Below are 138,203 nucleotides of genomic sequence, written 5' to 3' on the forward strand. Positions count from 1 at the left end.
TGAATTCTTTCCATTACATTTCCATCTCATTCCATCCAACCAAACATACCCTATATCCTTGACACTATCCTTATTCTTGTAGTTTACCCATAAGGAGAAAAAAAAAAGTAAAAAAAAAAACAAATATGTCCAAAATTCAAAAAAAGAAAATAGTTGGGGGTAAAGCTGTCTATTGGACGGGGCCGCCCATTGGATAACCGGACCGGCCCTCTTTTTTAGAGGTTTTGGGTCAATCCAATCCTTTTCGGAAAAGGGTCGGGCCGAACCGGGCTTCATGAAGGGCTTAGATTGGGCTTAGGGTATAGGCCCTCAAGCCCTGCTTGACCCGAGCCTTCAAAAAGCCTCGGGCCCGACCCGGACCCTAATTAGGCTCGGTTCGGACCCAATCATTTTTAAATAAAATAAATATTTTATCTTTTTTCAAAATTATGTTTTTATGTACAAAAGTAGTTTTGACACATAAATTTATTTTATATCAATGATATAAATATTTTTTACTCACATTTTTGTTGTTTTGATTAAAATTATATTTTTTAAACTTTAAAAATATTTGTATATTATTTTTTATGTTTATATTTTGAGTTTTTTTTGCAGAACTTAGACCATTTTCAAGCCCGGACCCAGATCCGACCCTCGGCCGCGAGGGTCGATAACTTGGTCTTGAGTTTGGCTTAAGGTCTATTCCTTAAGCTCGGCTTGGCCCTCAAATAAATTTTTTTGGATCAAGGTCAGGCTCGGAGCTCTTTCGAGCTTGAAAAAATAGACCGGTCCGACCCGGCTCTTTGGACAGTTTTAGTTGGGGACTATACTCGATTTTAAGCTTTGACAACTTTACTTCCCTTTATCCTCAATTGAAAGCCCACTTCTTATCAAAAGTTAAATCGATTATAATTTTATATTTTTCTACTTTTTATTCTTCCGAGTCTTCAAACCTTTCATATTGAATAAACAATTTAACTTCTTTACTAATTCAAAACTTATTTTTAAGTGTGCAGAAAAACCGTGAAACAAGAGACCATGCTATTAGGTCTGATTTTAAATGATCTACAATTTCACTTGTCTGATTTGGTTCGGTTGTCCGATCCGTTTTAAAATTTTAAAATGTGGATTAAATCAGATCGGACCAGTAAATATAAAAAAATACAAAAAAACCCAAATCAGCTTTGGAAGGTATTCCGATGGGTCCCTGTTATCTCATTTTAGTTGATGTACATGTGCACCATGATAGTATTCTTTTTATTTTTTTTACTTTTAATCATTTGGGAATACATGTTTCATATCCATTTATGGTAGTTTTGATGCAAATTTGAAAATTAGTTTAAAATGAGTTTGAATAGAATAGGGATATTGACAGTAATAATACCATCTCAATGTGAGTTATCAGATATAACCCAAAACCAAAAAATTGACACATATAGTACCTAGACCATTATGTAAAGACTATTATACCCTCATAATTCTTTTAAACACATCCCCAACCCATTCCTGGTTTTTCATCTTCTTTGTTCTAAAAAAAAAACGGTTTGCTCCCTCTCTTCATCTTCATCCCTCTTTCTTTTTCTCGCTCAACCCACGATTTCGGCCATCCCCAACCCATTTCCCGGTTCTTCATCTTCTAACAGTGCTCCCATAATGAGATGGTGGATGATAGCTAATCTATCTCCAATCCAAGACAAAATGCAAAACAAACAAACAGTTGTAAATCGGGAAAAAAAAAAAAAAAAAAAAAAAAAAAAAAAAAAACGGAGGTCGACTATGGTACGACAATAGTAGTCCATTTTAAACGGTTAACAGTTCAAAACGGTTAAAATTTTGACCGATAAACCGTGGTTTTTAGAACGGTTAACCAATTAATTGTTAGTTTCAATATTTTATTTTCTTACAATTGGTAAACCATGAAATAACCGGTTAAAAGTAATCGGCTGTTAGTTTTTACAAAAAAAAAAGGTTAAAATGTAAATTAATTGACCGGTTAAATACCCACCTATAGCCACAAGAACTACCACCACGACAAGTAAAGGAAAAAGACTCGAGGTGTACTTCGAATGAGAGACGAGACTGCCTTATGTAGCGAAGCCAAAAACCATTTTCTTTTTCAACACCACTAAGGTGCACTGATATTTGGATGTTACAAACCGTTTAAGCTTTCAAACGCTCCATTAAGGATCAGACATTTTAGCATATAAGAGACATTATAACAATTTAGATATATATGAATCAATACAGAACTATGAATCATCAATTATGCTACAAAATACTTCTTAGACGGACTGCTCAAGAAACGGATAATCAGTGTAACCAACAATAGGGTCAGAGATATAAAACGTGTCTCTGTTGTACTTGTTCAGAGGAGCTCCGAGCTCGATCCTCTTCGGCAAATCCGGATTCGCCAAAAACTGACGGCCAAAAGCCACGAGATCCGCTCGATCCTCGGCCACGGCTGCGTTCCCGTCTTCTCCGCTGCCATAACCCCCGGCCACGATGAAAGTTCCGTCGAAAGCCTTTCTCATGGGTACTAAGCTATAAGGCGTAGCACAAGCTTCCCCGACAGTTTTCATCCTCGGCTCGACTGCGTGGCAGTACAGGAGCCCGAACTTGTTCAAAGCGTTGACCATGTGAAGCCCAAGTGCTTTGGGGTTTGAGTCGCCCGATTCCATGTAGTTTGCAAAGGGAGAGAGTCTTATTCCGACTCTGTCACTTCCTATTTCGTTGGATACGGCTTCGACCACTTCGAGGGCAAAACGGCAACGGTTTTCTAAGGAGCCGCCATATTCGTCGGTGCGGTCGTTGACTTGGTCTTTCATGAACTGATCGATAAGATAGCCGTGCGCCCCGTGGATCTCGACTCCGTCAAAACCTATACAAACAAAATCATAATGAGAAGTGTGTCAATATGGTAATAATAGAAGGAATGAGACGAGATGATCTCGATTCCTCTTTTGGCTCACTCATTTTGGGCCTTAATTTTTTGTTCCAGTTAGGGCTTTAATAAAATGTTCGGATTCGTAATCTTTGGTATCGAAATCAACTTGCACGCAAGGCCTTAAAAATATTGTGTTTTGTTCATGTTTTTGAGGAAGTGATAGACTAATTTCGTTGTGCAATTCCTTGGATAGACAGAGTACACACATATTAAGAGTCAAAGCTGGTATGAAAATAAGATTTTACCCGCTTCAATCGCGTTTCTCGCGGCGACTCTAAAATCATTCACGATTTGTGGAATCTCGTCTGTTCTGAGTCGCCTCGGAGGTGTGAACTCTGCAACATCGATGCCGTTGGCTCGAATTTGAGGAGTAATAAATTTATCGGTAGAAGATATCGGAGCTTGGCCATTTGGCTGGAACCCTGTTCACACAACAATACAATACAACTGCTAAATGATCAACATGAACAGTTCTTCTCTACACACAACAAGACAATAAATAAAATTAAAAAAAACAGTAAACTTGCCTGAATTCGAAACGCGACCGACGTGCCAAATTTGGCAGAAGAAGATTCCTCCTTTGGCATGGACGGCATCGACGATGGGCTTCCATGCCTCCACTTGCTCTTTAGTCCATATTCCAGGTGTGTCCGGGTACCTAATTAAATATCCAAATTATTAAAAATTAAGAAAATTGAATACAAAATCAAGCACAAATTTAATGTGGAAAACCAAAGACCAAAGAAAAAAAAATAACACCACTGCATAGCAGGTATTTAACGATATCGAAAAACAGGTTACAATTCGTAAGTACATAAAACGCCAAAAAGCCAAGTAACTAAATCATAAGAAGAAAATCGAAAACTATACGGTGAACTAAGCCACGAAAGAAAGAAAAAAAAATCAGAATTATCGCAGCGCGAGATTTACAGGCATGACCAAACCCATTCGGGACACCAGACTTAAACACAATAACAAATCAGATTTAAATGAAACTATGGAATGGGTTGGGATTATTACCCTTGAGCAGTGTCTGAAACTCCGGTGGCTTCGGATATGAGAAGACCGCTTTTGGTGGTTCTCTGAGAGTAATACAACACCGCGTGTGGCTGAGGGACATTGCCGTACGACCTCTGTCTCGTCAACGGTGCCAAAACGACCCTGAAAATGTTTTGACGAACGACAATCAGTTTAATTCCTGAATACATTCATAGAAATGAAAAAAAACAAAAAAAACCAGTTAGGCGGAGAGAAAGAATGTGACCTGTGAGAAAGATTGAACTTTCCCATCTTGTAGGGAGTGAGAAGAGTTGCATTGTTGGTGGGGGTTTGTAAAGCATCCATTGGGTCTCTCTAAACTTTGATTTTCAGCTGAATAGCGATTAGCAAATTGATGAATGAACAAAGACACAATTAGGGTATTTATAGAACAACAAACAAGATGGGGTCTTGTGGGTCGCACAACAACGAACTGTGGAGGAGAGAGAGGGTGTAATAAGCAGTGAATCTTAATAATTCGGTTTTTATGACGTATTTGAATACGTGAATGGGTTTGAGTTTGACTTTTCGTCATGAGTTGAATATTTATCAAACACAGTGGTATTTAATGGCTGCGTTTTGCTTACTTAATTATTATTTAACTTGAAATTGCAAAATAGCCACCGTTTTAGATAATTATTATTTATTAGCTACACAACATTATTTCCTATAAGATATAGACTGAATTACCCTTTAATTTAAATTTCGTCCAGCGCATTAATTCATAATGAAAAAACGAAAATAAAGATAAAAAATTAATGATGCGATTAACAAGGCATATTTAATGGTACACGTAACCAATTACACAATTTAAAAAAGAAAACCAAAACATATAAGCCATTCAACACATTAAAATCGCAAAAAAAAACTCTTGGAAAAGAAAAAGGCCACGTATCAATGATAATTAACAATAATTAATTCTGAACAAAACCATAAAAATATTGACGAAAAGAGATAAACAAACGCTTATTAACAAAAATTAACGATTATTTACTATGAAGAACATATAATCTTGAGACCAGTACGTTATTAACGATTATTATTGATTATTAACTGTTATATATTACTAATTATTACTGCGAAAATTTGAAGAAAAACATAAAAATGAAACGTGTCCTTTGTATAACGGTTTTTTTTTTAAGTTTATTTTGAAATCATAAAATCCAGATCCTATAATTAAGGAATTTAAAGAATAATGATATTTTTTTAATACGAAAATCAATTTTATTAATTAACTAATAAGGATATATTCGGTACAAAATAAGTGGTTTCACTCGCCACATCATCAATTTGGCTAATTATCAATTATTAACTAAACGTTGGTTATAATAAATTTAATATGTTTTAAGTGGTTTAGTTGTTAACGATTCTCTACTTAATAAAGCCTACTTTTAGCTTTTTCTAAAAATTTAACCATTTTAAATTTAGTAAAAATAGTTTTTAATAAAAATTAAAAACTATTTTTACAAAAAATAGAAGAAAATTGAAAAGTTATTACGTAGTTTTTGTTAAAAATAAAATCTAAAAACGTTTTTTATTAAGCAAAGCTATGTCAAACATAGTCAATATCTCCATCCTTTTGCTTTTGGACAATAATTTACCTTTAATAAATTATAACACTCTAAAATAAATCGAGAAATTGCATCAACTACCACCGTTTGATAATTTTTTTTTTTTTTTTTTTTAGTTTTCTAAGTAATTAGGCCACCTATAACATTAGGTTTGGGATCTAACCTATGTTTAGAGATTTTTAGTGAAATAGCCAAACATATTAGATGGCAAAATATTTTTTACTTTTTTGTCCTTCAATAATGAAAGTAGTTTTTTAAAATCACGTTTATTTTTTTTCTTTTTTTTTTTGTGCAATTAAATTCCTATTTTGTAGAAGGTAGTTACCAAATATTTGAATCCACGTTTTCTCTCTCTTCCACCTCTCTCTCTCTCTCTCTCTCTCTCTCTCTCTCTCTCTCTCTCTCTCTCTCTCTCTCCACAAAATAGATCTGGTTTTTTTTAACCACGTTATCTTTCTTTCCTCTTCCACGTTCTCCTCTCCCGCCGAGCCTTCGACCGAGCCCTCCGAGCCCTCCCCGTGACCCAGCACGACCGAGTTTGGGGACCCTATCTCGCCCTGGTCTCCCTCCCCGGAGTACCTTCCGACACGTCTCTGCGAGTCCTCGGCGATACCTCATGTTTGACCCGACCCACGTCGAGGATTTCATCGAGTTTCTGCTCTCGGCGGGGCTGTTCCAGGAGGCGCCGGAGTCCTCAACGACGACGGGTTCTCGTCCGTGAAAGGGAAGACGAGGCACCGGCTCTGGCTCGAGCTCAGCGATTTGCTGACGAAGTGCGCCGAAGAGATCTCGAGGCTTGACGTGGACACGATCATCCGCGGCGGGATCAAGAAGTTCACCGACGAGGTACAGATGATTTATTTACAATTATTTTCATTTATTTCCATTCAAATTACTTAAATGTGGAGAATGAGATAATTTCCAGTAATTTACGTTTATTATCTGTGTTGACAGGTTCCCAACAGTAACATCAGTCTTGGTGAGCCGTTCTAGATTAGCGCGCCGCGTGATTAATGATATCTTTGATAAAATATTTTGTTGAGATTTGTTAGAGGTTAAAGGCTACGTATAACAATTTTGAAATTGTCTGTTATTTTATATTGTTATTGCCTATTATTTAATATAATTATATTCATTATTTCCATTTGATTAAGTAAAAAGGCAAATTAGTCTATTAATTATTGACACCTAAGCACGTTGGCTATTTCCCTAAAAGTTATGAAACATAGGTTAAAAACAAAATCTATAGTTTCAAATTGGCTATTTTGCTACAGTTCTTTTTTTTTTTTTTTTTTTTTCAATTTTTCACCAAAAGCTTAATTTGGTCAAAAATACTAGTAAACCACTTGTACAAATACAATTTTACCATCAACATAATGTCAACAATTGACATCTATTGTTGACAACTGTGAGTTTTGAGTTCTCGATTTGTTGACATATATGTCAACAATCGACATCAATTGTTGATGGTAAAAATTGTATTTGTACAAATCCCTTAGTAGTATATTTTTTTTGTCAAATTAAGTTTTTGGTAGAAAATTAGAAAAAACTTATCAAATAGTGGTAGTTGAGACAACTTCTCTTATATATATAAAAAAAATTATATACTCAATTATAAACTATAGATATTAATTTCGATTTTGTAACAATGTCAAAATTTAAAACTATCCAGTTAGATTTATTAAATCTATCCCGCTGATTTTATTAACTATTAATTTGTAATTTTTCCCAAACAATTCTCGATCATTAACTGTCAAATTTTTTATTCGGTTATATAACTATAGAACCCATTTTTATAGGGTTATTAATTAGTTGATTTTTATATGTACAGATTTTGACAATTTTATATTATGTTTTACTCACTTTTGCAAAAACTCTGCTCAACTTTTCGCTAGATATGTCATGTAGCATAACATAAAATGGTAAAGCTAAACAACCAGTACTCTATACATCTAGAGATTCAATCATAAAGAACCCAGTAAAAAAATCAAAGAGATACAATCATTAAGAACCAAAAAAAAAAAAAAAAAAAAAAAAAACTAAGAGATTCAATCATAGAAAACCGTAAAAATCTAAGAGATTCAATCACAAACTAAGTAAAAGAAACAGCAACGAACTGCAAGGAAGCCAAAAGACATAATATAGATAAGCGATTTGATACTTGACCTCCACAAAGACCGAGAATAAAAACTTTACTCTTAAAACGATCTATAATCCAAGCATGGTGGTGACGGTAATCAAGCGAATCTCCCAAAAACGAATATGTTTGCCATGCGCAGAAACAAATAGTTCTCACATCAGAATTTGCCGTTCAGAGATTATACCCAACCTCGCATCTAGAAAATGACTATTCGAGACAACCAGGGATCCAAATATCATAGCCAAAGTACAAGCAAGTATTGTAACTCAGCCAATGCATATTAGTACTCACCAAAAAGAAGCGTCGACCAATGATTCATTCAAATCATGTATAACCAAAAAAGAAACCCGACCTCTGGAAAATATGCATCTGTTTATGGGCCAGAACAACTCAGCTACAACCATTAAAGCTAAAATATAGGGAAAAAAACAGCTAGTACCAGCTGCTAAAATAAACAAAACTATCCAGAGGTTAGAAGCGAAATACACCATCCCAAAATATAAACAATCAAACAAGAATATAAGTCCCTTGATGTCAATACATGGTCCAAAAATATAAGAACCCAAACACATGACATAAGCCCTTTGGAGAACTGATACCATAGTGACTCGTCAGAGGGAAGAATTCGTACAGAAAAACTGAGAACCAAAAATCCCTGAAGATATTGCGACCAAAAAAATTCCAACCACTGATCAATTCCAATCTTACTAATCCAAGCATGTTGTGACGGTAATCTAGCGGACTGCCCAAAAAGGAGTATAGTTTGCCATGCGCAGAAACAAATAGTTTTCTCATATCAGAATTCGCCAATCGCAGATTATACACATGGAAAATCACAAAACAACTATTCGAGACAACCAGGGGTACAAGTAAGAACGGTGACTCGGGCAAAGAAATTAGTACTCACCAAAAAGAAGCATCATTCAAATCCCTTGTACTGCAACCAAAAAAATTCCAACCACTGTTCAATTCCAACCTTACTAATCCAAGCATGTTGTGACGGTAATCTAGCGGACTACCCAAAAACGGGTATAGTTTGCCATGCGCAGAAACAAATAGTTTTCTCATATCAGAATTCGACAATCACAGATTATACACATGGCAAATCACAAATTATACCCATCCTCGCACCCAGAAAACGACTATTCGAGACAACCAAGGGTACAGGTAAGAACGGTAACTCAGCCAACGAAATTAGTACTCACCAAAAAGAAGCATCAACCAATGACTCATTCAAATCCCTTATAACTAAAAAAGAAGCCCGGCCTCTGGAAGAAACGTTTTTGTTTATAGACCAGAACATCCCAGCCTTCACCATTAAACCTAAAATATAGGGGAAAAAAAGCAGCTAGTACTCACTGCTAAATTATCAAGAGAGATGAATTTAACATAAGCAAATAATCCATCCCGGTCAATGCATGGTCCCAAAATATAAGCAACCAAAAACATTGCATAAGCCCGTTGGAGTACTAATACCATAGTGACTTGCCAGAGGGAGAAATCCGTACAGAAAAACTTGGAAGAAAAAATCCGTAAGAAGCCCATAGAAACAAATCAGCTCGGCTTGCTATAAACTGACTCAGACCATCTTGAAAGAAGAGATAAAGGCAAGCCAATATACCATCCAGACAGAAAATCAACCGACCATAAAAATAGTAAAATTCAAATGCATTGGGTTTGTGTCTTGACCATATCTGCAAAAGAGTAATAACACAAGAATTGAAATTAAAAGCACACAAGACATCACTCAGCTAATAAAGTAGTTATCTTACTTTAAGGTTTTGATGCCATAGAAAAACAGTGGCTAATACTGATACAAAGCCCTGGAAGCTAAAAACATCATAGAATACTTACTTTAAAGAAGTAGAGATAGAGAGACCTTGGGGTATTAGAACCAACAGTTTTCCTTCCCGCAATATCTTCTTTCCATCCTCAGTTTTCATTCTTAATCAATCACGAATGCTGATAACAATGTATCTATTTTGAGCACAACTAGTTACTGTGAGAAGCAATATATTGGATTATGGCAACGAAATAACCTCAACATAGAGGTAAAATAGCAAAGCACGTGAAGAAATTAATTCTTCGAGGCATAAGAGAAATGATTATGTACCATTCACGTCTTGCTCAAAATAAAACTAGAAAAACACATCACAGTTGAGTTCTATTATCCAGTGCAACAATACCATTTGAAAAGAAGAACTAAAGAACCAGAGATCGGCTACGACTGACACAGATCAAAACGCTTCAACTAAAAAGAGGCAGCAAAATATAAAAGTAAAATTGGCAACAAAATCACTTCAAAGTATAAGTATCAAAGCACAATAAGAAACTGAGTCATCAAGGCATAAGAGAAATGATACTGTAGTCATCATGGCACATGAAGTAACTGGAAACACATCAATTTTAAGTTTATTCGGTGCTACATTAACACTCGTAAATAAATAAATAAAAGAACCAGAGATCGATTATGACCAACACATACCAAAGCGCTCCGACTAAAAAGAGCCAATACAAAATAAATATGAATCGAGCTAGACGGAGGTTCAGATTGTTGACCACACAACACACACCTACAGAGACACAGGGTTATGTTTTACGGTGTACAAAGAACGCTAAAGATAAAGGTGTCAGGGGTTAGCTATGTTATCATGACTTTACATAATGTCTGGTTATTTAACTTTCCTTTTCTACGAATATGAAGCACAACTTTCTATCACCCCTGATCCCATTAATGATTTTTTTTTCTTATATGGGTTATGCCTATGCTTTGATATAACTTCATATATATATATAGACTTTTAATTTGTCCCATAGGCAGAGGCGATCGCAACAGATTTGTGTTCTACAGATTTGCTTCGGCTAAATCAAAAGGGAAAAATACCAACCTATTCTGACCTTTTGAAAATTGAGTGAAGTGATCCTCCCAACGCCATTGAAATCCCGAGTCCTAAAGGAGTGAGACAGAACTAATAAATCTCTGAAAGCTTGAAGATATATTGGCCTGCAAAAGCTGACAAGAACAGTTTTCAGATGAGAATCCAACCTGCTTTGCACTGAATCTCCCATTCCGGACAGGTTTCTTGTCACGAGAGAATTGCTCTATCACATCTTCACGCCCACCATGATGAATTAACAATGCAAATTTGAATCCATAAGCTAGTATCTACATGAAATATTCCACAAAGACTAGAGATTGTTTAGAAAACCAAGACATAGTGACAATTGTATAATACCGTGTATTTATTTGGCATAATGACAATAGTAATAGTAAGATTCATTCAGATGTTAGCAAGAGGCCAACGGGCTATAAAGCCTAGGCCTTACAGTACAAATTTTGAACCATGCTATATCTAACACATTTACCCGTATGTTTGTAAATTCCATGATACATACACATTGAGATATTTAATCAAATATTTATAAAGAATTACTTTCTTTTTATTTCTGAAGTTAGTACAGGAAAAATCTCAGAAGGAATTTCCGGCCCCAAAACAAATTACAGTTATTTTTGTTTGAAATGAGAAGTGAAAACTGCTTAGTTTGCGAACTCCTTTTGTGAGATGAAGCATAATACTTTCAAACAAAAATAATTGCATATGTAAAACTCAGTGCTTTACATAGTTTCCATCTCTTATCTTAATAATGCAACAAATTAAACAAGCAGATTAAGAAGATGAGTGCCTAAACAAAGACAATAAAACAGAGTTAAGAGAAGAATACACGTCTTCCCCTTCCACTTCGTGTGATAAACACATAGAAGCATACATGGCTATTAAACGAGCAGATTTCAAACACATAGATATACAAAAAAATTACCTCAAAAGCTGAATGAGATTCCTCATCACGCTCTGTCCTTGGATAGTGCTCCTAACCGACGAGGAGGTTGGTCTGGTCAAACTGGACCTTCGTGTTCAAAAGACCAATCCATGATCTACAAAGAGCATAGTCGAAAAGACCTTCTGATTATATTTGAATTTTGAGAGAGGTTATAAAATCCACCAACATGAAAAAACGTGTCGATAACATTATGTCCCTCAATGAACAACTATTCCTATCATTGTGTTTCGAAATTCTTATAAAGGGTATATACTTCTTTTCTTTTGCAGGTCACCTCTCTCTAGGTAATAAGTTGACTGACATTGTACCGTGAAACACAGGTTTCAAAGTTTCATAAATCATCAAAGGCACAGAAATCTCCTTGTAGTTCTTAACAAAGGATCGATAGGTATTCTCCAACTGGTCTGGTACGGGATTGTCCAGAACTCGAAGCCATAATTTCACCTGTAACAGAAAAAAAAAAAAAAAAAAAACCCACACTAAACAAACATAAATTCTCACATCAGTTATGAGATTATGATAGTTTCACACACCTTTTTGCAGGTCACGACTCCCAGAAATGCTCTCGACTAGGTCTCTCGAACCATGAAATGTATTCCTTCCTACAGGATATATACCTTCGCAGCAAAAAAAGTGGGGAGCTTTGAATAAGAAAAAGCTTGGATCCAAAGCCCCAAGTCCTTCTTCATGTCTGGGATGTTCAGAAAAGTGCCCAGCTAGACTGGGATGTTCAGCAAAGTGTCCAGCTAGTCTAATTCAATGTTGCATCTAGCGTAAAATAAAATAAAAAAAATAAAAAATTAGAACATGGTCAATTACATACGATAATAGATACACTGATCAGAAATCGGATAATCATTGTCTTATATACTAACCTGAGAGTCATTCCGGAAAAAAATGAGGTTCTTGAGAGCATTGGTGATGTTGATTCCAGGGTATCATGACCGAAACGAACAAACTTCTACGAGTAGTCAACTCTGGAGGCCGACCACCTCTTCGATGACGCGCTCCAACTATGTGCAATGGGAGGTCAAGTTTGGCCCTTCCTTGAGGCAATTGGTAAAGGCAACTACTAAGCAATTCATAACAACACCGCTTGTAGAAACCAACAATAAATAAAAAGAAGAAATTATTCAGATATACCGTGATCTTCTTAAGTGTTGAAAGCTCCATGTCCCTCAGATTCAATTTCTTTTATGAGATCGCCTCAGAGGAACCGCCCTATTCTTCATGTATAGATCAATCAAACAACAACCCAAAATGGGATCAAAGAAACTAGCAGACTTATCATTCTTTCGATACATACACAGTTGAAAAAAACAGCTGAATCTTGAAATGGAGTCTATCTCAATCCGGCCATCCTAATAAAAAGGCATTGATCTCACACGCCATAGAGTACGAGCCGGATGAATCAAATTCTTCTCCCAAAGCCTGTGTAAAGATTTCGGGTTAGAAACAATTACACAAAAAGGAAAAAAAAAAAAGAAGAAGAAGAAAAAGTTACTCCCTGTTCACAAAATTCTTTGTTCGATGATGTCTATGCTTCTTATATGTCAACATTGTATTATTCTTCCCTTTCTACTCATCGTCCTTTCATACAAATACTGAAAGGCATCGATAAGATTACAGAGACAGCATCCTTGTGGGTCGCGACAGCAGGGAATGACCCTGCACAAGGTATGTATATTATTATATTGTCAGATACTAGTCAACAGGCACCAGTCAACAATCTGGCCGGGATTCCTCTCCGGAGCCAACTCTCCGCCCCTTCTGACTTCCGGCTTCACTCTCCGACCAATCTAATCTAACAAAAGCTTCGCTCAATCTCTTGTACTTGGTGTTGCTTGTATTATAGTCAAAGTCAAACTAAGTGGTATCCTTTTATTTTATCGGCTTCTATTTTATTAATTTTATTTTATCTTGGGAAATAAAAGAGACTTGCTTTATTATAAAGTAAATAATCGTTGGCGAAACACGAAATGAGGTCACGCGCTTTTCCACTTGGCAACTGAATTCACTAGCTTGATGTAAGCCTTGCTAAAGTCTTCAAAGAACAAATTTTGGGCATACTTTGTGATCCATCTGCATTGAGAAACTCTACTTCAGTTAAAACTTCCTTCAACTAGGGGAAAGAAGAAGAAAATAATGTACATGTACATTAGCTATGTCATTGCAACATTTTTTTTTTTTTTTTTCCTAATTGAAAAACTTACCCAAGACAACAACGTATTAATGATTAACTAAAAATTTCGGGTAAAAATTAACCTAAACTAACCAATAAAAAAATGATTATAAATATGTATAAAAGAAGTTTCTTTAACACGGTTGAAATTACATACCAACCAATATTTAGTTAATAATTAGAAATTAACTATTATTATTAACTAAATTGTCACGTCATCAAATTAGCTAATTACTATTTATTAACTATATGTTGGCTAAAATACAATTTACAAGTTCCATATGGCTTAGTTGGTTATAATTTAAGTGCACTCTCATCTTTAGGTGTAGTATAAAAAAGTAGGGAAATAAGTTTATCATTAACAACTTCCTAGTAAAAAAAAACTGATTTTTTTTATGATCCTTTAATTCACGAAAAATGACCTTAAGCATTCTTCATCATCAGCAATTGCCCAATCCGATGGAAGCCCAACAATACTCGTCATACCTGCGAACAAAACCCAAAATTCAAATGGTTTTTTTACCCGTCATACCTGAGAACAGTCCCAGCCCCGCCGAAGTGGTCCGGCCGATTCTTGGCCCGCACGCACTGCGGCCAAGACTCGGTGGAAGGTTCGCGTGCCTCACCGCCGACTGCGGCTCCGGCGACACTGGTGGAGTTCACGCTAAACAGCGTGGAGGGGCTGGACTTCTTCGACGTGAGCCTGGTGGACAGGTTCAACCTCCCAGTCGTGGTGGTGCCACGTGGCGGGGCGGGGCGTGGAGGCCCACGGGGTGCCTGGTGGACCTGAACGGTTTGTGCCCGGCGGGGCTCAGGGGCGCGTGGCATGCCGCAGCGCGTGCGAGGTTTTGCTGCGGCGAGGCATATTCGCTGGAGACTTGCGGGCCGTCGGAGTATTCGCTGTATTTCAAGCGGGCCGTCGGAGTATCCTTGTGGGTCGCGACAGCAGGGAATGACCCGTCTGGATAGATTTTAATTTGATCTCAGCACAACTAGTCTCTGAACTATTCTAGCATGTTTGTGACATCTTGGTTATTGATATATTTCTACGAAATTCAACACCTGAACAACTTTATAAGTTTTTTACACATTTGTTGTTCTCTGATCAACTATGTCAATATCAACTAATGTCACTCACAAACATAATCATTCATTTTTTTTACATGAAATTCTTCGAAATCAGCTTGATCCCACATGTCCTTTGTCTTCATTACTTAGTCCATAGCAGTGTCCAATCAAATTCAGCTTTGAAAACCAAACAAACATCAAGCTTATTAAGTTTTAGTGTAAATTAACAAACTTTACTCTAGAGATAGAGATCATGGCAATATATATTTCTACGTACCTGTCGAAGCTTCGCAAAAGCCACTGCAAGTAATGCAATCATCGTCGGAATCAGCCTTGAGGAACGCAAACGCGTCGTGCTCTGTCAGCGAAGCTCTGCGTAGTAGATACTGAAAACAAAAAACACAATGAATACTAGAAACATTTTATAGAGAGAAATAAAATAGAATGTAAAATAATCAAACTGACCTTAAACATGCCAAAGACTGCTTCGGTCCAAATAGTCTTAAGGAGCTTCTTATAACCGTTGGGATTGAGAAGCCAAATGAATCGACCCCGCAAACGTTCCCGCGATGGTTCCGATGACTAACCAACTTTAAAAAAAAAAGACATTTATTTCAAATAAGAACATTTTAAGAATAAATAAATAAATATGGACATCTACCAATATAAAAATGGTTTTGCGAACCAACCTTGTGGGCATCTACATCGGTGTACTGATGAGCCGTTTCGTAAGACGACATGAAGCCTTGTGACCTAAGGAACTTGTAAACATGCCAGCTTTTGCAGGGTCAAACTCCCAGAGGTGCTCTGGACTAGGTATCTCAAACCATGAAATGTGCTCCTTCCTACACAATATACCTTCGCAGCGAAAATGTGTGGAGCTTCGAATAACAAAAAGCTTGGATCCAAAGCCCCAAGTCCGTCATCCCCTGGGACGTTCAGCAAAGTGCCATGCTAGCCTAGTTCAATATCGCATCAAGCCCAAAATAAATAAATAAAATGAATTAGAACATGGTTAATTACATATGATAACAGATACACTGATAAATTGGATAATGTCTTATATGCTAACCTGGGAGTCACCCTGGAACTAATAAGGTTCTTGAGAGCATCGGGGAGAAGTCAACTATGGGAGGCCGACCACCTCTTCGATGACAATGGGAGGTCAAGTTTGCCCTTCCTTGAGGCAATCGATAAAGGTAACAGATAATACAATTCATAATAACGCAGCTTATAGAAATCAGTAAATAAGACAACATAGTGTTCACATATACCAGTAGACAAGATAGTGTTCCTCGGCTTCAATTTCTCGTATGAGGTTGCGGTCCTTCTCGATCCGACCTTCCTTACAAAGCGCGCCGATCTCATTCGCAATAGAGATGCCGAAGAAATTCTTCTTGCCAAGTCTGCTTAAAGATATCGAGTTAGTAACAAATACATAAAAGGGCAAAATAGAAAAAGAAATGCATAGAAATACTGAAAGGCATCACAAGATTCCTGAGACAGCGTCCTTCAGGAGGCGACGGCAGGGAGGGAGATCGGGCTGGTGACCCACTTCGATTCGAACTGGTTACAGAGTGTGTTTCTAAACCCTGAATCAACAAACAACATATCTACAATTAAAGACAATTTCAGAAAGAATTAGCAAAAATATAAAAAGAGGGAGGGCTCGTGATACTGAAGACGACCAAGTGGATTCGCGGCAGGGCGAGCTGGGGAGCCGAAACGAAATGAATAAGAGAAACTGAGAGCGGGTGAGGGGTTTAAGTTTTTCTTTGTAGGGTTTTTACGGAAGCGACGAAGCTGGAAGGGATAGGTCAAGGGCAGCCGACTCCTCCTGATAACCGGTAAGAGGGATTACCTCTTTTCGTTTGCAGATTACCTCTCTCCGGGTAAGAAGCTGACCTGCATTGTACTGTGAAACCACATATTTCAAAGTTTCATGAATCATCGAACGTACCAATATCTCCTTGTCGTTCTCACCAAGGGACCAATCAATACTCCGCAACTGATCCGGCACGGGATTGGTCAGAACTCAAAGCCTTATTTTCACTTGTAACCGGAAACAAAAATATATATAAAAAAAAAATAATAAAAAAAAACACCCCACATTAAACAAACAGAAATTTTCACACCAGTTCTAAGATTACGATTGTTTCACATACCTCCACAGAGAAAAAAATATGGAGCTTTGAATATAAAAAAAAAAAAAAAAAAAACTTGGATCCAAAGCCCCCAATCCTTCATGCCTGGGATGTTCAGTACAGTGCCAATTAGAAATGATAATAGATACACTGTCAAGAATAAGATATGTCTTATATACTAACCTGAGAGTCCGCCGGAAAAAGTGAGGTATTTAAAGGCATTGGCGATTTCTTATATACACTGTCATCGCCGGATCAGACGAACTTCAGCGAGCAGTCAACTGTGGGAGCCCGGCGATCTCTTCGTTGACGGACTCCAGCTCTGTGCTATGGGAGGTCAAGTTTGCCCTTCCTTGATGCAATTGGTAAAGGTAAGTAAAAAAATCAATGCATAATAATGCCGCTTGTAGAAATCAGTAAATAAAACAAGATATTGTAGAAATCGGTAAATAAAACAAGATATTGTTCACATATACCAGTGGTCTTCTTGAGTGTTGAAAGACCCATGTTCCTCGGCTTCAATTTCTTGCACAAGGTTGCCATCTTTCTCGATTCCGACCTTGCTAACAAAGAGCATCGATCTCACTCACCAGAGAGAACGAGCCGAATTACTCTCTCGTACAGCCTGTATAAGGATATCGAGTTAGAAACAAATGCACAAGAGGACTATAAAGAAAAGAAAGAAAAAAAATATACAAAACAAAATGGACATTGATCACAAATTGTTTATATCTCAACACTGTATTGTTCTCCCCTTTCTACTCTTCATCCTTTCGTACAAATACAAAAAGACATCATCCGTGACCCATGTGGAGTCGAACCAGCAACAGAGTGTGCTTCCATACCCTGGATCAGCAAACAACAACAAATTAACTATTACAAGCAATTTCAGAAAGAATTAGCAAAAAAACATACACAGAGGGACGAAACGTGATACTAGTGGATTCACGGCGGTTGAGTCGAAACGAAGCAAAACGAATATTAAAGAGACTGAGAGCGAGTGAGGGGCTTTAGGTTTGTTTCTAGGGTTTTTACGAAATCTCTCGCTCGATATCGCGAAGGCACTATTCTGAGGCATCTCCGGCAGCGGGACTTGTCTCCGCAGCCAATCTCGCTCTCCACCCGCGCTTTTAGCCCAATAACCGCCTCTGGAGCCCCGACAGAAGCTCGCCGGACGGGCTGAGATCTGGTGGTTGTGACATGAACTGGCCTCCGGACACACCGCAGATCAAGACAACCAACACCAGTCTCGGCAGAAGATTGAAGTACCCGTTATCGGCGAGCTTCTTGCTAAGGTCACGATCGGCCTTGCAATGCCAGAGACGGAATCAAGGTTTGGCGACAAGGCAGAGAGGGAAAGACTAGGAACTAACGAAACGAGTTAGAGCGGGTGAGGGGTTTTAGCTTTTCTTTCTAGGGTTTTTCCGGCACCGACGAAGCTGGAAGGAACGGGTCAAGGGACAGCCAATCTCGCTCTCCACCCGCGCTTTTAGCCCAATAACCGCCTCCGGAGAACCGGTAGAAGCTTCGCCGGACGGGTTGAGACCTGGTGGTGGTGGCACGATCTGGCCTCCGGACACACCGCAGATCGACACCAACGACGCTAGTCTCGGCAGAAGATTGAAATTCCCGTTACCGGCGAGCTTCTTGCTAAGGTCACGGCGATTCCGGGGACGGCATCGAGGTTTGGCGACGGGGCAGAGATGGAATGGCTGGGAACGAACGAGATGCGACGGTGCCGTAAAACCCTAGATCGCCATTTCACGCCGGACGGATTAAAGGAGGTGCGATCTGGAAGATCGACACCACCAACTCCAAGAGGAGTACCCGCAACCCGAACATGGCGACCTTTCGACTGGGCTCGGCGCCGACGATCGGACATACGCCACAGCCAATCTCGCTTCTCCACCCGCGCTTTTAGCCCGATTACCACCTCCGGAGAACCGATAGAAGGTCGCCGGTCGGGCTGAGATCTGGTGGTGGTGGCGCGACCTGGCCTCCGGACACACCGCAGATCGGCACCACCACTCCAGTCTCGGCAGAAGATTGAAGTACCCGATATTCGAACATTGAGGACCGGCGATATTTTTTATGAGGTCGGCGACGGCGTCGAGGTTTGGCGACGGGGCAGAGAGGGAATGGCTGGGAACGAATGAGCTGAGACGGTGAAACCCTAAATCGCAATTTACACGCCGGTGATCCCTGTTTTATATACCACCAGAAACTTGGCCTCCAATTAACTTTCCCTTTTCCTTTCCCTCTCTCCTCGCCGTTAGATTATATTTTGATCCAGCGGTTGTAATCTGTTGTTGTGATAATTGCCTTAATTACGATTCACCCCCAAGATATACACCAACGGATATAAAAACCAATAAAAACACACGGTATTATAATATTAATAATCATCAAATGACTTTTTTTCGCTTCAAGAGACCATCAAATGACTCGCCCAGCATTAATTAGCTCTCCGCGTCAAATTAATTTCCTTTTCTTTCTTCTCGCCGTTAGATCAGGTTTATGATCCAACGATGGTGTTGTGACTTTTGATCCAACGCGGGAAATTATGTTTCTATATGTCCCTTCATTGATATTTATCCATTTGGAACACAATACATTGACCATTCACATGATCCACTTATAAGATCTCATAATTAATTATCAGACACAATCGTAAACATATTAGACTTTCATTTCCCAAAATTAAGTTGTGATATTTTATAGAGTTGAAAAAATAATATACATGTATTTACGCCATCTTAATTATCAATTTCGCAAAATCCACATTGAATCTTATATTTCTTTATATGTATATCCCTCTGAAAATTTTCATACACACTATTGATATTTCAAAGTGGTATATATAATCCAATCATGTTTTTTTTATACATTTTTTAATATCTATGAGACTTTTCAACTCTATTTCTTCCATTATGTTGTATCAACGCGATGAGGGTTACTCTATTGAATTATTTGCTTGATGTACAACAATTATAATCACACCCTCTTCATGTATTTGATGAAGTAGATTATTTATTTTCCTTTAATAGTAATAGACAATGTTGTGGTTAGACTTTCAATTATTAGCAACATCTCATCCTTATTCAGCCAAAAAAAAAAAAAATTGACCCCCTTTCTCCTTTTTAAATGGGCTGGGACTGCCACTGTACGGCTGGTTGTAATTTAAAAATCAAGTCAACAAATAATGATAATCAAGTCAAACAAGTCTGTATATACAAACTCAACAAATCCTGCATTTGTTGACATAAAAAGACAACAAATCCATGATTTGTTGACATAGAAGTCAACAAATTTTAATTTATTGACATATGATAAATTATGGATTCGTTAACATACAAAAAAAATCTTTAATTTATTGACATACAATCACCAAAACGTGGATACATAAGTTGTGCTCTAATGAAAATACTCGGGCAACCACTTAAATATGACTTTCAAAAAATCCAATCCCAAAATAATCACTAAAGCCCCAAACCTAATTATACATGGAACAATTCGCACTAACCCGAGCAAAATTCACAAAAAGACCGAGACTTTCAAAAACCTCAAAGAAATCTTACAGATAAAACCAGAAGGTAGGGTCCAGCGAGAGAACAAAGGACAAAGAACAACGGCGAAAAAAGACGATAAACCGTATCGGCGAAAGGAACGTTGGCGCATCAAGCTCCGAGGAGAGTCTAGGCAGCAAAAGCTGGTCACCTTGACGAGGATGAAGAGAGTGAGGATGGTGGAGGCGCCGTGTGCGACGGTGTGGCGACATGTGAGGTAGATGAAGAGAATGGCAATGTGGTGATGGATGAAGAGGAAGTTGGGGGTGGGTGAAAAGAAAATGCTGGTGGAGGAAAAAAAAAGTCCGATGAGAGAGGGTGAGAGAGACTAAAAGCATACAAAACAAAATTCTCCAAATTTATTAACAATTTTGTCACGATTTTAATTTTGTTTGGTAAAAATCTTCCAAACTACTAACATTATTTACCAAATCTCATCTTAATAATTCACGTTTTATGACGTATTTGAATATGTGACTGGGTTTGACTAAATTTTTCTTGAGTTAAATTTGTAGCACATGTTTGGGATACTTATAATATATCCATTTGTTCTTCGTGCGGGGTGGGACAAGGATTCGCCTTTAAAGAGATTATAATACTCCATTATTGATAGTCCTTTTGTCAAGACACCATTTGTTGTCTGATCCACGATTGCTACCATGTCACTATGAAGAAATGCACATTTAAGACATGGTCTACGAAGTTTGTAGCAACTGAGGCGACTCCGATGTTGTCACGCCATATCACCAGAGCTAAAGCAAGTTCCACGCGAGTGCATGATACTCAGCCTCTATACTTGAGCAAGCCATCGCATGTTGCTTGCGTGAAATCCAAGACACCAAACAGCCACCAAAAAATACGTACAAGCTAGACTATATTTTTATTTATCAAATCCGTAGGGGAAAACGTGCTCTAATTGTCTATGCTCTATAATGTTTTTTTTATATTTAACACTAAAAATTAACATTGGTACTCCCGAGTAATGGTCTCCTTTTGTAAATGCATGGGTTTGTCTTCAATATTTAAAGTTTAAAGTATCTTTGTAATTCATGTCTAAATGTCCAATATAATTACTATTATACACATTCATCTCAAGTAAGAATATATTTCTATAGTAATAATAAAAAGGTCAAACTTGTCCAAACCTCAATTTCTGTCAAGTGTTTTTTAAAAAGAAATAGAAAAGTATTATTAATATATAAAATGATAAATTACACTGTTGCCCTTTTAACTATATCGCTTGTAACATATCACTCTATCAAATTTAAAATCATGCACCACAAATGCTGAAATTCTACATTGTAACAAACACCTCTTTCTGTCAAAATATTTGTGACGGCCGTACAGTATGAGATTATACTTTATGCACGTGAGTGAATTTTTTTTGGAAATTACGATAATACCCCTATCGATGACTATAATACAACATTAAAGAAAAATATTTAATAAATATCCGTTCTAGCATTTTTATTTCCGGTTAAGAGCGTTAAGGCTTTGAGTTTGAAGGCCGTCTTTCTCACTTTTCATAAGCTAAGCTTTTATTTCCGGCGATGGCTGCGAAGAGAGATGGACCAATGATCGGGATCGATCTCGGTACAACTTACTCGTGCGTCGGTGTTTGGCAACACAACCGAGTCGAAATCAACACCGTGAACCCCATCAACATCGTCTTCGATGTGAATAGGTTGATGGTAAAGATATTCAATATTGCCAGACCGGACCGCACACATATGTGAGTTGTTTTTTGGCCTAGAAACGGACCGCACGCAAAACAAACATGTCATTCCCATAAAAAGAAGACCGAAAAGAAAAACAACCACCAAACCAGAAAAAAAAATGTTTTCTTTACATTATATCTTATAGCTCCTAGCCAGTCCCTAAAAGTATGAATTATTATACTTCGGGCACATATAATGAAGCCATAATAAAACCATGTTTTGGACATTCCATCATTCGTTGTTGAAAAAGACTTCCATCTCTGACCCTCTTTTAATCCCAAGATCCGGTCAGAACACTGACTTTGACGGCCTCAACCTACTATGAACCCTCGTTTGATTTCGGTGCAGAGAAAATAAGTCGCTGAATGAAAATTGCGGCTTTTCAAGTACCACGATATTATAATTTCAAAAAATTCACCGGCAAAATTTGAAAAATTTAAGCAGAAATGAAATTTTAACACTATAAACTTTTGTTAACATTTTTCTCAATTAGTCATCGATCACTGACATCATTACCACTAATTACACTTATGACACGTATTTTCTAGTTTGTTAGACTTGCATGAAAAATAACAAAACTATAATCATCTGAATGATCGAGACTGCTATCTATAAAAGAAATTGACGAGAAATTGACGGGAACAGACTCCCTTCGAGTTAATTGCAATCACGTGGCTCACCAAACCTTCAAATATTGTACTATGCTCGCCAAATCATTGGTGAGATAAAATTGACCTCTAAATACTCGATTGAAAGCTTTGACATTCTCTTTACTTCCCTTTATCCTCGATCGAAGTTAAATAGATTCTAACTTTTTTTATTTTTAATTCAAGTCTTCAAATCTTTCATATCGAAAAAATGTTTTACCGTCTTTGTTATTTTATAACTTTTTCATACAAATGATAGTGATTTGCAGTAACTTATATTTTTCATAGTTACTCAGACTCCCACAACGGTCACCATCCAGGCTCAAGCGCATAAATTGTTAAATGAAAAATGACTCTACAGATTGTAACATAAATTGTTGTATGGAAAAAAAAAAAAAACTCACATTAATTATTGTATTAATGACATTGTAAAATTTAGATACTATATATTTTTACATTATCACATTTGATACTTTAAATTCTTCTTTTTGCAGGTGCATGTTTACGTGAAGATCCAAAGATAGCAATTCTTCAGATACAATAGTCTTATTATATATATATATAAACTATATAAAAAAGATAAAGTCAACTTCGAGACAAATCCCAAAGCTCATTTTTTAAGCCAAAAACTCAAAATTTCATTTAGATATATTAACCAAGGCTACGCTAAGCTGATTAAACGCACCATAGAAGAAACCGCTATACTCGTGGACATTTAATACCAAGAAGCAACAAAAAATAAAATAACTAAAACCAGCAAAGTAAAATGCTCCAACAGACTGCCACTCGGGAAAATAATGATATCACGAGATACTAAGCTACTACCAACCAATATATATCTTAAAATTAATAGGGTAAATAAATAAAACACAGTTGTAAAAAAAAGGCCTAAATAGCTTGCATAAAACCACCACAAGAACTATCATAGTATGCCACTATAAATGACATCAATACAAACGTATGTAGACTGATTTCTAAATCAAAAGTTGACTGAATAAACATACAAATTGTATATATATTAGTATAAATAAATAATAAGTGTCTATCATGCACTATGAAAGCATAATCTACTGACCAAAACAAATCTAACACAAACACGCCGTGAGGTAGACATTAAATAAATAAATCATCTCACCGTCACACGCCCATACGAGATAAGAAAGATAGAAAGCTAACAACACAAACATATAGTATAGACTAAAAATCATATCACACAAGGAAAGTATAAACAACAAACAAATAAATGACACTGATACGAGCATCATACTCGAAACCAATTTTTTATTATGCCACGATCATCACGCACTACACAAAATACAAGTATTTAAAGCCACACACCACAAAAATAAAAGACAACCCATTAAAGAGAGAGTAAACTAAGTAAACAATAATGAGTAACAAACTCAAAATATATTCATAAGGCTACATCTTCAAAGTACTATCACGCGCAAATTCATAGAAACCAGACAAAAAATGGAGAATTTACATTAACGACACTACAAAGGGACCTACTTATACTATAATTCATATAGAACATAAAAGAAAATGGTAAAGCTAAACAAACGGTACGTACTGTATACATCTAGAGATTCAATCATAAAAAACCAAGTAAAAACAATCTAAGAAATTCAATCATTAAGAACCAAGTAAGAAGAATCTAAGAGGTTAAATCATAGAGTACCGTAAAAATCTAAGAGATTCAATCGCAAACAATTTAAAAAAATCAGCAATAAATGCAAAGAAGCCAAAAGACATAATATGGATATTCATGCAAGACCAATAGCGTCTTGATACTTGACCTCCACGAAGACCGAGAATAGAAACTTTTCTCCCGGAATGATCGATAATCCAAGCATGGTGTGACGATAACCAGACGGATCTCCCAAAAACGTATATGTTTTCCATGCGCAGAAACATATAAGAATTCACCGTTCACATATTATACCCATCCTCACAGCCAGAAAATGAATACTCGAGACAGCCAGGGATCCAAATATAAAAGCCCAACGCAAATCAGTACTCACCAAAAAGAAGTGTTGACCAACGACTCATAACCAGAAATACGTTTCTGTTTATATACCAAAACATCCTAAATTCCACCATTTAACCTCAAATAAAGGGCAAAAAAGAATCTAGTACCGGCTCAGAAGCAAATCACCATCCCAAAATATAAGTAATCAAACCAAAATATAAGACCCTTGAAGTCAATACACGGTCCCAAAATAAAAGCAACCAAACACATGGCATAAGCCCCTTGGAGAACTGATACCATAGTGACTCGCCACAGGGAAGAATCCGTACAGAAACACTGAGAACCAAATAAGTTCCAACCACTGATCAATTCCGCAACCAAATAACTATCAATTCCGCACTAGGATCATGGCAAGAAACTTACATAAGAGAAACCCAATAGAAAGAACAAATCAACATCACTCAGCATAAATGCCCGAACCATCTTGAACGGAGATGTATACACGAAGGAAATATACAATCTCGCACATGAGCAACCTCACAGAGACCAATACCTTATAGAAACTGCGTCCCAATCCATGTAGTTCTCGAAACAATTTCGAAATCTTGACTGATTTGCAAAATATTAAATTTCAAATAAAGAAATTGCTCAACTGCACAATGAAACGTGATTTTAATTTTTAATTTGGCTGCTCCTCCGTCCCTATCTTGCCCTTATCCATTCACCGACGCCACTTCGAACGGAGTTTCGATGTCTCTGACAGAGGATCCGCACGTAGACCCACCACGTTCCGAATTTTGACACTCCGCCCGAGCACAAGGCCAGGTACATCCTGGAGACCTCGCGGGCCGTGAATGCACTTTGTGGGACTTTGTGAAAACAGAACTCGTATCGAATAAGACATCCATAGTACTGCACATTAATCTTTAAATTTACAAATTAGAAAAATACGTAAATCATTTCAAGAGAACTAGTTCATTTTAAGAAAATTCCCTTCTACTTTACTGAGATGATATGTATTCATAAAACATGAAACTTTTAAAGCATACAAAGCTAAAAGGTAAAATAAAAAATGGTATAAAGGACGTGCACGGCCAAAAAAAATAAAGATAAAAATGAGAATATAGAGTTGATCTGAGTCAGAGGATTCTTTACCGCAACAAGCCATTAGTCTTTGTGTATAAAGTCGGCTCTGGTACGAAAAGAAACTGAGTCCCAATCCATAAAGATATTTCATGCTTGAGTAAGAGAGAAGCCATGGAAATAAATTCGCTTTTGCTAAACTGACCCAGACAATCTTGAAAGATGAGAAAAAAGCAAGCCAATAGACCATTCAGCAGAAAATCAACCGATCACAAAAATAGCAAAATCCAAAAGCATTGGGTTTGTGTCTTGACCATATCTGCAAAGGAGTAATTCCACAAGAATTTAAATTTGAAGCACACCAAGACATCACTCGGCTAATAAAGTAGTGATCTTATTTTAAGGCTTTGATACCATAGAAAAACAGTGGCTAATACTGATATAAAGGATTTTCATGAGCCTGAAACCTTAAACTATGTATAAAATTAAACACACATAGAGATAGAAACTCAATGGGGCCACAAGTTTTTATATTATTATTGTAGGTAAGAGCATGACCGACTACATCATAGAATAATAGATAATAAAAATAAGAGTTATACGTCCCTGCCAACCAAAAGCAAGGTCAAGACAATCTACAAGGCTTACAAAGGAAACTACCTTCGTATATAAATAATATAAGAAAAAATAAGAAGATAATTCGATCAATATCACAGTAGAATAAACCTAAATTTATTGATATTATAATGTCCTAGCTTATGTTCTCATTGTGAATTTCCTTCCAGACTCGAAAAGCACAACAATAGCTCAAATACAAGTTTTTTTATTATTAGAAAGGGAATTCAGTGGAAATATTACCCATCAAAGGTCACGCTTACTAAAAAAAATCTTAAGTTAAAGCCCTATTCTAAAAACTTTATGACAAAAAAATGTGATACTCGGGGAGCCACTCACATGGCCGTGAGCCACTTTAGAACTTACTGTTTCCCTTCCCGCAATCACGAATGCTGATAACAATGTATCTGTTTTGAGAACAAGTAGTTACTGTGAGAAGGAACATATTGGATTATGGCAACGAAATCACCTCAAAGTAGAGGTAAAATAGCAAGGCACGTGAAGAAACTAATTCGTCGAGGCATAAAATAAATGATTCTGTATTCACGTCTTGCTCAAAATAAAACCGGAAAAACACATCACTGTTTGAGTTATATTATCCAGTGCAACAATACCATTTGAAAAGAAGTAATAAAGAACCAGAGATCGACTCCGACTGACACAGATCAAAACGCTTCAACTAAAAAGAGGCAACAAAATATAAAAGTAAAATTGGCAACAAAATCACTTCGAAGTATAAGTATCAAAGCACATTAAGAAACTGAGTCATCAAGGCATAAGAGAAATGGTACTGTAGTCATCAAGGCACATGAAGTAACTGAAAACACATCAATGTTAAGTTTATTCGGTGCTACATTAACACTCGTAAATAAATAAATAAACAAAAGAACCAGAGATCGAATAGGACTAACACATACCAAAGCGCTCCGACTAAAAAGAGCCAATACAAAATAAATATGTACAGATAAAGTACATCATAATGGAATCGAGCTAGACGGAGGTTCATATTGTTGACCACACAACACACACCTACAGAGACACACAGGGTTATGTTTTACGGTGTAAAAAGAACGCTAAAAATAAAGGTGTCAGGGGTTAGCTATGTTATCATGACTTTACATAATGTCTGGTTATTTAACTTTCCTTTTCTACGAAAATGAAGCACAACTTTCTATCAACTCTGGTGCCATTCGTGATTTTTTTTTTCTTATATGGGTTATGCCTATGCTTTGATATAACTTCATATATAGACTTTTAATTAGTCCCATAGGCAGAGGCGATCAAAACAGATTTCCTTCAGCTCAATCAAAAGGGAAAAATACCAACCTCTTCTGACCTTTTGAAAATTGAGTGAAGTGATCCTCCCAACGCCATTGAAATCCCGAGTCCTACAGGAATGATACAGAACTAATAAATCTCTGAAAGCTTGAAGATATATTGGCATGCAAAAGCTGACAAGAACAGTTTTCAGATGAGAATCCAACCTGCTTTGCACTGAATCTCCAATTCCGGCCGGATTACCTGTCACGAGAGAATTGCTATATCACATCTTCACCCCCACCATGATGAATTAACAACGCAAATTTGAATCCATAAGCTAGTATCTCCATGAAATATTCCACAAAGACTAGAGATTGTTTAGAAAACATAGGCAAAGGGACAAGTGTGTAATATCGCGTATTTATTCGGCATAATGACAACAGTAATAGTAAGATTCATTCAGATGGTAGAAAGAGGCCAACGGGCTATAAACCTAGGCCTTATAGTACAAATTTTGAACCATGCTATATTTAACACATTTATCCGCATGCTTGTAAATTCCATGATACATGCCCATTGAGATATCAGCAAATGAAAGAAATAATTAAATAATAAAAAAATAAAAATAAAAACCAACAGTACAAGAGAATAATCTCGCTTGATATTCATATTCATAAAGAATACTTTCTTTTTATTTCTAAAGTTTGTTCAGGGAAAGTCTCAGAAGGAATTACCAGCCCCAAAACAAATTACAGTTATGTTTGTTTAAAATGAGAAGTGAAAACTGCTTAGTTTGTGAACTCCTTTTGTGAGATGAACCATAATACTTTCAAACAAAAATAATTGCATATGTAAAACTCAGTGCTTTACATAGTTCCCATCTCTTATCTTAGTAACACAACAAATTAAACAAGCAGATTAAGAAGATGAGTGCCTAAACAAACACAATAAAACAGAGTTAAGCGAAGAATACATGTCTTCCTCTTCCACTTCATGTGATGAACACATAGAAGGATACATGGCTATTAAACGAGCAGATTTCAAACACAGATATACAAACAAATTACCTCAAAAGCTGAATGAGATTCCTCATCACGCTCTGTCCTTGGATAGTGCTCCTAACCGACGAGGAGGTTGTTCTGGTCAAACTGGACCTTCGTGTTCAAAAGACCAATCCATGACCTACAAAGAGCATAGTTGAAAAGACCTTTTGATTAAATTTGAATTTTGAGAGAGGTTATAAAATTCACCAACATGAAAAAAATGCGTTCATAACATTATGTCCCTCTATGAACAACTATTCCTAACATTGCGTTTCGAAATTCTTATTAAGGGTATATACTTCTTTTCTTGTGCAGTTACCTCTATCTAGGTAATAAGTTGACTGACATTATACCATGAAACACAGGTTTCAAAGTTTAATAAATTATCAAAGGCACAAAAATCTCCTTGTAGTTCTCAACAAAGGATCAATAGGTACTCTCCAACTGGTCTGGTACGGGATTGTCTAGAACTTGAAGCCATAATTTCACCTGTAAAAAAAAAAAACAAAAAAAAAACAAAAAAAAAAACAAAAAAACAAACAAACCACACTAAACAAACATAAATTCTCACATCAGTTCTAAGATTATGATAGTATCACACACCTTTTTGCAGGTCACGACTCCCAGAACTATGTGCAATGGGAGGTCAAGTTGGCCCTTCCTTGAGGCAATTGGTAAAAGTAACTACTAAGCAATTCATAACAACGCCGCTTGTAGAAACCAGCAGAATAAAAGAAGATATTATTTACCCGTGATCTTCTCAAGTGTTGAAAGCTCCATGTCCATTCAATTTCTTGTACGAAATCGCCGTCTATCTCAATCCGGCCATCCTTATAAAAAGGCATCGATCTCACAAGCCATAGAGTACGAGCCGGATGTATCAAATTCTTCCGCAAAGCCTGTGTAAAGATTTCGGGTTAGAAACAATTACACAAAAAGGAAAAGAAAAAAAAAGTTACTCCCTGTTTACAAAATTCTTGTCTATGCTTCTTATATGTCAACATTGTATTCTTCTTCCCTTTCTTCTACTCATCTTCCTTTCATACAAATACTGAAAGGCATCAATAAGATTCCTGAGACAGCATCCTTGTGGGTCGCGACAGCAGGGAATGACCCACCTGGAGTCGAACCGACAACAGAGTGTGCTTCCATACCCTGGATCAGCAAACAACAACAAATCAACTATTACAAGCAATTTCAGGAACAATTAGCAAAAAAAAACACAAATAGAGAGGGACAACACGTGATACTGGAGGATTCACTTCGGGACGGGGCGGGCCGAGGAGTGCCATGGTTGAGTCGAAACGACACTAATTAGAGACTGAGAGCGGGTGAGAGGTTTTAGCTTTCCTCTATAGGTTTTTCACGGAAACTCTCGCTTGATTTCATTGTGGAACTGGAGACCCGTCGGAAGCTGTGATCCACCAGCCAGACCAGTTAAAGGCGGTTCGATCTGGCAGATCAATATCACCACCTCCAAGAGGAATACCTTCCGACCTGTCTCAGCACTGACGATCGGTCCTACGATGCTGGAATGAACGGGTCACACCAGTTCTTAGCTTTATGATTGTTTCACATACCTTGTGCAGGGTCATTACTCCCAGAAATGCTCTCGACTAGATATCTCTAACCATGAAATGTGTTCCTTCCTACACGATATACCTTTATAGCGAAAAAGTATGGAGCTTTGAATAACAAAAAGCTAAGATCCAAAGCCCCAAGTCCTTCATCCCTGGGACGTTCAGCAAAGTGCCATGGTAGGCTAGTTCAATATTGCATCAAGCCCAAAATAAATATAAAAATAATTAGAACATGGTTAATTACAATATGATAACAGATACACTGTGATAAATTGGATAATGTCTTATATGCTAACCTGGGAGTCACTCGCAACAAATTAGGTTCTTGAGAGAATCAGGGATGTTGATTCCGGGGTATCATCACCGAATCAAACAAGCTTCAGCGAGCAGTCAACTATGGGAGGCCGACCATCTCTTCGATGACAATGGGAGGTCAAGTTTGCCCTTCCTTGAGGCAATCGATAAAGGTAACAGATAATACAATTCATAATAACGCAGCTTATAGAAATCAGTAAATAAGACAAGATAGTGTTCACATATACCAGTAGACAAGATAGTGTTCCTCGGCTACAAATTCTCGTAAGAGGTTGCGGTCCTTCTCGATCCGACCTTCCTTACAAAGCACGCCGATCTCATTCGCAATAGAGATGCCGAAGAAATTATTCTCGCCAAGTCTGCATAAAGATATCGAGTTAGTAACATATACATAAAAGGGCAAAAAAGAAAAAGAAATGCATAGAAATACTGACAGCCATCACAAGATTCCGGAGACAGCGTCCTCGGCGGCGACGGCAGAGAGGGAGATCGGGCTGGTGACCAGCGTCGATTCGAACTGGTAACATAGTGTGTTTCTAAACCCTGGATCAACAAACAAGAACAGATCTACAATTAAAGATAATTTCATAAAGAATTAGCAAAAATATAAAAAGAGGGAGGGCTCGTGATACTGAAGACGATCAAGTGGATTCGCGGCAGGGCGAGCTGTGGAGCCGAAACGAAATGAAGAAGAGAAACTGAGAGCGGGTGAGGGGTTTAAGCTTTTCTTTCTAGGGTTTTTACGGAAGCGACGAAGCTGGAAGGGACGGGTCAAGGGCAGCCGACTTCGGATAACCGGTAAGAGGGATTACCTCTTTTCTTTTGCAGATTACCTCTCTCCGGGTAAGAAGCTGACCTGCATTGTACTGTGAAACCACATATTTCAAAGTTTCATGAATCATCGAACGTACCAACATCTCCTTGTCGTTCTCACCAAGGGACCGATCAATAGTCTGCAACTGATCCGGCACGGGATTGGTCAGAACTCAAAGCCTTGTTTTCACTTGTAACCGGAATAAAAAATATATAAAAAAAAAAAAACAACCCACATTAAACAAACAGAAATTTTCACACCAGTTCTGAGATTACAATTGTTTCACATACCTCCACAGAGAAAAAAATATGGAGGTTTGAATATATAAAAAAAAAACTTGGATCCAAAGCCCCCAGTCCTTCATGCCTATATGATAATAGATACACTGTCATGAATTAGATATGTCTTATATACTAACCTGAGAGATTCCCCGGAACAAGTGAGGTATTTAAGGGCATTGGCGATTTCTTATATACACTGTCATCGCCGGATCAGACGAACTTCAGCGAGCAGTCAACTGTGGGAGCCCGGCGATCTCTCGATGACGGACTCCAGCTCTGTGCTATGGGAGGTCAAGTTTGCCCTTCCTTGATGCAATTGGTAAAGGTAAGTAAAAAAATCAATGCATAATAATGCCGCTTGTAGAAATCAGTAAATAAAACAAGATATTGTAGAAATCGGTAAATAAAACAAGATATTGTTCACATATACCAGTGGTCTTCTTGAGTGTTGAAAGACCCATGTTCCTCGGCTTCAATTTCTTGCACAAGGTTGCCATCTTTCTCGATTCCGACCTTGCTTACAAAGAGCATCGATCTCACTCGCCAGAGAGAACGAGCCGAATTACTCTCTCGTACAGCCTGTATAAGGATATCGAGTTAGAAACAAAGGCACAAGAGGACTATAAAGAAAAGGAAGAAAAAGAATATGCAAAAGAAAATGGACATTGATCACAAATTGTTTATATCTCAACACTGTATTGTTCTCCCCTTTCTACTCTTCATCCTTTCGTACAAATACAAAAAGACATCATCTGTGACCCGTGCGGAGTCGAACCAGCAACAGAGTGTGCTTCCATACCCTGGATCAGCAAACAACAACAAATCAACTATTACAAGCAATTTCAGAAAGAATTAGCATAAAAACATACACAGAGGGACGAAACGTGATACTAGTGGTGGATTCACGGCGGTTGAGTCGAAACGAAGCAAAACGAATATTAAAGAGACTGAGAGCGAGTGAGGGGCTTTATGTTTGTTTCTAGGGTTTTTACGAAATCTCTCGCTCGATATCGCGAAGGCACTATTCTGAGGCATCTCCGGCAGTGGGACTTGTCTCCGCAGCCAATCTCGCTCTCCACCCGCGCTTTTAGCCCAATAACCGCCTCTGGAGCCCCGACAGAAGCTCGCCGGACGGGCTGAGATCTGGTGGTTGTGACATGAACTGGCCTCCGGACACACCGCAGATCAAGACAACCAACACCAGTCTCGGCAGAAGATTGAAGTACCCGTTATCGGCGAGCTTCTTGCTAAGGTCACGATCGGCCTTGCAATGCCAGAGACGGAATCGAGGTTTGGCGACAAGGCAGAGAGGGAAAGACTAGGAACTAACGAAATGAGTTAGAGCGGGTGAGGGGTTTTAGCTTTCCTTTCTAGGGTTTTTCCGGCACCGACGAAGCTGGAAGGAACGGGTCAAGGGACAGCCAATCTCGATCTCCACCGGCGCTTTTAGCCCAATAACCGCCTCCGGAGAACCGGTAGAAGCTTCGCCGGACGGGTTGAGACCTGGTGGTGGTGGCACGATCTGGCCTCCGGACACACCGCAGATCGACACCAACGACGCTAGTCTCGGCAGAAGATTGAAATTCCCGTTACCGGCGAGCTTCTTGCTAAGGTCACGGCGATTCCGGGGACGGCATCGAGGTTTGGCGACGGGGCAGAGATGGAATGGCTGGGAACGAACGAGATGCGACGGTGCCGTAAAACCCTAGATCGCCATTTCACGCCGGACGGATTAAAGGAGGTGCGATCTGGAAGATCGACACCACCAACTCCAAGAGGAGTACCCGCAACCCGAACATGGCGACCTTTCGACTGGGCTCGGCGCCGACGATCGGACATACGCCACAGCCAATCTCGCTTCTCCACCCGCGCTTTTAGCCCGATTACCACCTCCGGAGAACCGATAGAAGGTCGCCGGTCGGGCTGAGATCTGGTGGTGGTGGCGCGACCTGGCCTCCGGACACACCGCAGATCGGCACCACCACTCCAGTCTCGGCAGAAGATTGAAGTACCCGATATTCGAACATTGAGGACCGGCGATATTTTTTATGAGGTCGGCGACGGCGTCGAGGTTTGGCGACGGGGCAGAGAGGGAATGGCTGGGAACGAATGAGCTGAGACGGTGAAACCCTAAATCGCAATTTACACGCCGGTGATCCCTGTTTTATATACCACCAGAAACTTGGCCTCCAATTAACTTTCCCTTTTCCTTTCCCTCTCTCCTCGCCGTTAGATTATATTTTGATCCAGCGGTTGTAATCTGTTGTTGTGATAATTGCCTTAATTACGATTCACCCCCAAGATATACACCAACGGATATAAAAACCAATAAAAACACACGGTATTATAATATTAATAATCATCAAATGACTTTTTTTCGCTTCAAGAGACCATCAAATGACTCGCCCAGCATTAATTAGCTCTCCGCGTCAAATTAATTTCCTTTTCTTTCTTCTCGCCGTTAGATCAGGTTTATGATCCAACGATGGTGTTGTGACTTTTGATCCAACGCGGGAAATTATGTTTCTATAAGTCCCTTCATTAACATTTTCCATTTGGAACACAATACATTGACAATTCACACGATCCACTTATAAGATCTCATAATTAATTATCAGACACAATCGTAAACATATTAGACTTTCATTTCCCAAAATTAAGTTGTGATATTTTATAGAGTTGAAAAAAATAATATACATGTATTTACGCCATCTTAATTATCAATTTTGCAAAATTCACATTGAATCTTATATTTCTTTATAGAGTTTACGGCTACTAAACTCGAAGATCGTGCTGGCGTATTGTGGAGGCAACTGAGGAGGACACATGATGTAGACGCCATGACGTGGGAAGAGTTTGAAGAGCTTTTTTATAGACAGTTTTTCCCACAGAGCTTCCGAGATGAAAAGGTTAGAGAATTCATTGGACTCACTCAAGGAAGCATGACGGTGTTTCAGTATGAAGCGAAGTTTAGTGATCTAGCTCGCTTTGCTCCTTCGATTGTGGAAACCGAGCACATGCGGTGCATAAGGTTTGAGGATGGTCTGAAGGCTTCCGTTCGAAGGCAAATAGTTGCACTGGAGATCCGCGAGTATGCTAGACTCGTGTCAGCAGCTTTACGTGTCGAACAAGACAGCCTAGCGTACCAAAAAGAGCGGGCTGAGAAAGGTGAATCTTCTGGAGGACCAACCAGAAATGTTCGTCGTTCAGGAGCTGGACGGGGACAGTCCAGTGGTGCTGCAAGCGCAAGCCAAGCTGGAGGAAGTGGTACCCGAACGTCTGGTAACAGCAGCTCTATCCCGTATGGCTACACGTGCTACATATGCGGAGAACCTGGTCATCTCAAGCGAAATTGTCCGAGGAATCAAGGACAACAACCTCCGCAGACTTCCGTTCCACCGAGCTATGGGCCGACAAGTTATGGTCAGCCAAGCTATCAGCCGTTTGTGCCTCAGCCACAATATCGACCACCACCAAGCTACCCACAGTCTCGGGGAACTGTGCCTCAATACTTCCCTCAACCACGACCACAATCTTCAGGAAGTGTGCAATCCCCGATGCAGAATCTAGCTAGACCTGGATGCCAGATAGGTTCTTCTGGATGAGGAAAAGGACGAGCCCATGGGCAAGCTAATGTGGTGATCGGAGAAACTTCGAAGACGGGAAGTAGTCACACTGCCATGGACGGTATGATTCTCATCTCAACATCTTGGGCTAAGGTGTTGTTTGACACTGGTGCCACGCATTCGTTTATTTTGGAAGATTTCCTTAATACCTTGAGATTAGAAATGAATTCGTTAGAGAGACCTTTATTTCTGCATACACCCATCGGTGACGCCAGAGCAAACCTTAGTTGTCACAGTCACGTAACCAGTGGGAATGGTGAGCAACTAGATGTGAATTTAATCGTGTTGCCTATGACTCGGTATGACGTCATACTTGGCATGGATTGGTTGTCAAAGTATAGAGTCCAGCTAGATTTTCATAAGCGAAGAGTAACGCTACATACGGGGTCTAGGAAGACTGTCTTATATCGAGATGCTGAAGGTCAGGAAACGGGGAATCATATTTTGAAAGCATCTGTTGGAGGACGGAAGAATTTATCGTGCTATGCACTCATTGCCTCGTTAGAAGAAGGTGTAAGGGATGCTCAGGAAGAGTTAGCTATTCCTGTTGTGGATGAATTTCCAGATGTTTTTCCAGAGGAATTGTCTAGCTTACCTCCTGATCGAGAATTAAAGTTCTGCATTGAACTTATTCCTGGTACAACTCCAATCTCTATTCCTCCATACAGAATGGCACCTGCAGAGCTGCAAGAATTGCGGAAGCAACTCGATGAGTTGGCGAGTAAATGGTACATTCGAAATAGTACGTCTCCATGGGGAGCACCTGTGTTGTTCGCTAAGAAACATGATGGAAGTTTGAGGTTATGTATCGACTACATGAAGCTGAATGCAGTGGCGATAAAGAATAAATACCCGTTACCCAGGATTGATGAGTTGTTTGACCATCTGGGAGGATCTCGATTCTTTTCCAAGATAGATCTGAGATCTGGATATTATCAGCTGAAGGTTCGTGAAGAAGATATTCCCAAGACGACTTTCAGGACTCGTTATGGTCATTTTGAGTTCCTGGTAATGCCTTTTGGATTAACGAACGCTCCTGCAGCTTTTATGGACATGATGAATCGAATTTTTCGACCATTCATGGATCAGTTCGTCATTGTCTTCATTGATGATATTCTGATTTACTCGAAGGAAGTGCAAGAGCATGAGCAACATCTTAGAATAATTTTACAGACTCTTCGGGAGCATCGATTATATGCCAAGAAAGAGAAGTGTGATTTTTGGTTAACCGAAGTTAAGTTTCTTGGGCATGTAATAACTGAAGATGGAATATATGTAGACCCTTCTAAGATAGAAGCAGTCTTAAGATGGGAGCCACCAAAGAACATTGGAGAGATTCGAAGTTTTCTGGGTTTGGTTGGATACTACAGAAAGTTTGTGAAAGACTTCTCACGGATAGCCGCATCAATGACCCGACTCACAAAGAAGAATGTTCGGTTTAAGTGGGATCATCAGTGTGAGAATGCTTTCCAAAGGTTGAAGGTCTGCCTAACCAGTGCACCAATCCTCACTATCCCGAAGATGGGCGAGACGTATGAAGTCTACTCAGATGCTTCTAAAGAAGGTCCGGGGTGCGTTTTGATGGGAATGAAGTGCGCAGACTTTGTGAAATGCTAAGTATTATTTTCGAAAATCTTATTAAAATCAAACCATTATTATAGCACCTACTGGGCCTCAGGCTCATCCCTATTTCTTCAATTTTTTTTTTATAATCAGGAAACGAGAAGAAGGGTTAGGATGACCTCGGAGTTTTACGTCGTCAAGTTTTTTGAAGTTTTTAGTTTCGTTATCTAGCAGGTTTGTATATAAGCTTTTGTTTATCAAAGTTTGTTATATTTTCTGCATTTTGTTTTGTTTATCTTTGGATCTGTAAAGTGAATGACTGAGTATGCACTGTGCGATGTTTAGTTACTCGTTCAGTGTTTAATAAAGTATGTTTAATATCGCTTATCTTCGTTTAGTTCACGTCTCGGTTTTCGGGGCATGACATATATCCTGCTTACATGTCAACAATAAAAAAATAAAAAAAAATTATATTCACTACCATCATTCGATAATTTTTTTCTAATTTCCCACTACAAACTTAATTTGACCAAAAAATATTAGTAATTCACTTGTACAAATACAATTTTACCTTCAACATAATATCAATAATTGACATCTATAATAGACATATGCGAGTTTTGAGTTCTCTGTTTGTTGACATCTAACAATTGACATAAATTTTTTACATTAATTGTTGAGGGTAAAACTGTATTTGAACAAGTGGTTTAGTAGTATTTTTGGCCAAATTAAGTTTTTGGTGGAAAATTGGAAAAAAACTTATCAAATTGTGGTAATTGAGGCAATTTCTCATAAAAAAAAATGCACACACAGGATTATCATATCAAGAAAAGAAATCAAAATTCATGGCGATAAAGAAGACAAAGGGGAAAAAATGAAGAATGGTTTTCGTGTTTGAACTTTGAAGGCAATCTCAAGCTTACTTTGACTGATTTCCGACAAAGGTTAGTATTTTTAAACTGATGATTGACTATTAATAATGGTCTAAGGTTGTTGAATTTTGAGTTCAATTTTATTGAAATACGTAGATAAAAAATATTAACTTATTAAGAATTAATTCCGTTTTTACCCCCTGGACTCGTACCCCGATTTCATTTTACCCCCTGGACTCGGGATTGTTGCAGAACTCATCTCAGAACTTAGACACGTGTTACAAGTTGGCACTTCCGTCAGTATTTGGACGTGAAATTGTAACGGTTTGATGATGTGGCATGATTTAAAAGGATTTTTTTGGTGGAATTATGATTTTACCCCTGACTTAGTTGATTTGAAGTGAAAAAGAAATTGAAAACTAAAATCTAAATGAAATAAAAAGGAATAATAAATAGAAGAATCAATTTAAATAGAAAATCCCAAATCAAAACTAAAACGCGTTCAAGCTGAAACCTAGATCGCGAAAAAAAATAGAAGAATCAGCTGAAACCTAGATCGCGAAAAAAAAAACATTCTTCCCGAAACAAAACCCTATTCCAAGCTTATTTCTCTGATGTTCGTCAATGGCGTCGTCTTCCACGAGTAATCTCTCTGACGTAGGCGACGATGGCCATTCTGATGACAAGCAGAGGCCGCGGTGTCGATGCAAGATGGCGTGTGTTCTGCGGACGGCGTGGAAAGGTGATCATCCTGGTCGGCGTTTTTATGGGTGTTCAAGATACAAGGTAATTCATATTTCCCCTATTCTCGTCTTCGTTGTTGGTTTGGGTTACTGATTTCGTGACCTTACTGATTTCTCGTCTTCGTTGTTGTTTTGGGTTACTGATTTTGTGTCCTTATTTTGTTAGCAGAGTCCCGACGATAGAGGTTGTGGTATATTGATTTGGGTTGATCATGAGATGTGTAAAAGGTCAGTTCAAATAATTCTCGGTTTACTTAAAAGGATTAACAATCTTGAAGCTGTTTTGAAACAAGTTGAAGTGTCAAAGAATGATGTTTATGGAAGAGACGAAGACGAGCTGAATAGACTGAGGGAGAAGATAACTACAGAAGCACAAAAGATCAAGTTTTATATGGTTCTCGTCATGCTTGCTCTTGTTTATGTCATCTGTTTCAAATAAGTATATGTTATGTAATGTAAGTTGTTGTTTTGGGTTATGTAAGTTTTATATGTTGTAGTGTATTGGGGATTATGATAATTGAAGTTTGGTCTAAACTTTGTAATTGATATTTTGTAATGGAATGTGGTATTTTCTAGCTCGGTCTAATACATTGCCAATAAAAAGACATAAATTTGATACATTGTCAATACAAAAAGAACTAGGTTTGATACACATAATTCATACTGAGTTTTGTGAACTGGTCACCCAAAATAAGTACTGAGTTTTGTGAACTGGTCACCCCAAAAAAGTTCTTGAGTTTTTTCACCTAAAGCTAGTACATCATCCAAAAAAAAGGATTTAATTGTCTTTACATCCAGTCTCCAAATAAAGTTCTTGGTAGAAGGCCGAAACGCCTGGGTGGGCCACGGTTCATTCGAGGACTCCGCTGCAATACGAAAGGTTATGAGTAATGACCACAAAGCACAGAATTGGGTTAAGTAGTTGTTGAGTTTACCCTTAACGGTGCTTGTTGTGTCGGTTGTTGAGTTGATTGGCTCGTACTAGCTGCTTGTTGTGTGGGCTGTTGAGTTGATTGGCTTGATCCACCACCACGTCCACGTCCACTTCCCCTTCCACGGCCACGTAGGTGTGCATCCCTGGCTTGACGTTGTTCTTGTCTCTGCAATATCAAGAAATGTAACCACATTCATAGACATTTATAATCTTCCAACAGAGTTACCAACATGTGTACAATCTTACCAAAATTTCTTGTTGTCTTCTAAAACATGTAGTGAGGTTGTGGCCATACTTTCCACAACCAGAACATTTGACTGTGACATGTTTCCTGGTCATTCTAGTCTCACGTGGTGGCACAACCTCATCGTGCTCGAGTCGTCTTAGTTTTTTTGGCCTTCCTGGTCCTACTCTGTTGGGAGGCATTCGCATAGGTGTCTTTCCTGTCTCGGGCCACTGCTCCACGGGATTAATTGCACAGATTTTGTGCCTGTAGATATTCATGTATGTTGACTTCTTGTAGCATTCACTAATGTAGTTCTTTGGTTGCTCGTCCCTTTGCCAAATGCACTGAATTGCATGAGCACAAGGAATACCTGACAAATTTAAGGATTAATAACATGAATAATATCAGTGCAATGAATAGTTCAAGGTCGTGACAATTACCTGACAACTGAAAGCGACCACAAGAGCATGTCTTCAATGCCAAGTCAATTCTATACATGCGACCATGCAGATTTGTAACTTGATACAATGAATCCCCACACCATTCTGCAATGTTTTCAGCACTCAAGGTCTTGTTCTTCTCCATGATTTTGTAGATTCTAGGTCCTATGTCCCCATGCCACTTCTCCACGGCGAGGCGTTGTTTGGTCACCCTCTTCATTAAGTACATCCTAATCCTCTCTAGCATAGACAATATGGGTCTCTGTCGAGCTAGTAAAATAGCCCTGTTACCATTGAAACACTCACAGAGGTTGTTAAGGAGTATATCACATCTTGGGGTAGTTCTGAAGTTGGCTCTTGCCCACTGTACTGGATTCTTCTGACACAACCAGTTGTAGGCTTCCTCATCCTCATCCTTGATTAAGTTCATCTCTTGGTGAAACTTCTCCACAGAATACTGTTTGGCTGCGGCCATGACCTTGTGTTTCAAGAACTGTCCCTTAAACACCTAACCAAATTTTACAAACAAACAAGAAACTCTTAACTTCTTATGCAAGCTACTGAAATCATATTTGAAAGTTGAAAGTGTTAGAAGTTACTTTACCCGAGTGAAATTGCTTTGCAAGTGACGAGCACAATGCCTATGCTCAGCTTGCACAGAACCCTCCTCCCACATGCCATTGAGTGCCTCTATCAAACCCTTTTGTTTGTCTGTTATGAAAGTCCAATGGTATCCATTGTAGATGTTGATGTCATCTCTCAAATAATTTAGAAACCATGCCCAAGAGTCTTTACACTCTGACTCCACAACAGCAAAGGCCACAGGGAACATGCCATTGTTAGGATCAATTCCTACGGCCGTGAGAAGTTGCCCACTATGGTGTCCCTTGATGTGGCAACCATCCAACCCAATAACTGGCCTACAGCCAGCTTTGAACCCTGCCTTACAACCACCATAGCAAATGTAAAGTCTCTTAAATACTGGATTACCTTCATCATCTGCCTCTGTTAAGAACTCGATTGTTGTTCCTGGATTGGTCTTCTTCAACTCGGCTTCATAGTCCCACAACCTGACATATTGGTGAGCATAAGAGCCTTCAATGATTTCCACAGCTTTTTTTTAGTCCTCCAAGCCTTAGTCCTCGAACACTCAAGTATCAAGTCCTTCTGGATTTTATTCATGAACTTAATAGATGACCAGTTCTCATTGTCCTTGAACTCCTCCAGGTACTTCTTGGACATCCAAGCAGCAGTACAAAATCTGTTCTTGTTTGTTCGAGCACATGTATGCTCTGGTACATAGGTCCTGATCTGGAATGATGTGGTATCTTTCATTTCAGACGCATAGCACAACCACTTGCATGACTCGTCCTTGCAAACTGCTCGAACTCGGTTTCGATCATTCACTTTGAACTTCAACTCTTTGCCTGCCTTGATAGAATACTCCCTGATGGCATTTTTGAAGATTGCCCCACTTGAAAATACCATGCCCAACTTAAACTTGGGGTCTTCCATGTCAGTGTCTTCACGGAATTCTTGAAACCTGGGGAGAATTTTCCTAGACAATTTAGTAGGCTTAGGCTTAGGCTCAGACTCAGGCTCATCTTCAGTAGACGACTCATCTTCCAACACAATGTGTTCCTCCTCGTTATAGTCACTGTCTTGGTCAGAACCGGCTTCATCATCTGTAAGAGCTACATTTTCTTTGCCCTTTAATCCTAGACCACGGTCCACGGCAACGCCATTGACTTCAACTTCGTCTTCACTGTTCTCAAACCCACTGTCTTGCTCAAGGTCATCAAGATGGTCTTGACATTCCTCAAACTCTTGATTACGGCCCAAGTCATGTGCTTGACTCTGGCCCAACTCCTCTGCTTCACTCTGGCCCAAGTCATCAGCTTGACTCTGGCCCAAGTCATCAGCTTGACTCTGGCCCAAGTCATCAACTTGGCTCTGGCCCAACTCCACTTCAGTCTGGCCCAAGTCATCAGCTTGACTCTGGCCCAACTCATGTTCTTCACTCCATGCTTCAGGCTGGCCCAACTCCAATTCTGGTTCAGGGTAAGTCAGGTCTTCAATAAGAACTTCAACGTCATGCTCAGGGTCTTCAACTTGACTTGGTGCCTCATCCACGACTTGACTCTGTCCAGGCTCTCCCTCTTTAACTTCTTCAGGCTCTTCCACTTCAAAGTCTTGAACTTCTTCTTCTTCTTCAACTCCACGCACTGGGGGCAACAGTCCAGGCTCTTGTACAACAGCTGCATCTTGTACGGGGTGATCAAGATACAAATTCAGTTCTTCAGACTCCTCATACAGCTTTGACACTGCTATAAACAGGCTCAGATCACAGTCCAGGAAAAATAACTCCCCATAAGGTTCTAGATAGTACACGGGAATCGCTGAGTATCCAAGAGTTTTCTCTACAATCTTGTCTAGCTCCAACAACGACAGTCTGTCCACGTCTACGTGGTCTACGTAGTCAATCCGACCACCAACATAGGTCAAACGCTCATTCACCATTTCCACTCTACCCCCGTGGTGAACTTTGAACGTGAACATACCAGACCCTTTAACTGAAACAATAATCAACCAATTTTTAATTAAAATGAACCAATTTTTAATTAAAATCAACCAAAGCAGTATTAAAATACAACTACTAAACAAATTCAAAAGGACAAAAAACCAATAACAGACTACCACCCACCACTGGTCCCCCCCATTAAAGATTCTAACGCTCAAAACTAAAGAAACAACAAAACAATGGTGGTCCCTACTAAGATTCTTTACGAAATCGAAACATAACTCCAACCAAAACCAGACAATGTGGTCCCTACATTTTTCAAACACTAAACACAGATATAAAAAGGGTTTCTCACCGTATACTGGTCTATTATTGACCGACGCGCTCTCTGATGAACTTCTCTCTCGACCAGCTCTTCTTATCATCGGAGACTTGGGTTTTTTTCTCCGACCCTGTGATTTCTTCTTCGAGTACGCCATCGGAGACTTCGCTGGCTGGGTTTTTTTCTTTTTCTGTGCCGGAGACTTCATTCTGAAACCTCCTCCACTGCTGCTAGGGTTCGATTTCGCCGGAGATTTGGATGTCGAAGGTTTCACCATTTTTTCGCGAGACAAGAACAAACCCTAGATTTGTGCGGGATTTGTTCTTTCATTTTTAAAAAAAGTATTTATATTTTTGAAACAATTGTAATATTTAATAATTATTTAATAACAATTCTATTAATTAATATATCTAATAATATTTAAACAATAAAAGTATTCAGTATATGCAAAGTACACTTTTACCCTTTCAGACCAGTTCACGTGTTAAACACGTGACCACTTAACGTCCAAATACTGACGGAAGTGCCAACTTGTAACACGTGTCTAAGTTCTGAGATGAGTTCTGCAACAATCCCGAGTCCAGGGGTAAAATGAAATCGGGGTACGAGTCCAGTGGGTAAAAACGGAATTAAATCCACTTATTAAATTGCATTAAAATGTTGACCAACATATTTATTCGGTGACATAGACGAATCCAAGTAATACTTGTTCCATAAGACCATAGAGAAGCGTATTTTCTAGGAAAAACTCGCTCACTTAGGCATGAGCCTCGTGCATGCGCATCAGCTCCAACCCCTGAGACCAACCCGACCTCCTAGACCACTTCCACCCTATTTTCAACCCAATGAATGTTGACTGGCAGAGCGCGCACTAGAAAAAACTCACGCGTCTCAATAGCTTTTTCTTGGAGTGTCCATGTTCGTCCCACGTCTGGGACTGGATCTTTAAGAATTTCTCGCTCGACAACCATCGGCCTAATTATGTGGCTGAGTTATTTTCGTCGCCAGATGCGTACAACAGGAATCCTAAATGGACGGCTGGTTTCAAGATAGCTAGATTGGCCGCTGTTTGATGTATTTGGGGCAAAAGAAACGAGATCATTTTCGAGGACGAGGATTGAAACTGCGGGGCGGTGATGGAAAGCATTAATCACTGTATTGCTCTCTGGTTACACGTTAACTGTAAAGATTTTTATGATTTCCCTTATTCTATTTTGTCAGCTTTGGTTTGATGTTTTTTTGGCTCGGTAGTTTCGGTGGCTGTTGTTTTAGGCCTGTCTGAGCTTTGCTCTCTTCTGTACTGCTCTCCCTTGTTTCGGAGTTCTTTCAGTTATTAATAAAACGTACCGTTTCGATTAAAAAAAATTAATTAAAGATGTCAAAAACTATTATTTCTACGTTGATATTGTATATGTCATAACATATACTGTAGCAATTATTTTTATGTAAAGTAAGACAATTTGTACAAGACCCTTATTTAGTTAGAAACTCATACACATAGGGGTTGGGTAATTAGGTCAATAAATCTTATTTGCTTCATATAAAACTTCAACACGATATTTTTTTTTTGACAAGCTAATCACAATGTGGAACAACAAAAAAGTCAAACACATAATTAAATAAATAACAATATTCAAATATAATTTCAGTAAATCAATCATGATAACAGTGTTTTTTTAATATTAAGAAAACTCCAGGTTTATGTAATCTTACTTCCATTTTCTATCAACAAAATGGTCTCTTTTATAAATATAAATAAACTATTTAATAAAATTCCTTGCCTTTCCTTTCGTTTTCTTTAGAACTTCCCAACCTTTGTGAAAGCTATGTACGAAAGAGATTATAATCTATCACAAATTCGTTGGTTTTTTCACAACAATACGATATCACCTAATAACATTTCTTATACCAAAGAATATATCAAAATATCATCTTGGTTCAGTACCTATTAAAAATTCTGATAAAATTTGTCATTTTTTTTTTTTACATTCCCTATTAAAATAGCACATTATTTTAGTACCTAGCAAAATCCTGCAAGTAAAACAGCTTCTATTTAAAAGATAGTTAAACATTGGCATCGTTTGGCACAGCTTTGTTTTTAAAAAAAGTGCTTTTAGATTCAGTTTTTGAAAAAAAAAACTGTTTTTTTCAAAAACTGACAAGGTGTTTGGTAAACTGTTTATAAAATAGTTGTTGCTGGTAACAAAAACTGATTTAGCGTTTGGTAAAATAAATATATTATAGTAAAAAGACTAAAATAGATATAAAATAAATATTTAACAGTGCTATGGATAATCACGTGAGGATATTAAAGTAATTTTATATCAGATACAAAAATGTTTTTTCTAAAAGCTAAGATTCTTAGCTTTTGTGACTCATGTACAATTTTTAAAATCGTTTTTGAAATTTTTTCTAAAAACTGTTTTACCAAACAGTAAGATTGCAATTTGGTTTTTGCTAACAGCAAAAACAGGCTTAAAAAAATTGTGCCAAACACGCCCATTATTAGTTTATTCAATAAATAAACAGCTCATTTTCTACTTAAGTATACATGAATTACTGTACGCAATAATCCGCGGCAACGCCGCGGGCAACTTTCTCGTTTTATACTAAAATCTCAGACCTCATTTAGATTATACCAAGGGCAAGGCTACGCTAAGCTGATTAAACGAAATATAGAATAAACCGCTATACTCGTGGACCCTCGAAGCGAAGAAGTGAAAATATGAAAATCTAATTAAAACCAGCAAAGTTAAATGCTCCAAAAAGCTGACACTCAGGAAAATAATGAGATCACGAGAAACAAAGCTACCATCCGATATATATATCTAAAATTAATAAATATATAAGGAAATAAAGACAAGTTGTAAAAAAGACTTAGAAACTTGGATAAAAACAGCCACCAAATCTATTATATTATGTTATTATAAATATGACATAAATAAAAATATATACAGATGGACTTCTAAATCAAAATCGGAAATTAAAATCCTATATCAATTAACATTCTTGTTAGACTGACTTCCAAATCAAAATCCAATATAAATCAGCATTCTACCTAGACATGATCGCTTTTTGGACATATTTAGTCATCATCACAAGTTTACACATGAAACATAGATCGATTCTTATGGTTCAATCATATCACTAAAACAAAGATTTAACATGACATATTTCCATGACCCAACATATATCCAGACAGACATATATCATCGGAAAAAAACGTAAAACCATTTTGAGGTTCACCAGAGAAGAATACAAAACCAAGCAGCCTAAAACCAATGACTACAACAGTAAAAGATGACTAGAACGCCCAAATTTATACAGTTAGTGGCATTCTAAAACTAAGAGCAAACCAAAAAGTAGCACAACATATAAAGTTTACTGAATAAACATACAAATCATAGAAACACACCGTGAGGTAGACATTAAATAAAATACATCATCTCACCATCACATACACACACACACAACAAAAAAGCCTCACGCATAACAGACATAAAAAAAGATCACAAGTTCAACAGAGCAAGCCCAACAGATAAGAAGGAAGACGAGAGCAAATAAATAACCAAAATTGACATACGAGATAAATATAAGATGTTAACGAAAGGTAAACAAATTTCCACGTCCCTAACAACACATGATGGAAATCTAGCATCATATTAGACAGTCAACAACCATCTATTTAGACATCATCACACTTACAAATTTCAATCACAAGTTAAAAAAAACCAATAAGAAACTGAGTACAGAATAATGTATTGCCTAGGAAGACAAAAACATAATGTATTGCCTGGTGATATGATTCTTAGTCTACACTGTTTTATGTTTTTGTCTTCCTAGGCAATTCTTTAGTCATAAAACGATCTATAATCCAAGCATGGTGGTGACGGTAATCAAGCGAATCTCCAAATAACGAATATGTTTGCCATGCGCAGAAACAAATAATTTTCATATCAGAATTTGCCGTTCAGAGATTATACCCAACCTCACATCTAGAAAATGACAATTCGAGACAACCAGGGATCCAAATATCATAGCCAAAGTACAAGAAAGTACGGTAACTCAGCCAATGCATATCAGTACTCACCAACAAGAAGCGTCAACCAATAATTCATTCAAATCCCGTAGAACCAAAAAAGAAACCCGACTTCTGGAAAATATGCATCCGTTTATAGGCCAGAACAACTCAGCTACAACCATTAAACCTAAAATATAGGGAAATAAACAGCTAGTACCAGCTGCTAAATAAACAAAACTATCCAGAGAGATGAGCTAACAGAAGAAAAATACACAATCCCAAAATATAAGCAATCAAACAAAAATATAAGTCCCTAGATGTCAATAAGCGGTCCCAAAATATAAGCAACCAAACAAATGACATAAGCCCTTGGAGAACTGATACCATAGTGGCTCGTCAGAGGGAAGAATTCGTACAGAAAAACTGAGAACCGAAAATCCCTGAAGATGCTGCAACCAATAAATTCCAACCTTTCTAATCCGAGCATGTTGTGACAGTAATCTAGCGGACTATCCAAAAACGAGTATAGTTTGCCATGCGCAGAAACATATAGTTTTCTCATATCAGAATTCGCCAATCACAGATTATACACATGGCAAATCACAAATTATACCCATCCTCACACCCAGGAAACGACTATTTGAGACAACCACGGGTACAAGTAAGAACGGTAACTCAGCCAAAGAAATTAGTACTCACCAAAAAGAAGCATCAACCACTCATTCAAATCCCTTATAACAAAAAAGAAGCCCGGCCTCCGAAAGAAACGTTTTTATTTATAGACCAGAACATCCCAGCTTCCACCATTAGACCTAAGATATCCAGAGAGATGAATTTGAGATAAGCAAATACACCATCCCGGTCAATGCATGGTCCCAAAATAAGCAACCAAAAACATTACATAAACCTGTTGGAGTATTAATACCATAGTGACTCGCCAGAGGGAAAAATCCTTACAGAAAAACTTAGAAGAAAAAATCCTGAAGACACTGAAACCAAATAAATTCCAACCACTGATCCATTGCGCAACAAGTGTCGCACTAGGATGGCAAGAACCTTACATAAGAGAAACCCAATATAAAGAACAAATCAACATCACTCGGTATAAATGCCAGACCATCTTGGACGGAGAAATAAACATGAAAGGAAATATACCACCTCGCACATGAGCAACCTCACAGAGACCAATACCTTACAGAAACTGCATCCCAATCCTTGACCTAGTTCTCTAAACAATTGTGCAATCTCGACTGATTTGCAAAATATATATATTTTTGTAAACAAGAATCTTACATTAACAGGCTGAAAATTTCAACAAAATTGTTAAAGTGCAAAATGAAATATAATTTTAATTTTCAATTTGGCTGCAATTTTATTTTATATACTTACTTACCTCCTCCGTCTCCGTCTCCGTCTTGCCCTTGTCCCATCACCAACGCCACGTCGAACGGCGTCTTGATGTCTCTAACGGCGGATGCAGGGGAGCGACCTTCACCGTGCTAGTGTCCTTCACAAGATATTGCAGTCACTTTGTGGGATATTATGACCACCATCACTGCGCTCGTGTCTGGGTCCAGATGGTTCGCTAGATGGACTCCTCGTTCATTCCCTAAATTTTGGCATCAAAAGAGCAGCTGACTTTTATTTCACATTCCCTTTTATGATTAGAAAACAGACCTAGATTCTGAATAAGATATCTAGAGAGATTACTTGACGTACATCAATATTTAAATTCACAGATTAGAAACATATGTAAATCATGTCAGGAGAAATTAGTTCATTTTAAGAAACTACCCTTCTACTAAATCTGCTGAGGTATTAGGTATTCATAAAAAAATAAAAATAAAAATAAAAATTCTAAGGGCATACACAGGTTAGTAAGCTAGAAGGTAAAATCGAAAATGCTCGGAAATCATATGTAATTGCATTTAAAATATATATATATATATATTATATATATATATATATATATATATATATATTTTGATAACCGTGGTATCCGGGTGAGACCCGACTAATATCCACGAGGCCCTGACATTATCGACCGGGAGACTACCCCAGTGGCCCCAATTGTTGCGTCCAGGGGGAATCGAACCGGGGATGTGCAAGATCCCAAGAATCGCCCTTACCACTAGACCAACCCCTTGGGGTTAAACGTTTTCGATTTTGTTTATGATCCAGGTTTATAGTTTCACTTGCACATATCAGTTTTCAACAATCGTGGATCAACAGTTTCGACAATATTTTAAAAAAACGTTCCAGCATTTGCACAGCTGTAAATAAAATTTAGAGTAATATATATAAATATATATATATATATAATGAGAATTTAGAGTTGACCTGAGTCAGAGAGAGCTTTCTGTACCGATTCAAGGACGTTCTCGCAATAAATGCATCAAGGCTGGTTTACTGCAACAAGTCATTAATTTTCATGTATAAAGTCAGCTCTGGAAGTTACGAAAAGAAATAGAGGCCAATTCCATGAAGATATGTCACGCTTGAGTGAGAAGAAACCCATAGAAATAAATCAGCTCGGCTTGCTATAAACTGACCCAGACCATCTTGAAAGAAGAGATAAAGGCAAGCCAATATACCATCCAGACAGAAAATCAACCGACCATAAAAATAGCAAAATTCAAATGCATTGGGTTTGTGTCTTGACCACATCTGCAAAAGAGTAATAACACAAGAATTGAAATTAAAAGCACACCGAGACATCACTCAGCTAATAAAGTAGTGATCTTACTTTAAGGTTTTGATGCCATAGAAAAACAGTAGCTAATACTGATACAAAGGATTTTCATGAGCCTGTTACCTTAACTATGTATAAAATTATGCACATATAAATATAGAAACTTGGGGCCACAAGTGTTGATAATAATGTATCTATTTTGAGCAAACTAGTTACTGTGAGAAGCAACATATTGGATAATGGCAACAAAATCACTTCATAGTAGAGGTAAAATAGCAAAGCACATGAAGAAACTAATTCGTCGAGGCATAAGATAAATGATTCTGTACCATTCACGTCTTGCTCAAAGTAAAACTGGAAAAGCACATCACTGTTGAGTTCTATGTTCCAGTGCAACAATACCAATTGAAAAGAAGTAACAAAGAACCAGAGGTCGACTCCAACTGACACAGATCAAAATGCTTCAACTAAAAAGAGGCAATAATATATAAAAGTAAAATTGGCAACAAAATCACTTCAAAGTATAAGTATCAAAGCAAAATAAGAAACTGAGTCATCGAGGCATAAGAGAAATGGTACTGCAGTCATCAAGGCATAAGAGAAATGGTACTGTAGTCATCAAGGCTTAAGAGAAATGGTACTGTAGTCATCAACGCTTAAGAGAAATGGTACTGTAGTCATCAAGGCACATGAAGTAACTGAAAACACATCAATGTTAAGTTTATTCAGTGCTATATTAACACTCGTAAATAAATAAATAAAAGAAACAGAGATCGATTAGGACTAACACACATCAAAGCGCTCCGACTAAAAAGTGCCAATACAAAATAAATATGTACAGATAAAGTACATCATAATAGAATCGAGCTAGACGGAGGTTCATAAACGGAGAAGATAAAGGTGTCAGGGGTTAGCTATGTTATCATGACTTTACATAATGTCTGGTTATTTAACTTTCTTTTTCTACAAAAATGAAGCAAAACTTTCTATCACCCCTGGTGCCATTCATGATTTTTTTTCCTTATATGGGTTACGCCTATGCTTTGATATAACTTTCATATATAGACTTTTAATTTGTCCCAAAGGCAGAGGCGATCGCAACAGATTTGCTTCGGCTCAATCAAAAGGACAAAATACCAACCTATTCTGACCTTTTGAAAATTGAGTGAAGTGATCCTCCCAACGCCATTGATATCCCAAGTCCTAAAGCAGTGAGACAGAACTAATAAATCTCTGAAAGCTTGAAGAAATATTGGCGTCCAAAAGCTGAAAAGAACAGTTTTCAAATGAGGATCCAACCTGCTTTGCACTGAATCTCCAATTCCGGCCAGATTTCCTGTCACGAGAGAATCGCTATATCACATCTTCACCCCCACCATGATGAATTAACAATGCAAATTTGAATCCATAAGCTAGTATCTCCATGAAATATTCCACAAAGACTAGAGATTGTTTAGAAAACAATGACAAAGTGACAAGTGTATAATATCGCGTATTTATTCGGCATAATGACAACAATAAAAGTAAGATTCATTCAGATGTTAGCAAGAGGCCAACGGCTATAAAGCCTAGGCCTTATAATACAAATTTTGAACCATGCTATATCTAACACATTTACCCGTATGTTTGTAAATTCCATAATACATGCCCATTGAGATACCAACAAATGAAAGAAATAATCAAAATAAAATAAAAAATAAAAAAACCGACAGTACAAGAGAATAATCTCGCTTGATATTCATATTTAAAGAATACTTTCTTTTTATTTCTGAAGTTAGTTCAGGAAAAATCTCAGAAGGAATTTTCGGCCCCAAAACAAATTACAGTTATTTTTGTTTGAAATGAGAAGTTTGTGAACCCCTTTTGTGAGATGAAGTATAATACTTTCAAACAAAAATAATTGCATATGTAAAACTCATTGCTTTACATAGTTGCCATCTCTTATCTTAATAATGCAACAAATTAAACAAGAAGATTAAGAAGATGAGTGCCTAAGACAATAAAACAGACTTAAGAGAAGAATACATGTCTTCCCTTTCCATTTCGTGCGATGAACACATAGAAGCATACATGGCTATTAAACGAGCAGATTTCAAACACATAGATATACAAACAAATTACCTCAAAAGCTGAATGAGATTCCTCATCACGCTCTGTCCTTGGATAGTGCTCCTAACCGATGAGGAGGTTGGTCTGGCTCAAACTGGACCTTCGTGTTCAAACGACCAATCCATGATCTACAAAGAGCATAGTTGAAAAGACCTGATTAAATTTGAATTTTGAGAGAAGTTATAAAATCTATCAACATGAAAAAAAAGGTGTCGATAACATTATGTCCCTCAATGAACAACTATTCCTAACATTGTGTTTCGAAATTCTTATAAAGGGTATATACTTCTTTTCTTGTGCAGGTTACCTCTCTCTAGGTAATTAGTTGACTGACATTGTACCGTGAAACACAGGTTTCAAAGTTTCATAAATCATCAAAGGCACAAAAATCTCCTTGTAGTTCTCAACAAAGGATCGATAGGTACTCTCCCACTGGTCTGGTACGGGATTGTCTAGAACTCAAAGCCATAATTTCACCTGTAACAAAAAAAAAAGGCCCACACTAAACAAACATAAATTCTCACATCAGTTCTGAGATTATGATAGTTTCACACACCTTTTTGCAGGTCACGACTCCCAGAAATGCTCTCGACTAGGTTTCTCGAACCATGAAATGTGTTCCTTCCTACAGGATATACCTTCACAGCAAAAAAACTGGGGAGCTTTGAATTAAGAAAAAGCTTGGATCCAAAGCCCCAAGTCCTTCTTCATGTCTGGGATGTTCAGCAAAGTGCCCAGCTAGCCTAATTCAATGTTGCATCTAGCGCAAAAAAAAAAAATAGAACATGGTCAATTACATACAGTAATAGATACACTGATCAGAAATCGGATAATTATTGTCTTATCTACTAACCTGAGAGTCATCCCATAACAAATGAGGTTCTTGAGAGCATTGGTGATGTTGATTCCAGGGTATCATGACCGAAGCGAACAAACTTCTACGAGTAGTCAACTCTGGAGGCCGACCACCTCTTCGATGACGCGCTCCAACTATGTGCAATGGGAGGTCAAGTTGGCCCTTCCTTGAGGCAATTGGTAAAGGTAACTACTAAGCAATTCATAACAACGCCGCTTGTAGAAACCAACAGCAAATAAAAGAAGATATTATTCACATAGACTCTTATTATTAACTAAATTGTCACGTCATCAAATTAGCTAATTACTATTTATCAACTATTTGTTAGCTAAAATACAATTTACAAGTTCCATATGGCTTAGTTAGATTTAAGTGCACTCTCATCTTTAGGTGTAGTATAAAAAACTAGGGAAATAAGTTTCTAATTAACAACTTCCTATTAAAAAAAAAACTGATTTTTTTTTATGATCCTTTAATTCACGAAAAATAACCTCAATCATTCTTCATCATCAGCAATGGCCCGATCCGATGGAAGCCCAACCATACCTGTCATACCTGCGAACAATACCCAAAATTCAAATCAGCTTGATCCCACAGGTCCTTTGTCTTCATTACTTAATCCATAGCAGTGTCCAATCAAATTCAGCTTTGAAAACCAAACAAACATCAAGCTTATTAAGTTATAGTGTAAATTAACAAAATTTATTCTAGAGACAGAGATCACGGCAATATATATTTCTACGTACCTGTCGAAGCTTCGCAAAAGCCACTGTAAGTAATGCAATCATCGTCGGAATCAGTCTTGAGGAACGCAGACGCGTCGTGCTCTGTCAGCGAAGCTCTGCGTAGTAGATACTGAAAACAAAAAAACAAAATGAATACTAGAAACATTTTATAGAGAGAAATAAAACAGAATGTAAAATAATCAAACTGACCTTAAACATGCCAAAGACTGCTTCGGTCCTAATAGTCTTAAGGAGCTTCTTATAGCCGTTGGGATTGAGAAGCCAAATGAATCGACCCCGCAAACGTTCCGCAATGATTCCGATGACTAACCCACTTTTAAAAAAAAAAAGACATTTCTTTCAAATAAGAACATTTTAAGAAAAAATAAATAAATATGGACATCTACTAATATAAAAATGGTTTTGCGAACCAACCTTGTGGGCATCTGCATCGGTGTACTGATGAGCCGTGTCGTAAGACGACATGAAGCCTTGTGACCTAAGGAACTTGTAAACATGCCAGCTTTTGCAGGGTCATAACTTCCAGAAGTACTCTGGACTAGGTATCTCAAACCATGAAATGTGTTCCTTCCTACACAATATACCTTCGCAGCGAAAAAGTACGGAGCTTCGAATAACAAAAATAAATAAAATGAATTAGAACATGGTTAATTACATATGATAATAGATACACTGATAAATTGGATAATGACTTATATGCTAACCTGGGAGTCACCCCGGAACAAACAAGGTTCTTGAGAGCATCGGGGAGAAGTCAACTATGGGAGGCCGACCACCTCTTCGATGACAATGGGAGGACAAGTTTGCCCTTCCCTGAGGCAATCGATAAAGGTAACAGATAATACAATTCATAATAACGCATCTTATAGAAATCAGTAAATAAGACAAGATAGTGTTCACATATACCGGCCGACAAGATAGTGTTCCTCGGCTTCAATTACTCGTATGAGGTTGTGGTCCTTCTCGATCCGACCTTCCTTACAAAGCGCGCCGATCTCATTCGCAATAGAGATGCCGAAGAAATTCTTCTTGCCAAGTCTGCTTAAAGATATCGAGATAGTAACAAATACATAAAAGGGCAAAAAAGAAAAAGAAATGCATAGAAATACTGAAAGGCATCACAAGATTCCTGAGACAGCGTCCTTCGGGCGGCGACGGCAGGGAGGGAGATCGGGCTGGTGAGCCACTTCGATTCGAACTAGTAACAGAGTGTGTTTCTAAACCCTGAATCAACAAACAACAACATATCTACAATTAAAGACAATTTCAGAAAGAATTAGCAAAAATATAAAAAGAGGGAGGGCTCGTGATACTGAAGACGACCAAGTGGATTCACGGCAGGGCGAGCTGGGGAGCCGAAACGAAAATAATAAGAGAAACTGAGAGCGGGTGAGGGGTTTAAGCTATTCTTTCTAGGCAGCGATGAAGCTGGAAGGGACGGGTCAAGGGCAGCCGACTCCTGATAGCCGAAGAACATCAACTGTGGGAGCCCGGCGATCTCTTCAATGACGCACTCCAGCTCTGTGCTATGGGAGGTCAAGTTTGCCCTTCCTTGATGCAATTGGTAAAGGTAAGTAAAAAAACAGTGCATAATAATGCCGCTTGTAGAAATCAGTAAATAAAACATGCCGCTTGTAGAAATCAGTAAATAAAACAAGATATTGTAGAAATCGGTAAATAAAACAAGATATTGTTCACATATACCAGTGGTCTTCTTGAGTGTTGAAAGACCCATGTCCCCTGGCTTCAATTTCTTGCACAAGGTTGCCATCTTTCTCGATTCCGACCTTGCTTACAAAGAGCATCGATCTCACTCGCCAGAGAGAAAGAGCCGAATTACACTCTCGCAAAGCCTGTGTAAGGATATCGAGTTAGAAACAAATGCACAAAAGGACTATAAAGAAAAGGAAGAAAAAAAAAATATGCAAAAGAAAAAAGTACTCCCTGTTTACAACTTTCTTTGTTCGACATTGATCACAATAGTGTTTATATCTCAACACTATTGTTCTCCCCTTTCTACTCTTCATCCTTTTGTACAAATACAAAAAGACATCATCCGTGATCCTCGTGGAGTCGAACCGGCAACAGAGTGTGTTTCTAAACCCTGAATCAACAAACAACAACATATCTACAATTAAAGACAATTTCAGAAAGAATTAGCAAAAATATAAAAAGAGGGAGGGCTCGTGATACTGAAGACGACCAAGTGGATTCGCGGCAGGGCGAGCTGGGGAGCCGAAACGAAATGAATAAGAGAAACTGAGAGTGGGTGAGGGGTTTAAGTTTTTCTTTGTAGGGTTTTTACGGCAGCGACGAAGCTGGAAGGGATTGGTCAAGGGCAGCCGACTCCTGATAGCCGGTAAGAGGGATTACCTCTTTTCGTTTGCAGATTACCTCTCTCCGGGTAAGAAGCTGACCTGCATTGTACCGTGAAACCACATATTTCAAAGTTTCATGAATCATCGTACGTACCAATATCTCCTTGTCGTTCTCACCAAGGGACCAATCAATACTCCGCAACTGATCCGGCATGGGATTGGTCAGAACTCAAAGCCTTATTTTCACTTGTAACCGGAAACAAAAATATATATAAAAAAAAAAAAAAAAAACACCCCACATTAAACAAACAGAAATTTTCACACCAGTTCTAAGATCACGATTGTTTCACATACCTCCACAGAGAAAAAAATATGGAGCTTTGAATATAAAAAAAAAATAAAAAAATAAAAAAAAACTAGGATCCAAAGACCCCAATCCTTCATGCTGGGATGTTCAGTACAGTGCCAATTAGATATGATAATAGAGACACTGTCATGAATAAGATATGTCTTATATACTAACCTGAGAGTCCCCCGGAACAAGTGAGGTATTTAAGGGCATTGGAGATTTCTTATATACACTGTCATCGCCGGATCAGACGAACTTCAGCGAGCAGTCAACTGTGGGAGCCCGGCGATCTCTTCGATGACGGACTCCAGCTCTGTGCTATGGGAGGTTAAGTTTGCCCTTCCTTGATGCAATTGGTAAAGGTAAGTAAAAAAATCAATGCATAATAATGCCGCTTGTAGAAATCAGTAAATAAAACAAGATATTGTAGAAATCGGTAAATAAAACAAGATATTGTTCACATATACCAGTGGTCTTCTAGAGTGTTGAAAGACCCATGTTCCTCGGCTTCAATTTCTTGCACAAGGTTGCCATCTTTCTCGATTCCGACCTTGCTTACAAAGAGCATCGATCTCACTCGCCAGAGAGAACGAGCCGAATTACTCGCTCGTAAAGCCTGTATAAGGATATCGAGTTAGAAACAAATGCACAAGAGGACTATAAAGAAAAGGAAGAAAAAAAATATGCAAAAGAAAATGGACATTGATCACAAATTGTTTATATCTCAACACTGTATTGTTCTCCCCTTTCTACTCTTCATCCTTTCGTACAAATACAAAAAGACATCATCCGTGACCCGTGTGGAGTCGAACCAGCAACAGAGTGTGCTTCCATACCCTGGATCAGCAAACAACAACAAATCAACTATTACAAGCAATTTCAGAAAGAGTTAACAAAAAAACATACACAGAGGGACGAAACGTGATACTAGTGGATCCACGGCGGTTGAGTCGAAACGAAGCAAAACGAATATTAAAGAGACTGAGAGCGAGTGAGGGGCTTTAGGTTTGTTTCTAGGGTTTTTACGAAATCTCTCGCTCGATATCGCGAAGGCACTATTCTGAGGCATCTCCGGCAGCGGGACTTGTCTCCGCAGCCAATCTCGCTCTCCACCCGCGCTTTTAGCCCAATAACCGCCTCTGGAGCCCCGACAGAAGCTCGCCGGACGGGCTGAGATCTGGTGGTTGTGACATGAACTGGCCTCCGGACACACCGCAGATCAAGACAACCAACACCAGTCTCGGCAGAAGATTGAAGTACCCGTTATCGGTGAGCTTCTTGCTAAGGTCACGATCGGCCTTGCAATGCCAGAGACGGAATCGAGGTTTGGCGACAAGGCAGAGAGGGAAAGACTAGGAACTAACGAAACGAGTTAGAGCGGGTGAGGGGTTTTAGCTTTTCTTTCTAGGGTTTTTCCGGCACCGACGAAGCTGGAAGGAACGGGTCAAGGGACAGCCAATCTCGCTCTCCACCCGCGCTTTTAGCCCAATAACCGCCTCCGGAGAACCACCGGTAGAAGCTTCGCCGGACGGGTTGAGACCTGGTGGTGGTGGCACGATCTGGCCTCCGGACACACCGCAGATCGACACCAACGACGCTAGTCTCGGCAGAAGATTGAAATTCCCGTTACCGGCGAGCTTCTTGCTAAGGTCACGGCGATTCCGGGGACGGCATCGAGGTTTGGCGACGGGGCAGAGATGGAATGGCTGGGAACGAACGAGATGCAACGGTGCCGTAAAACCCTAGATCGCCATTTCACGCCGGACGGGTTAAAGGAGGTGCGATCTGGAAGATCGACACCACCAACTCCAAGAGGAGTACCCGCAACCCGAACATGGCGACCTTTCGACTGGGCTCGGCGCCGACGATCGGACATACGATGTTGGAAGGGACTTTTGCATCCACAGCCAATCTCGCTTCTCCACCCGCGCTTTTAGCCCGATCACCGCCTCCGGAGAAACGATAGAAGCTTCGCCGAACGGATTGAGATCTGGTGGTGGTGGCGCGACCTGGCCTCCGGACACACCGCAGATCAGCACCGCCACTCCAGTCTCGGCAGAAGATTGAAGTACCCGTTATTCGAACATTGAGGACCGGCGACATTTTTTTATGAGGTCGGTGACGGCGTCGAGGTTTGGCGACGGGGCAGAGAGGGAATGGCTGGGAACGAGAATGAGCTGAGACGGTGAAACCCTAAATCGCAGTTTACACGCCGGTGATCTTTGTTTTATATACCACTAGAAACTTGGCCTCCAATTAACTTTCCCTTTTCCTTTCCCTCTCTCCTCGCCGTTAGATTATATTTTGATCCAACGGTGATAATTGCCGGTTATTTAATTTAATAATATGAATCAATTAGGATCCACCCAAGACATATACCAACGGATACATAAATCTCACGCGAAATGTTTTTTTTTATACGCAAGTATGTTTATTTTTGTTTCCTCTTTTTTTACCATACACACATTATTAAAATATTAATAATTATCAAATGAGATGACTTACACAGCATTAATTAGCTCTCCGCGTCGTATTTACTTTCCTTTTCTGTCTCATCGCCGTTAGATTAGGCTTGATCCAACGGTGATGTTCTAACTTTTGATCCAACGCGGGAAATTTGGGTAACAAGACAAAGAAATGAAAATCTTGCACGTGACGTATGATACCTTCATTGATATTTAATAATCATCACTTATGAAATTCTTTTTACGAGATTTTGCTTCCTTTTATTTTAGAAGATAAAATACACACAACCAAATTATAACATTGAAAACAATACTAATAAAAGAGCTTGGGTTTGAACTCTTTAGCTTGCGTTTAATATCTATTGCAACAATATTCACTCTTTCCCTTTTAAAATCACTACTCGTTCTTAATATATATATATAAACTATATTTGATTACAGGTAAAATTAAGGTTAATAGTGTTAAAGAATCCACATTGAAAGAAAATAAATAAGAAACTAACAAGAGTTTATAAAAGATTATGGATTACTCTCCTCTCGTTATTACCAATTGTTTTCGATATGAAATTTCATGATACTTTCACATGTTATCAAAGCTCATTAAGCTCAAACGGATATTCGGTCTAATCATTGAGATTCGGTCCAAAATGAACGAACGCAAAGAGCCGCCATTTTGAAGAGAGTGTTAGGAATCCTATATTAAAAGTGAATGAGAACTAACAAGAGTTTATAAAGATCATGGGTTATTCTTCTAATTACCAATTGATTTCGAGATGAAACCCAATGATACTTTCACATATAGTGGCTCTATTTTTTTCTACGATATATGGAATATTTTCAATAAAGGTCCTCTCTAGGACTAAGGTATTTTGCCCAAGCTTTAGCCAGGTTCTCAACAACGATCTTCGGCCAAGTCACTTCGTGGGTAATGTCCCTTAGCCATCATCTTTCGGTAAGACCTCTCGACACAGGTACTGTCAGCGGCATGGCCATATTCTTTGCTCGCCCAGGCGCCTCAAAGAGACTCCTCGGCACGCTTCTCTCCAGCGGCTCGACACTGATAGCCAGACCACTCGATTAGCCTCCTCGGCTGAGGCATCTACGACTCGTGCCCCATAGCACACATCATTTGCGATAGCTTCTCTCCATGGCACGATGATCCGCGACCGTAATTTGTGACTATCTCAAATGCTCGATACTTCACAACATGAGTGATCTCATTGTACATGTCATCACGTCCCAAGCAAACCTTCGCGACACGACCACGCACATCTCATCTCGACCAGACCTCTTGCGTAGAGCATCCACTATAAACTAGAGCTTTAGGCTTTGAAGCTTCTAGGTATTACTCATACCTATGTTGGTGCGACTTTTCATGCCTATTCAAAATTTTCGGTGAAAAGTTAAGCTGTGATTTTGCCCTTATTTTCTTAGTAAAAAATATAATTGTATACGCCTAAAAGTCATGTTTGTTGTAGTGATCACCATCGACCCACATTGACGGCCCCCTCGGCCCATTCTGCGACCCACCTTCATGGCTTCCTCGGCCAAATCGCTTGGACAATCACGTCGGCCAAGACTCCTCAGTATTCCGTGGCATCCCTCGCCCAAATCTCTTTGGCACCTTACCAAGCTATGAACCTCCATGGCATGCGGCTCCATCGCCTTGCCGCACATCCTTCCTTGGAGCGGAATGACTTGTTGTCGCTGAAAATTGAACAAGGTCGAAGACTTCGGGCGGGTCAACCCAAGGCCTGACCAGTGATCGCGCCCGAACCGAGTTTGTAGAGAGTCGAAACTCACGAGTTCACTCCCCTATCTCAAAAACGTTCTTTGTTCGTCGTGGAGACCTGAGAGTAAAAAGAAGAAAATAAGCTAAGAGAGGCGTAGAGAGGCGGTTCCTCTGGCGCGCGCTCAGAGGCTCAACATTAGTCTGATTGCTACGAGTGAGGTGGGGGCGCCGTTATTCGTAGACAGTATTTTTTAGAGAATCAAGCTCGATCAGAGTGAAAGCAAGTGTGGAGGGTCCTCGACGGCGCTTCACGACTCTAGAATCGAGTGATTGTGTTGAGAGAGAATGGTATACATTGATCCCTTTGAGAAGGGGTATTTATAGTGCTTAGGAGGGCTATGGAGGATCCATTGGGCGCAAGGCAATGAGCGCGCAGCAAGCCTTGGCGCGGGCGTTCACGAAAAGGCTTGCACGCGCCTCGGCCTGATTCGTGCGTGGACGCACTGCGTATGAGTGTGGGCTCGGCTTGGGCCCGTTTTGGATGGGCTTTTGACTCTTTTGTGTGTTGATAGGTTTTTCTATGGCTCAACCCGTTGGACTTTTTTATGCGGAATTTGACGCAGATCGCGATGAATTTAATATTTTCGATTTTTCGAAAACGACTGACAACACGACTCATCGGCCTTTCTTTTGCTGTTTGCCCCATTTTTCATCCTTGACCTAGTTGTTCTTTTATGTCATGTATGAAGCCTTAACTATTAATATAAGACTCCTCATTTCATTTGAGGCACGGATGAGATTATTTGGACGCTAAATTATCTCTCAATGTTGAGAGTTGTAGTGCGCGCCATGAAAAGTTCATATGCCCTCTATAGCTCATTTTCCTTGTTTATATGTGACAGAGAACTAGAAAACTACTTCATGACAAAGCATCGATTCGAGCCACTTTCTGATGGAGAATCTCTCCGCCGATGATGCCAATGCCATCCAATCCTCAAGTAATCATGTATTCTTTGGCATATTTGACGGTAAAGAATAGATTAATAATAGACTCGGGCGCGGACTTGAGAATCTTTCTTGAAAAAAGACAATTGGAAATATTTTATAGCTTGAAAAATAAGAATTTATGAAGAAGATTGCTTTTATTTTCAAATAAGAACATGATACATATATATTTTGAAGTCCCTTCGTGTTTATTTTTAATAACTTTTAGTATTGCACTAAGTCCACACAAGTCTGTCCAAGATAAGTGGATTAGAAGAAGGCATCTATCCATTTTATTGTATTTACATAGTAAATTAATTGGTGATGGACGATCACCAAGTAGCATTAGAATAATTCTGTCTATGGTCCTTTGTCACGCATGACATAATCAAAGATTTACTTTAGGCAACTTCTGTACAAAAAGCACACTTTATAATATTCTTCATTATTACCAATATAACAGAGTTGATCATCAGATAGAAAGAGAAAAAAAAAAATCAATGAAAGTCATTGGATCAAGTACAGTAAATATGAATCATCAATGACATACAAGTATTCAACACATCTCAGACAGATTGCTCAAGAAACGGATAATCAGTGTAACCAACAACAGGATCAGAGATATAAAACGTGTCTCTGTTGTACTTGTTCAGAGGAGCTCCGAGCTCGATCCTCTTTGGCAGATCCGGATTCGCCAAAAACTGACGGCCAAAAGCCACGAGATCCGCTCGATCCTCGGCCACGGCTGTGTTCCCGTCTTCTCTGCCCTTGTAACCACCGGCCACAATGAAAGTTCCGTTGAAAGCCTTTCTCATGGACTTCAGGCAGTTCGGGGTAGCATAAACATCCCCGAATGTTTTCATCCTCGGCTCGACCACGTGGCAGTACAAGAGCCCGAACTTGCTCAGAGCGTTGGCCATGTAAAGCCCCAGAGATTCGGGGTCTGAATCGCTTGCTTCGATGAAGCTCGCGAACGGAGAGAGTCTTATCCCGACTCTGTCGCTTCCTATCTCGTTGGATACGGCTTCGACCACTTCGAGAGCAAAACGGCAACGATTTTCTAAAGATCCTCCGTATTCGTCGGTGCGATCGTTGACTTGGTCTTTCATGAACTGGTCGATAAGGTAGCCGTGAGCCCCGTGGATCTCGACTCCATCAAACCCTATACCAAAAAAAAAAAAAAAAAAAAAAATCACAATGAGAAGGTTGTCAATATATAAAAGTTCTTATTGCTTAAACCAAGTACACAATGAGAGTGCTATAGAAAGGCGCTTTTACCGGCTTCGATGGCATTTCTGGCGGCGAGTTTGAAATCGTTCACGACTTGAGGAATCTCGTTTGCATTGAGTCGCCTTGGTGGCGTGAAATCCGCAACATCGAGGCCGAGGGTTTGAATTTGGGGAGTGAAGCCTTTCTCGGTCGAAGATATCGGAGCTTGGCCATTTGGTTGGAACCCTGTTCACTTCACACAACAATTCAACTCTTAGATGATGGACAAGAAAACATCAATCTCTTCCTACAACATAATCAAAAAACAAAAGACTAGATACCTAGCCAATTAAAACGTTTGGAATTGCTATATAACCAATGTTTCGTAAATCTTAAGTAAATAGCCATAAATATGACGTGACATTCCTGGTTTGTACGTCAATTTTACACGTGTAAATACACAGACGCGGCTATTTACTTAAGATTTACGAAACGTTGATTATATAACAATGCAAAACTGTAAATATGATTATATACCTAATAGACCCATTTAAAAAAAAAAGCTTGAAACTTGCCTGAATTCGAAACGCGACCAACGTGCCAAATTTGGCAGAAGAAGATTCCTCCTTTGGCATGGACAGCATCGACGATGGGCTTCCATGCCTCCACTTGCTCTTTAGTCCATATTCCGGGTGTGTCCGGGTACCTAATTAAATATCCAAATTGTTACAAAATTGATGGCAGAAAAAGAAAATTGGATACGAAATCAAGAACACAGATTGAAGACTAGAAAAAACCAAAGGCACACTAGGATTTTAACTAGAAAAATCAGATTTATCGCAGCGGGGATCACCAGACTTGAGCACAGATAAATCAGATGTAAATGAAACAATGAATCGGATTGGGATTATTACCCTTGAGCAGTGTCTGAAACTCCGGTAGCTTCGCAGATGAGAAGACCGCCTTTGGTGGTTCTCTGAGAGTAGTACAACACCGCGTGTGGCTGAGGGACATTGCCGTACGACCTCTGTCTAGTCAACGGTGCCAGAACTACTCTGAAAATGTTTTGATGAACGACAAACAGTTTAATTCAATATACATTCCTTTTTTACGGAGCCAAAAAAAGAACAAGGTTGGGGGAGAGAAAGAAAGTGACCTGTGAGAAAGATCGAACTTTCCCATCTTGTAGGGAGTGAGAAGAGTTGCATTGTTAGTGGGGGTTTGTATAGCTTCCATTGGGTCTTTTTTAACTTTGATTTTCAGCTGAATAACGAAATAAATAAGTTGATGAATGAACAAAGACCCGACTTGGATATATTTTTATATCACGAACAAGATGTGGACACCGACGGAAGGAAATTTGGATAGTTTGATTCTTTTGGGTGATAAGCAGTTAATCTTAATAATTCGGTTTTCATGACGTATTTGAATACGTTACTGGGTTTGACTTTACATTACTTAATTTTTTAGCACATGTTTGGGATACCTTTAATATCTGAATTATTGATAGTCGTTTTGTCAAGACACTAGTGATCAATGGTTGGTACTTACCAGATCTGATTTTCTTTTTTCTTTTTTTGAGCAAAACCATATGCGTATAATGTGGACCGAAGCATCATTATTAAGCATGTAATGATTCGATTGTGACGATTCTCATCGGTATATGGGACGTCGTGTAATATTGGCAGTGTCCTAATGTATTTGGACTTGTGATGTTTTTCTCTAAACTTAGAACTTTGACTAAAGTTACAAATCACCATTTTTTTGTTTAGTTTTTTTTCAAAAGTATTATCACTATTTAAACAAGAATGCGTACAATACAAGCATTTATGTAGCTCAACTCACTAGTACAATACTTGCCAAACAGAACAACAATAACATTCATTCTCCAAAAACCAAAAACCAAAAACCAAAAAAAACATTCAATCATGACAGAACACCTCTCCCATCGATCATTTGCTCAGGCGAGAGTAGTTTCCAGAAACGGATAGTCGGTATAACCAACAACAGGATCAGAGGTATAAAACGTGTCTCTGTTGTACTTGTTCAGAGGAGCTCCGAGCTCGATCCTCTTTGGCAGATCCGGATTCGCCAAAAACTGACGGCCAAAGGCGACGAGATCGGCTCGATCCTCGGCCACGGCCTTGTTCCCGTCTTCTCCGCCACCGTAACCCCCGGCGGCGATGAAAGTGCCGTCGAAAGCCCTTCTCATGGGCACAAGACTGTGCCGGGTCTCACTGACTCCCCTGGCGGTTTTCATTCTCGGCTCGACCACGTGGCAGTACAAGAGCCCGAACTTGTTCAGGGCGTTGGCCATGTGGAGCCCCAATGCTCCGGGGTCGGAGTCGCTTGCTTCGATGAAGCTCGCGAACGGAGAGAGTCTCATTCCGACTCTGTCGCTTCCTATTTCGTCGGCCACGGCTTCGACTACTTCGAGGGCGAAACGGCAACGGTTTTCTAAGGAACCGCCGTATTCGTCGGTGCGGTCGTTCACTTCGTCTTTCATGAACTGGTCGATAAGGTAACCGTGAGCCCCATGAATCTCGACTCCATCAAACCCTATACATACAAAAACATATCAAGATTTTTGAAAGAGAAAAGCGATTAGAGGCCGTTATTTGACCTATCAAAGCATGATTTTTGAAGCAAATTATAAAATAGCACACACAGATATGGATAGTGGTTCACTCTCGAAGACCGAGAAATATTGAGTTTGTACGCACTTGCGAAAGAAATAGCGCGCCCCGAAGTAACGAGGGCGAACAAGATTAGGCGTGAAATTTTTAAAATATATCTCGCTGAAAAACGTTTACAAGGTACTGGTCGATCTGCGTGAAGTCTTCATAGCAGATTAGGCTTCACAACTAAACAAGTATCACTGAGATTTTCTCTAGAATCAGTTAAAGAGAGTGTTCTCATAAATCTTGAAGGCCTTTTCATGTTCTTCTTGATGTATTATACTAAGCACTTAAAATCAAGGACGAGCCTCGACTGCTTACAGGTTCGTATCCATAGTCAAAGCTGCTATGATTACATATTATACGTAAAAGGAAACTTTACCAGCTCTGATGGCGTTTCTCGCGGCACGTCTGAAATCGTTGACGATTTGGGGAATCTCGTCAGTTCTTAGCCGTCTCGGAGGTGTGAACTCAACATCAACGCCGTTGGCGCTGATAAGGGGACTCAAACCTTTGTCGGTCGAAGATATCGGAGCTTGGCCATTTGGCTGGAACACTGTTCATTCACGCAACAATGCAACTCTTAAATGATGAACAAGAAAACATTTTTCTCATCACACAAAGAAATAATAAAAAAATATAAAAAAGGCGTGAAACTTGCCTGAATTTGAAACCCGACCGACGTGCCAAATTTGGCAGAAGAAGATTCCTCCTTTGGCATGAACGGCATCGACGATGGGCTTCCATGCCTCCACTTGCTCTTCCGTCCATATTCCGGGAGTGTCTGTGTACCTATATACAACACATATATCAGACAAAAACGCTGAGTTGGTAAGTGAAATTACGAGTATTACCCTTGAGCAGTGTCTGAAACTCCGGTAGCTTCGCAGATGAGAAGACCGCCTTTGGTGGTTCTCTGAGAGTAGTACAACACCGCGTGTGGCTGAGGGACATTGCCGTACGACCTCTGTCTAGTCAACGGTGCTAGAACTACTCTGAAAATGTTTTGATGAACGACAAACAGTTTAATTCTATACACATTCCTTTTTTAAGGAGCAAAGAAAAGAACAAGTTTGGTGGAAAGAAAGAAAGTGACCTGTGAGAAAGATTGAACTTCCCCATCTTGTAAGGACTGAGAAGAGGTGCATTGTTGGTGGGGGTTTGAATACCTTCCATAGTATTGTATGTTTCTTGTTAATTTTTCGAGTTTTTGATACTCTTTGATCGCCTATGTGACTATGTGTAAGTAAATAAGTACAGAAGGAAATAAGAAATGGATAATAGAAACGAAGACCCAATTGAGGCATTTATACAAACAGATAGAGGGCACTGAGAAAGAAAAAGGGAATTGGATACTTGACTTTTGTGGGTCGGAGTCAATGAGACGAGCATTGAATCTTACAAACAAAAACAACAAAAGATTAATAATGGGGTTTTGATGACGGAAGTGAATACGTGGGACGCTCCATCAACTTTTTTCATACAGTGGTGCACTTTAAGATCCACGTACCAAGTGATGGCTTTACTATTTTTAATAGAGAAAATTCCTAATCAAATACCTAATGTTTTTGTCAATTTACTACTCAATCATTTTTTTCGGCAGATAAAGCATCGTTTGGCATAGCTTTATTTTTAAAAAAAGTGTTTTTAGATTCTTTTTTTCAAAAACTGATAAGGTGTTTGGTAAACTGTTTATAAAACAGTTGTTGCTGGTAACAAAATTTGATTTAGCGTTTGGTAAAATAAATATATTAGAGTAAAAAGACTAAAATATACATAAAATAAATATTTAACAGTGCTATGGATAATCACGTGAGGATATTTAAGTAATTCTATATCAAATACAAAAACGCTTTTTCTAAAAGCTAAGATTCTTAGCTTTTGTGACTCATGTACAATTTTTAAAAGGGTAAAGTAGCTATCTAGCCATATGAAATGTTAGAATTTTGAAATAGCCAACGTTTCGTTAATTTTTTGTAAATAGCCACACAAATCTATTTACGCTATAAAAATAACAAAAAATGCAGAGTAAATTTCTAGTAAATATGATTATTTACGGACTATTTCCAACAGTTTTTGGCTATTTACAAAAAATTTACAAAACGTTGGCTAAAACACAAACACTTATGTTTATGTGGCTTATATCGCTAAATTTTTGTTTTTAAAATCGTTTTTGAAATTTTTTCTAAAAATTGTTTTACCAAACAGTAAGATTGCAGTTTGATTTTTGCTAACAGCAAAAACAGGCTTAAAAAAGTTGTGCCAAACACACCCAAAATATTCATAGTTTTATTTCAGTGTCACCCGTTACTAGTTACTTTAAATCAACAATTCAGATTTAACAATTATTTTCTATTTTATTTTTTGTTATCTGATAATAAAAATAATAATAATAATAATAACAAAAAAAAATCCCAAAAAAAGAACAATTTTTCTTCTCATTCTTCAATTCTAAACAAACATAACGACAGAAAAAACAAAAAAACTAATTATCATCCCCCATCTGCCAAGGCGTCTTAGTAATAACCATAATAACCTTTCTTCTCTCCCTCCTTCACATCATTACCGAGGCCGGAGAGCTTCACGCCACCCACCTCTTCAACCGCGGCCGCAGCAAAAATCTCACTCGCCGGAGAAATCTCTCTCGTCGTAAAAGCGGATCCACGTTCTCGAAGCATCTCTGGTGGTTAATCTTCTTCTGAGCATTTGGGTCCCCCTTCGAGTTCAACGGACATGGAAGAAGAAGGTCCAACTCGTCTCTTGGATTCCGTTTCCTTCATCATTGATTCGCTACTTAGTGGCACGACCTTTTTCAATGTGTATGTAAGATGATTATTATATAAAATGAGAATCAAATCGTCTGAGAATTGTTGCCCAGGTTGGGGATATTTTTACATTAAATTTTGATAGTTTGTCTTCTTTTTTTTTCTTGTTCTTCCCTCTTGAATTTTTTTTTCCCTGATAAACTTCCCTCTTGAATGTTATTAGTTGTTTAGGAAATGATAAATCGAATCAATGATAAAGATTTGGATGCTCTAGTTAACTAGTCCTTTTTAAAATTAGAATTGTCAAATAGCGAACGTTTTACTAATATTTGTTAATTAGCCAATCTTTGATGCAATAAGACAAAATTGCCCTTATTCTTTTCTCCTCATTCCTTGCAAAAAATAAATTAAATGAAAACAATTTATCTATACATAAATACTATTTCTCTCTCTCTCTCTCTCTCTCTCTCTCTTCATCACATTTTTAGTCATGGCGGATGTTAAAAATAACAGCATAGCAGTTAATAGCCAGTAATAATTGTTAATAGATTTTTTGACCATAAACCTATTAACAGTTATTACCGACTATTAACTGAAGCATAAGTCTATTAACAGTTATTATCGTCTATTAATTGTTGTATTAATATTTTTTACCTCTGTCCATGGCTAAAAATGCGAGAGAGAGAGAGAGAGAGAGAGAGAGATAGATAGATAACTGATATCCTAATAATTAGGAATTTTGAATAATAAATTGAGTTTTTTATTTCAAAAATAATTCTAATTAACTAATTAATAAGAGTAATAATAGTATAAATCATGTGTCACGTCAGTATGTTAATTATTTGTTTAATATTTTTTTAAACCTTTGTCATAATAAAATTAATAACGATAATAATGATATAAATCATGTGTCACGTCAGCATCTTGGTTATTTGTTTAATATTTTTTAAACTTTTGTTATTATAAAATTATCACGTTTAAAGTGGTCTAATTTGTGATAAATTATAAACCAATAATTTATTGAAGATATGAAACCCCTTTTTACAAGGTCCGTCTCTCTCTTTCGTTCAGTGGTGAGTTTTTTAACTTTTGATTTTCAATTTGTTTTTTGTTTCTTTTGTAATTAATTAAATTATGATTATATTATAAAATTATATAATTGATTAAAATAATAATTATTAATTCGTTTTTCATCCACATGTCATTCCATAAAATATAACGGTGCTTAACGGCGTAAGTAGCAACGGCGACACTGTAATCAAACAATAAGTATTTTAGTCGTTGAATTTTTTTAGTAGATTGTAGTTAATAAGAAAATTTAAGTATTTAGCCATATGAATGTTATAAATTTCGAAATAGCCAACGTTTCGTTAATTTTTTATTAATAGCCACATAAATCTATTTATGCTATCAAAATGACCAAAAACGCTGAGTAAATTTCTAGTAAATATGTGTAAATAACGTTTGTTACGTCATAATTTTGACTATTTACGAAAATTTTACAAAACGTTCGCCAAAATGCAAATGTTTATGTTTTTGTGGCTTATATCGCTAAATTTCTGTTTTTCTTTTTTAATATAAGCAACAACTATGGTGTCACGATTCAAGACTTGCTCCATTTTCAATTTACGAAGAAAAATATTATTTTTAATTGTTTAATAACATCGAAAATGCCTTTTTAAAAAAAATTGTTATCAATAACTCAATTGTACAGGTTACAGACCTAAAAATGAAAGGGTATTTTATAAGAGAAAAAATTAATACCAAAATCCAATTTTTATTTATTTATGTATATAAAATTATATATATGGGTCCCCCATAGTCTTTTCAGAACATAAAAATTATTAAATAGTTAATAATGTTGACTAATTAATTGCATTAACTTATTAAATTGCATTAAAATGTTGACCAGTATATATAGATAAAATTGTCCACTTTGCCACTCCATTACATTAATCTTTAACATAGTTAATAAGTAGCAACTCCACTCCAATATGCATGCTGAGGCCGCCTTTGGAGGCAACACGTGGTTGTCTTTTTTTTTTTTTTGTCTTCCGGTTTTGGTTTTGGTTTTTTTTTTTAATTATTATTTTTTTTTCCTTCCGGCCTTTGCATTTTTTTTGCCTTCCGGCGTTTAATTTTTTTTCCCCCGGCCTTTCGGACTTTATTTTTTTCCCCTGCCTTTAATTTTTTTCCCTCTCTCATCAATATATTTTTTATTTTTTTATTTATTTTACTCTCTCATTCATCAATATATTTTGTATAATTTTTTTATGTATATTATGATCATAATTCCTAATAATATATTATATTATATCAATAACATACATTATTTTGAGTATATGTTATTATATATATATATATTATTGGAAAAACTATGTGCTATTAATATTACACGTAGATTTTGTATGATTTTTTTATGTATTATCATAGATATTGTTGGAATAAGTAGATTGAAAGACAATGGATAGTGTAAAAAAAATATCTTACATGGTACAATTGGTCCACGAGATACGCTATATATAGAAGCTATGATATTGGCTCAGCAATTTAGAAAGCCGGATGTCTTAACCATGACATACAACCCGAATTGGGAGAGATGAGCAAACAACGATTATGCAATGTAGAATCATAAAAACATTTTTTTTTAACTTTTGTAATTTTGTTACGCATTCCTTATATTTAAATAGTTTTATATTTTCTTTATTAAATTCTCTTTATTTTTCTCTTTCATATTTATTTCCCTTCACCTTATATGTGTATTCATATTTCATTGAAAGTGAAGACAAGTTTTATTTACCCATAAAAGTCTAACCAATATACAGAGTAAATTTTTTACCTTTTATTATTTACTCTTGATTTTTAATGAGTTTTTCTTAATTACTGGTTTCTTAAGTGCCCATTGTTTAAGAAGTTTGATAACACAAGTTAACCTCTACAAATTTTACTTACTATTATCATTTATAATATCATAAAATCATTCGCGCGTAGCGCGTTACTAAAACTAGTGGTATAAAATAAATTGATAATACTATCTACTTCGTTTCCCGCCTATATCAAACCGTGAAAATATTGAAATAATAACTAAAACCCACATATTCAGTTATAATTGCGTAAGTCAATGATTATATCCTGCTTGCATGTCAACAATAATAATAAAAAAAAAGAGAAATTATATCCACTACCATCATTCGATAAGTTTTTTCTAATTTCCCACTACAAACTTAATTTGACAAAAAAATACTAGTAAGCCACTTGTACAAATACAATTTTACCCTCAACATAATGTTAATAATTGATATCTATTATTGACATATGCGAGTTTTGAGTTCTCTGTTTGTTGACATCTAACAATTGACATAAATTTTTTACATTAATTGTTGAGGGTAAAACTGTATTTGTACGAATGGTTTAATAGTATTTTTGGCCAAATTAAGCTTTTGGTGAAAAATTGGAAAAAACTTATCAAATTGTGGTAATTGAGGTAATTTCTCATAAAAAAAAATGCACACACACGATTATCATATCAAGAAAAGAAATCATAATTCATCGCGATAAAGAAGACAAAGGGGAAAAAATGAAGAGTGGTTTTCGTGTTTGAACTTTGAAGGCAATCTCAAGCTTACTTTGACTGATTTCCGACAAAGGTTAGTATTTTTAAACTGATGATTGATTATTAACAATGGTCTAAGGTTGTTGAATTTTGAGTTTAATTTTATTGAAATCCGTAGATAAAAAAATATTAACTTATTAAATTGCATTAAAATGTTGACCAACATATTTATTCGGTGACATAGACGAATCCAAGTAATACTTGTTCCATAAGACCATAGAGAAGCGTATTTTTCTAGGAAAAACTCACTCACTTAGGCATGAGCCTCGCGCATGCGCATCAGCTCCAACCCCTGAGACCAACCCGACCTCTTAGACCACTTCCACCCTCTTTTCAACCCAATGAATGTTGAGTGGCAGAGCGCGCACTAGAAAAAACTCACGCGTCTCAATAGCTTTTTCTTTTCTTCATGTTATAGAAGACCGAGAATCGCGTTATGGTGAAAATAGAATAACTCGATTTGAGGATGCGAATTATGTATAAGCGCACAAAAATCTACTTAAATTAGTTACATGATACTTTAGTAATATCAAGTGTTCGGTAAAAAAATGACATACCTATTTAGGTCAAGCTCCATTTTCGGTTTTGGCCGAAACAAAATATTACAGTCATTAAGGGACCGATAATCCGTCCTTCCCGTAACAAAAATTTGTGGTTGAAGGGGACTGGGACTTGGAGTAGGATTGTGAATGTTGCCGTTGACGCAGATGAGGATGGTTGTAATGGTGGTGGTGGTGCTTGGGGATGGGAGAAGATGACGATGTAGATCTTGTTATATTTTAGCTCCATGTGTATTTTTTTTTCTTTGAAACTATGGCTATCTATATCTTACCTTCTTCTCAAGTAAAGACAAATAAATATGAGCCGTTGGATCTTCAATGGCTCGTTTTTTTTTTTAAATGAATAAAAAATCTTAACCTCTTTTGGTTGTCTTATGTTCCAATTTTAAAATAGAATCAAAATTCTCGGTTTGAAGTACTCATCGAAATATAAATTTTGGTGGGTGTTTTAGGATGGTTGGAACGGAAATTTCGATCATTTCCGGTTCCAACGTTCCGATTATGAATTAAGTGATAGATAAAAAAAACGATATAAAAATTGAGGCATTCATATATATAAAAAGGGGAATGATTTTTGTCCCGACGCACGATCTCACGATTCCCCACCAAAAGTAATAAACACTAAAAAAACTCTTTAATATTGTCCACTTGTCACAGGATGTAGGGGTGAAACTGGATCGGTTCGGTTCGGTTTTTGACATTTTTAGTATCCGAATCCGAATTTTTGGTTTTTAAAAACTCGGTCCAGTATTCGGTCCAATTTAGTCTAAAACCGAAATTCGGTTATCCGGTTCCAGTATCCAGTCCAGTATCCAATTTTTAAAATTCGGTTATCTAGTTTGTAAAATTTCAGATCCAGTTTTATAAAATAGATAATAAGTTTCTAAAATCCAAATCTGGTTTGTACAAATTCAAAAAACGAGTACAAACGACTCTTATAAAGCTCCAAAATGACAATATATAATCTAAAACTGAGTAAAAAAATAAAATTCAAAAGGACAATCGTCTCCAACTACCTGCACATGTAAATATCATAATATAAAATTAAAATTACAACCCTAATGATCATAATAAACCATACAACAATTGAATTTGTTTTACCTTTATAGATCACATAATCAAGTTGTAGTAGCAGTAGAAGTTGATATATGAGAAACTTTTTCTTCTATGACAATTTGACCACCATCTGTTAATAATAATGACATAAATTTAAAATAAATTTGTTTTAATAAACAAACAACAAATGAATATGTCAAATAAAATATCAAATTAATTATCTTACCCGAAACAACTTGCTTAGAATCATTTAGTGCTTATACTTCATCCATGTATTCTCGCAATACAACAGGATCTTTGTACGTGCTCAACCAACTTTTAGTGTAAATCAATGTTTCCACCATTCTCGGAGACAAAGAACTTCGAAAAGGATCTAGAATGCGACCATTCTCTTAATATATATTTATTTTTAATTAAAAAAATCGGTTAAATAACCGATATCCAGATTTTTCCAAAATCAAATCCGATATGCGGTCCAGTTTTGTAAATTGGATCGGTTATCCGAATCCGAATTTCGGTTAGCTGACATGACTCCAAATTTTGGTTTCGGTTCGGTTTGGATATCGGTTTTATTCTATTTTCGATTCGGTTTTGTACAGCCCTAACAGGATGTATGGCTCGTCCAAATTCGAGCCGGTGTCAAATAGCAATGCTCCTATAAAAAAGAGCGATATGAAAAATGCTTTTATTTTTTTTTTCACCGTTACACACGTACAATTACAGAGGCGTTTGTTCGGGAATATTCTATTAAATGCACCCCGAATATTACAGTTGTCGTTTTTCTTTAGTGACTTCTTATTTCTGTAATAATAGTCGTAGATCCCATCACGCATCACGGTCCGCCACAGGAAACCCTAGAACAAATAAACTACATTCAGGTACTCGTTCTTCTTCAAAGCCAAGCTTATCGCATAAGATTTGCTTTTTCCTCTGCGTGTTTTGGTTTTGCACTGACTCACGATTCCATCGCTCTGTTTCTTCGACAGATAGGCTTTTGCTGCGCTGTAACCATGGCTTTGGTAAGTGATACCGTTACGGTGGAGTTTCAAATGAGATTATGCTCAAGGAATCACATGTCACTTTTTGTTTTTCTACATATGTAAATATATTGTCATACCTTTCGTACATCTGATTCGGGAATATGCTCCAGAGATCGTATATGTCACTTTTAATTTTGCTGTATACGTTTAGAGTCATTATGCTTTTCTATTGGACATAAATATCGTTTGGTATTCTCTTACTCTGATTCCATTTCCAGCTATAGTTGTGGCTAAAGATTCAAGCTGTGTTGTTTGTTAGTATTGTAGAATCCTGAATTCATGTCTTCAGGATATAAAAAATTGAGATCTATCATAATTAGTAGATGATGGTGTTGAATATATAATAATAGAATAGATAAATGATATATTAGTTTGTAGTTTGTACATAGGAAGATTATGGTAGAAGAAAAGCGTGCTCAGTTTAATAGCTTTGCAGGGAGAGGAAGAAATGTCTTTTTGGGAGAGATTGGGCATCTCTAAAGTCCCAAAATTATCTTTGTATTCCATTTATTATATTTGAGTATCTCCAACTCATAAAAAAATTGAGTTTTTGACTGTTGCTAAGAACCCAATGTGCCTGTGTTTATTCCTGAATCAACATTATTAGCTTTCAGAATCGGCTCAGCAATCTTTTATAGCTGCTTTATGTCAATCAAATTCTCGTAATTCAATATTTATTGCCTCTTTTCAGACTTTGTATGCCGGGAGTAACAATAAAAATGGGTTCAAGGCACTTATCGCTGCGGAATACAGTGGCGTTGAAGTCAAGTCGGTCCAGGACTTTGAGATTGGTGTTTCAAACAAAACTCCGGAATTTCTTAAGATGAACCCTATCGGAAAGGTGGGATCTTTTCTTTCTTTCAGTTTTGGGTTGGGACATTGTTGTCCATTTTTTGTTTTGGGTTGGGACATTGCTGTCCATTTCCTTGTTGTGTGTAAATGCCAAGCCTGTCTGGGATCTCTTTTTGTTCATTGTCCAGGTTCCCGTATTGGAAACACCCGACGGTCCTATCTTTGAGAGTAACGCCATTGCACGCTATGGTGAGCTGAGATTCTTTAACGTACTCTTTCTTATTTACCTCGCTAAAGTTATAGCGTTACAAGTCTTAAATTACTTGATGCAGTTGCTCGTTTGAAGGCTGATAACCCTCTTCTTGGATCGTCTTTGATTGACTACGTAAGCGATTTGTGTGCAATGTTAGAACTCTTCTTTCGTTTTTTATTAATTTAAGGTTCTCATTTAATTTAAGCTCTATGCTGTTGTTCTTTAGGCCCATGTGGAGCAGTGGATTGACTTTGCCTCGCTGGAAATCGATGTACATATTGTGAGGTGGTTCTATCCGCGATTAGGCTTCTACGTTTACTTTCCTCCGGTTAGTGTGTGTGTGTGTGTGTGTTTTTTTTTTTGTTTTTGTATTTACTGTTTTTATAAGTTAATATGTCTCTCCATGGTTGAGCTTTTCGCCTTATTTTTCGACCTCTTAATCCTACACATAGGCTGAGGAAGCTACAATCTCTGCACTGAAGAGAGGACTAGGAGCTTTGAACACTTATCTTGCTTCCAATACTTACCTGGTCGGACACTCTGTCACTCTGGCTGATATCATCATGACTTGTAACCTGTTTTTGGGATTTAACCGAATCATGACCAAGAGTTTCACCTCCGAATTTCCTCATGTCGAGAGATACTTCTGGACAATGGTCAATCAGCCGAGTTTTAGCAAAGTTCTGGGTGAAGTGAAACAAACGGATTCCATTCCACCTGTTCAGTCGGCAAAGAAACCGGCGCAAGAAACCGCCAAGCCGAAAAAAGAAGCCAAACCCGAGCCGAAGAAAGAAAAAGCCAAGCCTAAAGCCGAAGAGGCTGAAGAGGAAGAACCGGCACCAAAGCCCAAAGCAAAGAACCCTCTTGATTCTTTGCCTCCTAGTAAAATGGTTCTCGATGAATGGAAGAGGCTTTACTCGAACACCAAAACCAACTTCCGTGAAGTTGCCGTCAAAGGTATGCTTGCATTTCTTCCTTTTCTCATAAATGCGTCATTAAGACTGTATGAGAAGAGAAAGAAAATTGGATGGAAAATAATATAGGAAGAAATCGAAAATAAGAAGGAATCGAAATAAAATGGTTTTTTTTTTGTCATTTGGTTTTATTACATGAAGGGAGAGATTTCTCAAAAAATTAAAAGGAGAGATATACCATTTATACATTAATTGCATTTTTTTTTAATATTTTTTAAAGATGGACAAGAGAGTAACTTACTTTTAATTGCTTTGATAATTAACAAAAAAAAAAAAAAAAACACCCGTCTTTCCTTTGGAAGATGAATAAAAAAGTGATTTGCTCTTTCCTCCCGTTTTTCTATCATGCCAAACATAGTGTTTAATTTATAGGTGTAGATTTCATTTAATCTTCTTGAGTAAAAAAGAATCAGGGGTTATTTTTAACTGATTACATCCCAGCCAACTGAAATCTACCGGGATTTAATTAAAATTATAATATTAAAACAATTTCCCGTTGCAAAAAAAGAAAAAAAAAAATTCCGGTTAAAGCTAACTGCGTTGAACCTAACCTTCCATGGACAGGATTCTGGGACATGTACGACCCGGAGGGTTACTCTCTGTGGTTTTGTGATTACAAGTTCAACGACGAGAACACAGTGTCGTTCGTGACGATGAACAAGGTGGGCGGTTTTCTTCAGCGCATGGACTTGGCTCGCAAGTACGCGTTCGGAAAGATGTTGGTGATCGGGTCGGAGCCTCCGTTCAAGGTGAAGGGTCTGTGGCTCTTCCGTGGCAAAGAGATTCCTCAGTTTGTGATGGACGAGTGTTACGACATGGAGCTCTATGATTGGACCAAGGTCGACATCACCGACGAGGCTCAGAAGGAGCGCGCCAGTCAGATGATCGAGGATTTCGAGCCCTTCGAGGGAGAGCCTCTTTTGGACGCCAAGTGCTTCAAGTGATCTCCGAGGTTCGTTCGTCTACGCACTTTAGAACCGTATTATTATTTAACGAGTCCAATTTTGTACTTGCAACGTGTTTTTTTTTTGTTTGTTTGGTGTGTCGTGTTTGTTTTTGTATTTCCACCACAATGTAACCTGAGTTAGACTGCTAAAGAAAGGGATTACGTACGATTTTTAACGTTTATTTATTATGATGCTGGTGTGTTGTGAACTTGTGATATGTTTTTTTTTCTTCTTACATGTTTTAGTTTTTTTTTCCCCTTCAGAATGGATTGTGGAACAATTTTTATATTGTACACTACAAAAATAACAACAAAGAGTTTTTACAAAGTTATATAAGGATATCCATTATGATTAAAAAAAAAAAAAAAAAAAACCCAAAAAAGCGTGATTCTTTTTTTTTTTTTTTTTTTTTTTTTTGCAACGGAAATTGAAAACTCAGTTGACATGCTTAGAGAACCACTCCAATGTCTTTTTGTGGGCTTTCTCTGCAGATTTTGCTGCTGATTCATCATCAGCGTTGTACCTCACTGTCCAACCATGCGCTACGTTTGAAAATATCTCCACGTAACTATCAATCTATACCAATAAATACAAATATAAACAACCATGACAATTTGAAACTTAAATCACTGATAAAAATATGGTAAGTCACCTCAGGTTTGGCTGTTAAGATTTTCTCGAACTGTTTTAAGAGTGCCGGTGGTCCATAATTATCAATTTCAGCTCCCAATATTGCAATCGGAATATCAACTCCTGTCAAGAAAAATAACAGTGCAACCATATAATTCTTGTTAATTTCTAAAAAAATTAGATTCTCCTATCATTCTCTCAATTATTTTTTTTTTATCATAATTCAATTGGGATGAACAAAGATTAGCACTTTTACCCTTGATATCGTCCAACGTGACAAAGGAAGGATGCAATAACACAGAAGCTTGCACGGCTTTGACCTTTGAAAGTTCAGTCACAACTTTAGCTGAGAAATGATGCCAAATGATTAATACAACATTAATTAAATATTGGAAATCACTATTCATAACCTAAATAAATAAATAAACTGACCACCCCAGCAGAAGCCAGCGGCGCCAACCGAAAATCCTTTAGACTTGAGAGCTTCAACAACTAGTTTTGCATCTTCAAATCCCTTATCCTATTAAATTAACTTGACATTATATATCTTCCAATTCAGGTAAATGAAAATCAGGACAACATACTGTTCCGTGATCTTTGATCCAAACTGGCAAGGGCCGATTATTGCCGTACATGAAAGGATCGCCATCGAAGAAGTCGGGAACAACAACATAAAATCCCGATGCTGCGAATTTATCTGCGACTCGCCTTCAGATTCAGAAAGCAAAATGTTGATTTCGGAGCAAATACAGATGCTATATATATTATTTATATACAAAGGATAGTGTTATTAATGTATATACCATCATACCTTATGTTTGGGGCCTCATAGCCTGCAATATATCGGGAAAAAAAAATGAAAACGTATTTGAGTTTATTGCAGGATTGATTTCTGCACTTCTTGACTGAATTTCATTACAAGGAAGGATACATCAATTCTTTTTGTTTATTTTTTAATCTTTTAATGAGAACACATTCGAGCAAGAATGAGTTTTTTTTTTAAGAAGGAAATTAACTTCAAGAAAAAGATCACAACAAAACGTCCATGTCAGAAAAACGGTTGTGATGCTTGAACTTTAGAATAATGACTTAAAATTCATTCAGGCAAGCACTAAAAATACCAAAGACGTCGGAGATGAGAAGAAGAGCGAGCTCTGAGGTGGAAGAACAAGAGATATAGGAATTGAGGCCTCCAAGCTCTTCGACTCGGCCTTTTCCACCGCTTGGATCCACAATCGGAGGATTAGACAAGCACTGAGACCCTGCCATAATTTTTTTCCTTCTAAAAAAAATACAGAATCTTCGTAAAAATATATACGTATGTGATTGAATTACAAGAGTCAACTAGCGATACAAACTGATCATCAACGTATATATAATATAGACACTGGCACTCTGGTTTCACTGATGGGTATGAGAAACATTTTTTTAATTTCCTTTGAGGTAGCTTTCTTGGAAGGCAAGGAAACGACCAAAGACTCTGACTTTTTATTATTTACTAATGACCAATGGGTTGATAAGTGTGTGTGACGACACAAGAAACCTAATACTCATTTAACAAGTCATATATCAAATACGCCGTGAGCTTATTTAACGTTAATAACTTAGTCACATTTTTTTAAGTTGTGGTTTTTATGCTACGTTTTTTTAGCTTGTTATTAATTTTATACCCAAATTTAATTCGATTAAATTATGTATAAATATGGGGTTTGAACGAGAACAAAACATAAAATGGATATGAATCTTAATAATAATAAAAAGATGATAAGAAAAATGCCAATTTTTTTTTATCGTGTTGTTAAACATGAAATGAATAAAGAAGGATGCAAATCAAAAACATAAACTAAGTTCTTTATCAAAACAAGTCTCGAGTCATAAGAAAAAAAAATTAATATGACATATCTTTTGGTTTGATTTTGCTGCTTATTTGATAGATAGTATGTTATGCATCCGAGTTGGATTTTGGGATTTGGACATAGACGCTCTATTTCTTGAACGATAAGTTTTTATGCATCATTCTAAATTTGTTTTTAAATCAATATCTTATTGATGTTGAATTATATGTTAATATGAGGTATAATAAAGAGAAAAATACGAAAGAACATAGAAGTCTACTAGAGGCAGTTAATGATATTTTTTTTTTGTGGTAGAAGATTTGTAGCCGTTTAGTGTTTTATTCCGCTTCATGCCACAATTTATTTATGTAGTTTCAATTTTATCCTTGTCAAACTTCATAAAATGAAGAGTTGTTGAACTTGAGGTACTGATTTGACAAATAAAGTGGGGGGTAGGGGCTTTTGTATATATAAAAAAAAAAAAAAAAAAAAAAAAAAAAAAAAAAAAAAAAAAAAAAACTAAATGAGCAAGAGAGAGAGAAGAGAAAACGTGTCTCTTGACCACGTAGGGTCTACTTTGTCGTTTTCGATACCAAACGCAAGCTACCTTCTAACATTGCCATTTTCAGAGACCCAAAATAAAAGACGAAAAAAATTCCAATTATAAATCGTAATTTTATCCGTATTTATTTTATTGGAAGTTTAGAACAAAGTTACATTTACACAGAAGAAGAAGAAGAAGAGGTAGAGATGACTTGGTGCTCCAATGGCCGAAGATCCGTACAATTCACGTCTCTCATCCTCTTACTTTCGATCCTATTCAATTTAGGTTAATTCTCTTTTATAATTTGTTCCTTTTATAAAACTATGATCGCTGAATTCAACCTAACAGATCTCTCAATCTCGTTTTCTTTTTATTTATCTTGCGAAGGCGTGACGAGAGCGAGCGAACCTTCGAACTCGAAATCGGAGGGCAAATCGAGCTCTGCGGGAATCACGGCGGTGGTGGTTTTGATTGGTATCGTGGCTGTGATCGGATTCGCTGTTTTTCTCTTCAAGCTGTGGCAGAAGAAGAAGAGAGAAGAACAGCACGCTCGTCTTCTCAAGCTCTTCGAGGACGACGATGAGCTCGAGGTCGAGCTCGGGATTCGTGACTGATGGCGGGTTTTCGGATGAGGTGCGAATTGTCAATTTTTCACATTTTACGATTTGAAATTAGGTCAATTGTTTAGTGAATTTGAATGTAATTAGTGATTTTTTTTTCTTTGGTGTATCATAATAGTGTGATCTGTGCTACGTTATAGTTTATTGATTGGTGGAATTAATCTTCTCTGATAAATTTGATATGGAAAATTTTGGCTTTTCATGTCCTTGGCATTTTGATCAGATTCCATTTATTTATCGTTGCTATATTGAATTCAGGTTGAGTCTTTTACCTTTTGATTGAAAGAATAGGTTGTTCGACTTGTCTGAGGAGATAGGCTCATTAATTTTTATCTCTCGAGTAGATCTCAAGTATAAAAGAAATCGTTCAGTTCGTTGTTTTCTTTCTCGAGTATGAGAAATCTTGGTACAAAGATCTTTTGCCCAATATCTGTCATGCTTTGAAGTCATTTCTTGGTAGCGTTGTACAGGGAATAATTTGATAGCTGGCATCTTTGCCATCCCAGTTATAGATTCTTATGCTCTTGGCACTAATAAAGCTCTTATCTTTGTTAATTATTTTTATTTTTATCTCCTCTGCCTTTTGAATCTATCTATCTCAGTGGGACTTAGTTTAACTATGTTAAAAAGTCACGATTTATCATAGGCCTCGTTTTTCATTTTTTACATGTGTCATCTTAGGCCCACGGATAATCAAATATCCTTTTGTTAAAAGCCAGTTGTACTTTAACATCAGTTTATTATGTCAAGCTTTCTGGAATCCTTTGGTATGTCGTTTTTTCCTCGGGATTTAAGCTAGAATATGGATATTTTCTTCCGAACTTTTTAGTGTAGTTTGAGGCTTCCCAGAGTAAGCTTTATGTGTGTAAAGCTAAAATGAACAGGGTTTGCGCAGCCATTAGTGATGGTTATTGCTTAAATGAGCCGATGCTTGCAGAAATAGAGCTCCGTAACAATCTTCTAACCTTGCAATCTCTTTCTGTATGATAAGAAGTCTTCTGATATATAAATCAAACTGCCATGCCGTTTCGAAGATATTTATAATGGCTTTGCCTTTTGTCTCTTACCGATGGCTTTTCATATTCGGAATATAGTTTTAAGAGTGTTGTAACATAAACGGCAATCCTCATATAGGTTCTGGGCTTACTATAGAAACATTTGATTTTCCTATTTCTCTTTGGTGAATTCGTAGATCATAGCAGCAGCTTTGTTTGGATCGAACTCTCCCTCGTTAGCCAATTCTTTCAGGACACTAATTGAGTAATCTCACCATGTGGTAGCTAGGCAAGTGAATGCTGCTGAAATTGATATCCTGACTTAGACGCTGGCATTATTTACATCTGAAAGATTTAATCTTCCCAAGGAAAGGAATTAAATGTTGGTCCTCCTGTCACATGGCTGTTTATTTATCTGTAGGGTACAGCAAGTGGTTGGATTCTGGTTGATATATTAAAGTGAGTTTCAAGCTCCTTGTGACTGTTGTGAGTATTAAGGCAATAATAAGCGAGTGATTATTTATGCCTATGCATCGTTTTGGTTAGATTGCCTAGATATATGAAAGTTTACCCTATAGAGGGTTGAGAAATTTTGAATGATGTTTGTGGTGCTTTTGCCTTATCTACAGATAATAGTAGCTTTCTCTCCTTATACTTCAGATCCCATGTCCGCTTGGAAATTTGCAACTGTGAATTGCCAAATCATTATATCTATACCCATAATCAAGACATGGGATTTCATTTTCCTTTTCTTTTCTTTTTTGTTGGAAAGAGCCGGTCATTACTGATTAAAGCCATAGAGGGTAACTTGAAAACCAAGCTGTGTGTTGTGTGTTACATTACTGTTTCATGTGAACCAAGACAAGGGACTAGAATCTACATGATGCACGGTTGGAATGTTCAATAAAAAAATGCATGAAATTCTCATCTCTTTGAACGATAGAAATAAATATTACGGCTCAGTTTCAACTATTTTCTTCTGCTTTTTGTTTATGAGGAATACAGAGTTCAGACCAGTAAAATGTGAGCTACTCGAAAACGTGCATGCGATTTCAGTGTTTAGAATAACATGTTATAGAGTGTTGTGCTAAGCCAAATGATCCAATTTGAGTGTTTTTCTGGGTATTCTTACAGAAATTGAGCGGACGAATAAATCAATCGAACGGTTGTCATGACTCGGTACCACTGAACAATCTGGTTGCAATGGTACTCGAGTCTTAGCTCTTGCTCCTTGGTAGTAATTGTTGACGCATTTGAATATCACATATGGGCTGTAAGAGAACTTGTAGATGTGCACACACTTTACCTAAAAGCACCATATTTTGCACTAAATTCTCTCTCCTTTTTGAAGACTAAAACTTCTTTTTATGATGATGGAATTGAAGGGCAGCGCTTTTGGACCACAAAACGATTCTCTACTTTCGGAACAAGTTTTCATATTGGCATGATCACTTTTTAGGAAGTAATTGCCACGCCTAGCTTACAATATTCCAAAAAAAAAATTATTTGATTGGATTCAACGTAGAAGAACCAATCACACCCCATTTTCATTGCTAGTTTGGAAGATGATGTACGAGCTAGCTAAGACAGTGACAACTTGAAGCCTTGAGCCATAGTAGTGCAATAGAGCCCACGCACATCGATTTTTATTAAAGGAAAATGACACGCATGATTGCGATGGAATTGGATTGAATTCAATTAAACCAAACAGGGTTTTCACTTCTTCCCTTTTTTCTTCACTAGTTAGGTTAAACTACAAAAGTAATGCACGAGCAACCTGGGACAAGTTCAATTACCCCCAAACATGGGTGGTCGGATTGTCTGCCCAATTCACCGTTGTCATTTTTCACTTAATATATATATATATATATATATATATATATATATATATATATATATATATATCAGCTGGTATATCAACTACGTGAATGCATAAAAATTGTGATGAAATAGAGACTAATGTTTAGGTCTATGGGATAAAAATTGACAAATGTAATATGAAATGTAGACGAGCTTAATATACGAAAGTACGAAACTGAATCTAAGAAAATAATAATAAGAAAAAACAAATTAATGTCACAGGCAGTGAGTCTTCTGCTTGGATCTTCTTTCTCCAATCAGGTGCCCATATCTTCAGTCAACTGCAGAAGAGAAGAAGAAAAAAAAAAAGAAAAAAAAAAGAGCGCGCGCGCGCACACACACACAAGAAAATCAAAACAAAACAAAACACCCAATTTCTCTGTCATTTCCACTTTCCAATGTACTTTCTCTACAAAACAAAAGAAAATCAAATTAGTACAGATTGCATTAGTATTTACTTTTATGGATGATTTTGTGTACGTACATAGCCTCTGGTACATAAAAGAATTGGTTATTTGACGCTCGTATGATATCGTATCGCGTATCTGCTCTTGGTTTATATTATATTATTATACGTATCGCACAAAAAACGAAACCCTAAGGAATGAATTTCCTTAAAAGCATAGTTGAGCTGTCCTCGTCTTATTCACGTGGCTTCTGTCAAATAGCAGCTAAATGAATATGGCGTACCTGAGTGAACAAAAAATTAAGGAAATCGTTGTTTGTTTAAACATACACGCGGTTATGTAAAGATTATAGCATTTTTGTATTTAAGCTTATTATTGCTATACCCATAAATGATTATTACTCAGTCAGATCATTAGATTATCCTTCCTGTTTCAGGTCTAAATCCATATGTGTGTATATATATATATATATATATATATATATATATATATATATATATATACTACACTCACTAATATACGAGAACTACGCGTCAGTATATTGACCAAAATTCTAGGCTGGTCAAAGATTCTGAGCTTTCGTGAGTGTTTGGTCAAAGAATGCTTTATTGCACGATTGAGTGCTTTCGGAGAACCCAGACATGATTTTAGCGTACATTACATGTTCTGGTTTCCTCCTTAACGTGTATTGCGTATATGAATATAGTTCTGGAAAGATATAAGGGTATATCCATAAATTATAAGAAATGGATATTTATGTAAAGATTAGCATTTGTATTCAATCTATAAACGTAAATAATTAGCATTTGTATGAACGTAAATGATTATAGTATTTATATTCAAGGATTTTGAAATATATTATAAAGAAAGGGCTATTAGCTATTTTATATGGTTTTATTTCCTAAGGGAACTTCCCTTGAACGTATAATCTGTAGTTTAGGCTGATGCTCTCCACTTGAGCTATCTATTTTAGTTTAAATTAATCATGATAATTACTTGTCTAATAGATATGTCTTTATAAGAGTTTCGTATTTTGATATATGACTCAGAATTGAATTATTTAAATTTTATCTTTACTAATTTGACTATGGGTTTCATTCTCTATTCTTCTATACTTGTCCATTATATTTATTCGTCTTCTTTATTGAATATCATGCTTTATCATATTTTTCTATAATTTGCAATTAATTAGTATATATCCGATCAATTTGGATAAACTCATTTGTATATCGGATGATTACATTTATTATTTTTTCCTTTTGTTTATATATTGTAAATCGGAACTTCTTTATCAATTACTGGTATATTGTGCTTGATTTATATGTTATAAATCACATTTTGCCATTAGCTTATATAATATAAACTCGATTATATTTGCTGTTATAAACTCAAAATCCACTTTACACCGACTTGTTTATATATCAACAATTTTCAGCTATTTGTTTTCAGTAAAATATAAAGGGACTCAAATATAAATGACACTGGCATATACGAAATTAAATTTTAAATTAACTGAGTCATATTTTAACAATGCTATATTACTAAAAGACCCTTCAATTAATAGCTATAGCTCATCACGAGGGTTTGTTGAGCCAGCAATGTGGACGGCCTATACATTGTATAGGAAGCACAAGGGCATGGAGACTTGGCTTAAGAGACAAATATTGGTTTTAAAAGTCAACATATTAATTTGTAACTCTTAGACAATTTGCTAGTGTATGGGTTCCAAATTCCAATACAAGAGGGTTTAGCTAGGGCTTTCTCTTTTCACATACGAAATAAATCTGTTTGTATCTATAATATATATATATATATATATATATATATATATATATTTGTATATATGAGAGATAGAAAATAATTTTCATTTGGGTTCTGTATCTATGTGAAGAAACAAAAAATCAAAATTGTTATATATAGCTAGGGCTTTGTCGCACCTAAAGGTGATGAACTTTTGGGTGCGAATTTTGGCACCCAAATTTAAAAATAATCAGCGAAATTTTTTGAGTACTTCAGTGATTTTTTGATGTGAAAAGTCGCACCCGAAAGTAATTTTTGGTGCGACTTTTAGGTGCGAAAAGTCGCACCCAAAAGTCATTCGCACCGGAAAATTGTATTTGTAGTAGTGTACTCTGAGCATAAAACAATTGATATAATATGTCACCCATTTACAAGATCTCAGGTTTTGAAATTGACTATTTTTGTAATTTTAGTCTTATTTTTGTCCTGTTGCTTTTGTCTTTTTAATATTACCAACGATCTCCTTGGTATTCACCACAAGCCCTAATAGTATGTTCGTATAGCTTACGTAGCGGTAGAGACATATTATACTCTGATGAATTTATTTCATGCTGTTATTGGAGACGCGTTAAAAATTATTCAATATTACCAAAAAAAATTCCAAGGCATTATACACCAATGATATTCATATATAATTTGTTCAATTAGACGCTCGACCATGTAAAAGATCAAATCATGAACAATTTGATATTTTATATACTAAGTAAAACAAAGGCCGTATTAGTCAATTTTGTGGTGGGAATTATTATTCGCATATGCAAAAGCACTTTAATATTTAGCTAAGACTGAAACATCGTGGTGTAGTTTTTGGCAAAAACCAGCCTTTTCTTTGCCTTCAGAACCTGCTGGGAATATTTCCCTACGTAGTTCAAGCCTTTAATTTAATTTGAATCCATACCTTCTAATTGACAATGCTTATTTTTCTTTCAAAATCTATTTATGATGGGGATAACTTAGATATATGACGTCTTTTGAAGTATTTTATAAAGTTGATCATATAATTATTTCAAGGGTCTTAGGTAAAATAAATAATTTTTATAAAATAAAAAATAGCGAACTCGGCAAATTGATATTACACTCATCATTAATAACTTCGATTGAACTTTTTTATCCTTAATTTCTGGGTTGCCTTATTAGTGATGTTGATCAACACCAGATTGAGATTTTCGATATTATAAAGATCTGTGGAATTGGTGAAGATAAAACCGTGAGAGATTTAGGCTGGATTTGGAAACTTATAATAATTATTAAAATAGGTCTTGAGCTAGGGTTTTTTTTTACAGGAACAAGGTTATTATTTATAAGCTTCCTTTTAATATAAGACCTTAAACAATTAGTTTTCTTGCCAGCAAAAATAAAGTCCAACTATGTTTACATAAATAATTTTTTTTTTCCGCAAAAAACAAATCATTTTTCACGGTAATTATATATTACTTTGGAATTTATTGTCTAATTTTCCAAACAAACAAAAAAAAGTTTCAGCTAAGGTCTTTCAAACCTCTCTCTCTCTCTCTCTCTCTCTCTCATTGACAAAGAAAGAAAGAGCTATAAATGTGAGAAAAAGAAAGTGGTAGTGGTAGAGATATATATACACAAACTTTGGCTTCTTTGGGAATTCAAAAAACTTCTCTCGGAAGACCTGAAGTGTGCCCGGAGTGGAAGCCAAACCTGCGAGGTCTGTGACTTATCTCTTTAAAGCAATTATAATACTACTGCATCTATTTAATTAGTAGTTTTTTTATTCTTTTTAATCAGATCTGTTGCCAGAGAAAAATCTTAAACATCTCTATGTTTTTTTTTCCTCCTTGCATGGAGATATGTTTTTTTTTTTAATAGATTTCTTCCTTGTTTTACTCTTTTTACAGTATTCATCCTAGATTTTCTACTAGATATGGTCCAATTATAGCTTCTTTTTTCTTTCTACGGAAAATATTTATATATTTTTTTAATAGAGTTTTCGCGTGTTGTTCATCGTTGAAGTTTAATTCTCAGCGAGGGATTTTTTTTCATATCATTACATCTACTCTCTTTTTAGGGGGTTTTTTTTTTATCACTGGTTTTGGAAAAATTAATTCTTCTACTTTCTTAATCACTTCTCTTACATGGTGCAACTCTTCTCTAAATTTCTTGGCACGGACATTTTCTTAAGATTATTTGAGTTTACGTTTATTTATTAGCTTGCATATATACGATAAAAAGATAGTCATAACGCGGTAACTCATGAACAAATCCTATATATATATATATATATATATATATATATATATATATATATATATATATATATTATATTCATTATTCATTATTTTTAGTATATATTCTACAATTTATCCCTGCATATATATAGTGAATTATAAAACAAAGACCCAAATATTTGTACTGATCTCTTCAAGAAACAAAAACAACATTTTTTCATCCTTTAGTTTTATAATTTTAGCTTCTTTGATTTTTTCTTCTTTCTTGATCATTTGTTCTTACAATCGTTATACGCATCTCTTTTTCGGTGTTCGATCGACGGTATTTTCTTTTTCAAAGTATGTTTTCGTGTGTGTAAAATGAGCTGTAGAATGAAAGAAATATATATTACATGAACTAGGTAGAATATTTGAGTCAGCCATAACATCTTACAATATTGTAGAGCCAGGTCAGTGCTTCCATCTATATTTATGGTTTTTGCATACCATTTTGGCCATTTTTCTATCTATATTATTTTGATAAAAATATATGTATTACTGTTATGATCAAGTAATATATACCTACGTGAAGGCAATATTACGAATCTATGTTTCATAACATATATATATATATAATTAATCAAATCTTCTGGATATCAACTTGTACTGATTATCAAAGGATAACTTATGCATTTTAATTTCTATTTTGTCGTAACATTGTGTCTATCTTTCGTATTTATATCTTCGCCATTTCTTCATCTCAAATCCCTTTTCTAAATGTTAGCAAACAAAAATCTTATACGCTTTTCGAGATCTGTACCATATTGATTTCATATATCATTTATTTATGACAACAAAATTAAGAGATCAAAGAACGAATGAGACAACAAAGAAGTACTATATAGCCATAAAACGTGCTAAAGATTCTAAAACCTTCAGGTGTGATTACTAATATTAATTATTTGTAATATAATTGTAAGTAGATAGTATGGGACGAGGAAAAATCGAGATAAAAAGGATAGAGAACACGACGAACCGTCAAGTGACGTTTTGCAAGCGAAGGAACGGATTGCTAAAGAAAGCCTATGAACTTTCCGTCCTCTGCGACGCCGATATTGCTCTCATTGTCTTCTCTACTCGTGGTCGTCTCTACGAGTACTCTAACAACAAGTAAATTTTTTTTTTTTTTTTTTAATATCGAATCTTGCTTTCCTATAGACTTGAAGCATGGTGTGTGTGAAGTCTTGAACATAAATAAATTAGGTAAACATCAATATATAACTTTTCTAGTGAGGTGGTATTATGAATTTGCTTTCTCTTGAATTAGCCCATTGTGTTGGCTTTTATTTGGGAAGGTTTAGCTTCCTTCTTTGGCTTTGAGATTACGCTAGTACATTATTATATATTTTTTTATTTACTTCATATTCATTCTGTCAATATTATTTTGACCCTTTGATGATTATTTGCCTCTCTCTATAGTTTTTCTTTAGTCAAGTAGTGAAAGAGCATTATAAAGAGCTAGGGATTTTTTTTTTCTTTTCAATTACTATTTTTTTCTATATTTCAATTTCTACTTTTTTATTTTTATTTTTTTTGCTCAAGTTTAATGTACTATGCTATGTCAATCTTCGTGCTCATGACTAAAGCGAAAAAATCCTTACAACTCATATCACTTGACTTATAACCATATATATGTAAATGGGATTTTTATTTTTATTTTATGTTGAAAGAAGCTATATATATTTTTGCACCAATTAAACCCAATCTTTAGATGAAACGAACCAACACTGCTAGGCGCGTTTTCATTGTCCTCTCACTTTAATTCTCATCATCATTTTCAGTGTAGTATTAATGTGTGTGAAAATTTGTAGAAAAAACAAAGTGAATGTTGTCATTCGAATTATTTCATCTTCCATTTTTTGTTATACAGTTCAATTCCCATGAAACTTCCCTTTCCAAATCCAGCTTAAGAAGCAATAGATCTTTTTACCTTCTGCTAGTCCTCTCGTAAAGTCAAGTTGTCATTATTAGGTTTTCTAGTTCTTCAACTTAAAAGAGTGTGAAACTTTTTGAAAACTTTTTTGCTCATGATAAGAATTCATCACGGAACAAAATAATCAAACCAATAAAATCCCACAGACCCGTAACAACATATGTCATGATGAGACAAAGAGTAGTTAGAAATGAAAGAACTCAGTTCCGTGTAACGTTAATGGAAATAAAACCCATCCATAGCAAGAATAGCATATCATTAACAGAAATATAGTAATTACTTTCTAGTAGTACTAGCTGTGTTTCATGACCTAATTTTCCTTTTCTATTGTTTAAACTTTCAGAGGATCTTCACACATACTCTTCTTCTTTATACTTTATTTCCAATTCTAGCTCTCGCGTAGTAGAGAGTCTAGAGACACGATACAGAGTTTTTCATGGTTTTGTTTAAACTTTAGAACTAAATATTTTGTGTAAGAAACGGAAAAATAATTTTTTTGTGCAACTCAGTAATTACTTTCTGAGTCTTCAAGATAAGAATTAATTACTGGCACCATTGAGTTTTCAAGTCTATATTTTGAACATCAAATCTGATGGGACGTCCCTATATATATATATATATATATATATATATATATATTTATAAAAAGAGAATCATATTTGTTGTCATGTTGTTTGCCTAAAATGATGGTTTTGGTAGCATGTCACTCTTTGAAATCATATTGCATATGATCCTATATATGAGACAGATTTACATAAGAACTAAAAAGAAATTAGCAGCAAAAGTATAGGTTCGAGTCTGGTTGCTTACTGTACTTATTACATGTTCAGATTATGATAATAAATCAAATTAATCATGTGTCAGTTATGGTCCTTAAAATGAGTTGCATATATCCCCATTCTTCATTTCTTCTCAATCATCAGATACTACACTTTAATTAGATACTTATGGATTAACCCAAAGTAATGTAATAATTTTGTTCATTATTATCATCATTGTTTGGCAGCATAAGGTCAACTATAGAAAGGTACAAGAAGGCATGTTCTGATACCTCTAGTTCAACCCCCGTTGTCGAGATAAACACCCAGGTAAATAATTACCTGCTAGTCATCTATGTTACTATGTATATACAAATATATATATATATATATATATATATACATGTTTACTAATTGTATAAATTTCTTTTTCCTTTTTGAAGTATTACCAACAAGAGTCGGCAAAGCTGACGCAACAGATTCGAATGCTGCAGAATTCTAACAGGTGATCTCGAAAGCGGTGTTTGTATAGTCTTTATCTATTTTTCTTTTCAAAGATATATTTTAAATACACATGTTTGATGTGATTTATCAAACATGAAAAACTTAATTATACTATGACGTGTTTAATGTTCAGATCACCACATATGAAAGTTTCAAATACAGTTAATTATTGATTATTTTTAAAAGGCACCTGCTGGGAGATTCCTTGGGTTCACTCTCTGTCAAAGAGCTTAAGCAGGTTGAGAACAGACTTGAAAAAGGCCTCAGCAGAATTAGGTCTAAGAAGGTAATTTTATTTCCATAACTTATATATATGTATATATGTTACTCACTCACGCACACACACATGCATGCATGTATCTACGTACGTAGTAATATCAACTTAACTTCATGTTTATTCATGATATTTTTTATTTATATATGTGTATTATTTTGACTAAATATATGGTCTTCATTGTAGCATGAAATGTTGCTCGCAGAAATGGAATACTTTCAGAAAAGGGTATGTAAATCGTCTATAGTTTTAATCAGAATTTGTCTTAATTCTTTTTCAGTGTGAATTGATTTCATTATCGCTGAATTTATGATAAACAGTTCTTTATTCGTTGCATTATTTCTAAATATATAGGAAACTGAGCTGGAGAATGAAAATAATTACCTGCGAACTAAGGTAAATAAATATATAAAATAAAAACTGCCGATTAATACAGTATTTGACGTCTATTTGTTCTCTTATACATATATATATTTACCTAATAAGCATGATTAATTTCACATTTTTAATTACAAATCAAGCTCAAATTAGACGTTGTACATAGATTTCATGAAGATTGACATGTACTTTTCTTTTCTTTTCTTTTATTAAATCACAAAGAGTACATTTATACAATTAAGCTGTTCTTTCTCTTCTTCTTTTTTAAGTTTTTTTTTAATTAGGTGTCTAATTCGTGACGTATATATTGTTGGGTGTTTTGTGTCTAAAAATCAAAGGTTTCGGAAGTTGAGAGGGTTCACCAGGAAAACATGGTTTCTGGGTCAGAACTGAATGCAATCCAGGCATTGACTTCTCGCAATTTTTTCAACCCTTCTTTAATGGAGCCCACTGGACCTGCCTTCTCTCACCAAGACAAAAAGATTCTTCACCTTGGGTAATTACTTATCTATATCTACAAACCTTTATTAATTACATTTTTTTTTACTTGCGATAAAAATATTATTTTCAGTTAATCTTCTTCACATTATAAGAAGAAGAAGAAGAAAAAAGGTAATACAGTATTCCAATTTAATGCAAATAGTAAAGTGATCAACAGAAAAATATTGTGGATGCTCTTTTTTCTTGATGTTTTATGATTTTATCTACATTCGTGCAGATAAGCTTTTGGAGAGGAGATCTTGAACTGGCTGTCTCGGCATATCTAATATATATTATATAATTGAAATATCAACATATGATTAACCCGTGTGAGGTACTCTATTAATATTTGATCATGTTTGGCTACTTTTCCAGCTGATGATATCATGTTATTAATGTGTTATCCATATATTGGTATTTGGAATATTGGTTTGTACTTCTATATCGTAATATATGATGAACTAGTTTGTGGTGTGCAAGGCAAATTCAAACAATGTTACTTTGTTGAATTTTCTTTGTTTTCTAATTTTGATCTAATCCTAAGTCCTAACTATATGACGACCCAACAACAAATCTTATTCAAAAGAAATATTTTCACAAGAACGAAAAATTAAAGGTGGTTGTCTAATTACTTTTCTATAGATCCGCAAATCCCTGTATTAACAAACACATATACCAACCATAATTGAGTTATAAAATTTGCCAGTACAAAAAAAAAACCACTAATAGTTGAGCAACAGTCCCAAAAGAGTAGGGCAAGCAAAACGGGAAAACAATAAAAGGGTGTTTGAAGAAGAGGATTGATCAGAGAATGGTACAGTTGCCTCTTTTTCCAAGCTCCTCCTGAGCTTGCTTGAGGTGTTCTCTGAGCTTTCGGATTTCCTCATCGGATCTCGACTGAGCGTTCTGTGCGTTTTCCTCTGCCTTGAGCCTCGCCGCTTGCTCTTCCGCCAATTTCTGCTCCAACATCATCGTGGTCTCTTTCAGCCTTGCCTCAACCTGTTTCACATTCACATATCATAGTATTATTACAATCCCATCGTCCCAATGAAACCAACCAAAAAAGTGGGGCTGAAACCGGTTCGGTTCAGTTTTGGTTCATTTTTAAGAGAAACCGAATCTTTGGCTTTTAATCTTTTGGACCAATAACCGGATCGAATTGGTCCAAACGGTTAACAAAATCTTAAAATCGATATCAAGTTTGAAAACCAGTTTTGATGAGCGGTTATCTAGTCAAACCAGCAATTTTGTACCTATTTAGCAATAAAAATAAAAATAAATCAGTTATCCGGTTCTTCGGTTTCAAAACCGGTTATCCGGTTCAAATCGGTTATAAGGTTTATAAAAAAGAATAAAAATAAAAATTGGTTAAAATAATCGAATACCAATTTTTCGAATATCCAAAACCGATAATCGAACCAAATTTTTGGCTTGATGATGTGGCACCAAATTTTGGTTCCCGTTCAATCGATTCTCAGTTAAGTTTTATGAATCCCGACATAAAAAAGTGGGAAAAAAAAATTAAATAAGGATGACTCTTCTAGGGTAAATCTGTACTGAAAGTGAAAATGCAGAGTAATTGATTTACCAGCTCAGTGATTCGTTTAAGCTGCTCTTCATAAGCTATTCCCATCTGCTCCTTCAACTCCAAAATTTCTCCTTTGGTATACCCCTCCAAGGTATCGACAACTTTTTGTTGGTCACGCAATTTCAGCGCCCCTAGCTGTACGTTTTTTAAAATTAATAAAAAAAAAAAAAATTACTGCACAACGACAAGATTATTCAGCTTGTTAACCGGCATTAAAAAAAATCTACACATAATCACCTTCGCTTCAGCGAAAATCTCATCGGTGAATGGTTGTCCACCATTCTGCGATATAACCTTGTTTACCAGGATCAAAAGCTCCTGAACTTGGTTATACTTCTTCATTGCGTCCTTACATTTGTTATCAAAAAGCACAACCCGATTCTGACACAACAAAAGAATGTCCTGCACATATACTCACATGTTACGGAAAATTCATATCGCATGATCTATATCAGCGATGAGGAACACACAAAACAAAACCTTCAGAGGCGCAGGGCATTCGCGACCGAGGTAATCTTCCAAAGTCTCGTCGTTGTCCTCGAGTTCATCTCCGCCGGTAAAGACAACAATCATGTAGTCAACAATCTTGCTACCGAACAGAGTCTGCAAGCTCCGCAGAGCAGCTTCCTCTTCCTGCGAAAACCGAGACCTCACCGAGAACACAACGAGGATCGCGTGAATCCCGTCCTTGGCCAAGTTGATGCAATTCACGATCTCTCTCCCCACAAACTCCGACCCCGCAGAGAAATCGAAAAGCCCTGAGACCCAAAGTCAAACAAACTGATAAGACCCTGTGTATTTCATTACCGGAAAAAAAAAATAGAAAATACAATGATAGTTACAAGCTTTCGAGAGGCTTCTTCTCTTCTCTTATTTATACCAAGCAAGATGATACAACTAACTACTTAATTCCAATTACCGTACTGCCCCTTATGTCCTAACACAAACATAAACCAAACAGATTCCACAAATAAGACCTTTTTTTTTTCCTAACCAATTTTAGGGCTGAGATCGGATCGTTACCGGGGGTGTCAATGACATTGACGGCTAGGCCGTCCCTGAGAACGGTGCGTTGAAGTTCGCAAGTGGTGGTGACTCCGGACGAGCTCGCCCTCGACTTGAAGGCTTTTCTGCCGAGAATGGTGTTTCCGGTGGCGCTTTTCCCGTTGCCGGTTTTCCCGACCAAGACCACAGTTCTAACTCCGTTATTCGACGGAGAACTTGTTAGCTCCCAGTCATCATCAATTGAGCTTCCTCCCATCATACACTAATCAAAATCACCTGCAAAACTTGCATTCATTCATTCATTACTATTTGAGTGGTCTAACTAAACAACAAACATGAAAATAGAGAGCGAATGGAATGGTTGGATGTAATGGAAACGATTATTTCACAATCATCATCGATAACGACGATTCATACAGGCTAAGACTAGATTGATCCCCTTATTTTTTTTTATTTTTTTTTAACATTATTATTGGACTACGACTCATTCGATCACGGGAATAATTAAGACCTAATTAGAAAGAAAAGATAAAATAAAATATAATTGATTACAGAGCCAAACTTATTTCCTCTTTATCATGTCCGCTTGCAAAAAAATTTCAGTCGGCAATTGAACCGCGCACGCACGAAGAACTTTTCTACGAAAATTAATCTATTATACAAATTAAAACTGAAATTCGATTAACTATAAAGATCAATGAAAATACAATACGGATTTCATAACTTTGATCAGAGATACTAATCAATAGAGAGGTTACTTACTCAGGAAGGTTAAAGGGCCGATGAAGAAGAGACTAAAAGACAGAGAGAGAGAGGTTTCTACGAAATAATGGTAGATTAATATAAAATTATAAATATCAAATAGCCTGTGAATTTTTCTTCTTTTTATATATATATATATAAAGGATAATGTGTATAAAAGAAAAGAATCAAGTACGATTGTGTTTGTGTCTGTTTTGTGTTTTTTTTTCTTTTGTCTATCCTCGAATGTCAATTTATTTCTTATTTAAGAGTAGGAAAATAACAAATATATATTAGTGAAATATCGAGTTTAACTTTTAATTTTTAAAAATATCGAGTTCATACCGTCTGGTTAATTAAAATGATAAAATTATACCCTGAAATGAATAACAGTGTCACAAATCTCTCTTTCATTAATATTAACTTTTATATAAGAAAAACCGAATCAAATCCAAACCAGTACTCTAACTTCCAAATTTTCAATACTAATTTTAAAATAAAAATAATCTTAAATTTAAATTGTATAACTTCATTCCGTGTTCGAATTCCAACTCTGAATCTTGAAATCTATATTCGAATCTGTGATTTTGATGACTCTCAACTATCGATTTTTACTTTTTTGCCTCTTTTTGTGTTCTTCACGATTAAGATACTGTTGTTTATGTTTTAGTTTTTAAATAAATTACATATATGACGTGAATGAATAAAGATAATTAGTGTTTACGTATAAATATTATAATCAACGTCAATGAAACATCAATAAAAATTTAATAAAAAAAGAAGATTTGTGCCACTGTTGTCTATTTCATGGTATAATTTCGTCATTTTAATTAAACAGGGGGTATGAACTCGATATTTTTTAAAATCAAAATGTTAAAATAGATATTTCACTAAAATACAAGGTATATGTGGAGGTAAAAAAAAAAGAAAATCAATTGTTTAAAACATTAATCTCGGTTGGGCTTTAGCCCGACCAAATCCCAATATCCATTTTGTAGATCGATTCGCAGGATCAATTCTGGGCCGAATTCGATCTCGGCAGATCGGCCCAAGCCCAATCACACTTTCCAGCTCGACCATGTCCGCCTTGCCAGAGGAATCGGTCAGTCAAAGAGGAGACCACGCCGTGAAGACCGGATCCGAGACGACTTCAGCCTTGACGAGGAGTGCAGATCAAGGAGCACGTGTCTTCGGCGAAGAAGCTCCGCCTCATCTATAAGTAGACGAAATATTATAATTTGATCTCTCAATCATTATTTCTAACACTTACATCGCTTTTAGTGTTGAGTTCGCCTTCTTGAGCTCGTCTCTTCGCCCTCTTGTAATTCAATTTCACGATTAATAAAGTTTATTATTATTTTCCTCTTATTATACTTTATCATTCCTATATTGTTTCTAATACGACGTCTTTTGAGATCTTTACAAAATAAACACCAACTATTAGCATATTATTATTTGTGATTGTTGATTGATCCAAAAATCTACATCCACACTTATGGGTTTGCAAAACCATATATATTGCTTTTTGTTATATGTTAGTTTGCTTTTACAAAATTGATGATATATAATCTATGTGGGACATTTTGTTTCCTCAATTGCATATGCATTAATTTTCTTTCTTTTTTCCTTTATTCTTTTCCCCCACACACGATTTTTTTTTAATATGCGTACATATTGTTATGCCGTTATTTTTCACAACTGAGAAATGATACCGTTAATAAAAAAAAACATGACAAGCAAACGACTCTGAAAAATTGAACCACAAACGGTTTTAAAGGCTAAATCCAAAACGGCTCTTAAGGCTGAGCCACAGAATGGCTATTAAGGCTATGCCCGAAACGGCCTTGAAGGCTGAGCCACAACTCGGCTCCAAAGGTTGAGCCACAACCCGACTCCGAAGGCTGAGTCACAAAACAGCTCTGAAGGCTGAGCCTCAAACGGCTCTGAAAGCTGAGTCCCAAACGGCTTTAAGGGATAAGCCACAAAACGGCTCTGGGGGCCGGCTACTCTGGGGGCTGAGCCACAAGATGGCTCTCAAAGCTTAGCCAAGAAAATTCTTTGGAGGTGTAAAACCACACTTTTGGACAGCTTAAGGTCCAAGTCTCCCTATAAATACCACACATGCTTTAGAAAAAAATAACAACCAATTCTAAGAGGAGAAAAAGACTACAACTCATCTCTCTTTCTCTCCCTCGTTCTCTCTACAGAAAAACCCAACACCCAAGCATAAGATTTATTTTCAACACCAAAAAAATTCAAGAGAATAACCACAAATCTCCAAACGCTCTCAAAGCACCCAATACACCCAAAAGTATCGAAAAAGATCAATAAAAAGATAAAGACGAAGACACAGAAAAAATCAAGAAAGAGACAAAGACAAAGACGAAAAGAAGAGAAGAATGAGTCAAGACGGAGAGAAGATAAAGAATCTGAACAAAACAATGAAAAATGCGAGAATAATATAATCACCAATCCGAAGGACTCTCAAGAGGAAGCACGCATTCACTGTTTTTTCGAGACCCGAGAAAACGTGATCCCAATAACACTAGATCGAGACATGTCTCAAACTCGCACCTCGACGCGTGTCCTGTGAATGTTATCTGAGAAATCGCATTTTCAAAATTGACAAAAAATGACTCAAACATTTTCATGTGTATGATTTTTCTTGGAGTGCGAGTTTGGAGAGGCCGTAATAAAAGAAAAATTATATGGACTAAGCCACTTGAAACGTGAAAATTGCTATCTAGCCAACGTTTCGGCTAAGTTTCAAACATAGCCACAATTGATGACGTGGCTTTTATTAGTCATTTAACAATTTACATGTTTATCCTTTGTTTAAAAGTCGGCTGAATATCTCGCCTATTTATTTTGGTTTCGTTTATTTATTACACGCAAATATAAATATTAACGAAAATTTATTGACGATTCACAAGTTACTTATTTTAATCAATATTTAATTTGTTTCTTATATTATATTCATTAATGATTTTTGTGGGGGTCAAAAATCAATTTTCTAAAAAATAATAAAACCATTTAAGTTGAGTTTTAGTTCGACCAAAGCCCAACAACAGACCCAGTCCGGGCTAGATCTAAAAAATAATAAAGCCATTTAAGTTGGGCTTTAGTAAATGGCTAGATTACAAAATTTATCAAACGTGAGCTAGATCTTAATTATCACGTTTCAAAAAGGCTACGTTGCTAATTTGCCCGTAATAAAATATGACAATGGACCCACAATTTAGGAAAGTTATTATTTATTTGATGTATTATTAATATTATCTTTACAATCATTAAAAGAGAAATGTTTTATTCACAAACAAAACAATATTGTAGTTGAGTTAAGCCCACTTTTTCTCTAGTCAAAAACAATATTTTAGCTGGATTTGTTGTTTTATTGGTGGGTGGTGGTAATGTAAAAGTTGGAAGCGAATAAAATGATATAAAAGTAATATGGTAAAATGAGAATAGTAAAAACTTATGTATTGAGAAGTGTAATAAACTATATTAATCTACAGCAAAAATAAAAAAACTGTAATAAGTTTGAAACATTATATCCGTAGTAGATAAAAATTAATTAAAAATGATTAAATTGGACAACACATTGAATTAGGAGGTCTTGCGTGATTTTTTTTCCCCTTCAATTATTATTATTATTATTATTATTATTATTAGTTTGCTTTAGGCCTCAAATGCTCTTAAGCCGGTCCTGCTCACAGCCATGATTTCCGCCACCACTTGATCAAAAACATTTTTAATGACAACAGCGAAATCAGACCCGATCGAGGAATCGCGGCATCGGTGTTTAACTTGAGTTTTCCTCGATCATCGACGTATCTCCGTATTGAGGAAAGGAAACTTAACTCGCTGTGTGCGTTGATTTCTGGGCGACCAAAGCAGGAAGCAACTCCCGATCATCCCGGGAAAGTGTGTGCCAAAAGCGCCGGAGTCCATAAACAAAGTAATCTCCCATGGCAACTAAAAAAGAGTACATACGTTTCACCAACGTAATTATATTTATATATATATATATATATATATATATATATATATATATATATATATATTGAACGGATTATTCTAAAAATATGATTAATTATAGGACTTTTTGTATTATCTATTAGGAATATTTAATTATACTGGAATGCCCCCTGAACTATGACCCGAGTCCACAATTGCCCCCTCATTAAAAAAAGTGATCGTCTGTTTACCTTTAACTCTTATTTTGTGTCGAAAACAGTCCTTCCGTCTAATTTTCTCTCATTCTGTTATGTTTAGAGGGTAGTATAGTAGATGTAGTGATTTCATTTCTTTATTTTATTTTCATTGAAAAAAAAGACACTTTCCATAATCCAAAAAAAAAGAAAAAAAGAAAAGAAAAGGGAAAGAGGAGTCAACGAGCAGAGCTTGTTCATCCTCGGAGTCGGAGTCGGAGGCAGCGACGGTGTTGGGGTTGCGAGATGAGAGCCAGCACGGACTCCGAATGGTCTGAGAGGCTGAGAGGGCGGAGGAAAGTCCTGGAGAGTGGGTCCCACCGGTTGGGAGCCATGGCGAACAGGCCGTGGCTGCACACGGCGGCTTCCAGGCTGAATGAATCGCCAGAACAAAATCTGAATAAGAAATAAAAATAAAGAAGAAGATGAACTCGGGTCTGATCCGGTCGGGTCAAATCTGAATAAATGAATTAAATACTTTTATAAATCAGAAGAGAGAGAGAGAGAGAGAGAGAGAGAGAGAGAGAGAGAGAGAGGGGGTTTAGAGAGAAGAGAAGAGAAGAGAATCTCTGCTGACTCTCCGACCGATTCCTCTGCGCCGGAATCTCGGGATGGCTCTTCAACCATCAGGGACACGCCCTCTGGCACGTTCTCATGGGCTTCAACTCGTATTTCGCCAACACGTTCTTGATGTTCTGCCGGGCCCAGCAGCGGGAATGGAATCCCGAGGTCGTTCACTTCCTGGGCCTTTCATCTCCGCCGAGTCTTGGACCAACGTTCTCCCCAATCCATTCAAAGATTGAATCTGCGTTTATTAACACAATTAACAGCTGGTAATTTCTTCGATTCAATTGATTTCATGTTTAGGGTTTCGAATCAGTGCGTGCGTTAAGTTGAGGTGTGCTTTTATTGTTCTGTTGCGTCAATGGCAGATATCTATTCTTTAGAGCGTTATGGACGAAGCTTCTATTTTTTTTTTCTAAATATCTCAAAACCCTATTTCTCAAGTCCAATTCTCCAATATAATTGACCAAAATTGGGACCCAAACTCAAGCCCATTTCACAATTCCAGAGAGAAAGAGAGAGTTACAGTTTTGGCAATCACAGCGCCCCAACCCTCGTCGAAAGCCCTCTTCATGACCGTCACGCTGAGATCAGGTTCGTTCTGGGCCTTGTCGTCAGAAGAAGCCCGAACCCTGAAGTCGACTCTGCTCGGCCCGAGCAATCCGCTTCTTCCGGGTCGGCCTCTTACACCGAACTTGGGTTTGACTTGAGTGAAGCTCAGAGACGCCATGGATGATCGACTGTTTCAGCAAGGAAAAAGGAAACGATGATAATTGAATCCGAGTTTGAAGTGGAGTAATATACAGGTGGGGTCGAAGAGAACGTGGAATTTGAGGAATCGTTTGCTGGTTTTGGATTGATTTGGCAGTTCGAGAGAATCGCAATAGCTTTCTTAGTATTATTTATTGTTCTGGGTAGGCGATTTTGGATTATGGATTATTCATTGACTCCTCTTTCCCTTTTCTTTTTTTTTCTTTTTTTTTTTTATTATGGAAAGTGTGTGTCTTTTTTTTTTCAATGAAAATAAAATAAAGAAATGAAATCACTGCATTTACTAAAGGACATTTTAGACATTATACCAAGAAATAAGCTTAGGTGGCAAAAAAATCGAGCAAAAACATAACAGAATGAGAGAAAATTTAACGGAATGACTGTTTTCGACACAAAATAAGAATTAAATGTAAACAGACGATCACTTTTTTTTATGAGGGGGCAATTGTGGACTCGGGTCATAGTTCAGGGGGCATTTCAGTAATTAATTCTAATTGTTATTAAATAGACTTTTTTTATGACATATTTTTTTATTAAATGTAATTTGCAATTTTTCACGAGTCAGGGCCCGTGTTATCACAACTTGAAAAGTAAAATTGCAAATGAATATTAGGAAAAACTCTTTAATCTAGTCATGGTTTTAGAATAAAAAAAGAAATTACTCATTGAAAAAATTGTTTTCGTGAAGAAACATTAGATGACATTTTTTTTAGCTAAGAAAAATATGGAAATTGCTTATGATAACCGTTTTTTTTTTAATTTATCGTCAAAATAGTGTACCTAAAGTTTTTTTTTTAAATGAAGCTGAGCATATAGAATTAACTCTACAACGCAGCCAAATCTGTTTTTACAGTAGAAACAAGCCACGCAGGGCAAAACTCAGTACAAGCATATCTATCAGAAGCTTCTCTTCTAGCCTTCGCAAGCGTGTCCGCCAGATTATTACCCTCGCGAGATATCCACCCGTACTGTTCAGAATATCATCGATCTCCCGAAGAATCGAACCCTCAATTCCACTTGACTTTCCGTCATTAATTCTGTCACAAATCCGTTTCGCATCGGATTCCACCGACGTCGGGATCAGGTCATTATTCACACAAAATCTGAGGCCATTTCTAATAGCCAAACATTCCGCCACCTGAACAGTGCAGCCCATCGGAAGGGCTTCGAAAAACCAACCTTGAATCGCACCAAACTCGTCCCGGACTCCTCCCCTGATACCAGCCATCCCCGAGATCTGGCAGACTGCAGCATCCACATTCAGCTTTAACTCCCCCCTATTTGGCTTGGTCCACGGCGACTTCTTTTGGTGGCGGCTGAGCAAGACGAGTGATGTGAGCCACATTGAGACGCTGAAAATTTGTAAGGTAGTTGTGAGCATCCTCTACCACTATTTCTGGCCGTTTTGCCACCTCCCCTGCGATCGTCGAGTTTCTTTCATTCCACGTCGCCCAGGCTAAGGTGCAGAAGAAATCGAGATCCACCCCTTGTTTGTACTCCATCATTTGGAAACACCAGTCACAAAAGGATCTTGCTATTCTCGCATCAAAAATAGGAGCAAAACAAGAGGCCTTCCAGATTTTCTTACTCGCTTTGCAGCCACCGATAGCATGCATTACGTCTTCCAGAAGGGCATTGCATCGAGGGCAGAACGGTAGGCAATCAACACGTCTCTTATGTAGACTCCCATAGGTTGGAAAGTACTCTCGAAACGCTCTCCAGATAAAGTGCTTTACTTTCGGCGGGATCTTGAAGTTCCACATCTTAGACCACCATTTCGCATCAAGACTCGGACCCGAAGTTATCTCCATTGTCATGTTCATTCCCACCAAGTACCCCGATTTCACCGAGTATCGTCCCCTCTCATCAAAATTCCATTCCCAGTAGTCATCCCCACCCTCGTGACTGACTGGGATGGCTTTAATGATCTCCACGTCCCCGGGGATGAAGTATTCACGTAGCAATTCTTCATTCCAGTCTCTGCCAACCAGGTAATCAGCAACGAGGCGCCAGTTTTCCCTATTCCGCCCAATTCGAATTGGGGTGAAGGAAGTGGGTCTTGGGATCCACGGCTCCGAGGAGACGCAAAAGAAGCCACTTCCCACTCTCCTGATGGCCCCTTTACGGATCAGCTGTCGGCCCCAGATTATACTCTGCCACACATACGAGCATTTTCCCTTTTGTTTCGCTTCCAAAAAAGACGTTTTTGGAGAAGTACTTTGCTTTAAAAATACGCGCCATAACAGTAGATTGATTTTTCATGAGATTCCAAGCTTGTTTAGCCACTAACGCTTGGTTAAAGATCCCCATATCGCGAAAACCAAACTCACCTTCTAATTTGGGCTTCATCACATACTCCCATTTCGCCTAGTGAATTTTTCTCTTTTCTACCGACCCTCCCCACCAGAACCGAGCCACCGTGGCGTGGATCAGTTTGATCAATTCCATCGGCAGTTTAAAGATGCTCATGGTATATGTGGGAATTGCCTGACCAAAGCTTTGATAAGTACCTCTCTTCCACCGGCCGAGAATAATTTAGACTTCCAATCTTGAAGTTTTTTAATAATCCGTTCCTTCACCGCTTGCGGCGCATCTTTTTTGTGTCTCCCCAAAAACACGGGAAGGCTACGAAAATAGATGTTTAGGATCTTATTAAATTTATTTACTTTTAAAAAGGAAAATAAATGTTCACCATTTAAAAAATATGCTATATTTGAAATATCACAGTGGAAAATTGCTATATTTGTAATTTCCCCAAAAGAAAATAACTACCGAAGTACATAAGTTGGGCTTATGCTTCGAGTATCTCAGGCCCAAGCCCTAATCCGTCCGAGTGCTTTTACCATTCCATCAATCGCGACCAACCCAATCTCAGCAACGAAGAAAACCCCCTTTCACATCCCATTTTCTCGGTGAATTTTCCCAAGAAACATACCAAAACTAGAATAGGGTCGTCTTACTGAGACACAGAGAGAGAAGAGAAAGTTACAGATACAGGGAAATTTTCATACCATCATATAATATTGGGACTTTGTCCAATGTATTTGAAGAAGAAGAGTGTAATCGAAAATTTTCAGCGAAGAAAAAGGGTTTGAAGATGAAAGAGCCTCTGTCGAGGACGAAGGTCGTCGTTAGGCGTTTACCTCCGACGCTCTCGCAACCGGATTTCTCTCAGCAAATCGACGATCGGTTCTCTGGCCGATATCACTGGCTTCGATACACTCCCGGGAAGAACAGGTTTGTTTTAGGGCTATTCTCATTTCGTAATTTTCTTTTTATTGATTGTGTTTGCCTAATGCCGATCAAATTTTAACTTTTAGGGTTGCCCGTGTTTGTTTGTTCTTCCGTTTCCAATTTTTTGTATTGACTCGTTTTGGTTTCGTTTTTATTTTATGTTACTCGCAATTTTCGAGATTAGGGTTGGGGAAAACGCCGTGTAGTCGTGTTCATTGAGCTCGTTGTACTGTTGCTATTCAGAGCTACTTAATTCTTAAAGTTGAAACGAATCAATATTGGCAGAGACGAAAAGCGAATTATTATTATATTTGTTAGATAATAATAAGCGAAAATTATTTAATTTTCTTGATTCGTGTTACAGCCTGAAGAACCAGAGGCATTCGCGAGCATACCTAGATTTCAACAGACCTGAAGATGTTATAGAGTTCGCCGAGTTCTTTGATGGGCATGTCTTTGTCAATGAAAAGGGTAATTACATAATCAAGTATCTTATCCTTTAGGAAGGGTAATGGGGATTTTGATGCTTCCATTTTACACCGAAGCTTGTTCTTTTGGTGTATGTCTAGTGTCGTGACTACCTCTTAGAAGCTCCAGTTGCTCAGTTTTAAGTGTGGTTGATTCGTACATTAGTAGGAAAATAAGTATTTCTGCATGAAGAATTCTGTTTTGCGTGGTAGATAGAATCTTAAGGAATTGAGAGAAAGCTAAACTAATGTCTGTTTCAGGTGTACAGTATAAGACCTTAGTCGAATATGCTCCGTCCCAGCGTGCTCCAAAACAAAGTAGTCGTAAGGATGGTCGCGACGGGACAATATTTAAAGGTAACATACTAATTCGTGCATCTTCTAAAAAGAATCCTGATGCGTGAATCTTTTCTGTGCATAATGTAGACTCTTTGTTCTAATCTGACTGTATTATTGTTTTTTTTATTAAGTAGATCCTGAGTATTTGGAATTCCTGAAAATCATCGCAAAGCCAGTTGAGCATCTTCCTAGCGCAGAAATACAGCTGGAAAGAAAAGAAGCTGAGCAAGCTGGTCGGTCTTTTTTACTTTTTTTTTTCATGTTATACGTGCATGGCCAGCATTACGTCAGTTTTCTTGTATTTCGCGTCTGGGGTAGTACAGTAACACTGTTGATATGATTCTCCTGCGACTTCATTGGCAAGCCACAACCTATAAATTTATGGGCATCCATGTTTTTTTCTTTTTTCGTAAAGCTGCGAGAGGTTATTATTTTATGGAGCTTTGTGTTCTTGGAGTGTAGAGAAACACTGATTGGATTTACAGAATGTATGTTAGTTTCTCTGATAATCTAATCTATTTCGTTTGATATCAGGTTCCTCCAAAGAACCCCCTATTATTACACCTCTCATGGAATATATTCGTCAGAAAAGATCAGCTGAAGGTGGAGGTCAGGTAACAACCAATTTTCTTTGCATAAAAAATGTCAATTCTAGTCCCCGGTTCGATTCCCCCTGGACGCAACAATTGGGGCCACCAGGTAGTCTCCCGGTTGATAATGCCAGGGCCTCGTGGATATTAGTCGGGTCTAACCCGGATACCACGGTTATTAAAAAAAAGTAATTTCTTTGAATGCTGAACCGGGTCTATCCTGAGTAATAGTTTTTTCTTAAGGTCATTTTCTGCTTGTGGGCTTTAGAAAACATGCAATTGCTTGGATATAACTAGATGGACTGAGAATAGGGAGTGAAAACAATAAGCTGAGCACTGTAGCAATAGATTCTTAATGCACCAAAAATATTATATAGCCTATTTGCTTCTGTCACTTAGAACATTGTTCTGTTCTTACGAGAGTTTTTAAGTGCAATGTAGTATATTTATTTTTCTCCCGGTAAATTTGCTTAATTTTCTAATGTTTGTTGAATAATGTCTGACAATAGGGTTCAATAATTATTCGAAAGACCAACAGGAGATCCAATGTTGCCTCTTCACGGAAGCCTGGCTCATCTGCTACAAAACGAGCTTCTGAGAAGAAAAAGGTATGCGCTTTTATGTATACATTATAAATATTGTGTCCTGCTGCAGTGAATGAAAAAGTAATTTTTTTTTAATTCAAACGATATTTTTTAGCAAAACTTTATGTGACTCGGCAACTGTTCTTTTGAAAACAAAAATAGAAAGTTGTTCTTTATTCTGTCAGTATGAAATGCTGTTTGTTCTTTTTAGGACTAGTCTTAGGTGTTTGACGTTTAAGCTATAGCTAGACTTTATGCCTACATAAAATTTTGCATATTCCTCAGACATCTTATGCCATGATCTGCTGTTACGCGATCCTCAGAATTATTTATTATTATCAATAACTCGTTTAAATGATGTCTGATTGACAGTATATATTGAAGGACAAATCAAAAAGTTCCAATCGCAAGGACAAATCAACTTTCACTGTGGTGCCTAGGCATGAGGATCAGCTGGGTACTTCATCTGGGAAAGAAGTATTTGATAATGAAATAGGTACTTTCCTTCGTTTGTTCTTTCTTTCTTTCTGTCTGTGTTTAAACCGTGGCTGCTTGTCTGAGATGCAAGTGGTGCCGCAACTGTTTGAACACAAGTGCCATAAGGAAAATGGTATCTACTAATCCGACTTGGCTACTTCATTACTATTACAATTAGTGTGAATATATGGATGTAATGTACAAAGATTCTTTAAATCACAAATTGTGCCCATAATTGCTTAGTATAGTATATAAGAAGCACAATCTCGATGTTTTATCCCCCCAATAGGTTTTAGTCCTTTGAGGAAGATTTAATCAATGTCTTAACAATCTCTACAACTGAAGGTCATGTTTCTGGTATAACAGTGGCTGGTGATTCTGGGAAGAAAAAAATCTTGCTACTAAAAGGAAAAAGGCCCGAAGCACAAGTAAGTTTTGTTTGTTATGAGGTGTTCTCTCTTTATGCCCGTGTCGTTTCTGACTTTGTTACTGATTCACCCTCATCTTAACCGATTTATTTGAATCTCTATTGGACCTACTATCCTTCTCAGCACCAAGATACATCCGTTGGAAATTCTCCTATTTCAGCTCCACCAAAGCATAGTCAGAAGCGTGAAGGTAACGGGAAGTTGATCAGAAGCATACTTTTGAATAATGAAACTCACCAAGCTCAAACACCGAGCCCAGTCCAGCCTCAGCAAAAAACTTCAACCTCAAACTCCGAAAATCTAAAGCGTCTACCACGGCCTCCCAATGTAAGGTCTGCAGTGAACGGCCATGTATCGCATAAGGAGATTGAAGGGGATAGATCAAAGGATGTAGATGACAAGTTTGCAAAAAAAGACGTGCATAACATGAGTAATATTAGCGAGAAGCAAGAGAAACGTACGAGGAATAAAGATAGGCCTGATCGTGGTGTTTGGGCTCCTCTACGCCGTGCTGATGTTTCAAATACGAGTGATGAGCGCATCTCGTCCTCGCCCTCGCTCGCGCAGCCTACCCAACAACTTATTGACCCAGCTGAAGGTACTTTGCGCTTTGAAATCATGGGGCTAAAGTCAATGTCACCATTGTATTTTTTGCGAAGCTTTAATCTTTCAAATTGTTTCGCTTGTTTCAGGCTCTCAGAGAAATTTTGGACGCCGTGGAACAACCCATATCGTAAAGGAAGAGGGTACCCAAAATGCAAGTGAAGTAAAAGCTGTTAAAAGAGGAGGTGGTAGTGTTCACACTGCTCATGAGGTATCTTTAATATTTCAAAGATCTTTTCGCATTGTGTGTTACTTTTTTTCTTCATCTTTTTGGTAGCCTTTCGCTGAGCACGATACTGTTTTGATATTGTGCAGAAACAAGTATGGGTGCAGAAATCCTCCGCGGGTCCTTAGAATATCTAATTGGTAAAGTACTATTTTCTTCTTAACAATATGTCATCGCATTTGATTTTTGCATGTGAACTAAATTAAAACGGAAAACATGTGGCTTTCAAGAGAAGTTTACGTATAGTGTTGCATTGAACAGATGACAAGATTCACTCGAGAATATAATTCCTCTTAAAAGTGTAAAGGGAATTGATTATCCTTGTGGTTTTACACCCCTCAAATGTCACGGCAACGACTCCAATACTGCAGCTGCGGTCCCCACCGAAGACCTCTTGTGAGGTGCAAAATGTGTAGAAAGATGATTTTCTTACCTCGCCAAATATAAGGTGGTAATTTCATTCTTATATCAATTAGCTTAAAATGCCATGTAACAATGAGCTGATTCGAATAGTCTGATGTCATGTCATTAGACCCGTTTGTGGAGTTTTTCTGTTGGTTTTGATGCTCCGATATCGGGGGGTCGTCGGGGGTGCAGCGATGCTTATTATGGAGAAGTGGTACGTGACAGTATCCGAGGGACAACAAAGGTGGGCAATGTTTTTTGGGGAAAGGTGTAACAATTTTCTCAGCTTATAATTGACTTATATATCTATATATGGTTAGGCCATTTGTAAATTTTCACTAGTGTGAAAGTAATCTCGTTTAGAGGAAAATTGCTTGGTATGCTCTGATTGATATACTCGGTTTTCTCCTTGGTGTGATGTGAATGATGATGGCACTAAGTAACTTGAAAACCTTGAGGATTTCATTATATATAGTTGAGCTTTTTCTGTACTCACTCACTTTGACAGAAAAAATATGGATGAATGTTATGGCTGTTTACACGCCTTGTGTCGTCTATTGTGTAGATTTGTTTCAAGTGCGAACGTAAAATCATTCTGTGCCTTGTGGTGTGGACAGAAGCCCCTTTATTTTATTTCTGTCGCATTTTTTTTTTCTTCTTAAAAGCAATGAGGGAGCCAAAAAAGGAATTTTTCCACGTAGGTGTAACTGCCAAAAATAAGATGTTCGATTTCAAGAAAATTAATATATCAAGAGGACACACAAGTTGGAGAAGTTTGTCATAATCAGAAGTTGGGTTTCATCGTAGCTGATTCTCGTGTGGCTGTTATGAACCGACCGTGGAAACCGCAAACTTGCGTTTGAGAGTATGAAACACGTAACTAAAGATGTATCCTTATCCTCGAATTAAATGCAGTAATTATAGACGTTGGCTCTGATTGGTAGATGAACACTACAAATAATGGCTTTGGATTTACACAAACCAAATACTTTCCTTTTCTAGTGCTTTTTTGCATTGTCTAGTGTTCATTTTTTCTTTCAAGTAAGTTGTACCATTTGGGCCACCATGTTTCTACATACAACCATGGGACTACTTTTGCGTTCTATATTTAGTGAGAAGGGTAAAAATAAAATAAAAAATAAAAAAAATTCATGATTATGGGCTAAGCAATCTGAGCAATTTCCACCAAAATTTTGTGCAATGATTGTGGCTTTGAGAAAAACGGAGCGTGGTCACTGCCTTTAATCTTGAAAACTCCCTCGGGCGGGTTATCTCTCACCATCTTTTCTTGGGCGTCCGGCGAAAGTGCGCGGTCCTCCAATGTCTGGATGAAGAACCTCCGAGCAGTCCCGTATTTCTCGGCACTTAACGACAGCTTTTCCATTATAGGACCCAGAGGTATTGGCCTCATAGATACCATGGCCAAAGCAACATCCTAAAATTAAAGCCAAAACTCAGTGTGATTTGATTGTGCTGATTTCTTTTAAAATCAGCTTCTTTACTTTGTCAGTGTCGTTAACATACCTTTGTCGGGGACTGATTGAAGTACAGTCCTTTCATCTGCTCTTTCTCGAACATGAATCCCGTCGGAGGCTTGTCTTTTCCATTCCCGTGAATTAAAAACTTATTAGATTCTTGCATGAATAGTTCCGCGGATCCAAGCTATGGCAGTGAAACAAAAACAAAAACAAAAACCCTTTAATTTACAGCAAGGAATTCGAGTTTGAGGAAATATTGCTGCCTGTTTTTGTTACCTCTTCGGCAAAAGCATCGAACGGTCGCTGGCCATCCGAAACCATAGTGGCACAGAGGAAAACCGCTTTCGAGATCTTCCCCGGAAATCGCTCCATCGCGTGAGAAACGCAAGCACCTCCGGTGCTGTGACCGACGACGATAACCTGCTCATCTTCCGGAAGCTTCTCGAGGTGATCGATCAGCGGCTTCGAGTACTCTTCCAGCGAAGTCACTGCACTCGTATCCGTGAGATCGATCCCAGACCCCGAAAGATCAAAGGCTGTGGGAATCAGCCCCGTCTCTTCCAACAAAGCTATCGTCTTGTACCAACACCACGCCCCAAAACCCTCTCCGTGAACCAACACGATTTTCTTCGTCTTTAGATTCTCGAGAAACTCAGGTGGCTGTACCTGTAATCACAGAGGAAACAGAATTCAACAACACTTGAATCACATTCCGCATAATATAGAGCCCCATTATGCAGAGTCATTGAAATGCCATAAAAGTGGGTCACTAATGGCTTCTATGCACTTACTTACCAAACATACTATTCACGTTGTAGTTGACAATCATTAATCAAATTTAATACTAGGACAAAAAGAAAACATATAAACGTTGCTCAAGTGTCCCTTTGCTTTTTTCCTAATACGCCTTTTTTTCTTTTTCCTCCTCAGATTGATTACACAAAAGTAAGCACTAGTTGTAATAAAATAAAAAATACTACGTCTTTCGAAAGACCGAATAATTATACTTTTCTTTCTACAGAAAACTTTCCTTTTTATCTTCTAAATTATATTCTTAACCTTTTTTTTTACCATAAAGCTGACATAAAATCGAGGCCTTTATTATTACTTTAGATCTCAATCCTCAAAAACCTACTTTCCTTTATCACGGATCTAATCATTAAGCAAAACATACAAACAAAAGAAAAATACTCTCGGAGCGAATCATGAGAACGGATAATCAACAAATGAGTGTATATATATGAGATGAAATTAGAGGAGACCTGTTTGGCGTTGGAGACCGGATCGGAATTGAATCTCCGAGAGCTGGTAGAGCCGATTCTTCTGGACATAGAGCCCTCGAACCTCTGAGAGAGCTGTTGATGCTGATGAAGAGCCATGGAAAGAGCTTGCCTGTGCAACAACTCTTCGTCGGCCATCAATTTCCTCTGCGATCGATTGTTGGCTCTCTTGCTTCTCGATCCGACTTCTTTCGTCTCTTTCTTCGACATGCAAATGAATCGATTCCCCATCCTCAACACACCGACTCGGAAGAAGAAGAAAAAATCGACGCTCGAGAGGCTCAAAATCACAGAGAAATCACGAAGTTTTCTGAGAAAGTGGAATAGTAGTGAATTGAAATTGCATTCTAGAAAAATTGAAATAAAAGGACAGTCTGTAATGACTCTATGCTTATTTCAGAGAGAGAGAGAGAGCGAAGTGGGTGAGTTTATGACACTTTATGGACTAAATAATAAATACTGAATGTGAATGTTGAAAATATAAGAGCGTCTGATAAATAAATTGGTAAATAAGAAACTAACTCGGAAAGAGACTTTTTATTTTTATTTTTTTTCAGTTTATCTCTCTCGCTCTCTCTCACTTTGTGTTTATGAGTTTGTTACCAATGTGGTCATGTCATGTGGGTAGGTTTTAAGATTTTGTCTTTAATGAGATGTTATGCTTTGTTGTTGTTGAGTCCATTGTGTGTGGTCTACTACGCTATTTCTTTTTATCATCCAAAAAATATTAATAATCTTTTGTTCCTTCTGTGTAGTCGAATAAAAATATCAGCCAAATTCTATGGTTTACCAGTAAAATATTGGCGTTGGAATTAATCATTTTGTCTGAGATTGTTTGTGTATGAAATGAATGTTCATATATAATCATATTGTGATTCCCCTTTCTGATTTATCTAGCCCACTCCTGTATTTTACGGAAATAACCTCGCTAGTGGTGACCCTACAATGGCTTGTTAATTAAGTTATAAAAAAATTGAATTTTGGCATGAATTCAATTCAATCAAACTCAAAAAGAGTCAAATCTTAGGTTGCATGAATGTCTTCATTCCAACTTCCCTACGCTGTATAGTCAATCTCTTATTTAATTTTTTTGTTTTTTTTTTATAATATAAAATAATACGGACGTTGTGAATGAATGTTCATACATTATATATATACATATATACCGTGTATGTGTATATATATAGCCAATTAACTATTATTTATCCAATAATTGTTCCTTTATATCGGGAAAGAGAAAGACCATATTATAAATCAACTGACCAGAAATTGATTAGCTGTTATCTGTTGTACAGGCATTTTGTTCAAAATAGCAACCCGAAATTCCGTAATTTTATCAAGCCATAATTTTCAATAAAGTAGTGTGTGATGTGAGCTGTGCGGTGAGATTTCTAACCAAATATAAGTTTCAACTTTCAACATGCCAATCTCATGGTTTTAAATAAATAAAATACTTCTATGAGCATGCTTGATGGGATTTTGTAGACAACTTGGTACATGAATAAACCCACTCTATTTTTTATTTTATTTTTTCTGATTGACGTGAATGTTTTTTTTTTTTTTTTTGACGTGAATGTTTCACGAGTCGTATACGGGCTTTTACATATTGATCAAGCTAGGCAGATCAACTGGTCACAAAATACTACAAGCTCAGTTGTTTTCTGCGATGTCGCTGGACAACATGATCATTTTTTGTTTCCTTATATTTCTACAAGATACCCTTTCTAAAATCTATTTCGGTACACGTTAGTTTAAGTTTCAAGGTCAACAGTTTGTAATAACTTGGAGACAAAAAAATATTTGCTTTTATTATGACTGAATGTGTATTTGACTTTAACCTTGCGCTTTGAAATGATCATCAATTCTCCCAGGCCACATAAGCATATCCAAATAAGATCCGAATTTGAAAGCACATAAATGTCATTTCTATGATTTTGTGCCATATTTATTTTATTACAAATTGGGCAGTACGCAAAACATATTCACACTTATTACTACCCACTCTTGAAGATAAAAATCAGACAATGATATGAAATTTGAGTACAATATTCGAGCAGAAAAAAATGCGAGCACAATTTACAAAACCGTGCTCAACTACGAGTGACGATCCAACAAACATACTTGACAAATTTATGCTGCAAGTACGAAAAATCCAACAAATTCACCGAAAAATATAAATCAATGGCATACACACAATCAACTACCGGTTTTGCAGACATACCCGAATATAATGACAGAACGAGATAAAATTCTCAACTTCTCTACTACTTGTCTTTGGCAAGTATCCTCATTTTTCAACGATTTGAGCTACATATTGAAGTTATGCGTTGTACATCAAATGCGACAAAAAAAAATTCAGACTGTTTTAACGATCAGAATAGACAAAGGAATCTCCGGAGCTCAAAAAAGGAATTACTACAAAACTAAAACACAACAGAGGCTAACGAGATAAAAAGGGGCACCGCAGAATGGTTGGTTCAAAACACCAAGGCTGTTTCAAGTAACGTGAACTCCATACATCAAAACCTAAAGCAATAACACCAATTCCAAAGCTATTATCGTCTCTCGAATTCCTACCATGATGATACCAACACAATAACTAGAATAATTTAAATTCATTATACAGAAAACAGCAGATATCTGTATCTTTGAAGCCAGCGACTTTCTTCTTCCCCAAGATACTCCTCTATGACGGCACTGTCAACAACAAACAACTCAACGTGTCAGGGCTTAAATTATAGGTCCTATGTTTAATTTCACTTTTTTCAAATACAAACAAAGACGGCATACAAAGTCACTACAAGTATATAAATCTTTCTTAAGGTTGCTTGTCTTCTATGAATTAGTTAAGGAAGGGGTTTTTCAATCCAATTTAATTGACAAAAACCACTCAATTTTAAGACACCTTATACTTCAATCATTATATATTATTGTGTTGTACGACCAAAAACCCAATTTTTAGGGGGATCAGCCTAAAGAGACCATCAAATTAGTTCTACATAAAACAATGATCACAAGAGCAACGACGAAAGAAACTTACTGTATGTGGAAGTGTCGATTTGCTCTGGAAGTTCCTTTATGTCCACCTCAAACCTCTCTTGGACCTACATTTATTCATATACCAAAATTAAGCTCAAGCCCATTATAATAAAGTGTACACAAACAATACTAAAAAGATAGATTGAACAAGGAAAATAAGTTATTCGTATACATCATTGAGAACTTCAGAATCTGCAGCAGAAGATACAAATGTGATAGCAAGCCCTTTCGTGCCAAATCTTCCAGCCCTACCAACCTGCCCACATGATATGGTAGATTAGGTCAATACTATATTCACACCCAATACAATCCGTACAGGTTAAAGAAAAAAAAATATAGTTACGGCAACCTAACATCAACCAACACCCATCAGTGATTAAGAATTATACAATATTAGTATATTAATCAACAAATGATGAAAACCTTGGATGAAAATAATAACATAAAACGACCATAATAAAAGCTAGAATATTTGGAGAAAAAACTGTGTGAGATCAAGACATGTGTGAAATAAAATAGGTCATCTTGTGTTTAAACGAAACCAATAAAAAGCATAACAGGCAACGCTTGATAAAAAAATAAGACAAAATAATACTAACAGCTAGACGACAACTAAATGCACAAGTTAAAACTTGGGATAATAGTTATGAAGATGACAATTTCAACAGATAAGTGGAAACCGACCCTGTGCAGATAAGTGTCGGCTGAATCTGGCATGTCGTAATTTATCACAATATTGACACGTTCAATGTCTATGCCTCGACCAACTAAATCTGTCGCCACGAGAATCCTGTTCTGTCCCTCCTTAAAACCTTTGTAGCGCTTCAACCTAAACATAAGAGAGGACCATATCCAGAGACGTATTTTAGCGATATAAAATATGTGATCAAGATAGAAATATTGGCATTACTAGCAGATCATAATGCAACAAATGTCCAACTGTACTTGAAAATTAAAATACAATAGAATTAAAAACAATTCTGACCTTTCTTCCTGAGACATCCCCGAGTGAATACATATTGAAGGAAAATTGCACTCTGCAAGCAACTTGTTCAGCTCTGCTGCCCTGCTAACACTCTTGACAAAAATGACAACTTGGTTGAAATCCAGTGCATCGAGGAGGTCATTCAACTTGCGATTTTTCTCAGTCTCGCTTAATTTGATGTAGTGCTGCAATTCATATCTAGAGGTTAGATCTGGACTGTCAAATAAGAAAAAAAGAGATAAAACCAAATATAAAAATACCTGCACGAGCCCATGCAGGGTCAGCTTGGCTTCATCGTCGACATAAATTTCCATAGGCTGAAAGGAACAAATGTCACATTAAATCATATTAGGAGCCTTCCTCAAGCTAATGGAATCCAGAACGAAATGAATGGTGGTGCATCCCGGGAATCAAGATGTTGCTCCATCTCTGCCTCCTTGACGATACAACTTTAAGTCATAACACCGGAGAGCTACAGATGCTTAGTAACACAAACTATTACATAATAGTTAAAAATGCAGCGTGACATCAATCTCTCCCTTCTCTCCCCCTACCCCTATCAAACCCAAGCTTAGATCCAGAGCACACACACTCTTCTATTCCAAAAAGAAAAATAAAAACAGAAGAACTGACATTTGAAACAACATTTTAATGCCAACACTGTGTGACTCCTAAAAGGGCCTATGTATTTTTCTTCCACTCGCACAAACACATGCACACAACCAGTCCACCGAGCAGCAGCAACTTCCCATGCTAGAGCCCAACACAACACCGACGCAAGCATATTGCTATGGAGCAACCACATTCTATAGATCTAGAAAACTCTGGTTAAAGTGGGATTATGAAAAAGACTTCAAAATTGAGTAGTACTGGCCATGGGACATTACATCTTGCATAAACTTCTTGCAAACCGGGCGAATTTCTTTGCTGAGAGTTGCAGAAAACATCATCACTTGCTTATCATGAGGTGTCAACTTGAATATTTCTTGGACGTCTCTCCTCATGTCTGCAACACACACATGACAAGTTGAGAAATAGTCGAAAGATTGGGGAACATAGAAAAACTGTGGTTAGAGAAACGTCATACCAAGTGATTCCAGCATCTTGTCACATTCATCTAGAATAAAATGCCTGACGTTCTTCAAGGAGAGATCCTTGTCTCTTGTCAGTGCTAATATTCTTCCAGGAGTCCCGACAACAATATGGGGGCATTCGTTCTTCAATAAGTCTTTGTGGAGCTTGATGCTGACACCTCCGTAAAAGACAGCAACCTTTAGATCAGACAAATAGGTGCTGAACCTCTCAAACTCATGACAAATCTGCATATAAAAAGCGGTCACAGAGTAAGGTAATGCAACATTCCTCGGTAAATTTGTATACAAACAATGAGATCGTTGGTTATACCTGGTAAGCCAACTCTCTTGTATGACACAACACTAGAGCAGAAACTTGACCCGCAACAGGGTCAATTTGCTGGAGCGATGACAGAACAAAAACAGCAGTTTTTCCCATTCCAGACTTCGCCTGACATATGACATCCATCCCAAGGATGGCTTGAGGGATGCATTCATGTTGCACTGATGAAGAACCAAAGAAAACCGGGTCGAAGGAACCGTTCGTAAGTAAAACATAACCTCTCGGATCTTTTTTACTGATAAGCTTTACCAAGCCATATCAATTCTTTGAAATCAAGTAATGGTAGTAGTATGTTACCTGAAAAACACAAAACCTACTCAATCAAAACCCAAAGAACAGAAGCAGTAGAAACCATTAGAATTGGATTGGGGAACAAGAGCCTTATATATATCCACAGAGATACATGACAATCTTGGCATAGAAACTAGAGAGCAAACGAGAAGAAGCATATAACAACATAACAGATTAATTAACAACGTTAAAATGGCTTATAAAATTCCCTCGAGTATACAAGTATAACAATCATCTATTGCTATGCGATTTAAGTTAAAAAATTAGTAAAAGTACTACAACTCTTAATTTAAAGGAGCTGGCAAGACCCAACAACTGAATCTAAAAGCACTAATCCCACCTAAAAAGCACTTTGCAGCTTCTAACTAGCGACCACCAAAATACACACAATTAAATACGATATAGTACTATAATATAGGACGATAAACTCAAGATCAGGAGTGAAGTAAGATAGTTTGCCTTCTGAAGGATGCTCAAATCCCGAGTCAACTATAGCTCGAAGAAGCTCCGGCTTCAACAGGAAGTCTCTGAACCCTGAGCTGTGGATTCCAACATACCCCCTGAAGAAAAAGAAAATCAATGAACAGAATATTTAGTACCAGATAGGATCTTATCACATTCATGCAAGTATATATATTTAATCATATCTTAGAGAGCCAAATCAAATGTCTAATTTTAAGAAAGAAACATAATTCGCACAAGATCTGCTAGAAACATTTCAACTTTTGTTTGTATTTGAAGACTTAAAACAACACTAGATGCAAGGTTTTTTCAGAAGACAAAACCTATAATTTTGTAATCCAGGTAGTACAAAAGGTTCCAAATAGGGAAACAGATCTTCAGACAAACAAAATCGATGGAAAAGGTAGCAACGTTTGTTTAACTCACTTCTTCGGAGCTTCGCCGTTAACTTTGGTTTCAGATTCGAGGACTTTCTCATCCTCTTCCTCGTAATCGACGAGCTCTTCGTCGTAGACATCGTTGTCCTTGGTTTCGCCCATAGTTCTGCAAGAAGAAAAAAAAAGAATCAGAAAAGATTACATCAAATCGAACAAAAACGAATCCAGTTGTGAATTAGGGTTTCATAAACGCGATGCCTAAAATTTAGGGTTTCGGCGAGGAAAAAGTACCTTCAGACGGTGAGACGATTTAGGGTTAGGTTTTTTCGAAGAGTCTGCAAACGAAAAGGTTAGCTGTGATGAAATCAAAGAATTCGCAGGAAAGGACTTGGCAGTGGTGAGAGTTCGAAGACCTCGATGACGACGCGATAAAGAAAAAAAAGAAAGTTTGCTCGATAGGGTTCGCAATGAAAGAAGAGAGAGAGTATTTATGGCCAGAGCATACTTTCTTCGTTCCCGGAAATGCCCTTGAATATGTCATATACTCATTTTGATGATGAGAAAATATCTTCTTTTCTCTCCCCTACCTTTCATACTTATTGGAAAAATATAGAAATTAAATAGAGTATTTTAGTTATCTTCTATCAAAATTATAATGTAATTATTTAAATTTTAAAAATATAATCTAGTATGATCGGTGCATCTTACCTTGTATTAAATTATAATTTTATGGGTTTAAACGAATCATGTAAAATACATTGACTATACATATTTCTAATCATTCTTTTAAATGTATACATTTGAATTATACACAATTAGACTTTACTATTTAGTGTATATAAGTTCGAATTGAATATCAAATCAAAGTATCAAAATTAAGGGATAACTGACATAGTCTTAGAATATCAGGTCAAATGAAAATTTGAAGAATGCTTCAATAAACATTCAAGTGCATTAAATTACCAATTTCAAACGAATTACGCTGATTTGTTTTATTATGTAAAATTAGACGTGTAAATGTTTCATAAAAATATATCAAACATTTAAACACAGTGTACAACGAATGTTCATTTATATATTTAAAGATTTATCAATTTTACTCTAAAAAATTAACAAAATATATTAATTCAACAAGCATAAGTTCATGTTACTTTCAAAATAATTCAATTGAAAATCTATAAGTGCATAAGTTGGAAGACTTTAAAACACACAAAATTCGCAATTTGGCAAAAATATTCTTGAGTAAAATATGTTAAAAATTGATGATGAGATTATAATCAAAATTTAAAATGTCGGCGAAACTTTTCAAAAATAGGTTAAAATTTTGTTTTCGGGCATATTTTACAATTAGATCGCGTGTTTTTTGTTTCATCGTTATTTTTCATAATTATTTAGGGAAAACAACATTCATTTTAAGCCTAAAAAAGTCCAACGTTTCAGCCCCCTAAACAAAACCTCATTTCTCCTCACGTATTCGTAGAAATTGGGGAAAAGGGAAAGCGTTGGACGGTTTTTGACCTTCGTTTAAAACAATCTCCGACTCCCATATTACGACGATTCCAGTGAAAGTCAACGGCGTTGATTTTGTTTCCATATTGCAAAGTGCATATGTTCTTCGTGGGATTCCGGCGAGGTATGTAGTTTTTCAAAAAATAAAATTCCGAAGTCTAACCTTCATATTATACATGTGTATATAACTTAAAATATTAAATATTTATGCGCAATTAACCAGAAAAACATGTTATACACCAAAATATAAGTTTTGATCATGACTGTACAACTTTAAAATACTGGTATTTGTAAAAAAAAAAATTAAAAATAATTACGAATAATACTTCAATAAAAATTAAGCAACGGTCTACAACATCTGAACAAAATAAAATCAAAATAGGGACGGAAGCAGATAGTACCTGAGGGTCTGATGCGCCTTTGAAAAATTTATATTTTTTGCCCTTTTTATAAAAAAAATTCATTTTATCTTAAAATTTAACAAATTACCCTCCTTAAAAAGTATTTACACAATTATCCTCTTGATTTACGTTCCTGGGTCAGTCATTGTATAAAATTTCAGCTTAGTCTGAGATATCGAACTGTATATGTTTAAGAACTTCTATAAACAAATTTGATTTATGAAATCAAATTCTACTTTATTGACATCATGGTAGCATGAAATTTAACTACATATTTTTTTTTTTTTTAAATTGTGACAAAAGTTTGTAGCATTTAGAGCTAAAACAAGATGTACTTTTTCTATCCCCAAACAACTAATTTCATAAGGGCACTTCAATATAACTGTTATATAACATATTTCACAACTAAATTAATTGTTTACATCGTAATAAAATGTTATCAATGAATTTAGAGAACTGGACATTAATAATATTATTTGATTGACCATTATTAAAAATCAACTAAAACTCAAATATCGACAGATTTGGTATTAAATTGGCTACGAATTGGTTGATTTCGTGACATATTTGATCACGAATTAGTTGATTCCGTGACACATTTTATATTAAACATATCAATATTTGAGTGTTGGTTGATTTTTGATAAGTGACAAGCAATTGGTATTATCAAGTAAATTGTTTAGAGGTTATCATTTTGTCTATCAAATAAATAATTACATTCATGTCACTTACGCTAAAGATGCTTGCTTATTATAGAAAGTTCAAATAAGAACACATGATACTAGTGGCGGAGCCAGGAATTAAATTAAGGGGGGACAAAAAAAAATTAAACAAAATTAAAGATACATAATATATAATAAAAATATCCAATTCGATAAAAAAAATATTACATATTTCCACGACGTTTAAATTTGTTCTTTCATTGAGATGTCAGGAGACTCGTCAACTAGAATAGAAAACAAAGCATCTCCAATATCCTTGATAATCACATTGACAACTTCATTCGCGGCAAGATAAACAATATCTTTTTTAGTATCAGGTGATGTGTATTTAGCGTTCTCCGGAGAATTTGATAGTGTCACATCTTTGACTTCTTTCTTCAAGGTTACCCATAAATTTCAAGATTTCTACAAAATTACCTTGGTTATTTGAACTAGAAAATTCATAATGACCACGAAAAGGAAGTCCTTGTCAAAAAAGAAATCGAGCGGAATCGATAGATGCCCCTAAGCGAGCATGATAGTCGGCTTTGTCTTTATTGGATTGTTTGTTGAAAAGTATCTCAATATGTTGCTTCGTGTTCATCAAAGCCATATACTTATTCCAAGCACAGTTGTGAGCACTATCCGGACCCCCGACATGAACTTTCAACCTCTCTTTATTCTTTTGCCAATTTGAATATCATTTTCCAACAAAAGAATCACCACCTCATAGATCTCCATTATTTTCTTTGTAAAGATAATAACATAAACAAAAGACTGCATCCTTGCTATGCTATACTCCAACCAAGTAAGATAGTCTTGAAATCTTGATGGGTTGAATTTTCTAGGTTTCGTTCCAAAAAGAGTTTTTGAAAAATCATAATTGTGTGGTTGGCAATGACTTTTTAGCATATACCTTCTACGCACGTCATCTTGGACATTAGGATGATAATTCAAAATCGGAATCCTTAACCCCGGATCGATAGCGAGCTCTTCTATGTTGGCCTCCAAATCTCCACTTCTCTTCTTTGCACTTTTAGCGTGTTCTTCTATTAATGTCGTTGTTGAGTCTACTTTTCTTTTGAAATATCTCTCCATATCTATACTCATCAAAAAAATCAGCACCAAATGATTAGAGGAAAAAAAAATTCATTTGGGACTTTCATCAAACACATAATATGCATTAAAAGATTAGAGAACTCTAATAATAAAAATACAAAATGAGCAATGCACATATGAATCATATATTAAACATTTACCTTGTTAATGATAAACAAGAAAGGAGAATAGTTGAAATGAGAAACTAGAAAAAAAAAGTGTATGGTTGTTATTTGGAGTTTTTTTTTAACATTGAAGATGAAAGAAGACTTGTTAATGAATAATTTTTTTGGACTACTTAGGACCCTGCCGACATTTCCCTTAAACCTTGACCATTTGAGCTGCAATAGCTTTGTTACATTATTAGTGTACCTATTATATTTATTAATATGCATTATTTAATTTTTTAATAATTATAATTAAGCATATTAATTTTTTTTTTGCCCCGAGCCAGCGGGGCCCCGTGCACCCGCTGGTCCCTACGTAGCTCTGCCCCTGCATGATACTTAGAAAGAAAGCTGACTATTGATACGATTCTTTTCAACGAAATACCTTTTCCCAAACATGACCTTCGTTCCAAGAGATAAAAAAAAATGAATCAAATAAACCACAAAAAATTTAAGAATTGCTAGATAACCAACCTTTTGTAAATTTATTGTAAATAGCCACCTTAATTTATTTACGGCACTTATAAATACAAAAATACCCAAAAACATTTTCGCCTATTTTGGAATTTTTTTTTTTTTGTCTTTTTGAATGTTGTAAATAAGTTGAGATGGTTATTTACAGAAAATTTACAAAAACTTGACTATTATACAAAACTAAGTCAAATGACTATATATATATTTGTGGTATCTCATTAACTGTTTACCGTTTTGTTTACTTAGTTGTATACATTTTCTTTTAAACTAATGAAAAAATCGACTGAAAATTAATAAAATGAGATAATTATGGATTATTTGAATATGTTGTTTTACAAAGAATAACCATCTTCAAAAGAGATATTGGTGGAAATTCCACACAAAAAGCCCAACCCGGCACACACACGCTCGTTTCTTTTCATTACATTTCGTTTCCATTTCTCTGATAAGATCCCATTTGTACATCAGAACGAATGGTTCTTATATTAGCTTCTTTTTTATCGCATAAATAAAATATCTCGTTTTTATTGATTATTATTTTATTTTCCTGGAATGGCTTGTGCCCTGTGCTCAGCACCTTTTCTCGTATCGAAAGCCATACCAAATCCAGGTATATTCTTATTTTCTTTACCTCCAATCTACTCACTCGACGAAGAACTAACAGTCAACTTTTTATATGTACAGGCAATAATCATGAAACGTTTGTTCGAAGACAAAACCTCGTACTCAACAATTCCTCTGGGAAACGATTATCCAGCGTCAAAGCTAAGGTCAATTCCTCTCTTTAGTTTCATATTCTTACATAATTTAAACAGAACATGCGATAAAATAAATAATATTCAATACTTTTGCCTTATTTTTCACATAGGCAGATAATAAAAGCGATCAAAGCAAGAAACCCAGAAGCGTGATCTGTGCCGACTGCGATGGCAATGGTAAACATATGTGAAATCTGAATATATATCTGATCAAAATATTCCATTTTTTGTATGAGCCTGAAAATATGATTACAAGCGCGAAATAATAAAATAAAAAAAATTCAGGTGCAGTTCTGTGCTCACAGTGCGAAGGGAATGGAGTGAACTCTGTTGATTTCTTCAACGGCCAATTCAAAGCCGGGGCTAAGTGTTGGCTTTGCGGGTATTAATTTAATTCCACTTCATATATTATAAATATTATGCGTATATAGGCTTTAAAAGAAAAGTCTAATGTATGTTTTCCCAATTCATTGATTTTCAGAGGAAAAAGTGAGATGCTGTGTGGGAATTGCAACGGAGCTGGCTTCCTCAGAGGTTTCATGAGCACTTTCGACGAGTGATGAATGAACAAACTTTGTAGCTTTTTGAAATAAACTATTCTGATATTGTCATGTAAAAAAGAGTATATATACAAAAAAAATTAGAAAAATAACCAACTTAAACGTTTAATATTGTTAAATATCCAATGTTTGGTAAATAGTCATAAATGATGATGTGACTTAATATGACAGTTGCTATTTACTTAATATTTACGTTTGTAAATATTAGGTAAATAACCAATTTTATATGTTATTTACCTAATATTTACCAAATCTTGCTATTTAGCAATTCTCAACGTTTAAGTTAGCTATTTTGCTATAATATATATATATTATATATATATATATATATATATATATATATATATCAATTTGATTTCACCAAAGAGCCGTTAATGAAATCGCTCAACTGCCTCCGGAGCAAAACGGAGGCGTCGGACTCGGGGTAAAACACGTGGAACACGTGGCACTCCCTCTCGGCCACGATAAGCCTCACGTTTTTCGCGCCTTTGTCCCTCGCGAACTGAGCGAACATCTCGCCCCTCTCCCTCAGGAAATCCTCTCCGGCCACGAAAACCGCCGCCGCCGCCGGGAAATCGCGCCAGGTGTCGTTCTCCCCCTTCTCGAAGTTGCAACACGGGTGGTCGCGGCCGGAGCCGAGCGGTAGGCTGAGCCGCCAGAACATGTCGTTGGAGGCCACGGCTGGGTCTCCGGCGGCCTCGGCCTCGGTCCTCCGCTCGCTCCCGAAGAAGGGGTGTATCAACGCCACGCCGGAGATACCTAGGGACGGAGCCACACTCGTTAGTAAGAGGGGGGGCTAATATGTGAAAGAAAAAGTAGGGAGAGTTAATTTATAAATTTTTTTAATGTAAAATAAAAAGTTAATTAATAGTAAAAAGTGTAAAAAAAAAAATTAATTGCTGAGAGCGGGCGGGTATAGGCAAATATACGCGAAGAATGGGTGTATCAACGCTGAGCCGAAGATAGCTAATATGTTAAAAAGTTCAGGGATGGCTAATTTTCAACGCCGATACTAGTACAAATGAATTTAGTTAAATAGACAATTTAAACTATTGAATTCCTAAAACAGTCAAAGTTTGCCTAAAATTAGTGACACAATGCCAAAATGTTTAATAATCAAGTTTAAAGAAAAATTGACCATAAAATTAATGTTTTTGAAAGTTATAAATTGTTTATAATAATCGTAAAAAAATTTAATCTTGGTTGTCGAATTTTTGTTAACTTTGTTGAAAAATTTGAAACTTTAAGGGGCCGTTTGATTTAGTATTCTAAATTTTTTTTTTTTCTTAAATTTTTTTTTTTATTCTAATTTTAAATTTAAAAAACAGATTTAGAAACCGAATTCAGAATATTTTAAAATGTTGTTTGGTTATGTTTTACATTCAATTGTTTTAGAGTTTAATTTAAAATATAAGAGAGAGATAAAATCTAAAACACATTTTCATTGTTTATAGTTTTTAAGTACTATAACCAAACATGTTTTCTAAAAGTGTTTTCTTTAAATTTAGAATTAGAAAACAGAAAATAAATTTGGAATCATAAACCAAACAACTTTTAACTATTTTGCTAATCAATCAGTTTCAAATGACTATTTTATATAATTTTTTCATTAAAATGATAACTATCGTGGTTCCGTCCACGTTTAATAATAATAAAAAACAATAATAATAATAATAATAATAATAATAATAATAATATCCGAGGGGTGGTTATAGGCTCATGCTACCTCCGGCGGCGGAGAGGGCGACATTGTGTGCAATGTTGGCGCCGGCGCTGTCGCCGGCGAGGAAGACGCGGGCCGGGTCAGCGACGGTAAGCCAGGGGTCAGATTTGGCCCGGGCCCAGTCGAGGGCAGCCCGACAGTCGAGATAGGCGGCAGGGAGGCGGTGCTCGGGGGCGAGGCGATAATCGACAGATACGACAGCGCAGGGGACGACGGCAGAGAGGGCACCGAGGAAGCGGTGGTACCCCGGCCACGCGGTGGACCCCACGCAGAAGCCTCCGCCGTGGAAGTAGACGAGCAAGGGTAGGAGGCGTGGGGTGTCGTCGTCGTCGTTGGCCGTTGCGGGGAGGAATATTCGGGCGGTGATTGGGGTGTGTCGGCAAATTGCGACGTCCTTTGATTTGAATGTTGATCCGGGTGGCGGTGATGATGTGGCGGGGACACTCTCGGGCGCGAGGCGTTTGACCGACCCGTCCGAGAGGACTTGGATGTAGCCGGGGAGCTCTTCTTGGACGATCAAAGTGGACATTTTTGGGTGATTGATGTGGATGTTGAATGTGGTCATTGTATTTGTACGCAAGAATTTTTATAAGTTGTGGAATAGGAATGTGGCGTTTGGTTGATCATGCCAAAACGTGCACTATGAGATTTGTGAATTTGTAAAATAATTAAAATTGATATATCAATGAAGTAGTCAAAATTTGTATTAAAAAATGTACTTAATTCTAAGTTTTAATATATTTTTTTTTTACTATGTGATGATTTTTTAAGTAGTAAATTATTTATGTATATAACATCATAAAATTTAATAAGACTGTCAACATAATTTTGCTAACTATACTACTTTAACTATAATCAATTAATGTGCTATTTCGTATTTCTTTTACCCTTAGGTAAATAAAAAAAGGGTAAAGGCGCATCCACAATTTGAAAATGAATTAACGTGTGTACTAAAAAAAATAAAAGGTAAAATACGGATTGCTTTTATTTTTCGGGCTTTATTTTATATGAATACAAAGATATGCACGCTGTTTTTCATTTCATTCTAATTCTAATGACATAAAAAGAGGTGTTAGTTGTTCATGCCAAGCGTGCATTATTTTTGTTTTACAGTTGGCCAAAAACTACATGGAAATCAGGGCTGATAAACCGCACCAAATAGGTACGACTTTCTGCTTAGGAAACAGGCGCTTAGGTGAACGCCACGCTGTAGAAAAACATATAAATACCTACAAAAACAAATGACATCTTTACGATATACAACAAACAATTACTTCGACTTAGGTTTGAGGTGATCCATGTACTAAGGTGTTTTTATTATGTATTGATGGGTTTTTACCAAATTTTAATGAAAAATCCGTTACATTAAAAAAAAAAAACAATATACAACAAACAAACAAGCATATGGGCCTATTGGGCCTCCAAAAGTCTAAGATGACGTAGTGACAGTAGCAAATTTGGGCCGACGGTGGAGCTTTCGCGGTGAATCTCCTCCATGACGTGGAGAGCAATGAGGATGAGCTTAGGATAGATGCTATGCATATGATTAATCTCGGCGAGCTCTTCGGATGAGAACATGTGGTCTAAAATGCCCTCGCACTCCTTCACGAGTTGACTCACCAACTCGGTGCTGAAAAACGGCTGAGCCAACACGCCCTGGATGAGCCTGACTCGGATCGGAGCTCCAGCTGATCTTTTTCTCTTGTTGTGCTTATTCATTATCTTCACCAGCCATGTGTTGTGCTCGTCATCAGATGATATATATAATTATTATACACAATATGAATAAATATACAAGAAGCCTGTGTAATTAAGGACACTGTAGGTTCGAAGCAAAATCATGTCTCCGTGAACATCCACCAATTTCTTTCCCACCTTAGTCAAATCCTCTTTCGCTTCCATTGCTTTTGCTATTTCGTCATTCAACTCCTTCAAATCTTCATCGATATATATATATATATATATATATATATATAAATCTATTATAAATAGCTATACAAATATTATCTTCCATACGATAACATAAACCTTTTCTTTGTGACAGAAAAACTTGTTGAGCTTTTCGATCTCGTCGTCCAACAACCGGATGAAACCGACGATTTTTCGTCGTCGTCGGAATCATGATCGGGATCGGAAAGTCTCTATCTTTTATGGGACTAGTAGTCGGAAATGGTTAAGGTTCAATTGCTTCTTCAGATTCTTGTATCACTAGAACATGTCTCACCATTCCGGAAATATCGCCACCACAAGGAGGTTCATGAACTTCATGTTGTTGAATCGGTGAACTTCATGTTGTTGAATTGGTAAAAGATAGAGATCGATCGACAAAGAAGTGTTTATAAATGGGCATCAAAGTAAACGAGTTTGGGAGTTTTCAAGGATATTTATTCGTGTCGAGGTTTGACTATAATATTGTTTTCGAAAGGAAAATTTTGTCACATTAACAAACAGAATTGGCTCTCGCCGTACAAAGATCCTGAACAGGTCGATACCTCATTCAAAAAATCAAGGGACAAAAATTAAAATGTCATGAAATGAATATGAGAAGCAGAAAACAAGTATCTAAGTACAAAGAAGACAATGATCTATTCAAGTCGAGTAGAAAGCCCGTCAAGAACTCCCTTGTGTCCCTTCAACGTAGATTTCCTGCAATTCTTGTATACTGACCTTGGTTACTGGTCTCACCATGAAATCGTCCCACGAATCACTCTCACTCGGGCTAACATTTTTCCAGAATCTTTGTTTTCCTCTTCCTTTTTCTTCTTTCGACGATCTGCTTCATCTTCCTTTATGATGTAGCATTCCTCTTCATCTACATGGGCATTGCAAGTTCTATCGAGACACCACTCTGCAGTCACCATCCTCACGCTTTTACACAAAGGCGGGCAATAAGGAAAGTCCAATCACAATTTTGGCCGGCCACCAATTTGGGAGATTGATTTTATGGCTTTTTTGATTTGTCATGGATTCGAGCGATTTTGTAAAGAGATGACGAGATCAAGAATAGAGCCCTGGAGAAATTTTGAAGAAGAAAAAATGAAATGGCTAAGAGAATTGAAAATAAAATACATACATAAAGATATATATATATATATATATATATATATATATATATATATATATATATATGTTCATGCGAGGTAATTTTATATTTTTCTCTTAGTTGGAGTTAGGGATGGCAATTTGACCCGTTACCCGCGTTCCGGTCCGTTACCCGATTTATTCGGGTCGGGTAATACCCGTTCTTTTTGGGTAAACGGGTAATACCCGTTAAGGTTTTAACGGGTCCGGGTACGGGTAACGGAATAGTCATCCCGTACCCGGTTACCCGGGACCCGACCCGTTAACTTTTAAATATTTAAAAATATAATAAATTTTTATATGTTGTAATGAAGATGATAGCGTTGCAATGAAGATGACCAAATTTACAATGAAAATGATCAATTTGCAATGAAGACTTTTTTTGTATTTTTTATTTATTTATTTTGAATTTTAATGTTCTTTATATTGTAGTAGCACTTTGATATTTTTCACCTAAATTTTATTATTTTTAAACTTTATATTGTTAATGGATTTTTATTTTATAAACGGGTAAGCGGGTCTACCCGACCCGCTACCATTTTTTTAAACCGGGTAAACGGGTAACGGGTCCAATATTTTAACCCGCTTACCCGGCGGGTATCCCCGTTACCCGGCCCGTCTCAAAATCCGGGTAAACGGGTCCGGGTAACGGGTAAAAAATTATAACGGGTACGGGTAACGGAATAGGTGTACCCGGCTTTACCCGTACCCGTTGCCATCCCTAGTTGGAGTTCAAATAAAAAGCCATACTTTTTTAAAATACTCCATCCTAGGAAAACGCTCACAATTGATTATAATTTTTTTGAATGGATTGATGGTCTTCAAATGGAGTTGATAACTACTAGGTCATGTTTGGTTGCTCATCCGGAAAGTGTTTTTTAGTTTTTGTTTTTGCTTTTTGTTTTACAAAAAAGTAAAACGTGTTTGTTTTTCAATTGAAAATTTTTTTTTGAAAAATTTTCAAGTTGTATTTTAATTTTGTGAAGGATTTTCAAAAACAACTTTTAGGTGTTTTTGCTTTTTTTCACTCACGTTTCTCTCTCTCTCTCTCTCTCCAACTCGCCATCTCTCTCTCTCCAACTCGTCATCTTTCTCTCTCTCCAACTCGTCATCTCTCTCTCTCTCCTGGCGGCGGCGGTGAAGGCGCTCCTGGCGGCGGCGAAGCGGTTCACGGCGGGGCCGCTGCAGCTCCTCGGCCGGGCCGACCGACTCGACGAGGCCGCGAGGGTCGTGGACGAGATGCGGACCGCGCGCGCGCTCCGGCAAGGAGAACGCCGCCGCGAGCTCACCCAAGGCCACCGACCGTGGAGGGACACCGGAAATCAAGAGAGAGCGCGCCGATGAGGTCCGTTCCATAGCAAGTGAGGTGAGATATTCTCTTCTCTGAAATCAAGATTGAAAACTAGGGTTCTAGAAATTGATTTGGGGCTTTTCAATTCTGAACGTGTTTGATACTCCTTGAATTGATTTTGAGCTCGATTATTGAAAATGATGATTTGAATTGAAGGTTTGAACTCGAATTTAGTTGGGTTTTTTTTTTGCCGTGGGTTTTGATGGAATTGAGATGTTGGATTTGAATTTCTGGAATGTTGGATTCTTGTTGAGTTTGTGTTGTTGTTATGGGTTCGAATTGTGACAGAATTTCTGGTTGAATTAGGAGGCTATGATGATTTTGAGGTTTGGAAATTGCTTGGTTTGAGAATGGTTTTGGCCGTGTGGTTGTTCATGGCCTTGAATTCTGATGGTTATTTTGACTGAGTTGTGATATTGATGATTCTGAGCCTCTTGAGTTATTGAATTCTGATGGTTATGGGACGAAGTTCTCGTCTAGGGTATGCCTCTATGTTTGTACAATGACCCAAAGCTCTATAAATTTTAGGTTAAGTTTTCATTAAGTATGAAAAAATATGCTAGAATCACTCATCAAGCTCTCTCTTTATTTGTCATGTTTAGGTGGTGAAGGCATAAGAGAACCGACCACCTGACAAGAGAGAGAAGCATAGATCGATGTTACCCACAACCTCAATTTTGTTTCATTAAGTAGAAATTGTAGAATAAAGTTTCACCCAAAAAAATTTTGTATTCAATCTACACAATAATGTCATATTTATTATATTTTGTGTAGTTAAATTTATGTTTAAAATTTTTTTTTGAGTTAAGAAATTGTTTCCATGTACCAAACAGTTTTCACTTTTCATTTTTTCAAAAAAAAAAAAAGTGAAAAGTGTACCAAACAGTTTTTCCAATTTCTCAAAAAAAAAAAAATGAAAACTGTACCAAACAGCTTTTTGAAAACAACTACAAAACAGTTTTTCAGTACAACTACAAAAATTAGAAAACAGAAAACAAAAACTTTTTGAGTTAACTACAAACACAACCTTAAACTTTTTCGAGTTCAAATTCAAGGTCAAAGAGAATTTAATCACAATTATAGTTGGATGATTAGAAATACGTTAAAGAGTTCTCATGAAGACCAATTTTGAATGAGAAATTCCATACATAATAATTAGAGAAATATTAAGAATAATTATTATATTGAAAATAGATGAAATTGAACTTTTGATCAATTTTCGAATACAAATACATTTGAGATTATTTAAACCTATTTATAAATTTTTTTCTCTCTTATTTCACTCATTTTGTGTGATTTAAGATGTCTTGCGATAGTTTCTGATTATTTAAAGTGGTTGGTTACAGTTTAAAATGATGTAAGATAGTTTAAGATGATTTTCGATGGTTCAAGATAATCGATAGTTTTCGATGGTTTATATTGATTCCAAAATGTTTTAGGGGTATTTCTATCTGAAAATTATTCTAAAATATTCCAAAGGTATATTTATCCAAAAATGGGTCAAAAAAATCAATTTACAATATTTTCTAAATAACAAATAAATTTGCTAATCTACGAATTAAATTTATTGAGAATTGCAACGCCAATCATCACGTTTTTTTTTTCTTCTTCCAAAAGGAAAACACTCACTCAGTCTCAGTCTCACACAATTGGCGCACACACACGAAACTTGCCGAGAAAGTACAAAGTGGGACAAAAACAGATGGGGAGGAAAAGTATTTTCCATCTCTCTCTCTCTCTCTCTCGCTAACCTGGCAACCGAATTCAAGTAGAGATAATTTCGATCGGGCTCTCTGAACACACTCTCGTAGTTTCTGTCAACTCAAATCCATCGCCTTTTGGTTCCGACTGGGATTCTTTAACTCACAAGGTCAGTACGGTTTTCTTTGGCTAATCATGTATGCGTTATTCTCTATATGCAGTTTGGTAGGTTTTGTTCTGTATGATCTTTAGTTGTTGTTGGTAAATGAGAATTTGGAAGGAAATGAGTCGTTCGGAAATTGGCTATGTGTTTGTGTAAATGTTTGTTTGTTCGGATGACCACAAAATGTGGTAAAGATGCTGAATATGATCAAGGTTAGGATTATAACATTTTGAAGGAGAATTTGGCAGGTTTCATAAGGAAGTTTTGCTTGAAAGAAAATTGAAAACGAGTGCTAGTGTTTTTGTGTGTGTTTGTTATTATTATTGTTTTGCTGAACAAGTTTTGTTTGTTTCTTGTTTTTTGTTTTTTTTGCTATCATTAATATTATTCAGGTTTATAGTGTGCTATATAATTTGGAAGGAAACTAAATTCGGATCATCGTATTGGGTCTCTGTTGACGAGGTAATTTATTGTAATAGATATTTGGGTGTTTTTCATGTAATTGTTGACCAGGAACTAAAGTGACTTTGCGAATGTTCGCCTGTTTTGTTTTCCCTTTTCCAAATGGGGTCGGATCTTCTATCACAGGTTTAAAAGAGTATTTCCTTTTTCATAAGTTGTTTTTTGGGAGTCTGGAAGAGACAAGTGTTCTACGGAGAAATGGAACGAGAAGGAGGTGAAAAAGAGACGATCATAACTCAAGTTAGTATGGGTGGGTTCGACCGCCATGTCCAAGCGAAAGACCTTGTGCAATTCCTGGAAGATCAGATCGGGATGGTTTATCGATGCAGGTTAAAAACTTCTTGGACAGCGCCCGAGTCTTACCCAAATTTCGATGATATTAACCGAGAAAATATCACGGACATAGATGAAACAAAAAAAGTGGAACCCCATGCTTTTGTTCACTTTGCCTTGCCTAGATCAGCAGCTCGGGCTCTCGAGGCCTCGGCCAACAATCAGCTAATGATGGATGATCGAATACTGAAGGTAACATTGGGGCCCGAAACTCCGTATAGGATGAACCAGATGAGGAGAACGACCGTTCCGATAAAATTAAGCGATGTGGTCCTTGAGATCGGAACCTTGGTAAGCCGAGACGATTTCTTTGCTGCGTGGAGAGGACCTCGTTATGGGGTTCATTTCCTCGTGGATCCTTTCGACGGGATGTGCAAATTCTGTTTTTCGATGGACACTCCGTTTTCGTTCAAAGGGATGGACAAGCTTGCGAGGATGAAGTGCGATTTCAAGGTCGAGTTCTTGATTAGAGACATAAACGAGATCAAACAGTACACGGATACCTCGTATTTGGTAGTTCTGTTGCACCTGGCTTCGTCACCGCGTGTCTGGTATAGGACCGCCGAGGACGATATAGAAGTTTCTGTTCCGTTCAATTTACTAGACGACGACGATCCTTGGATTCGAACGACAGATTTCACCCGCAGCGGTGCCATCGGGCGTTGCAATTTCTACCGAGTTTCGATTCCGCCTCGTCACGGCGGTAAGTTGAGGAAGGCCATGGCTTATCTTCGAGAACAGAGGGTGAGAGAAACGAGCCTCAGACGGCCTCTCAGGATCCAGGACGAGCCCGATTTCGGGATTTCCAAGCCGGACCCTTTCTTCTGTTTCCAACGCGAGGGTCAGATTCCCTTTGAGGTGATGTTCCTAGTGAACGTCGCTGTCCACAAAGGTATATTCAACCAACACCAGATTTCAGACCACTTCTTTGGTTTGCTCAGAAGCCATCAAACGGAGGTCAATGTGGCTGCTCTCAGGCACATATCTTCGTACAAGCGACCGGTTTTCGACGCCTATAAAAGGCTAAAACTTGTCCAGGAGTGGCTGTTGAGGGATCCAAAGTCTCTGAAGGATTCCAAACCGATGGCTGACCTGACCGAAGTCAGGAGGTTGGTCATCACCCCGACCAGAGCCTATTGTCTTCCTCCCGAAGTTGAACTCTCCAACAGGGTGCTCAGGAAATACAAGGACGTGGCTGATCGCTTCTTGCGTGTCACCTTTATGGACGAAGGAATGCAGAGCATGAACTTGAACGTTCTTAATTTTTACGCCGCTCCTATCGTGAAAGAGCTGACATCAAACTCTTTCCTACAGAAGACAAGAGTATTCAGCAGGGTGAGAACCCTTCTGAACGACGGGTTTTACGTGTGTGGCCGAAAGTACTCGTTCTTGGCGTTCTCTTCGAATCAATTGAGGGATCAGTCGGCCTGGTTTGTTGCCGAGCAAAGTTTGGATGTCCAAAAGATTCTGCATTGGATGGGAGAGTTCAGCATCAAAAACGTTGCCAAGTGCGCTTCGAGGGTGGGCCTCTGTTTCTCGTCGACCTATGCCACCGTAGAAGTTCCGCAGGAGGAGGTCAACTTTAACCTTCCGGATATCGAGAGGAACGAGTATGTTTTCTCCGACGGCATCGGCATGGTAACTCCCGACCTCGCGATGGAGGTCGCGAAGAGATTGAAGCTCGACGTAAATCCACCTTCGGCATATCAGATCAGATATGCCGGGTGTAAAGGCGTCATCGCTTGTTGGCCTTCCAAAACAGGCGACCGGGTTCGACTGTCTCTGAGGCCGAGCATGAACAAGTTCAAGTCTCAGCACACCATGCTCGAAATCTGCTCCTGGACCAGGTTCCAGCCGGGTTTTCTGAACCGACAGATCGTCACTTTGCTCTCGAGCTTAAACGTCCCGGACCAAGTCTTTTGGACGATGCAAGAAGCCATGGTCGCGAATCTGACACGGATGCTCGAGGATGCTGATGTGGCGTTCGACGTTCTGACCGGGTCGTGCGCCACCGAACAAGGGAACGACTCTGCGATAATGTTGAGTGCCGGGTTTAGTCCCAAGTCGGAGCCTCATCTCCGAGGCATGCTGACCTGCATCAGAGCCGCGCAGCTCTGGGGCCTCCGGGAAAAGGCTAGGATATTTGTTCCTTCCGGAAGGTGGCTCATGGGCTGTCTCGACGAGCTAGGGGTGCTCGAACAAGGCCAGTGCTTCGTCCAAGTTTCTAAGCCTTCGCTCGAGAACTGTTTCCACAAGCACGGGTCTCGGTTCAGCGAGACGAGGAACAATCTCGAAGTAATCAAGGGCTACGTGGTTATAGCAAAGAACCCTTGTCTTCACCCGGGGGACGTGCGGGTCCTGGAAGCAGTTGATTCGCCCGGGCTTCACCATTTGTATGACTGCCTTGTCTTCCCTCAAAAAGGCGATAGACCACACACCGATGAAGCTTCTGGAAGCGACCTTGACGGGGACCTCTACTTTGTCACATGGGACGGAAATCTTATTCCCCCGAGTAAGAAGAGCTGGCCTCCTATGGAATATAATCCGGCAGCGGCCAAAGAATCGAAGCGTGCTGTCACTACAAAGGTACATATCTAATTTTTATTTTATTTTATACTGTTAAAATTTTGAATAGTGATTCTACCGTTGCCGACCTTGAATGATAAACGTCATTTCAGAGTCTGTTTTCTGTACGTAATTAAAATGGATTTGGGTGTTATCTTGTGTTAGTCGATGGCTCTTCAAAGAAAGTCATTGCTATGCAGTTATAACTGAAGATAGTTTCGGCGTATTACTTGGGCCTTTCAGGGTTTTTTTGTTTTTGTTTCTATTGCACAGGACATAAAAGAGTTCTTTGCGAGAAATATGGTGAACGAGAACCTGGGTGCAATCTGCAACGCTCACGTGGTTCACGCTGACCTCAGCGAAAACGGGGCGATGGACGAGAAGTGCCTGAAACTGGCGGAGCTGGCCGCCACGGCAGTCGATTTCCCAAAGACGGGAGTCATGGTCACGATGCCGGTGAACCTGAAGCCGAAGCTGTACCCGGATTTCATGGGGAAAGAGGCGTACCAGTCGTACAAGTCCACCAAGATCCTCGGGAGGCTCTACCGCCACGTAACGGACTCCCGCGACGCGGACGCCCCGCCCTCGTTCGAGCTCCCCGTCTCCTACGACGCCGCTCTCGAGGTGCCCGGCTCGGCCGACTTCGTGGGCCCCGCCTGGGAGCTGAAGCGCTCCTACGATGGGCAGGTCTTGGCGCTGATGTCGCAGTACAGAGTGAAGAGGGAAGAGGAGGTCGTGACCGGTCAAATCTGGTCAATGCCGAAGTTCAACAGCCGGAAGCAAGGGGACCTCAAGGAGAGGCTCAAGCACGCCTACTCCGGCCTCAAGAAAGAGTTCCGGCAGAAGTTCGAGAGCCTCGGACCGGAGCTCGATGAGCTCTCCGACGAAGAGAGGAACGCGTTGTACGAGAAGAAGGCCTCGGCTTGGTACCAAGTCACGTACGGTCCCGAGTGGGTGAAGAAGGCGAGGGAGGCCGGGGATTTCGAGGACTGGGTCGACGACGACGAAGCGCCGGCGCTGCTGAGCTTCGCGTGGATCGCCACGGACTACCTCGCTCGCATCAAGATACGGAGCCGCGGGGTCGTGGATTCGGCTAAGCCCATCCACTCGCTGGGGAAGTATTTGGCCGATCGGATTTGAGGAATCGATTTGACCAGTCCGTTATTAGTCTTTATCTTATGGTTGCAAGGCCATTCTGCCAAGTTAGTTCTATGTTTCTTTTCCTTACAAAAAAGATTACTTAATGAGTTGATGGTGCTCGTTTCGTTTGGGTTTGTTTTTGCCTCGGTTGCATTTGTCCTTGAAATAGACACGTAATGGTGCTGTTTTGTTTGGATTTGTTCTTTCTTCGTTTTATGTGGATCCAAACTAATCACCTTTAGGCTCTTTCTGCTGTCTTTCAAGCAATTTTGTTGTTTCGAAGATTTAGCGTTTTTTTTTTAATATTTATTATTATTACATGCATGTGTGCTTAATTTGTGAGTTTTATGGGAGAGTTGTGCATGAATACACTTTCACAACAACTTCATGAAGTGTTTATCGTGTCACAATTTCCCACTATGTGGTTGTTCAATAGAATCTTGACCCTGTTTATTTCTACGTGCAATCAAATAATTAGAAGTGAAGTAACTTTATTTAGGGAGTTTTGAGTGTCACTTTTTTTTTCCCCTTTTTTGCTGGGACGCAATAGTAGCAATTAAAAAAGAAGAAGCTTATTTGATCATGACCCTAAGTTGTTAAACATGAATTCAAGTGATTTATAAACCGTATTGAATACAGAACCGAAAACAGAAAAAAAAGAAAACAAATTTGTGTGTTCATTTGGAGTAAAGTCTACATCAACAGACAACAGCTACATCACAGTTCACCCAGTTGTCATGAAACGAAACTCCATAATAAGTTCTATTGTCGTTTTTGGTTAAAAGCAACACTGAATGTTGATGATCATAACTTGGCTAAGCTAACAACTTTTATATTAGTCTTTTCTTTTGCATGTCCTATAATAATAATAATAGAGAGCATTGATGATCATCCAACTACCTCTCGAGGGACCCAACAGTCATCACTGCATATTTTTGGTCAAAGTTCTCTTTATGAATTATGATCTTACTCGTCCCAGCTTGCCTAGTTTTTTTTTTTTTTTTTTAGGGGCACTATCGGTCAGGATTACGTGATATATTAGCATACAAAACGCAGGTGGTACTATCGGCCAAGATTACATAGTAGATGACACTATTGGCCAATATTACATACTTATTATAATAAATCCTAGGGGGCATGCATTTCTGCATCTCATGGGGTTTGAACCAATGACCTCTCCGTCGAGATGTGTGTGAGATTATCGCTAGACCAAGCTAGCTACCACGCAGCTTGCCTAGTTTTTGTTAAGACTAAGCCTCAAGAACTATATCTTCAAAATGGCCTTTTCCTTTTCAACTATATTTTCATATGGTTATGTAGTTGTACAGCTATATAGAAAATTTAAGTTGCTTAATAGTCATTTAATTAATTAGTTAATGATTTTAACAAGTAATTGACAATTTTGCCTAAATTACTCCCTCTCAATGACAATTAATAAGCAGAAATTATTTGGAAAACATTGTCAATTAATTATTGTTGATAGAATTAGTGATTAATTAATTGAGATTAGTCAAATGTTGACTATTTAGCAAATAATAAATTTAATAAATTTAAGAGACAATTAGGCCAATAGCTCAATATCTCCCCCTCATTTTAAAAAATAGACAAAGTTCATTTTATTAAGAAAATAACCCATTAGGTTGAAATAAATTAAATTAATTGTTTTAGTTAATTTAATTTACTTTGGCGGACCGATGAGTTATTTTCTTAATAAAATGAAATTTTTGTTAAAATTAAAAAAAAAAATTGACTAATTGTAATAAATTCTTTTAAATTTAATGTGACTTAGCTGCTTATAAAGTTAAAAAAAAAGAAAAAAAAAAAAGATGTCATATTTAAGAATTTTATTTTTACTAGAGTGGTTTATATTCTAGAAATAATGGGTTGTCGATCACCTTTAACAAATATAACGTTTTGATATGTTAATTCATTTCCACACTAACTAGACATTGATAAAGCGTCATTAAATTAAATGTGACGAATCGTAGTGCAATTTT

The 138,203-nt window shown here is 37.2% G+C and overlaps 14 protein-coding genes and 7 long non-coding RNA genes across 45 annotated transcripts; 6 read left to right on the plus strand and 15 right to left on the minus strand.

Annotated features, from left to right (window-relative positions):
- Positions 1–2,066: 2,066 nt before the first annotated feature.
- On the minus strand, positions 2,067–4,409 carry LOC149391540 (putative 12-oxophytodienoate reductase 11). Its single transcript, XM_089621364.1, has 5 exons — positions 4,188–4,409; positions 3,944–4,084; positions 3,451–3,581; positions 3,169–3,345; positions 2,067–2,857 (listed from the first exon to the last, which is right to left on the minus strand). The coding sequence occupies exons 1-5, from the start codon at positions 4,265–4,267 to the stop codon at positions 2,262–2,264; spliced, it is 1,125 nt and encodes a 374-aa protein (XP_089477490.1). The 5' UTR covers positions 4,268–4,409; the 3' UTR covers positions 2,067–2,261.
- Positions 4,410–7,665: 3,256 nt separating this feature from the next.
- Positions 7,666–13,495, minus strand: LOC149391541 (uncharacterized). 11 transcript variants are annotated; one of them, XR_016300366.1, is made up of 10 exons: positions 12,819–13,495; positions 12,656–12,733; positions 12,388–12,554; positions 12,046–12,280; positions 11,821–11,956; positions 11,492–11,606; positions 10,719–10,838; positions 10,561–10,622; positions 9,527–10,245; positions 7,666–9,366 (listed from the first exon to the last, which is right to left on the minus strand). It is a non-coding gene; the product is annotated as an uncharacterized LOC149391541 (long non-coding RNA). The 11 variants fall into 11 exon arrangements; XR_016300364.1 differs by having other exon boundaries at positions 11,787–11,956; XR_016300361.1 differs by having other exon boundaries at positions 11,766–11,956.
- Positions 13,496–14,885: 1,390 nt separating this feature from the next.
- On the minus strand, positions 14,886–16,816 carry LOC149391542 (uncharacterized). Its single transcript, XR_016300369.1, has 6 exons — positions 16,037–16,816; positions 15,835–15,942; positions 15,452–15,721; positions 15,228–15,352; positions 15,040–15,148; positions 14,886–14,939 (listed from the first exon to the last, which is right to left on the minus strand). It is a non-coding gene; the product is annotated as an uncharacterized LOC149391542 (long non-coding RNA).
- An 11,027-nt stretch (positions 16,817–27,843) lies between these two features.
- LOC149391543 (uncharacterized) lies at positions 27,844–30,564 on the minus strand. Of its 4 annotated transcripts, none has more exons than XR_016300032.1 (7): positions 30,473–30,564; positions 30,054–30,339; positions 29,414–29,965; positions 29,130–29,299; positions 28,835–28,949; positions 27,992–28,111; positions 27,844–27,895 (listed from the first exon to the last, which is right to left on the minus strand). It is a non-coding gene; the product is annotated as an uncharacterized LOC149391543 (long non-coding RNA). The 4 variants fall into 4 exon arrangements; XR_016300034.1 differs by having other exon boundaries at positions 29,414–29,471; positions 29,560–29,965; positions 30,054–30,558; XR_016300033.1 differs by having other exon boundaries at positions 27,992–28,028; positions 30,054–30,558.
- A 16,788-nt stretch (positions 30,565–47,352) lies between these two features.
- Positions 47,353–49,731, minus strand: LOC149391544 (uncharacterized). 2 transcript variants are annotated; one of them, XR_016300064.1, is made up of 3 exons: positions 49,663–49,731; positions 49,409–49,477; positions 47,353–48,677 (listed from the first exon to the last, which is right to left on the minus strand). It is a non-coding gene; the product is annotated as an uncharacterized LOC149391544 (long non-coding RNA). The 2 variants fall into 2 exon arrangements; XR_016300065.1 differs by having other exon boundaries at positions 49,621–49,731.
- Positions 49,732–49,769: 38 nt separating this feature from the next.
- On the minus strand, positions 49,770–53,289 carry LOC149391545 (uncharacterized). Of its 2 annotated transcripts, XR_016300062.1 has the most exons (7): positions 52,723–53,289; positions 52,426–52,629; positions 52,177–52,346; positions 51,882–51,997; positions 51,060–51,179; positions 50,902–50,963; positions 49,770–50,458 (listed from the first exon to the last, which is right to left on the minus strand). It is a non-coding gene; the product is annotated as an uncharacterized LOC149391545 (long non-coding RNA). The 2 variants fall into 2 exon arrangements; XR_016300063.1 differs by lacking the exon at positions 49,770–50,458 and having other exon boundaries at positions 50,508–50,963; positions 51,060–51,096.
- A 27-nt stretch (positions 53,290–53,316) lies between these two features.
- Positions 53,317–53,733, minus strand: LOC149391546 (uncharacterized). Its single transcript, XR_016300104.1, has 3 exons — positions 53,661–53,733; positions 53,472–53,580; positions 53,317–53,371 (listed from the first exon to the last, which is right to left on the minus strand). It is a non-coding gene; the product is annotated as an uncharacterized LOC149391546 (long non-coding RNA).
- Positions 53,734–56,172: 2,439 nt separating this feature from the next.
- LOC149391547 (uncharacterized) lies at positions 56,173–58,073 on the minus strand. Its single transcript, XR_016300297.1, has 3 exons — positions 56,840–58,073; positions 56,606–56,754; positions 56,173–56,481 (listed from the first exon to the last, which is right to left on the minus strand). It is a non-coding gene; the product is annotated as an uncharacterized LOC149391547 (long non-coding RNA).
- A 3,615-nt stretch (positions 58,074–61,688) lies between these two features.
- Positions 61,689–63,885, minus strand: LOC149391548 (putative 12-oxophytodienoate reductase 11). The gene is made up of 5 exons (XM_089620860.1): positions 63,685–63,885; positions 63,443–63,583; positions 63,104–63,234; positions 62,598–62,774; positions 61,689–62,481 (listed from the first exon to the last, which is right to left on the minus strand). Exons 1-5 carry the CDS (start codon positions 63,762–63,764, stop codon positions 61,886–61,888), a joined length of 1,125 nt encoding a protein of 374 aa, XP_089476986.1. The 5' UTR covers positions 63,765–63,885; the 3' UTR covers positions 61,689–61,885.
- A 319-nt stretch (positions 63,886–64,204) lies between these two features.
- LOC149391549 (putative 12-oxophytodienoate reductase 11) lies at positions 64,205–66,559 on the minus strand. Its single transcript, XM_089620859.1, has 5 exons — positions 66,303–66,559; positions 66,061–66,201; positions 65,868–65,998; positions 65,589–65,762; positions 64,205–65,087 (listed from the first exon to the last, which is right to left on the minus strand). Exons 1-5 carry the CDS (start codon positions 66,380–66,382, stop codon positions 64,489–64,491), a joined length of 1,125 nt encoding a protein of 374 aa, XP_089476985.1. The 5' UTR covers positions 66,383–66,559; the 3' UTR covers positions 64,205–64,488.
- Positions 66,560–73,983: 7,424 nt separating this feature from the next.
- On the plus strand, positions 73,984–77,414 carry LOC149391550 (elongation factor 1-gamma-like). 2 transcript variants are annotated; one of them, XM_089619210.1, is made up of 8 exons: positions 73,984–74,078; positions 74,187–74,219; positions 74,932–75,081; positions 75,221–75,281; positions 75,365–75,417; positions 75,512–75,613; positions 75,738–76,242; positions 76,824–77,414. In XM_089619210.1, exons 2-8 carry the CDS (start codon positions 74,211–74,213, stop codon positions 77,201–77,203), a joined length of 1,260 nt encoding a protein of 419 aa, XP_089475336.1. In that variant the 5' UTR covers positions 73,984–74,078; positions 74,187–74,210; the 3' UTR covers positions 77,204–77,414. The 2 variants fall into 2 exon arrangements, with proteins under 2 accessions (XP_089475336.1, XP_089475335.1); XM_089619209.1 differs by lacking the exon at positions 73,984–74,078 and having other exon boundaries at positions 74,092–74,219.
- A 227-nt stretch (positions 77,415–77,641) lies between these two features.
- LOC149391551 (endo-1,3;1,4-beta-D-glucanase-like) lies at positions 77,642–79,222 on the minus strand. The gene is made up of 7 exons (XM_089619379.1): positions 78,958–79,222; positions 78,648–78,669; positions 78,421–78,544; positions 78,269–78,356; positions 78,093–78,182; positions 77,859–77,959; positions 77,642–77,782 (listed from the first exon to the last, which is right to left on the minus strand). Exons 1-7 carry the CDS (start codon positions 79,103–79,105, stop codon positions 77,642–77,644), a joined length of 714 nt encoding a protein of 237 aa, XP_089475505.1. The 5' UTR covers positions 79,106–79,222.
- A 1,071-nt stretch (positions 79,223–80,293) lies between these two features.
- On the plus strand, positions 80,294–83,238 carry LOC149391552 (uncharacterized). Of its 3 annotated transcripts, XR_016300029.1 has the most exons (4): positions 80,294–80,500; positions 80,603–80,848; positions 82,252–82,289; positions 82,965–83,238. XR_016300029.1 is itself a non-coding variant. In XM_089618719.1 (3 exons), the coding sequence occupies exons 1-2, from the start codon at positions 80,422–80,424 to the stop codon at positions 80,827–80,829; spliced, it is 306 nt and encodes a 101-aa protein (XP_089474845.1). In that variant the 5' UTR covers positions 80,295–80,421; the 3' UTR covers positions 80,830–80,848; positions 82,965–83,238. The 3 variants fall into 3 exon arrangements, 2 of the variants coding, with proteins under 2 accessions (XP_089474845.1, XP_089474844.1); XM_089618719.1 differs by lacking the exon at positions 82,252–82,289 and having other exon boundaries at positions 80,295–80,500; XM_089618718.1 differs by lacking the exons at positions 82,252–82,289; positions 82,965–83,238 and having other exon boundaries at positions 80,297–80,500; positions 80,603–81,046.
- Positions 83,239–87,439: 4,201 nt separating this feature from the next.
- STK (K-box region and MADS-box transcription factor family protein) lies at positions 87,440–92,478 on the plus strand. The gene is made up of 8 exons (XM_089620226.1): positions 87,440–87,572; positions 89,055–89,241; positions 91,071–91,152; positions 91,266–91,327; positions 91,513–91,612; positions 91,787–91,828; positions 91,955–91,996; positions 92,317–92,478. The coding sequence occupies exons 2-8, from the start codon at positions 89,060–89,062 to the stop codon at positions 92,476–92,478; spliced, it is 672 nt and encodes a 223-aa protein (XP_089476352.1). The 5' UTR covers positions 87,440–87,572; positions 89,055–89,059.
- A 585-nt stretch (positions 92,479–93,063) lies between these two features.
- LOC149391554 (immune-associated nucleotide-binding protein 9-like) lies at positions 93,064–95,930 on the minus strand. 2 transcript variants are annotated; one of them, XM_089620224.1, is made up of 6 exons: positions 95,814–95,930; positions 95,070–95,327; positions 94,527–94,804; positions 94,284–94,448; positions 94,047–94,181; positions 93,064–93,457 (listed from the first exon to the last, which is right to left on the minus strand). In XM_089620224.1, exons 2-6 carry the CDS (start codon positions 95,308–95,310, stop codon positions 93,263–93,265), a joined length of 1,014 nt encoding a protein of 337 aa, XP_089476350.1. In that variant the 5' UTR covers positions 95,311–95,327; positions 95,814–95,930; the 3' UTR covers positions 93,064–93,262. The 2 variants fall into 2 exon arrangements, with proteins under 2 accessions (XP_089476350.1, XP_089476351.1); XM_089620225.1 differs by having other exon boundaries at positions 95,070–95,335; positions 95,814–95,898.
- An 8,280-nt stretch (positions 95,931–104,210) lies between these two features.
- On the plus strand, positions 104,211–109,232 carry UPF3 (Smg-4/UPF3 family protein). Of its 3 annotated transcripts, none has more exons than XM_089620322.1 (13): positions 104,211–104,575; positions 104,937–105,043; positions 105,301–105,396; positions 105,510–105,611; positions 105,913–105,992; positions 106,478–106,576; positions 106,925–107,048; positions 107,396–107,457; positions 107,581–108,055; positions 108,150–108,271; positions 108,376–108,426; positions 108,548–108,734; positions 108,819–109,232. In XM_089620322.1, the coding sequence occupies exons 1-11, from the start codon at positions 104,436–104,438 to the stop codon at positions 108,412–108,414; spliced, it is 1,446 nt and encodes a 481-aa protein (XP_089476448.1). In that variant the 5' UTR covers positions 104,211–104,435; the 3' UTR covers positions 108,415–108,426; positions 108,548–108,734; positions 108,819–109,232. The 3 variants fall into 3 exon arrangements, with proteins under 3 accessions (XP_089476448.1, XP_089476450.1, XP_089476449.1); XM_089620324.1 differs by having other exon boundaries at positions 105,513–105,611; XM_089620323.1 differs by having other exon boundaries at positions 108,548–109,232.
- Positions 109,233–109,823: 591 nt separating this feature from the next.
- On the minus strand, positions 109,824–111,886 carry MES14 (methyl esterase 14). Its single transcript, XM_089620888.1, has 4 exons — positions 111,432–111,886; positions 110,446–110,835; positions 110,216–110,353; positions 109,824–110,126 (listed from the first exon to the last, which is right to left on the minus strand). Exons 1-4 carry the CDS (start codon positions 111,678–111,680, stop codon positions 109,854–109,856), a joined length of 1,050 nt encoding a protein of 349 aa, XP_089477014.1. The 5' UTR covers positions 111,681–111,886; the 3' UTR covers positions 109,824–109,853.
- Positions 111,887–113,788: 1,902 nt separating this feature from the next.
- On the minus strand, positions 113,789–118,498 carry LOC149391557 (DEAD-box ATP-dependent RNA helicase 15). 3 transcript variants are annotated; one of them, XM_089618950.1, is made up of 13 exons: positions 118,433–118,484; positions 118,311–118,354; positions 118,069–118,185; positions 117,640–117,740; positions 116,878–117,050; positions 116,561–116,792; positions 116,361–116,479; positions 115,734–115,790; positions 115,474–115,658; positions 115,173–115,317; positions 114,661–114,744; positions 114,490–114,553; positions 113,789–114,146 (listed from the first exon to the last, which is right to left on the minus strand). In XM_089618950.1, exons 3-13 carry the CDS (start codon positions 118,179–118,181, stop codon positions 114,136–114,138), a joined length of 1,284 nt encoding a protein of 427 aa, XP_089475076.1. In that variant the 5' UTR covers positions 118,182–118,185; positions 118,311–118,354; positions 118,433–118,484; the 3' UTR covers positions 113,789–114,135. The 3 variants fall into 3 exon arrangements, with proteins under 3 accessions (XP_089475076.1, XP_089475075.1, XP_089475077.1); XM_089618949.1 differs by having other exon boundaries at positions 118,311–118,498; XM_089618951.1 differs by having other exon boundaries at positions 116,878–117,186; positions 118,311–118,495.
- Positions 118,499–122,811: 4,313 nt separating this feature from the next.
- On the plus strand, positions 122,812–123,856 carry LOC149391558 (protein BUNDLE SHEATH DEFECTIVE 2, chloroplastic-like). Of its 2 annotated transcripts, none has more exons than XM_089620580.1 (5): positions 122,812–122,979; positions 123,054–123,139; positions 123,238–123,304; positions 123,419–123,509; positions 123,609–123,856. In XM_089620580.1, exons 1-5 carry the CDS (start codon positions 122,922–122,924, stop codon positions 123,685–123,687), a joined length of 381 nt encoding a protein of 126 aa, XP_089476706.1. In that variant the 5' UTR covers positions 122,812–122,921; the 3' UTR covers positions 123,688–123,856. The 2 variants fall into 2 exon arrangements, with proteins under 2 accessions (XP_089476706.1, XP_089476705.1); XM_089620579.1 differs by having other exon boundaries at positions 122,815–122,979; positions 123,413–123,509.
- Positions 123,857–124,033: 177 nt separating this feature from the next.
- On the minus strand, positions 124,034–125,939 carry LOC149391559 (putative carboxylesterase 17). Its single transcript, XM_089620011.1, has 2 exons — positions 125,414–125,939; positions 124,034–124,446 (listed from the first exon to the last, which is right to left on the minus strand). Exons 1-2 carry the CDS (start codon positions 125,937–125,939, stop codon positions 124,034–124,036), a joined length of 939 nt encoding a protein of 312 aa, XP_089476137.1.
- A 5,475-nt stretch (positions 125,940–131,414) lies between these two features.
- RDR6 (RNA-dependent RNA polymerase 6) lies at positions 131,415–136,486 on the plus strand. Its single transcript, XM_089619582.1, has 4 exons — positions 131,415–131,712; positions 132,099–132,168; positions 132,295–135,087; positions 135,340–136,486. Exons 3-4 carry the CDS (start codon positions 132,367–132,369, stop codon positions 136,204–136,206), a joined length of 3,588 nt encoding a protein of 1,195 aa, XP_089475708.1. The 5' UTR covers positions 131,415–131,712; positions 132,099–132,168; positions 132,295–132,366; the 3' UTR covers positions 136,207–136,486.
- Positions 136,487–138,203: the final 1,717 nt, after the last annotated feature.

This window comes from Urtica dioica, chromosome 7, assembly GCF_054948205.1.
Source record: "Urtica dioica subsp. dioica isolate 48M chromosome 7, U.dioica_male_clone48M_v1_H2, whole genome shotgun sequence".
Taxonomy (NCBI): domain Eukaryota; kingdom Viridiplantae; phylum Streptophyta; class Magnoliopsida; order Rosales; family Urticaceae; genus Urtica; species Urtica dioica.

What these genes read in the sequence shown, in the direction of transcription:
- LOC149391540 (XM_089621364.1), bottom strand. Translation starts at nt 4,267, where the DNA reads ATGGATGCTTTACAAACCCCCACCAACAATGCAACTCTTCTCACTCCC. An exon ending in AAGTTCAATCTTTCTCACAG is followed by an intron (nt 4,085 to 4,187) that starts GTCACATTCTTT and finishes AAACATTTTCAG; the next exon opens with GGTCGTTTTGGCACCGTTGA. An exon ending in GAGAAACGCGATTGAAGCGG is followed by an intron (nt 2,858 to 3,168) that starts GTAAAATCTTAT and finishes TTGTTTGTATAG; the next exon opens with GTTTTGACGGAGTCGAGATC.
- LOC149391548 (XM_089620860.1), bottom strand. Translation starts at nt 63,764, where the DNA reads ATGGAAGCTATACAAACCCCCACTAACAATGCAACTCTTCTCACTCCC. An exon ending in GTTTCAGACACTGCTCAAGG is followed by an intron (nt 63,235 to 63,442) that starts GTAATAATCCCA and finishes ATATTTAATTAG; the next exon opens with GTACCCGGACACACCCGGAA. An exon ending in TGGTCGCGTTTCGAATTCAG is followed by an intron (nt 62,775 to 63,103) that starts GCAAGTTTCAAG and finishes TGAAGTGAACAG; the next exon opens with GGTTCCAACCAAATGGCCAA.
- LOC149391549 (XM_089620859.1), bottom strand. Translation starts at nt 66,382, where the DNA reads ATGGAAGGTATTCAAACCCCCACCAACAATGCACCTCTTCTCAGTCCT. An exon ending in AAGTTCAATCTTTCTCACAG is followed by an intron (nt 66,202 to 66,302) that starts GTCACTTTCTTT and finishes AAACATTTTCAG; the next exon opens with AGTAGTTCTAGCACCGTTGA. An exon ending in GTTTCAGACACTGCTCAAGG is followed by an intron (nt 65,999 to 66,060) that starts GTAATACTCGTA and finishes TGTTGTATATAG; the next exon opens with GTACACAGACACTCCCGGAA.
- LOC149391550 (XM_089619210.1), top strand. An exon ending in GATCGTCTTTGATTGACTAC is followed by an intron (nt 75,418 to 75,511) that starts GTAAGCGATTTG and finishes GTTGTTCTTTAG; the next exon opens with GCCCATGTGGAGCAGTGGAT. An exon ending in TCTACGTTTACTTTCCTCCG is followed by an intron (nt 75,614 to 75,737) that starts GTTAGTGTGTGT and finishes TCCTACACATAG; the next exon opens with GCTGAGGAAGCTACAATCTC.
- LOC149391551 (XM_089619379.1), bottom strand. Translation starts at nt 79,105, where the DNA reads ATGGCAGGGTCTCAGTGCTTGTCTAATCCTCCGATTGTGGATCCAAGC. An exon ending in TATGAGGCCCCAAACATAAG is followed by an intron (nt 78,545 to 78,647) that starts GTATGATGGTAT and finishes CTGAATCTGAAG; the next exon opens with GCGAGTCGCAGATAAATTCG. An exon ending in TCTTAACAGCCAAACCTGAG is followed by an intron (nt 77,783 to 77,858) that starts GTGACTTACCAT and finishes TTATTGGTATAG; the next exon opens with ATTGATAGTTACGTGGAGAT.
- LOC149391552 (XM_089618719.1), top strand. Translation starts at nt 80,422, where the DNA reads ATGACTTGGTGCTCCAATGGCCGAAGATCCGTACAATTCACGTCTCTC. An exon ending in TTCGATCCTATTCAATTTAG is followed by an intron (nt 80,501 to 80,602) that starts GTTAATTCTCTT and finishes TATCTTGCGAAG; the next exon opens with GCGTGACGAGAGCGAGCGAA.
- STK (XM_089620226.1), top strand. Translation starts at nt 89,060, where the DNA reads ATGGGACGAGGAAAAATCGAGATAAAAAGGATAGAGAACACGACGAAC. An exon ending in GCAGAATTAGGTCTAAGAAG is followed by an intron (nt 91,613 to 91,786) that starts GTAATTTTATTT and finishes TCTTCATTGTAG; the next exon opens with CATGAAATGTTGCTCGCAGA. An exon ending in ATAATTACCTGCGAACTAAG is followed by an intron (nt 91,997 to 92,316) that starts GTAAATAAATAT and finishes TAAAAATCAAAG; the next exon opens with GTTTCGGAAGTTGAGAGGGT.
- LOC149391554 (XM_089620224.1), bottom strand. Translation starts at nt 95,310, where the DNA reads ATGATGGGAGGAAGCTCAATTGATGATGACTGGGAGCTAACAAGTTCT. An exon ending in CAATGTCATTGACACCCCCG is followed by an intron (nt 94,805 to 95,069) that starts GTAACGATCCGA and finishes TTTGGGTCTCAG; the next exon opens with GGCTTTTCGATTTCTCTGCG. An exon ending in AATGCCCTGCGCCTCTGAAG is followed by an intron (nt 94,449 to 94,526) that starts GTTTTGTTTTGT and finishes GTATATGTGCAG; the next exon opens with GACATTCTTTTGTTGTGTCA.
- UPF3 (XM_089620323.1), top strand. Translation starts at nt 104,436, where the DNA reads ATGAAAGAGCCTCTGTCGAGGACGAAGGTCGTCGTTAGGCGTTTACCT. An exon ending in TGTCTTTGTCAATGAAAAGG is followed by an intron (nt 105,044 to 105,300) that starts GTAATTACATAA and finishes TGTCTGTTTCAG; the next exon opens with GTGTACAGTATAAGACCTTA. An exon ending in CAGCTGAAGGTGGAGGTCAG is followed by an intron (nt 105,993 to 106,477) that starts GTAACAACCAAT and finishes GTCTGACAATAG; the next exon opens with GGTTCAATAATTATTCGAAA.
- MES14 (XM_089620888.1), bottom strand. Translation starts at nt 111,680, where the DNA reads ATGGGGAATCGATTCATTTGCATGTCGAAGAAAGAGACGAAAGAAGTC. An exon ending in TCGATGCTTTTGCCGAAGAG is followed by an intron (nt 110,354 to 110,445) that starts GTAACAAAAACA and finishes TCACTGCCATAG; the next exon opens with CTTGGATCCGCGGAACTATT. An exon ending in TCAATCAGTCCCCGACAAAG is followed by an intron (nt 110,127 to 110,215) that starts GTATGTTAACGA and finishes CTTTAATTTTAG; the next exon opens with GATGTTGCTTTGGCCATGGT.
- LOC149391557 (XM_089618949.1), bottom strand. Translation starts at nt 118,181, where the DNA reads ATGGGCGAAACCAAGGACAACGATGTCTACGACGAAGAGCTCGTCGAT. An exon ending in ATTTGAGCATCCTTCAGAAG is followed by an intron (nt 117,051 to 117,639) that starts GCAAACTATCTT and finishes GTTCTTCATCAG; the next exon opens with TGCAACATGAATGCATCCCT. An exon ending in GGGATGTCTCAGGAAGAAAG is followed by an intron (nt 115,318 to 115,473) that starts GTCAGAATTGTT and finishes TCTTATGTTTAG; the next exon opens with GTTGAAGCGCTACAAAGGTT.
- LOC149391558 (XM_089620579.1), top strand. Translation starts at nt 122,922, where the DNA reads ATGGCTTGTGCCCTGTGCTCAGCACCTTTTCTCGTATCGAAAGCCATA. An exon ending in TGCCGACTGCGATGGCAATG is followed by an intron (nt 123,305 to 123,412) that starts GTAAACATATGT and finishes AAAAAAATTCAG; the next exon opens with GTGCAGTTCTGTGCTCACAG. An exon ending in GCTAAGTGTTGGCTTTGCGG is followed by an intron (nt 123,510 to 123,608) that starts GTATTAATTTAA and finishes ATTGATTTTCAG; the next exon opens with AGGAAAAAGTGAGATGCTGT.
- LOC149391559 (XM_089620011.1), bottom strand. Translation starts at nt 125,939, where the DNA reads ATGTCCACTTTGATCGTCCAAGAAGAGCTCCCCGGCTACATCCAAGTC. An exon ending in CGCCCTCTCCGCCGCCGGAG is followed by an intron (nt 124,447 to 125,413) that starts GTAGCATGAGCC and finishes CTCCGTCCCTAG; the next exon opens with GTATCTCCGGCGTGGCGTTG.
- RDR6 (XM_089619582.1), top strand. Translation starts at nt 132,367, where the DNA reads ATGGAACGAGAAGGAGGTGAAAAAGAGACGATCATAACTCAAGTTAGT. An exon ending in AGCGTGCTGTCACTACAAAG is followed by an intron (nt 135,088 to 135,339) that starts GTACATATCTAA and finishes TCTATTGCACAG; the next exon opens with GACATAAAAGAGTTCTTTGC.